Source organism: Ranitomeya variabilis, chromosome 2 (genome assembly GCF_051348905.1).
Source record: "Ranitomeya variabilis isolate aRanVar5 chromosome 2, aRanVar5.hap1, whole genome shotgun sequence".
Classification (NCBI taxonomy): Eukaryota; Metazoa; Chordata; class Amphibia; order Anura; family Dendrobatidae; genus Ranitomeya; species Ranitomeya variabilis.
The window spans coordinates 499,531,718-499,675,896 of record NC_135233.1 but is presented as its reverse complement, the minus strand read 5'-3'; positions in this window follow the sequence as shown (position 1 = coordinate 499,675,896).

Sequence of the window (144,179 nt, the reverse complement as noted above, 5' to 3'; positions counted from 1 at the left end):
TCTCTAGTGTTAGTTATCCCTCCTAGCTTTGCATTGTCTGAAAATTTGATCAGTTTAACTTCAGTTCCCTTATCTAGATTATTTATAAAAATGTTAAACAACAATGGGGCCAGGACAGAGCCTTGTGGTACCTCCTTGAAATACTCCTCCAATTGGATGTGCAACCATATATTACCACTCTTTGAGTACAATCACTGAGCAAGTTATGAATCCACCTAACTGTAGCCTTGCCAATCCCATAATTGGTAATTTTTTCAATAAGGACAATATGAAATACTTTATCAAATGCTGTACTGAAGTTGAGATATACTATAGCTACCACATGTCCCTGATGCACCCAGTCAGTGATTCCATCATAGAAGTAAATTAGATTAGTCTGGCATGACTTGTTTTCTACAAACCCATACTGACATGCTGACATGCGTCCTGACTTTTTACACATCCCAACAGGTGTTGTGTTAAATGGACTGCTGATTTTTACTGGTTAGAAAAAGTAAATCAGGCACGCTCAGGTTGATGCAAAGTGAACAATTTAATTCTTGTGCAAGAAATTACACCATAAAACTAATGCAGGATTGATGAGTGAAAAATATGTTAAGTAGCGAGTGACGTTTTGACCTTGTCCGGGTCTTTTTCAAACATCGCTAGATTTAACTGTAGGCTGGAAAATAGTGTTGCTGCTCCCAAGATGGAGGGACAAAAGGGGGGGGGGCTGAAGAAAAGTGTTGAATCTTATTAATTAGGGTATTACCACAATGCTAAGAAGGCAGGGGGAGAGGCTGGATTGTGGGACCCGGTGGCCTAATGGATATATCCATTAGTGTGGTGGAACATTGGTGGTGCAGCGGTGGTGGCGTAGGATTTTTACTGGTCAACATACATTACTATGATGATGTCATTTTAAGATTAATACGCCTATGTCTCTGTTAAAGAGCTCAAAAGAGGTTGGGTTCAATCTGAAGGGCATGTGCAAATGGACGTAGATTCTCTCATCTGAGAGAATGGGGCAAATTATGCAAATTACACTCTGATCAAACTCTGAGTTTGATCAGAGTGTCAGCACAGTGAGAACCGATTCTCTCAGATGAAAGAATCAGACCACATTGTGAGGAGAAGATGGATAGCAAGATATCTTTATCTTCTCCTTTGTATCAGTGAGCTGAAATTGGACTACACTCAAATGTTATCCGAGCACAGTCTGATGATTTCCACGCACTCATTGACTTGCATGGCAAAGTGCGATTCGAGTATCAGATCAAACTACTGTAAGCCATGCAGATATTTTTTCCTCAGACAGACTCTCTCAGAGGAAAAACATGAGACATGTGTATGGCCCCATAGTCCAGGAGCAATCCATTGCTTTGTCGGATCACACTCTGAACAATTATATGGCTGTCTGCACCTACCTTTAGAGACCTCAAAATACTACACCCATTTTTTCAGGTAAATTGGAGGAATTGCGGTATTGTGATTCAAGGTGAATCAAATTATTTGAGAAAAATTCTACCAGCCCTTTTTGCTGTACATGACATCAGGCTCCCCACAATTTCATTATGTAGCTACTATATGAATTGTTTCCTTCCATTTCAACAAGGAAAGTATGATTACAAACTAAAAGCATCTACACTTCCTGTAAGAAGAATATAGTGAATTACTATACTTACACCGAGCAATCAAGTAGTAAATGGGGAAAAAATACATCTTACAGGACTTTAAATATCTTTGTTACTTAAGCGTATTACAACAGGGAAAATCACTTGCTCATTTTATATAACTGATAGCAAGGGACAATCTAATGGTTGAGCATGATCCAATACGAATCCTGAACGCATTATATCTAAACTGTAGAAATGTAATTGTATCAATTAACATAATTATAATCAATCATGTAGGCTAGAATCTTTAAACCAAACAAACTCAATTCATCTGCCACGGTAGTATAGACAGTGATTGCTAACTTTTAATAATATGGAATGATGTATTTAACTTAAGAAATTAATGGACACATAGTAAATGAGGAGACATAGGTTTTCATCTGCAGTACAGCATAGAGGGTGGCAGCTCTATATCTTTTATGTAGCACTGAAGCACTTTATCTCCCTTGCAAGCTAGTCTCCTGATGATCCGGCTTGCAAAGAAACACGTTGGGACACTCAAATAGGGAGAGTGCAGGGCATGTTATACCTCAGGGGTAGATGTGGACTGTCCTTGTGAGGGCAGGAGTTCAAGGATTCAGATTTATTGATAGCCCCTCCAGGAATGACAGGGAATTGTCTCCCGATCCTGTGGCTTGATGGATTTCTCCACTTCAGCAAGCTTGGGCTCCACCTTACCTGTCTTCGGCAATTGGTGAGATTGTTCCAATATTATATATGTGTTTATATTTTCTCCAATTGATCTTACCCCTTTATTCTATGATAACTGCTGATTAGTGTTGAGCGATACCTTCCGATATTTGAAAGTATCAGTATCGGATTGGATCGGCCGATACCGGCAAAATATCGGATCTCGACGATACCGATACCCGATACCAATACAAGTCAATGGGACACAAATATCAGAAGGTATCCTGGATGGTTCCCAGGGTCTGAAGGAGAGGAAACTCTCCTTCAGGCCCTAGGATCCATATTCATGTAAAAAATAAAGAATTAAAATAAAAAATATGGATATACTCACCCCTCCGCCGGCCCCTGGACCTTAGCGATGTAACCGGCAGCCTCCGTTCCTAAGAATGCAGAGTGAAGGACCTTCGATGACGTCGCGGCTTGTGATTGGTCGCGTGACCGCTCATGTGACCGCTCACGCGACCAATCACAAGCCGCGACATCATCGCAGGTCCTAAACTCACTGCATTCTTAGGAACGGAGGCTGCCGATTACATCGCTAAGGTCTAGGGTCCGCCGGAGGGGTGAGTATATCCATATTTTTTATTTTAATTCTTTATTTTTTACATGAATATGGATCTCAGGGCCTGAAGGAGAGTCTCCATATCGGCCGATACCCGATACTTGCGGTATCGGAATGCTCAACACTACTGCTGATACTAATGCAACCAAGGTTACCTGTTTATTTGTATTGGCACTTGATGAATGCTATTATATACAGGCATTATCACTAGGGTTTAGCGAAACGGGTCGGCCATTTTCAGAAGTCGCCGACTTTTGGCAAAGTCGGGTTTCATGAAACCCGACCCGACACCTGTGTGGGGTCGGCCATGAGGTCGGCGATCTTCTGAATCTGGTATCGGAATTCCGATACCGAGTTCCGATATGTTTGCGATATCGGAAATCGGTATCTGAATCCACATTTAAGTGTAAAATAAAGAATTAAAATAAAAAATATTGATATACTCACCTCTCCGGAGGCCCCTGGACATCACCGCTGGTAACCGGCAGCCTTCTTTGCTTAAAATGAGCGCGTTTACGGCCTTCCATGACGTCACGGCTTCTGATTGGTCGCGTGCCGCTCATGTGACCGCCACGCGACCAATCACAAGCCGTGACGTTATTCTCAGGTCCTAAATTCCTCATTCTAGGAATTTAGGACCTGAGAATTACGTCACGGCTTGTGATTGGTCGCGTGAGCGGTCACATGGGCGGCCGCGAACAATCACAAGCCGTGACGTCATCTAAGGCCCTTCACGCGCTCATTCTTAAGAAGGAAGGCTGCCGGAAAGAAGCAGGGCGCGTCCGAGGGTGAGTATATACCTAATAGGAATATACTCACCCTCGGCTTCTTTCAGGTAGCCTTCCTTCCTAAGAATGAGCGCGTGAAGGGCCTTAGATGACGTCACGGCTTGTGATTGGTCGCGGCCGCCCATGTGACCGCCACGCGACCAATCACAAGCCGTGACGTAATTCTCAGGTCCTAAATTCCTAGAATTAGGAATTTAGGACCTGAGAATTACGTCACGGCTTGTGATTGGTCGTGTGGCGGTTAGTGTTGAGCATTCCGATGCTGCAAGTATCGGGTATCGGCCGATACTTGCTGTATCGGAATTTCCGATACCGAGATCCGATATTTTTGTAATATCGGATATCGGTATCGAAACAACATTAATGTAAAAAGGTGTAAAAGAAAGAATTAAAATAAAAAAAATCGCTATACTCACCTGTCCGACGCAGCCGGGACCTCGGCGATTGTAAGCGGCAGCGTTGTTTCTTTAAAATTCGCGCTTTTACTTGCTTACGTGAATTCCCGGCTTCTGATTGGTCAGGGCGGCCATGTTGCTGGGACTCGGACCAATCACAGCAAGCCGTGACGAAATTACGTCACGGCTTGCTGTGATTGGTCCGCGTCCCGGCAACATGGCCGCCATTAACCAATCACAAGCCGTGACGTCACGGGAGGCTGGACACGCGCTTATTTTGAAAAGCGCGCGTGTCCAGCCTCCCGTGACGTCACGGCTTGTGATTGGTCACGGCGCCATATTGCCGGGATGCGGACCAATCACAGCAAGCCGTGACGAAATTACGTCACGGCTTGCTGTGATTGGTCCGCGTCCCAGGAACATGGCCGCCATTAACCAATCACAAGCCGTGACGTCACGGGAGGCTGGACACGCGCTTATTTTGAAAAGCGCGCGTGTCCAGCCTCCCGTGACGTCACGGCTTGTGATTGGTCACGGCGCCATATTGCCGGGACGCGGACCAATCACAGCAAGCCGTGACGTAATTTCGTCACGGCTTGCTGTGATTGGTCCGAGTCCCGGCAACATGGCCGCCCTGACCAATCAGAAGCCGGGAATTCACGTAAGCAAGTAAAAGCGCGAATTTTAAAGAAACAACGCTGCCGCTTACAATCGCCGAGGTCCCGGCTGCGTCGGACAGGTGAGTATAGCGATATTTTTTATTTTAATTCTTTATTTTACACATTTATATGGTTCCCAGGGCCTGAAGGAGAGTTTCCTCTCCTTCAGACCCTGGGAACCATCAGGAATACCGTCCGATACCTGAGTCCCATTGACTTGTATTGGTATCGGGTATCGGTATCGGATTGGATCCGATATTTTGCCGGTATCGGCCGATACTTTCCGATACCGATACTTTCAAGTATCGGACGGTATCGCTCAACACTAGTGGCGGTCACATGAGCGGCACGCGACCAATCAGAAGCCGTGACATCATGGAAGGCCCTGAACGCGCTCATTTTAAGCAAAGAAGGCTGCCGGTTACCAGCGTTAAGGTCCAGGCTGCGTCGGAAAGGTGAGTATATCAATATTTTTTATTTTAATTCTTTATTTTACACATTAATATGGATCCCAGGGCCTGAAGGAGAGTTTCCTTCTCTTTCAGACCCTGGGAACCATAGTATCCCATTGCACTGCATTGGGTTTCGTGTTTCGGCCGACCCCGACCCTGACTTTTTTATAGGATCGGCCGATTTCACTCGACCCGACTTTTGAGAAAGTCGGGTTTCGTGAAACCCGACCCGATCCTATAAAAATAAAAGTCGCTCAACCCTAATTATCACTACTAATTTAGGTACCTTGGGTTGAGTGACAGGACACTGGGCCACTGCTAGTGTTTTCACAAAATCCTTAAGGAGTACTAACACATGTATGGTACATTCCCAGATAGGGTATACCTATTAGTACTTTTTTATTGACACGGTCTTTAGGTGACAGTATATTTAACCCCTTCACCCCCAAGGGTGGTTTGCACGTTAATGACCAGGCCAATTTTTACAATTCTGACCACTGTCCCTTGACAGGTATGAGGTTATAACTCTGGAATGCTACAACGGATCCTGGTGATTCTGACATTGTTTTCTCATGACATATTGCACTTCATGATAGTGGTAAAAATTTCTTTGATATTACCTGCATTTATTTGTGGAAAAAAATGGAAATTTGGTGAAAATGTAGAAAATGTCGCAATTTTGGTGAGGTGTGGTGAGCACTTTGACCCACCAAGTGCTTCACAGAAGTTTATAATGCAGAGCCGTAAAAAAAAAAAATCATATTTTTCACAAAAATTATCTTTTTGCCCCCAATTTTTTATTTTGCCAAGGGTAAGAGAAGAAATTGGACCCCAAATATTGTTGTACAATTTTTCCTGAGTACGCTGATTCCCCATATGTGGGGGTAAACCACTGTTTGGGCGCATGGGAGATCTCGGAAGGGAAGGAGCGCCGTTTGACTTTTCAATGCAAAATTGACAGGAATTGAGATGGGACGCCATGTTGCGTTTGGAGAGCCACTGATGTGCCTAAACATTGAAACACCCCACAAGTGACACCATTTTGGAAAGTAGATCCCATAAGGAACTAATCTAGAGGTGTGGTGACCACTTTGACCCACCAAGTGCTTCACAGAAGTTTATAATGCAGAGCCGTAAAAATAAAACAAACATTTTTTCCCACAAAAATTATTTTTCAGCCCCCAGTTTTGTATTTTCCCGAGGGTAACAGGAGAAATTGGACCCCAAAAGTTGTTGTCCAATTTGTCTTGAGTACACTGATACCCAATATGTGGGGGGGAACCACAGTTTGGGCGCATGGGAGGGCTCGGAAGGGAAGGAGCGCCATTTGGAATGCAGACTTAGATGGAATGGTCTGCAGGCCTCACATTGCGTTTGCAGAGCCCCTAATGCACCTAAACAGCAGAAACCCCCCACAAGTGACACCATTTTGGAAAGTAGACCCCCTAAGGAACTCATCTAGATGTGTTGTGAGAGCTTTGAACCCCCAAGTGTTTCACTACAGTTTATAACGCAGAGCCGTGCAAATAAAAAATATTTTTTTCCACAAAAATTATTTTTTAGCCCCCAGTTTTGTATTTTCCCAAGGGTAACAGGAGAAATTGGATGCCAAAAGTTGTTCTACAATGTGTCCTGAGTACGCTGATACCCCATATGTTGGGGTATACCCCTGTTTGGGCGCACGGGAGAGCTTGGAAGGGAAGGAGCACTGTTTTACTTTTTCAACTCAGAATTGGCTGGAATTGAGATGAGACGCCATGTCGCGTTTGGAGAGCCCCTGATGTGCCTAAACAGTGGAAACCCCCCAATTATAACTGAAACCCTAATCCAAACAGACCCCTAACCCTAATCCCAATGGTAACCCTAACCACACCTCTAACCCAGACACACCCCTAACCCTAATCCCAACCCTATTCCCAACCGTAAATGTAATCCAAACCCTAACCTTAACTTTAGCCCCAACCCTAACCCTAACTTTAGCCCCAACCCTAACTGTAGCCTTAACCCTAGCCCCAACCCTAACCCTAGCCCTAACCCTAGCCCAAACCCTAACCCTAGCCCTAAACCTAGCCCTAACGATAAACCTTGCCCTAACCCTAGCCCTAACCCTAGCCTAACCCTAACCCTAGCCCTAACCCTAACCCTAGCCCTAACCCTAACCCTAGCCATAACCCTAGCCCTCACCCTAGCCCTAACCCTAGCCCTAGCCCTAACCCTAACACTAACCCTAATGGGAAAATGGAAATAAATACATTTTTTATTTTTTTTAGTTTTTCCCTAACAAAGGGGGGTGATGAAGGGGGGTTTGATTTACTTTTATAGCGGGTTTTTTAGCGGATTTTTATGATTGGCAGCTGTCACACACTGAAAGACGCTTTTTATTGCAAAAAAAATTTTTTGCGTTACCACATTTTGAGAGCTATAATTTTTCCATATTTGAGTCCACAGAGTCATGTGAGGTCTTATTTTTTGCGGGACGAGTTGACATTTTTATTGGTAACATGTTCGGGCACGGGAGATTTTTTGATCGCTTTTTATTCTGATTTTTGTGAGGCAGAATGACCAAAAACCAGCTATTCATGAATTTATTTTTGGGGGAGGCGTTTATACTATTCCGCGTTTGGTAAAATTGATAAAGCAGTATTATTCTTCGGTTCAGTACGATTACAGCGACACCTCATTTATATGATTTTTTATGTTTTGGCGCTTTTATACGATGAAAACTATTTTATAGAAAAAATAATTATTTTTGCATCGCTTTATTCTGAGGACTATAACTTTTTTATTTTTTCACTGATGATGCTGTTTGGTGGCTCGTTTTTTGCGGGACAAGATGATGTTTTCAGCGGTAGCATGGTTATTTATATCCGTCTTTTTGATCGCGTGTTATTCCACTTTTTGTTTGGCAGTATGAGAATAAAGCGTTGTTTTTTGCCTCGTTTTTTTTTTTTAACGGTGTTCACTGAAGGGGTTAACTAGTGATATAGTTTTATAGGTGGGGTCGTTACGGATGCGGCGATACTAAATATGTGTACTTTTATTGTTTGATTTTTTTTATTTAGATAAAGAAATGTTTTTATGGAAATAATATATATTTTTTTTCTTTATTTAGGAATTTTTTTTTTCTATTTTTTTTCCACATGTGGAATTTTTTTTTTTTTACTTTTCTACTTTGTCCCAGGGGGGGACATCACAGATCGCTGATCTGACAGTTTGCACAGCACTCTGTCAGATCACCGATCTGAGTTCCAGTGCTGCAGGCTTACCAAGCGCCTGCTCTGAGCAGGCACTTGGTAAGCCACCCACCTCCCTGCAGGACCCGGATGCCGCGGCCATTTTGGATCTGGGCCTGCTGCAGGGAGGAGAGGTAAGAGACCCTCGCAGCAACACGATCACATCGCGTTACTCCGGGGGTCTCAGGGAAGCCCACAGGGAGCCCCCTCCCTGCGCGATGCTTCTCTGTACCGCCGGCACACCGCGATCATGTTTGATTGCGGTGTGCTTGGGGTTAATGTGCCGGGGGTGGTCCGTGACCGCTCCTGGCACATAGTGCCGGATTTCAGCTGCGATAGCAGCTGACATCCGGCAGAGATCGGCCGCGCTCCCCCCGTGAGTGCGGCCGATCGCGCTAGACGTACTATTCCGTCCTTGGGAATTAGGGCCCACCCCACAAGGACAGAATAGTACATCAAATGGCAGAAAGGGGTTATTATTATTATTTTGGTTTTTTTTGGTTATATATTAGCCCCTTAAGCCCCGAGGGTGGTTTGCACGTTAATGACCGGGCCAATTTTTACAATTCTGACCACTGTCTCTTTATGAGGTTATAACTCTGGAACGCTTCAACGGATCTTGGTGATTCTGACACAGTTTTCTCGTGACATATTTTACTTCATGTTAGTGGTAAAATTTATAAGATATAACTTGCGTTTATTTGTGAAAAAAGCAGAAATTTGCCGAAAATTTTGAAAATTTCACAATTTTCCAAATTTGAATTTTTATGCCCTTAAATCACAGAGATATGTCATGCAAAATACTTAATAAGTAACATTTCCCACATGTCTACTTTACATCAGCACAATTTTGGAACCAAAATTTTTTTTTGTTAGGGAGTTATAAGGGTTAAAAGTTGACCAGAAATTTCTCATTTTTACAACACCATTTTTTTTTAGGGACCACATCTCATTTGCAGTCATTTTGAGGGGTCTATATGATAGAAAATACCCAAGTGTGACACCATTCTAAAAACTGCACCGCTCAAGGTGCTCAAAACCACTTTCAAGAAGTTTATTAACCCTTCAGGTGTTTCACAGGAATTTTTGGAATGTTTAAATAAAAATGAACATTTAACTTTTTTTCACACAAAATTTATTTCAGCTCCAATTTGTTTTATTTTACCAAGGGTAACAGGAGAAAATGGACCACAAAAGTTGTTGTACAATTTGTCCTGAGTATGCTGATACCCCATATGTGGGAGCAAACCACTGTTTGGGCGCATGGCAGAGCTCGGAAGGAAAGGAGCGCCATTTGACTTTTCAATGCAAAATTGACTGTAATTTATATGGGACACCATGTTGCGTTTGGAGAGCCCCTAATGTGCGTAAACATTGAAACCCCCCACAAGTGACACCATTTTGGAAAGTAGACCCCCTAAGGAACTTATCTAGATGTGTGGTGAGCACTTTGACCCACCAAGTGCTTTACAGAAGTTTATAATGCAGAGCCATAAAAATAAAAAATCATATTTCTTCACAAAAATGATCATTTTGCCCCCAATTTTTTATTTTCCCAAGGGTAAGAGAAGAAATTAGACCACAAACATTGTTGTGCAATTTGTCCTGAGTACAACGATACTCCATATGTGGGGGTAAACCACTGTTTGGGCGCATAGCAGAGCTCGGAAGGGAAGGAGCGCCATTTTACTTTTCAATGCAAAATTGACTGGAATTGAGATGGGACGCCATGTTGCGTTTGGAGAGCCCCTGATGTGCCTAAACATTGAAACCCCCCACAAGTGACACCATTTTGGAAAGTAGACCCCTTAAGGAACTTATCTAGATGTGTGGTGAGCACTTTGACCCAACAAGTGCTTCACAGAAGTTTATAATGCAGAGCCGTAAAAATACAAAATCATATTTTTTCACAAAAATGATTTTTTCGCCCCCAATTTTTTATTTTCCCAAGGGTAAGAGAAGAAATTAGACCACAAATGTTGTTGTGCAATTTGTCCTGAGTACAATGATACCCCATATGTAGGGGTAAACCACTGTTTGGGCGCATAGCAGAGCTCGGAAGGGAAGGAGCGCCATTTGACTTTTCAATGCAAAATTGACTGGAATTGAGATGGGACACCATGTCGCGTTTGGAGAGCCCCTGATGTGCCTAAACAGTAAAACCCCCCACAAGTGACCCCATATTGGAAACTAGACCTCCCAAGGAACTTATCTAGATGTGTTGTGAGAACTTTGAACCCCCAAGTGTTTCACTACAGTTTATAACGCAGAGCCGTGAAAATAAAAATTCTTTTTTTTTTCACAAAAATGATTTTTTAGCCCCCAGTTTTGTATTTTCACAAGGGTAACAAGATAAATTGGACCCCAAAATTTGTTGTCCAATTTTTCCTGAGTACGCTGATACCCCATATGTGGGGGGGGAACCACTGTTTGGGCGCATGGCAGAGCTCGGAAGGGAAGGAGCGCCATTTGGAATGCAGACTTAGATGGATTGGTCTGCAGGCGTCACGTTGCATTTGCAGAGCCCCTGATGTACCCAAACAGTACAACCCCCCCACAAGTGACCCCATATTGGAAACTAGACCCCCCAAGGAACTTATCTAGATGTGTTGTGAGAACTTTGAACCCCCAAGTGTTTCACTACAGTTTATAATGCAGAGCCTTGAAAATAAAAATTACTTTTTTTTCACAAAAATGATTTTTAGCCCCCCAAATTGTTATTTTCCCAAGGATAACAAGAGAACTTGGACCCCAAAAGTTGTTGTCAATTTGTCCCGAGTACGCTGATGCCCCATATGTTGGGGTAAACCCCTGTTTGGGCGCACGGAAGAGCTCGGAAGGGAAGGAGCACTGTTTTACTTTTTCAACGCAGAATTGTCTGGAATTGAGATCAGACGCCATGTCGCGTTTGGAGAGTCCCTGATGTGCCTGAACAGTGGAAACTCCCCAATTCTACCTGAAACTCTAATCCAAACACACCCCTAACCCTAATCCCAACTGTATCCCTAACCACACCCCTAACCCTGACACACCCCTAATTCTAATCCCAACCCTAATCCCAACTGTAAATGTAATCCAAACCCTAACCCTAACTTTAGCCCCAACCCTAACTTTAGCCCCAACCCTAACCCTAACTTTAGCTCCAACCCTATCCCTAACTTTAGCCCCAACCCTAACTTTAGCTCCAACCCTAGCCCTAACCCTAGCCCTAACCCTAGCCCTAACCCTAACCCTAGCCCTAATGGGAAAATGGAAATAAATACATTTTTTTAATTTTATTATTTTTCCCTAACTAAGGTGGTGATGAAGGGGGGTTTGATTTACTTTTATAGCGTTTTTTATATCGGATTTTTATGATTGGCAGCTGTCACTCACTAAAAGACGCTTTTTATAGCAAAAAAGCTTTTGCGTCTCCACATTTTGAGACCTATAATTTTTCCGTATTTTGGTCCACAGAGTCATGTGAGGTCTTGTTTTTTGCGGGACGAGTTGACGTTTTTATTGGTAACATTTTCGGACATGTGACTGTTTTTGATCACTTTTTATTCCGATTTTTGTGAGGCAGAATGACCAAAAACCAGCTATTCATGAATTTCTTATGGGGGAGGCGTTTATACCGTTCCACGTTTGGTAAAACTGATAAAGCAGTTTTATTCATCGTGTCAGTACAATTACAGCGATATCTCATTTATATCATTTTTTTATGTTTTGGCGCTTTTATACGATAAAAGCTATTTTATAGAAAAAATAATTATTTTGGCATCGCTTTATTCTGAGGACTATAACTTTTTTATTTTTTTGCTTATGATGCTATATGGCAGCTCGTTTTTTGCGGGACAAGATGATGTTTTCAGCGGTACCATGGTTATTTATATCCGTCTTTTTGATCGCGTGTTATTCCACTTTTTGTTTGGCGGTATGATAATAAAGCGTTGTTTTTTGGCTCGTTTTTTTTTTCTTATAGTGTTCACTGAAGGGGTTAACTAGTGGGACAGTTTTATAGGTTGGGTCGTTACGGACGCGGCGATACTAAATATGTGTACTTTTATTGTATTGTTTGTTTGTTTTTTTAGATAAAGTAATGTATTTATGGGAATAATATATATATATATTTTTTTACACATGTTACTTTTTTACTTTGTCCCAGGGGGGGACATCACAGATCGCCGATCTGACAGTTTGCATAGCACTCTATCAGATCGGCGATCTCACTCACATCGCTGCAGACTTACCAGCGCCTGCATGGCACCCGGAAGTACTCCCTGCAGGACCCGGATGCAGCCCCGAGGCCATTTTGGATCCGGGGACTGCAGGGAGGAGATGCTCAGTACAAGGTGAGTACATCGCCTTGTACCGAGTGTCTCAGGGAAGCACGCAGGGAGCCCCCTCCCTGCGCGATGTTTCCCTGTACCGCCGGTACACTGCGATCATGTTTGATCGCGGTGTGCCGAGGGTTAATGTGCCGGGGGCGGTCCGTGACCGCTCCTGGCACATAGTGCCGGATGTCAGCTGCGATAGGCAGCTGACACCCGGCCGCAATCAGCCGCGCTCCCCCCGTGAGCGTGGCCGATCGCTATGATGTACTATCCCATCGGTGGGAATTAAGGCCCACCCCACCTCGACGGGATAGTACATCATATGGGATTAAGGGGTTAAAAGTTATGTTTTAATTCCTGCTTATGCTATGTTCTCAGATTTTTTGTAGGATCATGTGATACGTTGAAACTATTGAATATTGCTGTTTTTGAATGATGTATTTAACTTAAGAAATTAATAGACACATAGTAAATGAGGAGACATAGGTTTTCATTACAGTTTGAAATTAACTGTGTATTTATTCACAATTGCATTTTATATTGGGACATGTACTAACTGCACTCTACAATTTAAATTTATTTGTTGAAATCCTCATTAAAAGATTTATATGTCCAATATGTCTCTAACTCAAATTAATAATTATTATTTTAGTTTCTACTCAGCGGCATGGATCTATATATTCGTTAGAGGCTTCTATGGTGACCACTCTTGTTCATTGCTGCAGGTGCAAAATTACCAATAATGATGAGTGAATACATTCGGCACTATTCGTTACTTGCACGAATAGTACGGTATTCGGGCTATTCATTACTCGGTGAGTAATTAGGTATTTTCCTCCATATATTCGAGTGACCGGCCCAGCATTTTTGCCGCTTTATTTGCAGCCAATGAACATGCGGGGCTGGCTTGCCAATCACACTAACATGAGTGCCATCTCTGTTGTGGCATTACTCTGACTGACTGGCCTTCCAGCGTAATAGGGACTATTTAAAGGCTGTCGGCGCCATCTTGCGCACATTGCAGCAGGAAACAGCATAGGGAGAGCATAGTTTCAGGGTAGGGACAGTAAAAGGAGCGTAGGGAATGTGATAGGAGGTTACAGTGAGTATTATTTATTTCAAAAAGCTCTTTTAAAAGCTGAAGACTGTCGAGATTACTGTAGTTGTTTGTTAGGTGGGGATTTAGCAGGGAAAGATTTAATAGGAGGGGGGAAGGAGGGTGGTTGAAAGGCAGGAACCCGGACGTTCTCATCATTGCAAATACATGCTGCAGCTCTCTGCTATTTTCCACTTAAAATACCTAATATTTGTCTAGTAGTTGAGTGACTGGCGCAATACGGGTAGAGATAATTGTACGTGACAATTTAGCAGGGGCAATAATTTTCATTACTCCATATTTGGAGTGTGTCAGCAAGACAATTGAAAAAAAATCATGAGTTTCTATTGGTTTAAAAAATAGCGTATCTTTATCTAGCAGTTATGGGACTGGTGTAATCGGGGTACAGATAATCTTACATGACAATTAGTGTTGAGCGATACCTTCCGATATTTGAAAGTATCGGTATCAGATAGTATCGGCCGATATCCGAAAAATATCGGATATCGCCGATACCCATACAAGTCAATGGGACACAAATATCGGAAGTGATCCTGGATGGTTCCCAGGGTCTGAAGGAGAGGAAACATTGACAACATATGAACCACCTACCGTCTCAACACATTTATCTAATCATCCCTGTGTTGCCCATTTTAAATTTTCTACATAACCAGGATCCTTGTATCTTTTTCTCACATGCTTTATGCATTTAATAGCCCTTTGTGTCTGTACTTCTACACATACTGGTTGGTAACTGGTTCATGCAGCATGACATAAACACCCGATTTCTTAGATTATGGCTGGTCAGAACAATGAAAGCAATTATTACTATACACCTTTCATGCCTCCCCTATTTCTTCATAGATTGTAAACTTACAAATGTTAGGCACCGGGATGCTCCCACTGCACAGGGTAGATCCCAAGACTTATCTGCCTCTTCAGTCTCCCATTCTGCTTCAGCTGCAGTGGGACCTGCTTAGCAAAGACATAGGTCTCAGCATCTTGCCCAGACTCATGCTGCTCACTTGGTTACTGCGGGCTCTCCGGCCAAAGCTACAGTAACTAACAATAAGCAGCAGTGAACAGGCATTCCAGAGGCTGAGTCCAGAAATCACCCTACTGAGCATGCTCATGAGGTGGCGACCTCTCATTGGTGGTCAGTCTTCAGCTGCTCAGGTGATGTGGCAGTTCCGGATTCATCCATGAGCAAGGTTCTGTCTGACTGGACTTGAACAGGAACATATAAAAGGTTTCCTGGAGCACGCGTCAACACGCTAAGATCATTTACGGTTTATGAGTCTGTGGAACTTAACGGTAGTGTGGACTTGTCTGCATGTGCTCAGGGCAGGTGTATAGCCTTTAGAATTCCGGACCCTGAGAGAGGAGTTTGAGTGAGTTCAGGGTAGGCTCAAAGCCTTTAGAATTACTGTACCTCCAGAGAGGAGTTCTTGTGCGTACACACGCTGTGTTTGTGTCCACTACCTGTTCCCTTGGCCCAGTGAGGGTAGCTTTCTCCAGTGAATGTAACAGGGTTTGTGGTCAGCGCCATACCTGCTCTGTTACTGTGTGCAATTGACACAGCTCTACTGCAGAGCATCTTTTCTGTTGCTGTGTGCGAGTGACAAAGCCTCGTGTACTATACACAGACTGACATTTAACTCAGTGTAAGCGAAATATCACTCTCTGTGTTGTTCCGCCATTGTTCATATTAGCTGCAGTTTTCCATCTCTGCACGGTGGACCCTGGGTTGTGATCGCACTTAATCTTAATTTATACTTAGTGCGATCTGCCAACCCTAACAGACAGCAGGGTCCTTATTCCTCTTGGAATCTGCTGTATATGTGATTATTATTCTGTAATGTCTTCTATTTTCTGTAAAAGTCCCCTCTAAAATGTAAAGTGCTGTGGAAAATTTTGGCACTATAGAAAAAAATATTATTATTATTAGTCGAATTATAGCATATGAGCAGGTCTCAAATCAGACGGTGGCGAGGCAAATTAAAGTGCTGCTGCAGCAAAGATAGTCCACCGGAAGCCTGAGATAACTTTTGGAAATGTGCGCTGTCACGCCGTACCTTGGCAAGTAGGTCCGGCAAGCCAGAGCATGTTTTTAAAAAATGCTATACAATCAAATTCAACTTGTGGGCCATGCATGGAACATGTTTACCAGCTTGCTGAGCTTTAAAGGTGCCACCAAGTTACACCCATTATCACACACAACCAAACCTGGTTGGAGGGCAGCGGCAAGAGCCACTGATCGGTCTGTTCTTTTATCACCTTCAAAAGCTCAGCTGCGTTGTGAATTTTATCACCTAAACAGATGAGCTTCAGCAGAGAGTGCTGACTAGGGTTGAGCGAAACGGGTCGATCATTTTCAAAAGTCGCCGACTTTTGGCTAAGTCGGCGTCTCATGAAACCCGATCCGACCCCTGTGCTTGTCGGCCATGCGGTACGCGACTTTCGCGCCAAAGTCGCGTTTCAATGACGCGAAAAGCGCCATTTCTCAGCCAATGAAGGTGAACGCAGAGTGTGGGCAGCGTGATGACATAGATCCTGGTCCCCACCATCTTAGAGAAGGGCATTGCAGTGATTGGCTTGCTGTCTGCGGCGTCACAGGGGCTATAAAGGGGCGTTCCCGCCGACCGCCATCTTACTGCTGCTGATCTGAGCTTAGGGACAGGTTGCTGCCGCTTCGTCAGAAGCAGGGAGAGCGTTAGGCAGGGTCCACTAACCACCAAACCGCTTGTGCTGCAGCGATTTCCACTGTCCAACACCACCTTCGGTGTGCAGGGACTGTGGAAGCTATTTTTTTTTTTTTTTCCCTCAGCGCTGTAGCTCATTGGGCTGCCCTAGAAGGCTCCGTGATAGCTGTATTGCTGTGTGTACGCCACTGTGGAAACCAACTGCTTTTTTCAAAGCACATATCCTCTTGTTCCTTCCTTTCTGCACAGCTATCTTTTTTGTTTGTCCACACTTTTTATTTAATTTGTGCATCAGTCCACTCCTATTGCTGCCTGCCATACCTGGCTTACATTACTGCAGGGAGATAGTAATTGTAGGACAGTTTTTTTTTTTTTTGTTTTTTTTTGTGGGAGATTAAGATTGGCATTTCTGCTACAGTGCCATCCCTGTGTGTGCCATCTCTCACTGAGTGGGCCATAGAAAGCCTATTTATTTTTTCCGTGATTTGTGTTCTAAAATCTACCTCAACACAAAAACACTACATCAATCAGTGGGAGAAAAATATTGGCCTCAGTCAGGGCTTGTGTGCCACTGCTGTGTGTGCTATCTCTCATTCAGTGGGGTATAGCAAGCCTATTTTTTTTTTTTTTTTTTTAATATTATTTGGTTTCTAAAGTCTCCCTGAAAAAAAAAAAAAAACCTAAAAAAACAGTGGGAGAGTAATATTGCCCTTTCAGCTTGTGTGCCAGTCTTGACTCCTGGGTGTGCCACCTCTCTCCCTTTCATTCAGTGGGCCATAGAAAGCCTATTTATTTTTTCCGTGATTTGTGTTCTAAATTCTACCTCAACACAAAAACACTACATCAATCAGTGGGAGAAAAATATTGGCCTCAGTCAGGGCTTGTGTGCCACTGCTGTGTGTGCTATCTCTCATTCAGTGGGCTATAGCAAGCCTATTTTTTTTTTTTTTTTTAATATTATTTGGTTTCTAAAGTCTCCCTGAAAAAAAAAAAAAAAACCTAAAAAAACAGTGGGAAAGTAATATTGCCCTTTCAGCTTGTGTGCCAGTCTTGACTCCTGGGTGTGCCACCTCTCTCCCTCTCATTCAGTGGGCCATAGAAAGCCTATTTATTTTTTTTTTTAAATATTATTGGGTTTCTAAAGTCTCCCTTAAAAAACAAAAAATACATAAAAAAACAGTGGGAGAGTAATATTGCCCTTTCAGCTTGTGTGCCAGTCTTGACTCCTGGGTGTGCCACCTCTCTCTCTCATTCAGTGGGCCATAGAAAGGCTTTTTTTTTTTTGTTTTTTTTAATATTATTTGGTTTCTAAAGTCTCCCTGAAAAAAAAAAAAAAAACATACAAAAAACAGTGGGAGAGTAATATTGCCCTTTCAGCTTGTGTGCCAGTCTTGACTCCTGGGTGTGCCACCTCTCTCCCTTTCATTCAGTGGGCCATAGAAAGCCTATTTATTTATTTTTTTAAATATTATTGGGTTTCTAAAGTCTATCTTAAAAAACAAAAAATACATAAAAAAACAGTGGGAGAGTAATATTGCCCTTTCAGCTTGTGTGCCAGTCTTGACTCCTGGGTGTGCCACCTCTCTCCCTCTCATTCAGTGGGCCATAGAAAGCCTATTTATTTTTTTTTTTAAATATTATTGGGTTTCTAAAGTCTCCCTTAAAAAACAAAAAATACATAAAAAAACAGTGGGAGAGTAATATTGCCCTTTCAGCTTGTGTGCCAGTCTTGACTCCTGGGTGTGCCACCTCTCTCTCTCATTCAGTGGGCCATAGAAAGGCTATGTTTTTTTTGTTTTTTTTAATATTATTTGGTTTCTAAAGTCTCCCTGAAAAAAAAAAAAAAACATACAAAAAACAGTGGGAGAGTAATATTGCCCTTTCAGCTTGTGTGCCAGTCTTGACTCCTGGGTGTGCCACCTCTCTCCCTTTCATTCAGTGGGCCATAGAAAGCCTATTTATTTTTTTTTTTAAATATTATTGGGTTTCTAAAGTCTCCCTTAAAAAACAAAAAATACATAAAAAAACAGTGGGAGAGTAATATTGCCCTTTCAGCTTGTGTGCCAGTCTTGACTCCTGGGTGTGCCACCTCTCTCCCTCTCATTCAGTGGGCCATAGAAAGCCTATTTATTTTTTTTTTAAATATTATTGGGTTTCTAAAGTCTCCCTTAAAAAACAAAAAATACATAAAAAAACAGTGGGAGAGTAATATTGCCCTTTCAGCTTGTGTGCCAGTCTTGACTCCTGGGTGTGCCACCTCTCTCTCTCATTCAGTGGGCCATAGAAAGGCTATTTTTTTTTTGGTTTTTTTAATATTATTTGGTTTCTAAAGTCTCCCTGAAAAAAAAAAAAAACATACAAAAAACAGTGGGAGAGTAATATTGCCCTTTCAGCTTGTGTGCCAGTCTTGACTCCTGGGTGTGCCACCTCTCTCCCTTTCATTCAGTGGGCCATAGAAAGCCTATTTTTTTTTTTTTTAAATATTATTGGGTTTCTAAAGTCTCCCTTAAAAAACAAAAAATACATAAAAAAACAGTGGGAGAGTAATATTGCCCTTTCAGCTTGTGTGCCAGTCTTGACTCCTGGGTGTGCCACCTCTCTCCCTCTCATTCAGTGGGCCATAGAAAGCCTATTTATTTTTTTTTTTAAATATTATTGGGTTTCTAAAGTCTCCCTTAAAAAACAAAAAATACATAAAAAAACAGTGGGAGAGTAATATTGCCCTTTCAGCTTGTGTGCCAGTCTTGACTCCTGGGTGTGCCACCTCTCTCTCTCATTCAGTGGGCCATAGAAAGGCTATTTTTTTTTTGGTTTTTTTTAATATTATTTGGTTTCTAAAGTCTCCCTGAAAAAAAAAAAAAAACCATACAAAAAACAGTGGGAGAGTAATATTGCCCTTTCAGCTTGTGTGCCAGTCTTGACTCCTGGGTGTGCCACCTCTCTCCCTTTCATTCAGTGGGCCATAGAAAGCCTATTTATTTTTTTTTTTAAATATTATTGGGTTTCTAAAGTCTCCCTTAAAAAACAAAAAATACATAAAAAAACAGTGGGAGAGTAATATTGCCCTTTCAGCTTGTGTGCCAGTCTTGACTCCTGGGTGTGCCACCTCTCTCCCTCTCATTCAGTGGGCCATAGAAAGCCTATTTATTTTTTTTTTAAATATTATTGGGTTTCTAAAGTCTCCCTTAAAAAACAAAAAATACATAAAAAAACAGTGGGAGAGTAATATTGCCCTTTCAGCTTGTGTGCCAGTCTTGACTCCTGGGTGTGCCACCTCTCTCCCTCTCATTCAGTGGGCCATAGAAAGCCTATTTATTTTTTTTTTAAAATATTATTGGGTTTCTAAAGTCTCCCTTAAAAAACAAAAAATACATAAAAAAACAGTGGGAGAGTAATATTGCCCTTTCAGCTTGTGTGCCAGTCTTGACTCCTGGGTGTGCCACCTCTCTCTCTCATTCAGTGGGCCATAGAAAGGCTATTTTTTTTTTGTTTTTTTTAATATTATTTGGTTTCTAAAGTCTCCCTGAAAAAAAAAAAAAACATACAAAAAACAGTGGGAGAGTAATATTGCCCTTTCAGCTTGTGTGCCAGTCTTGACTCCTGGGTGTGCCACCTCTCTCCCTTTCATTCAGTGGGCCATAGAAAGCCTATTTATTTTTTTTTTTAAATATTATTGGGTTTCTAAAGTCTCCCTTAAAAAACAAAAAATACATAAAAAAACAGTGGGAGAGTAATATTGCCCTTTCAGCTTGTGTGCCAGTCTTGACTCCTGGGTGTGCCACCTCTCTCCCTCTCATTCAGTGGGCCATAGAAAGCCTATTTATTTTTTTTTTTAAATATTATTGGGTTTCTAAAGTCTCCCTTAAAAAACAAAAAATACATAAAAAAACAGTGGGAGAGTAATATTGCCCTTTCAGCTTGTGTGCCAGTCTTGACTCCTGGGTGTGCCACCTCTCTCCCTCTCATTCAGTGGGCCATAGAAAGCCTATTTATTTTTTTAAAAAAATATTATTGGGTTTCTAAAGTCTCCCTTAAAAAACAAAAAATACATAAAAAAACAGTGGGAGAGTAATATTGCCCTTTCAGCTTGTGTGCCAGTCTTGACTCCTGGGTGTGCCACCTCTCTCTCTCATTCAGTGGGCCATAGAAAGGCTATTTTTTTTTTGGTTTTTTTAATATTATTTGGTTTCTAAAGTCTCCCTGAAAAAAAAAAAAAAAACATACAAAAAACAGTGGGAGAGTAATATTGCCCTTTCAGCTTGTGTGCCAGTCTTGACTCCTGGGTGTGCCACCTCTCTCCCTTTCATTCAGTGGGCCATAGAAAGCCTATTTATTTTTTTTTTTAAATATTATTGGGTTTCTAAAGTCTCCCTTAAAAAACAAAAAATACATAAAAAAACAGTGGGAGAGTAATATTGCCCTTTCAGCTTGTGTGCCAGTCTTGACTCCTGGGTGTGCCACCTCTCTCCCTCTCATTCAGTGGGCCATAGAAAGCCTATTTATTTTTTTTTTAAATATTATTGGGTTTCTAAAGTCTCCCTTAAAAAACAAAAAATACATAAAAAAACAGTGGGAGAGTAATATTGCCCTTTCAGCTTGTGTGCCAGTCTTGACTCCTGGGTGTGCCACCTCTCTCCCTCTCATTCAGTGGGCCATAGAAAGCCTATTTATTTTTTTTTTAAATATTATTGGGTTTCTAAAGTCTCCCTTAAAAAACAAAAAATACATAAAAAAACAGTGGGAGAGTAATATTGCCCTTTCAGCTTGTGTGCCAGTCTTGACTCCTGGGTGTGCCACCTCTCTCTCTCATTCAGTGGGCCATAGAAAGGCTATTTTTTTTTTGGTTTTTTTAATATTATTTGGTTTCTAAAGTCTCCCTGAAAAAAAAAAAAAAACATACAAAAAACAGTGGGAGAGTAATATTGCCCTTTCAGCTTGTGTGCCAGTCTTGACTCCTGGGTGTGCCACCTCTCTCCCTTTCATTCAGTGGGCCATAGAAAGCCTATTTATTTATTTTTTTAAATATTATTGGGTTTCTAAAGTCTCCCTTAAAAAACAAAAAATACATAAAAAAACAGTGGGAGAGTAATATTGCCCTTTCAGCTTGTGTGCCAGTCTTGACTCCTGGGTGTGCCACCTCTCTCCCTCTCATTCAGTGGGCCATAGAAAGCCTATTTATTTTTTTTTTTAAATATTATTGGGTTTCTAAAGTCTCCCTTAAAAAACAAAAAATACATAAAAAAACAGTGGGAGAGTAATATTGCCCTTTCAGCTTGTGTGCCAGTCTTGACTCCTGGGTGTGCCACCTCTCTCTCTCATTCAGTGGGCCATAGAAAGGCTATTTTTTTTTTGGTTTTTTTAATATTATTTGGTTTCTAAAGTCTCCCTGAAAAAAAAAAAAAAAACATACAAAAAACAGTGGGAGAGTAATATTGCCCTTTCAGCTTGTGTGCCAGTCTTGACTCCTGGGTGTGCCACCTCTCTCCCTTTCATTCAGTGGGCCATAGAAAGCCTATTTTTTTTTTTTTTTAAATATTATTGGGTTTCTAAAGTCTCCCTTAAAAAACAAAAAATACATAAAAAAACAGTGGGAGAGTAATATTGCCCTTTCAGCTTGTGTGCCAGTCTTGACTCCTGGGTGTGCCACCTCTCTCCCTCTCATTCAGTGGGCCATAGAAAGCCTATTTATTTTTTTAAAAAAATATTATTGGGTTTCTAAAGTCTCCCTTAAAAAACAAAAAATACATAAAAAAACAGTGGGAGAGTAATATTGCCCTTTCAGCTTGTGTGCCAGTCTTGACTCCTGGGTGTGCCACCTCTCTCTCTCATTCAGTGGGCCATAGAAAGGCTATTTTTTTTTTGGTTTTTTTAATATTATTTGGTTTCTAAAGTCTCCCTGAAAAAAAAAAAAAAAAACATACAAAAAACAGTGGGAGAGTAATATTGCCCTTTCAGCTTGTGTGCCAGTCTTGACTCCTGGGTGTGCCACCTCTCTCCCTTTCATTCAGTGGGCCATAGAAAGCCTATTTATTTTTTTTTTTAAATATTATTGGGTTTCTAAAGTCTCCCTTAAAAAACAAAAAATACATAAAAAAACAGTGGGAGAGTAATATTGCCCTTTCAGCTTGTGTGCCAGTTTTGACTCCTGGGTGTGCCACCTCTCTCCCTTTCATTCAGTGGGCCATAGAAAGCCTATTTATTTTTTTTTTTAAATATTATTGGGTTTCTAAAGTCTCCCTTAAAAAACAAAAAATACATAAAAAAACAGTGGGAGAGTAATATTGCCCTTTCAGCTTGTGTGCCAGTCTTGACTCCTGGGTGTGCCACCTCTCTCTCTCATTCAGTGGGCCATAGAAAGGCTATTTTTTTTTTGGTTTTTTTAATATTATTTGGTTTCTAAAGTCTCCCTGAAAAAAAAAAAAAAAACATACAAAAAACAGTGGGAGAGTAATATTGCCCTTTCAGCTTGTGTGCCAGTCTTGACTCCTGGGTGTGCCACCTCTCTCCCTTTCATTCAGTGGGCCATAGAAAGCCTATTTATTTTTTTTTTTAAATATTATTGGGTTTCTAAAGTCTCCCTTAAAAAACAAAAAATACATAAAAAAACAGTGGGAGAGTAATATTGCCCTTTCAGCTTGTGTGCCAGTCTTGACTCCTGGGTGTGCCACCTCTCTCTCTCATTCAGTGGGCCATAGAAAGGCTATTTTTTTTTTTGTTTTTTTAATATTATTTGGTTTCTAAAGTCTCCCTGAAAAAAAAAAAAAACATACAAAAAACAGTGGGAGAGTAATATTGCCCTTTCAGCTTGTGTGCCAGTCTTGACTCCTGGGTGTGCCACCTCTCTCCCTTTCATTCAGTGGGCCATAGAAAGCCTATTTATTTTTTCCGTGATTTGTGTTCTAAATTCTACCTCAACACAAAAACACTACATCAATCAGTGGGAGAAAAATATTGGCCTCAGTCAGGGCTTGTGTGCCACTGCTGTGTGTGCTATCTCTCATTCAGTGGGCTATAGAAAGCCTATTTATTTATTTATTTTTTTTAATATTATTTGGTTTCTAAAGTCTCCCTGAAAAAAAAAAAAAAACCTAAAAAAACAGTGGGAGAGTAATATTGCCCTTTCAGCTTGTGTGCCAGTCTTGACTCCTGGGTGTGCCACCTCTCTCCCTCTCATTCAGTGGGCCATAGAAAGCCTATTTATTTTTTTTTTTAAATATTATTGGGTTTCTAAAGTCTCCCTTAAAAAACAAAAAATACATAAAAAAACAGTGGGAGAGTAATATTGCCCTTTCAGCTTGTGTGCCAGTCTTGACTCCTGGGTGTGCCACCTCTCTCTCTCATTCAGTGGGCCATAGAAAGGCTATTTTTTTTTTTTGTTTTTTTAATATTATTTGGTTTCTAAAGTCTCCCTGAAAAAAAAAAAAAAAAATACAAAAAACAGTGGGAGAGTAATATTGCCCTTTCAGCTTGTGTGCCAGTCTTGACTCCTGGGTGTGCCACCTCTCTCATTCAGTGGGCCATAGAAAGCTTTTTTTTTTTTTTTCCTTGATTTGTGTTCTAAAATCTACCTCAACACAAAAACACTACATCAATCAGTGGGAGAAAAATATTGGCCTCAGTCAGGGCTTGTGTGCCACTGCTGTGTGTGCTATCTCTCATTCAGTGGGCTATAGAAAGCCTATTTATTTATTTATTTATTTTCTTATTATTTGGTTTCTAAAGTCTCCCTGAAAAAAAAAAATACATAAATTAGGTGGGAGATTAATATTGACATTAGTGCTTGAGTGACAGTCCTGCGTGTGTGTCATCTCTGTGATTTTGTGCCACAGAAAACAGAGTGTGTAACATTGTGCCTGATTTTCCTTGTGGTCTCACCAACCTGTTAAGGGATATTGAAATCATACTGAAGTTATAGCTCACCGTGTAAGTTGTTTGACAGCAACAAATAAAGTTACTTTGTTTAAGATTTTAAAACAATGAGGAAGTCTGGTGCAAGAGGTCGTCGTGGGCGTTCATTGTCAGCTGGTAATGATGGTAGTGGTAGTGGAGCATCAGGTGGTCGTGGGGATAAAAATATTCCACCTAAGTCTGGAGCTGTGGAGCCAGTTTCGTCGTCAGGCTACACAAGGCCTCGAACGCTCTCTTTTCTGGGAGTAGGAAAACCGCTTTTAAAGGCGGAGCAGCAACAGCAAGTTTTGGCTTACATTGCAGACTCAGCCTCTAGCTCTTTTGCCTCCTCTTCCGAAACTGGTAAATGTAAAAGCAGCGCGTCGCTTGTGGATGTTCACGGTCAGGGACAAGTCGCTTCCTTGTCCTCCTCAGCAAAAACTACAACAAGAGAGAAGGATGCAGCAGGCGACACAACGGGTCACTCCATGGAGCTCTTTACACATACCGTCCCTGGCTTAGAAAGTGAAACATTTAACAGGCCATGCCCATTACAAGTAGATTCTGACATGGAGTGCACTGATGCACAGCCACAGCCAGAGTACTATGCTGCTCCTTTGACTCAGACCACCACATTGCCCTCTCAGGGTACAGATCCACAATCAGACCCTGATGAGACTATGTTGCCCCGCCACGAACGCTATACCACCGACCGACACAGTGACACAGACGAAGTTGCACACGAGCTCGAAGAGGAGGTAATAGATGACCCAGTTATTGACCCCGATTGGCAGCCATTGGGGGAACAGGGTGCAGGCGGCAGTAGTTCAGAAGCGGAGGTGGAGGAGGGGCCGCAGCAGGCATCAACATCGCAACAGGTTCCATCTGCCGGGCCCGTATCTGGCCCAAAACGCGTGTCAAAGCCAAAACCTGTTGGAGCACAGCGTTGCCATCCGGTTAAAGCTCAGTCTGCAATCCCTGAAAAGGGATCCGAGTCTAGGAAGAGTGCAGTCTGGCATTTTTTTAAACAACATCCAACTGATCAGCGCAAAGTCATCTGTCAAAAATGTTCAACTAGCTTAAGCAGAGGTCAGAATCTGAAAAGTCTAAATACTAGTTGCATGCATAGACACTTAACCACCATGCATTTTCAAGCCTGGACTAACTACCAAACGTCCCTCAAGGTTGTAGCACCCTCGGCCAATGAAGCTAGTCAGCAACGCAACATCCCTTCCGTCACTGTAAGGCCACCATTTTCCGCACCACCGGCAGTATCTGTGCAGGTTTCTTTGCCAGCCAAAAGCAGTCAGGGTCAGGGAATCACCAGTTTTGTAGGAGGAAATATTGCATCTAGGGCACCGGCGGAAACAATACCGTCTCCAACCGTCTCTCAGTCTGCCATGTACACCGGCACACCCGAAAGTTCCACGATCTCCAGCTCTCCAGTCCAGCTCACCCTACATGAGACTCTGGTTAGAAAAAGGAAGTACTTATCCTCGCATCCGCGTACACAGGGTTTTAACGCCCACATAGCTAGACTAATCTCGTTAGAGATGATGCCCTACCGGTTAGTTGAAAGCGAAGCTTTCAAAGCCCTGATGGAGTACGCTGAACCACGATACGAGCTACCCAGTCGACACTTTTTTTCCAGAAAAGCCATCCCAGCCCTGCACCAGCATGTTAAATAGCGCATCGTCCATGCACTCAGGCAATCTGTGAGTACAAAGGTGCACCTGACTACAGATGCATGGACCAGTAGGCATGGCCAGGGACGTTATGTGTCCATCACGGCACACTGGGTGAATGTGGTGGATGCAGGGTCCACAGGCGACATCAATTTAGGGACAGTTGTGCCTAGCCCACGGTCTAGGAAACAGTTGGCTGTAGGCGTTCGCACCCCCTCCTCCTCCTCCTCCTCGTCCTCCTGCAGAAGCTACAGCTCTTCCACAGAACGCAGTCTGCCAACCACTCCATCGGCAGATGACACTGTTGCACACCAGTTGTCCCATTATGGGCCAGCTACTGCCAAGCGTCAGCAGGCTGTATTGGCTATGAAGTGCTTGGGCGACAACAGACACACCGCGGAAGTTCTGTCCGAGTTCTTGCAACAAGAAACACAGTCGTGGCTGGGCACATTAGATCTTGAGGCAGGCAAGGTAGTGAGTGATAACGGAAGGAATTTCATGGCTGCCATCTCCCTTTCCCAACTGAAACACATTCCTTGCCTGGCTCACACCTTAAACCTGGTGGTGCAGTGCTTATTGAAAACTTATCCTGGGTTCTCCGACCTGCTCCTCAAAGTGCGTGCACTTTGCTCACATATCCGACGTTCGCCTGTACACGCCAGCCGTATGCAGACCTATCAGCGGTCTTTGAACCTTCCCCAGCATCGCCTAATCATAGACGTTGCAACAAGGTGGAACTCAACACTGCACATGCTTCAGAGACTGTGCGAACAGAGGCGTGCTGTTATTTATTTGTGGGAGGATACACGGGCAGGCAGTAGGATGGCAGACATGGAGTTGTCAGGTGTGCAGTGGTCTAAGATACAAGACATGTGTCAAGTCCTTCAGTGTTTTGAGGAATGCACACGGCTGGTTAGTGCAGACAACGCCGTAATAAGCATGAGCATCCCCCTAATGCGTCTGCTGATGCAAAGTTTGACGCACATAAAGGAGCAGGCGTCTGCACCAGAGGAAGAGGAAAGCCTTGATGACAGTCAGCCATTGTCTGGTCAGGGCAGTGTACAGGACGAGGTAGCGGGCGAAGAGGAGGTGGAGGACGAGGAGGATGATGGGGATGAGTATATTTTTAATGCCGAACCTTTCCCGGGGGCACAGGAAATTGGTTGCGTGTCACGGCCGGGTTCTGGTTTTTTGAGGGACACAAGTGACGTAGATTTGCCTGCAACTGCCCCTCAACCAATCACAACCGGAGATTTGACAACTGGAACTTTGGCCCACATGGCGGATTATGCCTTACGTATCCTAAAAAGGGACACACGCATTACGAAAATGATGAACGATGACGATTACTGGTTGGCCTGCCTCCTTGATCCACGCTATAAAGGCAAATTGCAAAATATTATGCCACATGAGAACTTGGAACTAATATTAGCAACCAAACAATCAACTTTTGTTGACCGTTTGCTTCAGGCATTCCCAGCACACAGCGCACGTGATCGTTCTCACACGAGCTCCAGGGGGCAGCAGACTAGGAGTGTTAGGGGTGCACACATCAGAAGTGGCGTTGGACAGAGGGGTTTTCTGACCAGGTTGTGGAGTGATTTTGCTATGACCGCAGACAGGACAGGTACTGCTGCATCAATTGAAAGTGACAGGAGACAACATTTGTCCAGTATGGTTACTAACTATTTTTCATCCCTTATCGATGTTCTCCCTCAACCGTCATTCCCATTTGATTACTGGGCCTCCAAATTAGACACCTGGCCAGAATTGGCAGAATATGCATTGCAGGAGCTTGCTTGCCCGGCAGCAAGTGTCCTATCAGAAAGAGTATTCAGTGCTGCAGGTTCAATATTAACCGAAAAAAGGACTCGTCTGGCTACCCAAAATGTTGACGATCTAACATTCATTAAAATGAACCACAACTGGATTTCGAAATCTTTTGCCCCACCTTGCCCGGCCGACACCTAGCTTTCCTATGAAAAGCTCTTGCCTGTGAATTACTTTTCTAATGTCTAATTTGCTGCAGCTGATTGTACAGCATACGACATGTTTACACCTCCCTAAATGGCAAAACTCCCCACACGGGGCCGTGGTATCGCGACTTGGCGCAAGCACCCGTGAGACTGCTGTTTGTCTGAAGAGGTGGGTGTGCTCGCTTTTGGTTGACGGCATTGCTACTGGGTCCCTCATAGTACAATGTAGTGTCTCTGGCGGTGGTGGTGCGCACCCAACGTCAGACACACCGTTGTAACATGAGGGGCCCTGGGGCGGTCCCGCCGGCCTCAAGAGAGTTCCCCCCTACCCCAGCTCAAAATGTGCTCTACCACGTCCAAAATTATGTCGCACAGCTCCACCAATCTTTAGTCTATTCGCTGACATCATTCAATGTCTGGCACTGACAATACAAATTTGTAGACATCTATGATGCAACTTAAAGTAGTCTGTGTCTGTGTCCTATATTGGCACCATTAAATAGTTACTGCCAAATTACGATGTCAGAAACTCAGTAGATGAGCCCACCCCTGTACCTAAGTATGCCACCTTTTTTTTTGTTGTGGTTGTTTTGCGAGACATTAACATCTATTTATATTTTGGGAGTACTGGGACAGACACTCCTTGCACTACTCCTCCACTCACCACCAAGCTGCCTGTGTATCCATGTAACCGCTGTAAAGCTGCCATGAGCCTATTGTTTGTTATTTTAGGCCTTTGATAGCCTGTCTGCGGTCCCTACTTTAAATACTCCTCCACTGACCACCAAGCTGCCTGCCCGTGTATCCATGTAACCGCTGTAAAACTGCCATAAGCCTATTGTTTGTTATTTTAGGCCTTTGATAGCCTGTCTGCGGTCCCTACTTTAAATACTCCTCCACTCACCACCACCAAGCTGCCTGCCCGTGTATCCATGTAACCGCTGTAAAACTGCCATGAGCCTATTGTTTGTTATGTTAGGCCTTTGATAGCCTGTCTGCGGTCCCTACTTTAAATACTCCTCCACTCACCACCAAGCTGCCTGCCCGTGTATCCATGTAACCGCTGTAAAACTGCCATAAGCCTATTGTTTGTTATTTTAGGCCTTTGATAGCCTGTCTGCGGTCCCTACTTTAAATACTCCTCCACTGACCAGACCACTGCTGCCCGTGTACCCCTGGAACCAATTATAAAGTGCCTACAGCCAGCCCATTTTCTTATGTTAGGCCTTTGAAGCCTGTCTGCGGTCCCTACTTTAAATACTCCTCCACTGACCACCAAGCTGCCTGCCCGTGTATCCATGTAACCGCTGTAAAACTGCCATGAGCCTATTGTTTGTTATTTTAGGCCTTTGATAGCCTGTCTGCGGTCCCTACTTTAAATACTCCTCCACTCACCACCACCAAGCTGCCTGCCCGTGTATCCATGTAACCGCTGTAAAACTGCCATGAGCCTATTGTTTGTTATGTTAGGCCTTTGATAGCCTGTCTGCGGTCCCTACTTTAAATACTCCTCCACTGACCACCAAGCTGCCTGCCCATGTATCCATGTAACCGCTGTAAAACTGCCATAAGCCTATTGTTTGTTATTTTAGGCCTTTGATAGCCTGTCTGCGGTCCCTACTTTAAATACTCCTCCACTCACCACCAAGCTGCCTGCCCGTGTATCCATGTAACCGCTGTAAAACTGCCATAAGCCTATTGTTTGTTATTTTAGGCCTTTGATAGCCTGTCTGCGGTCCCTACTTTAAATACTCCTCCACTGACCAGACCACTGCTGCCCGTGTACCCCTGGAACCAATTATAAAGTGCCTACAGCCAGCCCATTTTCTTATGTTAGGCCTTTGAAGCCTGTCTGCGGTCCCTACTTTAAATACTCCTCCACTGACCACCAAGCTGCCTGCCCGTGTATCCATGTAACCGCTGTAAAACTGCCATGAGCCTATTGTTTGTTATTTTAGGCCTTTGAAGCCTGTCTGCGGTCCCTCCTTCCACTAGTCCTCCACTGACCAGACCACTGCTGCCCGTGTACCCCTGGAACCAATTATAAAGTGCCTACAGCCAGCCCATTTTCTTATGTTAGGCCTTTGAAGCCTGTCTGCGGTCCCTACTTTAAATACTCCTCCACTGACCACCAAGCTGCCTGCCCGTGTATCCATGTAACCGCTGTAAAACTGCCATGAGCCTATTGTTTGTTATTTTAGGCCTTTGATAGCCTGTCTGCGGTCCCTACTTTAAATACTCCTCCACTCACCACCACCAAGCTGCCTGCCCGTGTATCCATGTAACCGCTGTAAAACTGCCATGAGCCTATTGTTTGTTATGTTAGGCCTTTGATAGCCTGTCTGCGGTCCCTACTTTAAATACTCCTCCACTGACCACCAAGCTGCCTGCCCGTGTATCCATGTAACCGCTGTAAAACTGCCATAAGCCTATTGTTTGTTATTTTAGGCCTTTGATAGCCTGTCTGCGGTCCCTACTTTAAATACTCCTCCACTCACCACCACCAAGCTGCCTGCCCGTGTATCCATGTAACCGCTGTAAAACTGCCATGAGCCTATTGTTTGTTATTTTAGGCCTTTGATAGCCTGTCTGCGGTCCCTACTTTAAATACTCCTCCACTCACCACCACCAAGCTGCCTGCCCGTGTATCCATGTAACCGCTGTAAAACTGCCATGAGCCTATTGTTTGTTATTTTAGGCCTTTGATAGCCTGTCTGCGGTCCCTACTTTAAATACTCCTCCACTCACCACCACCAAGTTGCCTGCCCGTGTATCCATGTAACCGCTGTAAAACTGCCATGAGCCTATTGTTTGTTATTTTAGGCCTTTGATAGCCTGTCTGCGGCCCCTACTTGCAATACTCCTCCACTGACCACAATGCTGCCTGGAGTGCCTGCCTGTGTATCCATGTAACCGATGTAAAACTGCCATGACTGCCTACTGTTTGTTATTTTAGGCCTTTGATAGCCTGTCTGCAGCCCCTACTTGCAATACTCCTCCACTGACCACACCAATGCTGCCCGTGTACCCCTGGAACCTATTTAAAAGTTCATAGAGCCTAGTTATATATTTTATTTACTATTAATAAGGCCATGATGGACTACGCTGTGCCACGCTACAAGCTAACCAGTCGACACTTCTTTTGCGAGAAAAGCCATCCCAACCCTCCACCAGCATGTAGAAGACCGCATTGTCCATGCACTCTGGCAATCTGTGAGTACAAAGGTGCACCTGACAACAGACGCATGGACCTGTAGGCATGGCCACGGAAGATTACGTGTCCATTACGGCGCAATGGGTTAATGTGGTGGATGCATGGTCCACAGGGGACAGCCTAGTCTGTCTGCAGTCCCTAATTCAAATTGTCCTCCACTGTCTAAATCAGAGCTTCCACCTTCTGGCTTTCGGCCTATAGTATCAGAAATTAAACTGCATTTGGCCTTCAACTTTGGTTAGGGCCTACTAACGGCTTCTGCCCCTCCCTGGTGTTGCCCTCAACTAAATAAAGCTGAGCTTCAACCTTCTGCTCCAAATTACCATTTTGAAAAATGCAATAGGCTTTTCCGGCCTACTAAAGGTGTCTGTCTGTGTGCCCCTGCCTGGTGTTGTCCTCAACTAAATAAAGCTGAGCTTCAACCTTCTGCTCCAAATTACCATTTTAAAAAATGCAATAGGCTTTTCCGGCCTACTAAAGGTGTCTGTCTGTGTGCCCCTGCCTGGTGTTGCCCTCAACTAAATAAAGCTGAGCTTCAACCTTCTGCTCCAAATTACCATTTTGAAAAATGCAATAGGCTTTTCCGGCCTACTAAAGGTGTCTGTCTGTGTGCCCCTGCCTGGTGTTGTCCTCAACTAAATAAAGCTGAGCTTCAACCTTCCGGCTCTCATTAAGTGGTTTTAAAAAAAAAAATTGTGGTTAGGGCCTACTAACGGCTTCTGCCCCTCCCTGGTGTTGCCCTCAACTAAATAAAGCTGAGCTTCAACCTTCCGGCTCTCATTAAGTGGTTTAAAAAAAAAAAAATGGTGGTTAGGGCCTACTAACGGCTTCTGCCCCTCCCTGGTGTTGCCCTCAACTAAATAAAGCTGAGCTTCAACCTTCCGGCTCTCATTAAGTGGTTTTAAAAAAAAAAAATGGTGGTTAGGGCCTACTAACGGCTTCTGCCCCTCCCTGGTGTTGCCCTCAACTAAATAAAGCTGAGCTTCAACCTTCTGCTCCAAATTACCATTTTGAAAAATGCAATAGGCTTTTCCGGCCTACTAAAGGTGTCTGTCTGTGTGCCCCTGCCTGGTGTTGCCCTCAACTAAATAAAGCTGAGCTTCAACCTTCTGCTCCAAATTACCATTTTGAAAAATGCAATAGGCTTTTCCGGCCTACTAAAGGTGTCTGTCTGTGTGCCCCTGCCTGGTGTTGTCCTCAACTAAATAAAGCTGAGCTTCAACCTTCCGGCTCTCATTAAGTGGTTTTAAAAAAAAAAATGGTGGTTAGGGCCTACTAACGGCTTCTGCCCCTCCCTGGTGTTGTCCTCAACTAAATAAAGCTGAGCTTCAACCTTCCGGCTCTCACTAAGTGGTTTTAAAAAAAAAAAATGGTGGTTAGGGCCTACTAACGGCTTCTGCCCCTCCCTGGTGTTGCCCTCAACTAAATAAAGCTGAGCTTCAACCTTCTGCTCCAAATTACCATTTTGAAAAATGCAATAGGCTTTTCCGGCCTACTAAAGGTGTCTGTCTGTGTGCCCCTGCCTGGTGTTGTCCTCAACTAAATAAAGCTGAGCTTCAACCTTCTGCTCCAAATTACCATTTTAAAAAATGCAATAGGCTTTTCCGGCCTACTAAAGGTGTCTGTCTGTGTGCCCCTGCCTGGTGTTGCCCTCAACTAAATAAAGCTGAGCTTCAACCTTCTGCTCCAAATTACCATTTTGAAAAATGCAATAGGCTTTTCCGGCCTACTAAAGGTGTCTGTCTGTGTGCCCCTGCCTGGTGTTGTCCTCAACTAAATAAAGCTGAGCTTCAACCTTCCGGCTCTCATTAAGTGGTTTTAAAAAAAAAAATGGTGGTTAGGGCCTACTAACGGCTTCTGCCCCTCCCTGGTGTTGCCCTCAACTAAATAAAGCTGAGCTTCAACCTTCTGCTCCAAATTACCATTTTAAAAAATGCAATAGGCTTTTCCGGCCTACTAAAGGTGTCTGCCCCTCCCTGGTGTTGTCCTCAACTGAACAAAGCTGAGCTTCCACATTCTGGCTTTCGCCCTATACTATCAGATATTAAACTGCATTTGGCCTACTAGTGTGGTTAGGCCCTTGAAACAGTGTCTGCTGCTCTTGGGTTTGCTACTCCACTGAACAAAGCAATGCCGCCTGTTTAGTCCTGTTACCAATTTTGAACTGCATGTAGCCTACTTTATTCTTTGGCCCTATATCTGTTTCCTCCTCATCCTGCCCATTGCCCAGCCACTGCTAAATGAGTCTGCTGGTACATTGACCTAGACCACTACATTCCCCTTGTACTCTACACAGCCAGAATCTGTCCCTGCTGAAAGTAAGGTTCCCCTTCCCGCATGTTATACCACCTTACACAGGGACAAAGAGGAAGGTGCAGATGAAAGTGCAGGTTCCTTCATCAGGTGGAGGGGCATACTCGTTGGCGACGTCACTGGCACAGGGCCCCTCAGAGTACGCAAAAGTGTCGCTGCTGGTGGGAGGCGCCCCCGCCATGCAAACACACCGCCGTACTTTGAGGGGCCCTGTGCCAGTGGCAATGCGAACGAGTGGGCCCCCCCCTGCTTGCTCAGGATCACAGCACTTGCAACTTTTAAATACTTACCTTTCCCTGCAACACCGCCGTGACGTAGTCCGCATTTCCTGGGCCCACGAAAAACTTGAGCCAGCCCTACTCCCCCCACAACTTTCCCCCAATTCCCTATGCCCAACTATTATTATACAGTTAATTAAGATTGGCAAGCTTCAGAAACAAGAATGGATGTTTTTGGCATTAAAATGGGCACTGTAGGTGTTTTCCTGGCCTCCACTCACTGCCGACTATGCTTCCCCATTGACTTGCATTGGGTTTCGTGTTTCGGTCGATCCCCGACTTTTAGCGATAATCGGCCGACTGCACTCGACTCGACTCTGGACAAAATCGGGTTTCCCAAAACCCTACTCGATCTTAAAAAAATGAAAGTCGCTCAACCCTAGTGCTGACGCTTTGCCAAGTCAGTTCTGCAGACCTCTCAGCTGGGGAGTGATGGGGTGGCTCGGTGAGGAGGAGGAGGAGAAACAGGAACTGTAAAACGAGGAGACTGAAATCCTGATGGAAGTTGGGACTGCTATTCTTGGTGTGGGTAAGACTCCACCAGGTTCAGCCAGTGTGCCATAAGGAAAAAGTAGCATCCATGTCCATAAGAACTTGTCCATGTGTCTATGGTAAAGTAGACATTCCCTGTGAGTGTGTTGGCCGGACCCTGGCTGATAATATGTAACATGTGCTTATGTAACGCGCTGATGGCACACCAGTAAAAATAGTTTCGGATTGTAATTGAGAACTGTGGGGCTGCCACCACAAAGAGGTCACGGAAAGAATCAGTTCCCAGAAGTCAAAATGGCAAAATTTCCAGGGCTACCAATCTAGCAATGTGGGTGTTTAGTATTTTGGCCTGTGGGTGGGTCAATATTTCAGCTTTCTGTTAAACGTCTGGTGCAGGAACAAGTGATCGCTATGCTGGGACAATGAACTGGAAGTGGTTGCTGACTGTTATGTCTGTGCAACTGTAGGTTGTGGGCAGGAGGCATCAGCTTCTCTTCATGGACAGCAAATTGTGAAGGCTGAAACGCAGGGGAAATGGCAATGGTTTCACCATCAGACATGGACTTTGTATCCAGGCGTTCCACCCACCTACTGGGGTACTTGGCTGGCATGTGCTTTTGCATGCTTGTGGTGCTCAGGTTGGCAGTGTTCTTGCCTCTTCTCAGCTTGGTTTGGCAGATGACGCAAATTATAGTTGTTTTGTCTGAAGGAATTTCAGAAACAAAAACTACTCTACAGGGGAACAACGCACCCTTGGTCTGCTATCTAGTCGAGCGGGGGCTGGTCTGTGGAACCATTGACTGAGTTCTCCCTCTGGTCAAACCAATACCTCTTCTTGCCTGTTTTTGTGCTACAGACCAATCCCTGTCTGCACTGCTGTGCTCGCTAGGTTTGCCACCATGCCAGGTTGGATCAGTTGCCTCATCATCGACCACCTCATCTTCCAGTTCCTCAATCTGATCCTCCTTCTGAGTTGTGATTTTAGGCTGACCTGATGGCAACTATGCATCATGATTATCCTCCACCTATTCAGGCATAAATTAACCTTCCCCAATGTGGCTATCAGCTGGCTTTGGGCGCTCAAATGTTTGGGTATTACTGCACTCCATCTCCTCATGACTCTCTTTAACGGTACACGTTGAGAGGCCAGACAAATTACAAGGGAACACAAACAGCTCCTCAGAGTGGCCAGAGTTGAGGTCATATGTCTCCTGGGACTCTTGATGGTAGGAGGAAGGAGGACCATGTTGAGGATTCAGAGGCCCAGATTTTTGGCTAATGGGACTAGACCGTATGGAAGACTTCATGGTGCTGCTTGTCAACACACGGGAGCCTTTGTCTGCTATCCAAGCCACAACATCCTGACAAATGTCTGGGTTTGTAAGTGGTGTACCGCGCTGACAACCTTTTGACAGGAAGATAGAACAAGATCCAGTCACCTTCTGATATGTGGAGAAAACAATGTGAGCACAACTGAAGGGAGGTGCTAAGGTTTAGGCTCCCAAACCATGCAGATAATGAATAAAAACCTAGCACTCAACTTAAATATATTTGTTGAAAAATGTATTGTAGTATACACAAAGACGTTTCGGTCTGGTGAGACCTTCATCAGTTACTACAAGAGTAAATAAAGTTACAATAGTCACAATACATACGTATCACGATACACAAACAAAAAGAAATATATACATCAAAGTACAAAAACAACGAAAGTGTATAGAAGATATAGTCAAAGGTCATATATATGATACATATATTAGTGCAGAGCCTCACACCTGGACATGGGGATCCTCTGCCATTCATCTTTGCAGATCCTCACCAGTTCCGTCAGGTTGGATTGTGAATGTTGATTCACAGCCATTTTCAGGTCTCTCCAGAGATGCTCACTTGTGTTTATGTTTAGTTTTTTGTGGAGTTATATTTTTAGCTCTGTTTCCATCTGTTTACTGTGCTTTCTAATAGCCTTTGCAACATATGCAATTCATTTAAATGCAAGTATTTACATCTTGCCCTCTTTTTTCGCGTTTACTACTAACTATTCTGGCAGCTAAACGTTATAGCAAGAAAGACCTCTCTGTGTCCCATGACTTTTTATTGTCCCCCATGTCTTCATTCTTGCTCCCGGGAGCAGCACATGCACGATTCACTCTTTTTTCCTGGTCAGATGCGTCGCGCTGGCTTCATTTCCCGGCGCTTGCGCATTTGACAGTTAGGGCAGAGACGTTTACCCGGTCTTTATGGTACTCCCCCCTTGCTTCCGCTTCCAGCCCTGGACGCACACACATGCAGGATCACTGATCACCTGAGACACAGGTATTTAAACGCTCAATTGACAGTCCACTGTACATTTCCCCTGACAAAGCCGTCCGTGTAACGGCGAGACGCGTTGGGTGTCTCTTCCACATTGCCCTGCTTCCTCCCTCCTGGCCATCCAGCATGAATCCTTATTAGGTGACTCTCCACTTTGTTGGGAGCATATCCTGTTGTTTGGCCCACATAGTGGTGTGTTTAGCTTTTACTGGATACTGGTGGCATCCTCAATCCTTGTGGCCAATCAGGGGATTGGTTTCACTTTTTCATTTTGCCACTTTAATCCAGCAATTTCACATTCAGGGCTATCTTGGCATACATGACAGTAAACCTTTACCTCTAAAGGCGCCGTCTCACATAGCGATTTACCAACGATCACGACCAGCGATACGACCTGGCCGTGATCGTTGGTAAGTCGTTGTGTGGTCGCTGGGGAGCTGTCACACAGACAGCTCTCTCCAGCGACCAACGATCAGGGGAACGACTTCGGCATCGTTGAAACTGTCTTCAACGATGCCGAAGTCCCCCTGCAGCACCCGGGTAACCAGGGTAAACATCGGGTTACTAAGCGCAGGGCCGCGCTTAGTAACCCGATGTTTACCCTGGTTACCAAAAAAAACAAACAGTACATACTCACCATCTGATGTCCGTCAGGTCCCTTGCCGTCTGCTTCCTGCTCTGACTGAGTGCCGCCGTACAGTGAGAGCAGAGCGCAGCGGTGACGTCACTGCTGTGCTGTGCTCTCACTTTACGGCCGGCAGTCAGTCAGAGCAGGAAGCAGACGGCAAGGGACCTGACGGACATCAGATGGTGAGTATGTACTGTTTTTTTTTTTTTACATTTACGCTGGTAACCAGGGTAAACATCGGGTTACTAAGCGCGGCCCTGCGCTTAGTAACCCGATGTTTACCCTGGTTACCAGTGAAGACATCGCTGGATCGGTGTCACACACACCGATTCAGCGATGTCAGCGGGACCTCAATGACCAAAAAAAGGTCCAGGCCATTCCGACACGACCAGCGATTTCGCAGCAGGGGCCTGGTCGCTGGTACGTGTCACACATAGCGAGATCGCTACTGAGGTCGCTGTTGCGTCACAAAACTTGTGACTCAGCAGCGATCTCGCTATGTGAGATGGGGCCTTAACTTACTGCACAATCAGCTTAGCTTCACAAGGTAAATATACACACCCTGTGATTCCTGATAAAGTTCTGTGATTTGCTCTATTTTTACATATTACCGCATCCTGAATTGTCATCTGTATATTATTTAGGGCCAGTTGTACAGTTGTACATGTTTGTACCTAGGTGTTATATACTTGTACTTAGGTGTTATTATATGCTTGTACCCAGGTGTTATTATATGCTGGATCAGTGCCATATATAATATTATATGTGAATGTTTTAGGCACTATCTTGAATTTATCATTTTAGTGCAAATGTGGTGTATTTATATATAACTGGTGTATATGTATTTATCCGGAGAGAAGCCAGACGATGGTTGTCATTGGTATCCACTGTTTTTAGTTTGTTTTAAACTTTTGTCAATAAAGTTGTTTTCTTTCCTATATTTCCATTGGTAGTGTGCATCCGTTATAAGTGGTTCTTCTTCTCTTGCCATGTTTATCACCAGTTCACCACTTGTTTGCACCCCCGCATTTTTTCATTGAATTATTGGTAGTGCGCCAGTGACTTATTACCCTTGTAGTATGTCAGGGCTCTGGCTAGGCCAGTCAAGAATGGTCACGGAGATGTTCTGAGGCCACTCCTTTGTTATTTTAGCTGTGTTCTTAAGGTCATTGTATTCTTGAAAGGTGAACCTTCGGCCAAGTCTGAGGTCCAGAGCACTCTGGAAGAGATTTTCATCCAGGATATTTCTGTACTTGGCAACATTCATGTTTCCTTCAATGGCAACCATGTTGTGAACTCTGTTTTTGGGCTCCCTCTTGTGGTTACAAGTGGTACTGTGTGAGTGCTGTCTTTGGGCTCCCTCTGGTGGCTCTTTGTGTCATTCTGCAGGTCTGAGGCTGGTTCAGCTGTCTCGTTATCTGTTAGCTGGTTTCCTATTTAGGCCACCTGGACTTTCAGTGGTTGCCTGCTGTCGATGTATTCAGTGCTATTTTGATCTCTCCTGAATCCCTTCGTTATCAGTCTCATCAAGAGAAGCTAAGTTTCTGTTTGGTTATTTTTTGCTCATCAGTGTTCAATATGTTTCTTGGTTATTTATTTGTTCTTGTCCAGCTTGCTAATATGTGATTTCCTTGCTTGCTGGTAGCTCTAGGGGGCTGAGTTTCTCTCCTCACACCGTTAGTTGGTGTGGGGGTTCTTGTATTCTCAGCGTGGATATTTTGTATAGGGTTTTTTACTGACCGCACAGTTCTCTGCCTGTCTTCTGCTATCTAGTATTAGTGGGCCTCATTTGCTGAATCTGTTTTCATTTCTACGTTTTGTATTTTCCCCTTACCTCACCGTTATTATTTGTTGGGGGCTTCCTATATCTTTGGGGTCATTTCTCTGAGGCAAGTGAGGTCTTACTTTCTCTATAGGGGTAGCTAGTTTCTCAGGCTGTGTCGAGATGTCCAGGAATTTAGGCACGTTCACCGGCTACCTTTAGTGTGTTTGTTAGGATCAGGTTTTGCGGTCAGTCCAGTTACCACCTCCCTAGAGCTCGTTCTATGTTCAGTAACTTAGCTAGTTCATTCTGTGATCCTCAGCCACTAAGGATCATAACCCAACCAATTGTCCTATCCCTGCACTGTTGGGATTGTATTGGGCAGGTGATGAGCAGTGCCTGGTTTTCTTCACACATACTGCTTAGAATTATCACCAAAAAGGTCTATCTTTGTCTCATCAGACCAGAGAATCTTATTTCTCATAGTCTGGGAGTCCTTTGTGTGCTTTTAAGAAAACACTATGTGGGTTTTCATATGTCTTATACTGAGGAGAGGCTTTCGTCAGGCCACTCTGCCATAAAGGCTCGACTGGTGGATGGCTGCAGTGAAAGTTGACTTTGTGGAACTTTCTCCCATCTCCCTACTGCATCTCTGGAGCTCAGCCTTACTGATCTTGAGGTTCTTCTTTTGCCTCTCTCAACAAGGCTCTTCTCCCAAGATTGCTCAGTTTGGCTGCACGACCAGGTCTAAGAAGACGTCTGGTGGTCCCAAACGTCTTCCATTTAAGGATTATGGAGGTTACTGTGCTCTCAGGAACCTTCAGTACTGAAGAAATTCTTTTGTAACCTTGGCCAGATCTGTGCCTTGCCACAATTCTGTCTCTGAGCTCCTTGGCCAGTTCCATTGATCTCATGATTCTCATTTGGTCTGACATGCACTGAGAGCTGTGAGGTCATATATAGACAGATGTGTGCCTTTAAATCAAGTCCTATCAGTTTAATTAAACACAGCTGGACTCCGATTAAGGATTAAAACATGATTACAAGGAAATGGACAGCTTTTGACTTAAATATGTGTGTCTGAATACTTATGATTAGGGTTGAGCGAAACGGGTCGACCATTTTCAGAAGTCGCCGACTTTTGGCAAAGTTGGGTTTCATGAAACCTGACCCCTGTGTGGGGTCGGCCATGAGGTCGGCGATCTTCTGAATCTGGTATCGGGATTCCGATACCGAGTTCCGATATGTTTGCGATATCGGAAATCGGTATCAGAATCCACATTTAAGTGTAAAATAAAGAATTAAAATAAAAAATATTGATATGCTCACCTCTCCGACGCAGCCTGGACATCGCCGCTGGTAACCGGCATCTTCCGTTCCTAAAAATGGCGCTTGAAAGACCTTTCGAATGCTTCATGGCTTGTGATTGGTCGTGGCGGCCCACGTGACCGCTGAGCGACCAATCACAAGCCGGTGACGTAATTCTCAGGTCCTGTTCTGGTTCTCAGGTACATGAGAATTAAGTCACGGCTTGTGATTGGTCGCTGAGCGGTCACGTGGGCCGCCGCAACCAATCACAAAGCCGTGACGTCATCGGAAGGTCCTTCACGCGTTCATTCTTAAGAAGGAAGGCTGCCGGAAAGAAGCCGAGGGTGAGTATATTCCAATTAGGTATATACTCACCCTCGTACGCGCCCTGCTTCTTTCCGGCAGCCTTCCTTCTTAAGAATGAACGCGTGAAGGACCATCCCATGACGTCACAGCTTTGTGATTGGTCGCGGCGGCCCATGTGACCGCTCAGCGACCAATCACAAGCTGTGACGTAATTCTCATGTACCTGAGAACCAGAACAGGACCTGAGAATTACGTCACCGGCTTGTGATTGGTCGCTCAGCGGTCACGTGGGCCGCCGCAACCAATCACAAGCCGTGAAGCATTCGAAAGGTCTTTCAAGCGCCATTTTTAGGAACGGAAGATGCCGGTTACTACCAGGGTGCGTCAGAGGGTGAGTATATCAATTTTTTTATTTTAATTCTTTATTTTACACGTAAATATGGATCCCAGGGCCTGAAGGAGAGTTTCCTCTCCTTCAGACCCTGGGAACCATAGTATCCCATTGCACTGCATTGGGTTTCGCGTTTCGGCCGTCCCCGACCCCGACTTTTTTATAGGATCGGCCGATTTCACTCGACCCGACTTTTGAGAAAGTCGGGTTTCGTGAAACCCGACCCGATCCTATAAAAATAAAAGTCGCTCAACCCTACTTATGATCATGTGATATTTCAGTTTTTCTTTTTTAATAAATTTGCAAAAAATTCTTCATTTCTGTGTTTTTTTTTCAATCAAGATTGGGTGCAGAGTGTACATTAATGAGAAAAAAAAATGAACTTTTTTCAATTTACCAAATGGCTGCAATGAAACAGAGTAAAAAATGTAAAGGGGTCCGAATACTTTCCGTACCCACTGTACAACAAGAAATAGCAGAGACAGACCCGATCTGAAAAATTAGGAAATAAGTGTGTAAATAAAAAAATAAATTCTGCAAGCCCCTTGTATACAGACTTTTGGAACATGTTTCACTATATAAAGAGTCAACCTCTCACCATACTGTCTCATAATTAACACCCTGCTGCCTGTCATCAAAGGTAGTCCTCCAATCCTCCCCACTCGGGTTCGCTCTTGGCCAACAAGAGAGCACTAGTGCTATGCTCAATGCAGACTAGAGAGATCACATTAAGATAAGCTGTAGAGAAAAAACCTGATATGATAGAAGAAAATTAACAGCAGTTTAGAAATCAGCATGCCTATTTTAGTCTAAATTAGCAGAAAAATTGAACTAAAAAATTATGTCCAAAATTGTTCGCCAATGTGTCTCTTTTGCAAGTAAATCTAATTGCTTCTTAACAAGATAGCTCTCCTTTATTGCAATGATTTGGACTGGAACAGTAGAGGCCGGGACTGTACTTCTGTAGCTTAGAGTATTTTAGATCATGCTACACAGTTGTAGCAATGGGTAGTGGGGTATCTGTAAAATATAGTGTTGTATCAATTAGGTGGACCTAAGAAGGCCAAAGAAGGTAACACCTATACTTTATTCTCAAGGGCAGTCCTTTCTACATAGAGGTCAGGAACAGTTTCCAACTTAAATATCAATGTGCCCATAAACATATAGATATTGATTAGTTGATCATAGTATTGGGTATCGGCCGATATTTGCGGTATCGGAATTCCGATACCGAGTTCCAATACTTTCAGTATATCGGATTCCGGAATAGGAAGTTCCCATAATGCAAAGAGCCAGAATTCAGCCAATGAGGAATGTCTAGAAGTGTGGGCACATCCTGTTCTGCATGTAACTACTGGCAAGGCTGTGATTGGCTGCTGAAATGATGTCATGATGCAGTATTATAGTCGCCGCCGCCATTTTGGGCTCACTCTGCTGTGAATTCAGTTAGTGACAGGACGCTGTGTTCTGACTGAGGGCCAGTTTAGAGATAGCGATTTGCTTCATTGTGCTTTACCCAGGCTAATTTAGCAACCGCTGTGTGAGAACCTTGTTTTCCTTCTGATAAGGACGTTTAGAATCTTTTTTGGGACAATGCTATGAAAATCTTTGTACAAAGCAGACAAATATGCCAATATACCGTTTTTAGTTGATTCTGTTCTTCAATACAAATAAATCCATCTAAAAACATCATATACTAGGTCAATATAAAATGGTTTTTAAAGCAAAGCTCCAGTAATTTTTTTATTGCAGTACTGGATTGCTATTAATCTAAATTACCATGAGGAAAAAACAGTTCACCCAAGGCAAGACCACTGTATTTCCCGGCACTGAGGAATTCACTTCCGCCCATGTGGTGACAGGAATATCCAATCAAGAAAATTCTTCAGCCGTAGGTTCCAAATAAAATGAAACTTTTATTCCCGCAAGTTTAAAAAGATGACATCCTGTAGTGCATCCAATGTATAATTTGATGTGCATTTATGCGTCTTGGGCTGCAAATCTTTTGTGAATAAGGACTGAGCCGCAGTGCAAAACATGTAGGTCCCTGACTCTACTCATACTTACCAGCCACCATCTTCGTTTTTTCTCCGCACTACTGCAGTCAGTCTCTAGCAGTTTGTGATTACCCGGATTGCTTCTGTGTTTGCTGGAGAGAGACGGAAGTCTCTTCCCAATGCAAGTCTATGAGATCCTTGTTCTGGTTTTCAGACACTTGCATTGAGAGCTTGTGACTAGAGATGAGCGAACCCAAACAGTAAAGTTTGGGGTTCATACCGGACACCATGTGTTCGGTGCTGAATTCCACACACGGATTTGTCCCGGAACACCGTTTTAGTGTTTGGATCCAGAGAGAGATATTCTGTGGGGGTACTCTGCTTCCTTTGGTAGCACCCTATCCCTTACTATGACCGTTTTACAGCACCAAAGTTCGGTTCCCCGTTGACTTCTGTGGGGTTCATGTTCAAGTTCGGGGAGAGTTCTGGTACCAGAACCAAATTTTGGAGTAAAGTTCAGTTGAACACAGGAAAACCAAACATCCCTACTTTTGATCATTACTTCTCACTTTCCATCAGTCAAAAGTTGAGGTCAAAAGATGGTGCCGCAGGACTGAAGCGGTGCCAGCAAGAGCTGAAGACAACAGGTGGTAAGTATAATATAAGGTGCAAGAAACTAGCATTAGGAGCTTCAATCAAACGCTTCAATAAAAACGAATGCCAGAGTGGTGCTTTAAAGATTGTAGTCAATGGCAGACATGTAACTAGACAGACAGCCCCATTTATCTAAAGCATAAATTCAGCCACATTCCTTAACAACCACTCCAATTGTAGTGCCTAACACAATATGAAAAAATGAATATTTTACTTCAGTATCTGCCCTACATTACATCAATAGCAATAGTCTATTCACAATGTTTCTAGAAATATTTAAAGGTTTCAAAACATTTTATCAGCTTCCTCTCGTCTCTGATTATATTTGGTCACGCTTCTTACACTTTCTAATATAGAGATTTTCTTTTTCAGTTGAGTATCCATTGTTATTATTACACAACAAGTGACATTGAGAAACTGTTTTCCTGCCGTCCCTTAAAAATAGGAGATTTTAAAGAGGATGATCAATTTATTCACTAGGTGAGAATCTGTTGAATATATGCATGAAGTCTTCTTGCAAAAATGGCAAAAAAAGTTCCATGAATCTCCTTCTGTCAAACATTAGGAATCCAACGGAAACAATATTAAAACTCTATCAAATAATTTTAATCTTGGTTTTCTAGGTAGCTTTTATCTTCTGAGACTGTTGTTGAGTAATAAATCATCTTAGATTATCTGTCCTATAAAAAATATCAAACCGCTGGACTACAAATGTAATGTTATTCTGCCAAAATGTGTATAAAAGCTAGGTCATATGGGTTAGGTAAAATCCAGCATATCAGTATTTACATTTGGGGATATGATTTAGCACATTTTATTTGTACTATTCTGCATACAGCCTGGTCATCAGTTATGGCTCTGTGCTGACCCCATTAAATTAATATGACAAGTAGGCTGTAGATATTTCCCAGTATTAGAAAAAGAATGGGAGAAAATATCATATATAAACCTGTAAACAGTAAGAAGCAACAATGTTTCCAGTTACAAGACTCATTACAATAAGAGGCTAGGTTCCAAGACCGAAAAAAAAAAACAAGGGAAAAAAATGAAAGACATGTATAGTAAATTACAATGAAATTCCAAATAATTATCTTAAAAGGAATCTGTCATCAGGGTTATGCTATGTATTCTGAGGACAGCAGGATGTAGGTGTTAAAGTACTGAATTCAGCGATTTGTCACTTATCAGGCTGTGTGCTGTTGTTTACTTACATTGTAGGATTTATCACTAAGAAATTATTATTGCTCAGACTTGCTGTATTTTGCCAAGTCGTCCAACCATGCCTCTCCTTGTGTTAAGCAGCTTACTGTCTATAGACAATGTACATTGACAGTCTGGTGTGGGCGGGGTTAGCTTTCTGAGCTTCATGTTATATTTAAGAACTCTTACTTGTTTCACAACTGCTGCACCCAGTAAACTAAGTGATACATTGTAGGATTCAGGGTCTCTTCTCCTACATTATGCTGTTCTCAGCATAAAAACCTGGTGACGGATTCCCTTTAACTTGCATGAGTATATGGCTGCACATGTAAGGAATTCAGACCCAATGTCACTGCGTCCTCTGTAATGTGTAACGTGCATACACTGACTCCCCAAAAAGAGACCAGGTGACAGGAACAGTTCAGAGCACTATAGCTTTATTTACAGACATTCAAAATAAGGAAACTTCTACTTTAAAGATTTCACAACAGCAAAACTTTTTGAAGAACCTAGCTTTCATCTCTAGTGGGAATTAAACACGCTATGTCACAGGCCTTGTCAGTGGTTTCAGTATCTGTGACTGTTCTCCCCATCATACCGTTACTCTCACCATGCCCACATGCACAACTAGTCCTCTCCTGAAATGCACTCCAGGCCCTCACAGAGCCTACTTCCATAACTAAACAGGTTCCTCTTGGACTGTAATTTGCCCCTCGAGCCCTTGCTTCTGCCGTGCCTTTCCCCTCACTCACAGTATTGTCCAATTCTGGGTTATTGTCTTCCCCGCTTGTTTTTGGTTACTGCAGACAATTCAGGTATCTGGTACAATATAACCTGGAACCATTGCAGCGTCGTGTGGATGCAAAACACCTGTCGTTCTTCATGTGATCCACTCCCCGCATGCATGTTGTAACGTTTTATTAAATAAAGAAGATTTATTTAGACATTGAGTGCCGCATTTCAACTCTACACTTGTGCTCTCCAAAAACAATTCAGATGGTACACACTTGCTCTGCCTCTCAGCTTTGCGCGACTTTGAGTTTGTTTCTACATCTAATTCAGGCATCATGCCTTTGCCTTCATACCTTAGATCCTATCCCCTAGTTGGACACACTCTATCAAAGAGATCTCTTCCTTATCTCTTTTATCAATAGCTGGTCTATGCCTGGGACAGTTACAGAGGCTCTAACCTCTGCACTTGGTTCTGCACTTAGCTCAGCATGTTTCCATTACTCCTCAGCTAGCCGCAACTCAATAATATGACTGTTCCTCATTATACAAGCCCTATGCAACTGACAAAAATGAAAAGAGGCCGGTCTAGACAACATACTTTAACTTGTATGTTGCTGCTGCATTAGCATGACTCAGTATTTCTGATAGGCACAAAGCTCATGCAGAGAATGCTATGCTGGAAATGAGCAGATAATGAAAACATAAACAAGTGCACTGTACATAAGGATTTATGCATAGTACACTTGTTTATGTTTTAAATGTCTCAAAACTAACAGGTCATCATTTTCCTTGGACAGTGTAGAGGCCTGAAAAAAAAAATACAATGAAGTATACAAAAATACAGTCCAAAAGGACAACATTAAATAATAAAGGCAACATGCCCAATATTATAATAATAACTAACTGTCAAACGGGCGGCTAAAGTGAATCTTCATTCTCTTATGCTCTCACTTGGTGTTGCTGTGCTCTTTATGGGCACAACACCTTGATGAAAATAAAGTCAGCATAGCTGGAACCTTTAAGCTGCTAGAGTCTTCCAAGACAAATAAAAATTGATTGGCTAATGACTTTTTTTCAAGTGTGTCCCTGTGATAGAAACAAAGGATGTAAGAAGGTTGGGATTAGGTAATTGATAAAATATTTGCAAAGTATGCTGTGGTGTTACTGTAATTAGGTATGCGGACACTTTAATATATGGAGTGAGATCAGTGAACACTAGTGATGAGCGAGTATGCTCGTTACTCAAGTTTCTCCGAGCATGCTCTGGTGGTTTCTGAGTATTTCGGCATTCTTGGAGATTTAGTTTATGTCGATGCAGCTGCATGATTTGTGGCTGCTAGACAGCCTGAATACATGTGGGGTTTGCCTGTTTGTTAGGGAATCCCCATATATTCAGCCTGTCTAGCAGCCGCAAATCAAACTAAATCTCCATATATTCCGCAGCGCTTTACAGGTTGCACACATTATCATTTCTGCCCTCAATGGGGCTCACAATCTAAATTCCCTACTAGTATGTCTTTGGAATGTGGGAGGAAACCGGAGAACCCGGAGGAAACCCACGCAAACATGGGGAGAACATACAAACTCCTTTCAGATGTTGTCCTTGGCGGGATTGGAACCCAGGATTCCAGCCAGCGCTTCAAGGCTGCAGTGCTAACTACTGAACCACCATGCTGTAATCTGAGCAAGGTTAGCAAAACTTTATACTGGAAAACTGCATGCATTTAATCCACTTGGAGGCAAAGTCCCACAGTCGTAAAAAAGCAACCTGTTTCGAAAGTAATTGGCCTGTCAGTGTTTCATTTTCTCCCTTGTTCTTCATAGCCATCATGGCACTAGCTGTGTCCAGTTACTTCCTTACCAGCAAAGCAATAGTACGCTATGATATTAATTGTGCAGAAATTAACACCATTATTTAGCCACTATATGCTATGAAGCTATCATAGCCATTGTACGGTAGTATCATTTTGGATTCTATTATTTGCAAAGTATTATTAAGCAGTGCTTTAGTAGATCTATTTCCTTTTTTAAAAAATAGCCTTCGATACTAAATCATTTTGTCTAAGTATTTCCACAGACCTTTCAATATAAGGACCAGGCCTTTCTCAACTTTGGCCTTCAAAGTTCTGAATTGAAAATGTGTTACTTCCACCAAGATCTTCTGTATTGCAGTGTAACTTGGCTATTATCATTTTATGTACTGGTAGGCATTCTATTAAACCAGTTTTTCCGGGGTCTAGTAGGAATAGTACTATGACAGGCATGTGTGCCATTATTAGCCACAAGGGCTGCCATAAAACACCATAGTTCCCCGCAGGGGGCTGTTGGGTGACATAGCGAACCACCTCCATTTGTTTAAACAACCTGGATGCCACTCTTACTATTGACTTCAGAATCCTGAGGGTTACAGTATTAGTATTTGGACTAACACTGATCCCAGCAATTGAGGCAGGAGAACAGCTAAGTAATACAGCCCTACTCCTGCGCCCTCTTTGTGTGTGCACTTATCAGCATGATAAAAAGTATGTCTTATAGTGCGAACAAGTAGTTGACTGCAACCCGCATTTTCTTTACTGGTCATGAACCAGTTAAATAATATTAGTGATTTGTTTTATTTTTTTACCGCATGCTATTTGTGCAATGTATATTGTTTAGTCATTTTTAAGCAGTAATATTCACAATTGTGTTACTTTTGATAAACGTCTTGATAGAAAGAAACTTTCAATAGAAGTAGAGTATTTCATGCTGTGTAAGTTGTATATATATTGAAGAATATTTTGCTTAACCTCTAGGCAATTCAACGCTTAAAAGTCAAGAGGCATTCATAACATCAAGACATGTATTTCAAAAGCCAAGTATTCATACTGTTGAGATTTCCAAAACTTTTTCCTGGATTAACATGTTACAATCCATTTTTGCTAGTTTTACTTAGTGTTCTGTATACAGCTTGTCAAAAATATTGATTTTACCTGAACTCTCAATATCAAAAGTAAATCCATGTTGTAGTACTTTGTACGGATTAGACTCTGCAACTCTCTAAGAGCCTGAAGGTTATCAATTTTTACTGCTTTGATAGGTTTATCTACCATTGACACACTTGGTAATTGCCAGCGGGTTGGTAATCTATAAAACTGAATCAAAATTATTTAAAGGGCATGCATCACCTACATTTTAAAGCAGATAGTGAAACATATTATTTTTTCTTCTATTTATTTTATTTTCATGATTTTCATGAAAATCTCCCAGGCATGTTTTCTGAACTAAGCAGAGATTGTTGCACATTCTTTTCTTTCTTCTTATTTCCTTGCATCTTTCAATCTTCCCCTTTCTTTCTTTCTTTCTTTCTTTCTTTCTTTCTTTCTTTCTTTTTTCCTTCCTTTCCATATTCCCAACACACATGATGGATGTATGCATGCTTATATCTACACAGTTTTACACACCTAGGCACTAGTGATGAGCGAGTGTGCTCATTCCTCAAGATTTCTGAGCATGTTCGGGTGTTCTCCGAGTATATTGGGCGTGCTCGGAGATTATGATTGTTTCCCCGCAGCTGCATCATTTGCGGCTGTTAGACAGCCTGAACACATGCAGAGATTGCCTGTTTGTTAGGGAATCCCCACATATATGCAGGCTGTCTAGCAGCCGCAAATCATGCAGCTGCGGGGACTCAAACATAATTTACGAGCACACCCAAAATACTCGGAGAACACCCGAGCATGCTCAGAAAACTCGAGTAACGAGCACACTCGCTCATCACTAATAGGCACATTTGGGGTTTACAAGTAGAAACAAGTAGAAAACTAAATAAACGATCTGCTGTATTCTAAACTTAACAATCAGGAATAAATAAGAGATTGAAATATAAACTAAACTAAACATGTATTCATTAAATGTATCGTCTGCAACATTGAGACACACACATTAAATCCTAAATAAAATATTTTTTTTTTGTAGATTAATTTAAAAAACTGTTACTGTCAAAAATATTCCAAACAGAATAATACAATGAAAGTCAGTGTTGAGACTCTTGTATGTGGCGATCTATATTTTTTGTCTGTACAGAAAGCATTTCCGTGAGCATGTAATAAAACAGCTTTTGGAAGGCTATGTAAATCTAATACATTTCGATAAAGTACAGGGAGAGTGATGCATAATTCATTTTGTATAGATTTGGACTGCAGTACTATCTTTTCAGTCCCCAAAGCAAAAAAAAACAGTCAATCCAGATTTTCCAGCTTGGGTTATTTCCTTCTTCTACAATGAATTTATATTTTACAAAAACTGGATATCTTCATAAGGTAATGTACCCATATATAATAAAGAGTTAATATCAATTATTATGTGAGTTAGTCATACATTTTATCATACTCAAAATAGGTAAGAGCAAAAGGTATTCTTAAAGCAAACCTACCAATAAAAAGAAATCATAATTAATGGTAAAGGAACTCTGTCAGCAGGTTTACATCCCCTCAAATTATTTATATGCACATGTAGCTCTGTTAAAGACATGTCCAGTAATAACTTTACATGGCCAGTTTGTTGCTCCATTATTAAGAATTCAGCAATTGAGGCTGAAGTACTTTTGATGTATGAAAACTCTTCTTAAGCCTCTGTCACTCCAGCTCTATTCCCCATTTCCCCAGTGCAGACTCCATCTTAACTGATTGCTCTAAGGGAGAGAAGGAAATCCTGGGCAGGGACCAGAACTAGAGTAAAAAAAGGCTTGTGAAGAGCTTTCACATGTCAAAGCACTTCAATCGTATTTGAATATTGATTTGAATACTGATTTTTCAGTAATGGAATGACTAGGTAAAGGTGTGGCTGGACTTGTCATTGAAATAGCTACATGTGCATAAAAGTAGTTCATAGGGTGATATCTTACTGACAAATGTCAATTAAGACGGTAGTAGGAAGGTTAGAAATGTTATGTCTATTCTGTATAATTTGGATCTGTCACACTCGTGTGTGGTGCACATGGATCGTGGACCCACTGTGTCACAGGGTTGGGCTTATCTAAAAGGGGCATGGCTAAGTAGCTACCTTGTCTTTGCTAGAGCTCCTGATGGTGGAGCTAGACTGCAGGTAGCTGCCATGTACCACTCCTAGGCAATTCCCAGTATTGCCGCTGCAGACCCCAGTGGTCATGACATGGACTGGACTTGGAGTAACTGGCAGCACAGGATACGGACTCTGTTCAGGCTACACAAGCTCTACCTCCTCCAGCAGAATGAATACTGACATAGAGTCACAGAAAGGGCTGGATTCGGATACCAGAACAGGCTTTGACAGTATGGGCTCTGAAACATTAACCAGGACAAACATTGGTACAGCTGCAAATACCGCCAGAAGAGTTTCAGGTTCAGGTGACAAAGTTCGGGTTCAGGTACCTTCGATGCAGCCTCAGTGTTCAAGTAGCCAGTGCAATTTCAGGGTTCAGGTACTGCCAGGGCAGTTTCAAGCTCAGATACCACTGTAGCGGTGCCAGAATTCAGATGCCACAGGTGTAGCTTCAGGCACATGTACAGCCAGAAGTGATGACAGGCTAGAGGGACCGCCAGCTGCAGTTTTAGATTCAGAGACCTCCCGGCCCTAGCCACACAAGGATCAGTGGTTTAGGTACACATATTAACTATACAGAATACTAGATTGGGGGATCCAGCAGCATACATTCGCACACACTCAATGTAGAGAGCTACAGGGGATGTTCAGGCACCTCCCTACTCTAGTTGATGCCTTTTATACTAGATGACTCCCATCTATTGGCTGGGAGCATTTTCAAAGTGCACATACTGCCCTTTTAAGAAAGGGCACATTGTCCAACTAAGCCCGCTGAGAAAAGCAAATCAAATTTCTAAAAGCATAAAGTTTCATTAACAGACTAGTGGAAAGGAATTGCTGCAGCATCCCCTTTCTCTATGCATTCTTTTTATTTAATTATTGAAAACATACTTATTTTTTATGAGGGGGCAGTTCTAAATCATTACAGAGAACCTTCAGTCAGGGAAAGGGAAACTAAAGAAACTATTGGTGTTGATCACATCACATCATCGGGTCACAATGCTCGTCACACTCTACTCTGGAATATAGGCAATGTTTAATAATAATAAAAATAATAATAATAATAATAATCTTTATTTATATAGCGCCAACATATTCTGCAGCACTTTACAGTTAAACAGTTTCAAACACAACAGTCATAAGTAACAACGTTCACACTAATATAATGATTAAATCAAAATAAAGCAAGGGGGAGGTGGGGGAGATACAAAGCACAGGTGTGTATTTACAATGATGTATTTACAATGATGGTCCAGCCATCTTCAGAGGGTGGGGGATAGGTGGAGATAGGGAATGGGCTACACACACACACGTACGTATAAAATTACTTTGATTAGGGAACGTGATAGGCCGCTCTGCACAAATGTGTTTTGTGGGAGCACTGAAAACTGTGCAAGTTGTGGCTGGTCCTAATTTCTAGGGGTAGAGCCTACCAGAGGATTGGTGCAGCACGGGAGAAGTCTTAGAGATGGGAATAGGAGGGGGATTAGTGCAGAGGTTAGTTGATAGTAATTTACAAAGCGCAGCGATCGGCTAGGCCGATAGAAATGAGGGAGGAGATGTATGGGGGTGCCGCACTGTGGAGAGCTTTGTGGGTGAGAACAAGTACTTTGAATTGGATCCTATAATGAATGGGCAGCCAGTGTAATGACTGGCAAAGAGCGGACGCGTCCGAGTAACCATTAGCCAGATGGATGAACCTGGCTGCTGCATTAAGGATGAACTGGAGAGGGGAAAGTTGAGTAAGGGGGAGGCCAATTAATAGAGCATTAAAGTAGTCCAGGCGGGAGTGGATCAGGGCGACAGTGACGGTTTTTATTTTTTCCATGATAAGAAAAGGGCGGATTCTAGAGATGTTCTTTAGGTGTAAGCAGCAAGAGTAGGCAAGAGATTGTATATGAGAGGTGAAGGAGAGATTGGTGTCAAACATAACACCCAGACAGCGCGCCTTCTGCCAGGGTTTTACTATGGTGCCACCCACAAAGAGGGAAATGTCAGATTTAGGGAGTTTAGTAGACGGCGGGAGTAGAAGAAGTTCGGTTTTGGAAAGGTTGAGTTTCAGATAGAGAGTGGGCATGATGTTGGAGACTGTGGACAGACAGTCACTGGCATTCTGTAGTACAGTGGGGGTAAAGTCATGGGATGATGTGCATAGTTGGGTGTCATCAGCATAAAGGTGGTACTGAAAGGCAAATCTGCTGATGGTCTGTCCAACATTTTGCTGTCAGAAGGTCGTTGGTCACTTTGATGAGTGCAGTTTCTGTCAAATGTAGGGGGCGGAAACTGGACTGTGAAAGGTCTAGGAGGGAATGAGTGGAGAAGTAACGGGTTAAGCAGGAGTAGATCAGGTGCTCCAAGAGTTTAGAGATGAAGGGGAGATTGGAGACTGGTCTGTAGTTGTTTGTGCAGGATGGGTCAAGGGCAGGTTTCTTTAATAATGGAGTAATGATAGCGTGTTTGAAGAAGGAGGGGAAAATGCCAGAGGAGATTGTAAAGTTAAAGATTGTAGATAGGTGAGCTGTGACAGCTGGAGTTTAATTGCTATTGCAGTATTTGTTTACCCTTGCTGGACCATTAAAAAAGTTTGTAGGCATATATTATATACCTAAATTTAAAATGTGCAAGGCATGCATTAAGAGACGGGAAAATGGATGTGCTGGTGATTGTGCACACAGAGGCCAAGGCTGTGTGCCCAGACTTATCAACCCCAACAGCAGCGGAAAATAAAGTCAATTGAAATGGTCCTTTCTTCTGGTGTATTCCCATGCAAAAAAAGGTATATGGTTCATGGTTTCTTCTTTTTCTTGCCATCCTTTATCATATCAACAGAGCCATCATGCTGTCCTAGGACCAAATTTTTAGGGGGTCATCAGGTGGTCCTCACTCATCATTTCTTGATGGTAATAAGGTGGCCCTCACACATAATTTTTAGAGGGCCATCATGGGAGCCTTGCTCTTAATTTTTCCAGGGTGCGTATGATGCCCTCCTTCATAATTTTTACAGGATGTGTATGAAGTCTACCTCTTTAATTCTTTTATATACACTGTGTTCCAAATTATTATGCACAAAGAGTTTAGGAGTGATAAGGTTAGAATTTTGTTGTTTGTCATTTAAACTCATTGATTGTGATGTGTGTCAGGGCTCTTTATATCACTGAAAGCAATTGCAGATACCTGTGCAAATTAGTTTGGCAGGTGTGTCCAAATAAAGGCAAGACTACTTAAGAAGGCTGTTCCACATTATTAAGCAGCCTACATTTTTTGCCAAAATGGGAAAGAAAAAGAATGTGTCGGCTGCTGAGAAGCAACAAATTGTGCAGTATTTAGGTCAAGGCATGACTACAATCAACATTGCCAAGACACTTCATCGTGATCATCGCACAATCAAGAAGTATGTAGCTGATTCCCACCACACACGTGTGCGTGCTGATAAGGAAAAATTGAGGACTCTTTCCAACAGGCAATTGCGTAAGGTTAAAAGAGCAGCTGCAAAAATACTTTGTCATAACAGCAACAAGTTTTTGAAGCTGCTGGTGCCTCCAACGTCCCCAGAACAACAAGATGCAGGGTCCTTCAGAGGTGTGTAAGCCATCCTGTCGACCACCTCTATCCACTGCACACAAGCAGAAATGGCTCCAGTGCGCCAAACGATACTTGAAGACTGACTTCCAAACTGTTTTGTTCACCGATGAGTGCCATGCAATGCTCGATGGTCCTGATGGATGGAGTGGAGGATGGCTGGTTGATGGACACCCCATGAAAACACGGCTAAGGCGCCAACAAGGAGGAGGTGGAGTAATGTTTTGGGCTGGAATCATGGGGAGAGATTGTCGGCCCCTTTATGATCCCTGAAAGGGTAAAGATGAACTCCATAATCTATGTGGAGTTTCTAAAACAACACTTCCTGCCATGGTTCAAGAGGAAGAACCGTGCTTTCCGCAGCAAGATCATTTTCATGCATGATAATGCACCGTCTCATGCTGCAAAAAACAAATCTGCATCTCTGGCTGCTATGGGCATAAAAGAGGACTAACTTATGGTGTGACCACCATCTTCCCCTGACCTCAACCCCATTGAGAACCTCTGGAGCATCATCAAAAGGAGTGTCTATGATGGCGGGAGGCAGTTCACATCTAAGCAACAGCTCTGGGAGGGTATTCTGTCCACATGCAAAACAACTGAAGCAGAAACCAACCAAAAACTGACAAATTCAATGGACGAGAGAGTTCAGAAGCTTCTTTCAAACAAGGGGTCCTATGTGCAAATGTAACATCACCTAGAATAAAGTTTTCACTTGAAAACTGTTTGATTTCATTTTGTAATAAGCTGATAATGCTTGTAACTTCACAATTGACCATTTTTTTGTTCAAAATAAAAAAAAAAGGTTATAAACTCTGCTGTGCATAATAATTTGGAACATGCATTTTGAGTGTTTATTTTTTTTTTAAATATACTGTTTTCATTGGCAGTTTGTTCCAAAACATTGCAATTATACTAGAATAGTAGATGACTGGAAAATAACAATGACTGCAATTTAGATAGGTAATTTAGAGAAATATGAGGAAATATTATTTGCACAATAATTTGGAACACAGTGTATATGTAACCCCCATGGGTAAATGATTTACAGCTCTTGCACTTAGTGTATAGGTGTTACCAAACTAGGAGTCCTACTCCTTAAAAATGTGAGAAAAAAAAATATTTTTATTTTCTGAGACCCTCCTCTACTTGTCTTCCAGGGCATGAGGCCCTCCTTTATGTCTAATACAGGATGTATCAGAGTCCCTCTTCCTGTTAATTTTTAGCAGGTCTTGTATTGTCTGCATAAGCTTTGTGAATTTCTGAGTCTCTCCTTCATAAGTTAAAAAGGATGTGTCTGACCATGTCTCACATACCACGTGCACAAATAAGGTAGTAAAATGTTAAAATTATTAAAACATTCCACAATAGCACTAGGGGTCATGAAAAGCATCCCCTAGCACCATTTTGGAATGTTTTAATACATATTTATATGTCTATTTCTGGACAACAGGTGGTAGTTGTCTGCCAAATCAGGCAGCTAGATAGGTTTTAGTTTATATAGCGCCAGTGGTATTGTTTTTTACTTTTTTACAAAAAAATGTTAAAATTACATTTACTGGTGACTATTATTCGGTGTAGTTTTATTTCCTTCTCTACTATGTCATCTACTGCAATGGGGAAATATGGTGAAAGATGGCCCGGTTATTAAGGGGTGGAGGAGGCTTTTTTTTCTTTTTAATTTTGCCTTGCAAGTCATTATACAGGAAAGAATGTTTCTTAACATTTTTTCCTGTAAAATCCATTTTATCTTCAGTTTTGTACATTCTATTGTCAGTCTGTAAAAGTGGAGTAATACTCTGAAAACATTGTTCCCTGCAGCGACATGTGAGATAGTTATGTATCCAGGCATCTTCTTCATGCTGATCCCATCCCATCTTAATGCTGTTTCCATCCATTTCACCAATTTTCCTGCCCCAGGAGCCATCCTCTTAGGGTTGTCCAGAAAAATGCTTAAGCTTCCATTTGACTTCCATTTTGTTCGTTACCTGCTTGATTAGAGTACCGAGCAGTCCAGTATTTTAGTTCTTGATCATCACTAGTTACTATGAACTGTACAATATTTGTTAGATTTTTTCTATATTTTGTTAACCCCTTAAGCCCCGAGGGTGGTTTGCACGTTAATGACGGGCCAATTTTTACAATTCTGACCACTGTCCCTTTATGAGGTTATAACTCTGGAACATTTCAACTGATCCTGGTGATTCTGACACAGTTTTCTCAAGACATATTGTAATTCATGATAGTGGTAAAATGTCTTTGATATTACCTGCGTTTATTTGTGAAAAAAGTGGAAATTTGGTGAAAATTTTGAAAATTTAGCAATTTTCCAAATTTGAATTTTTATGCCCTTAAATCACAGAGATACGTCACACTAAATACTTAATTAGTAACATTTCCTACATGTCTTCTTTATATCAGCACAATTTTGGAAACAATTTTTTTTTTGTTAGGGAGTTATAAGAGTTAAAAGCTGACCAGCAATTTCTCATTTTTACAACACCGCTTTTTTTAGGGACCACATCACATTTGAAGTCATTTTGAGAAGTCTATATGATAGAAAATAACCAAGTGTGACAACATTCTAAAAACTACACCCCTCAAGGTGCTCAAAACCACATTCAAGAAGTTTATTAACCTTCAGGTGTTTCACAGGAATTTTTGGAATGTTTAAAAAAAAATGAACATTTAATTTTTTTTCACAAAAAATGTAATTCAGCTCTAATTTGTTTTATTTTAACAAGGGTAACAGGAGAAAATGGACCACTAAAGTTGTTGCATAATTTGTCCTGAGTACCGCGATACCCCATATGTGGGGGTAAACCACTCTTTGGGTGTATGGTAGAGCTCGGAAGGGAAGGAGCGCCATTTGACCTTTCAATGCAAAATTGGCTGGAATTGAGATGGGACGCCATGTTGCGTTGGGGAGCCCGTGATGTGCCTAAACATTGAAACCCCCCACAATTGACACCATTTTGGAAAGTAGACCCCCTGAGGAACTTATCTAGATGTGTTGTGAGATCTTTGAACAACAAAGTGTTTCACTACAGTTTATAAGGTAGAGCCGTGAAAATAAAAATTCTTTTTTTTCCACAAAAATTATTTTTTAGCCCCCAGTTTTGTATTTTCCCAAGGGTAACCGGAGAAATTTGACCCCAAGGGTTGTTGAGCAAATTTGTCCTGAGTATGCTGATACCCCATATGTGGGGGGTAACCACCGTTTGGGCGCATGGCAGAGCTCGGAAGGGAAGGAGCGCCATTTGGAAAACAGACTTAGATGGAATGGTCTGCAGGTGTCACATTGCGTTTGCAGTGCCCCTAATGTATCTAAACAGTAGAAATCCCCCCAACATGTGACCCCATATTGGAAACTAGACCCCCAAGGAACTTATCTAGATGTGTTGTGAGAACTTTGAACCCCCAAGTGTTTAACTACAGTTAATAACGCAGAGCCGTGAAAATAAAAAATCATTTTTTTTCCACAAAATTTATCTTTGACACCCAGTTTTGTATTTTCCCAAGGGTAACAGGAGAAATTGGTCCCCAAAAGTTGTTGTTCAATTTGTCCTGAGTACGCTGATGTCCCATATGTGGGGGGAACCACCGTTTGGGCGCATGGCAGAGCTCGGAAGGGAAGAAACGCCATTTGGAATGCAGACTTAGATGGATTGGTCTGCAGGCGTCTTGTTGCATTTGCAGAGCCCCTGGTGTACCTAAACAGTAGAAACCCCCCACAAGTGACCCCATATTGGAAACTAGACCCCCAAGGAACTTATCTAGATGTGTTGTGAGAACTTTGAACCCCCATGTGTTTCAGTAGAGTTAGTAACGCAGAGCCGTGAAAAAAAATCTTTTTTTTCCACAAAAATTTTCATTATAACACCCAGTTTTGTATTTTCCTAAGGGTACCGTCACACATTGAAATTTTCATCGCTGCGACGGCACGATTCGTGACGTCGCAGCGTCGTATAATCATCACTCCAGCGTCGTAGACTGCGGTCACACGTTGCAATCACGGCGCTGGAGCGATGCCGAAGTCCCCGGGTAACCAGGGTAAACATCGGGTAACTAAGCGCAGGGCCGCGCTTAGTAACCCGATGTTTACCCTGGTTACCAGCGTAAACGTAAAAAAACAAACCATACATACTCACCCGTCGGTGTCCTTCAGGTCCCTTGCCGTCTGCTTCCTGCTCTGAGTGCAGCCGTACAGTGAGAGCAGAGCGCAGCACCGCTGTGATCTGCTCTCACTTTCCGGCCGGCACTCAGAGCAGGAAGCAGACGGCAAGGGACCTGAAGGACACCGACGGGTGAGTATGTACGGTTTGTTTTTTTACGTTTACGCTGGTAACCAGGGTAAACATCGGGTTACTAAGCGCGGCCCTGCGCTTAGTTACCCGATGTTTACCCTGGTTACAAGCGAAGACATCGCTGGATCGCTGTCACACACAACGATCCAGCGATGTCAGCGGGTGATCAAGCGACGAAAGAAAGTTCCAAACGATCTGCTACGACGTACGATTCTCAGCAGGGTGTCTGATCGCAGTAGCGTGTCAGACACAGCGATATCGTAACGATATCGCTAGAACGTCACGAATCGTAACGTCGTAGCGATGGAAATTTCAATGTGTGACGGTACCCTTAGGGTAACAGGAGAAATTGGTCGCCAAAATTTGTTGTCCAACTTATCCTGAGTTCGCTGATACCCTATATGTGGGGGGAACCACTCGGAAGGGAAGGAGCACCATTTGGAATGCAGACTTAGATGGATTGGTCTGCAGGCATCACGTTGCATTTGCAGAGCCCCTGATGTACCTAAACAGTAGAAACCCCTCACAAGTGACCCCATATTGGGACCTAGACCCCCTGTCAAGACTCTGAACATTTTTTACCTTTTGTGCATTACTGCACTTTTCCAAGATGGCATCTTTGGTCTCATGTGCACTGTGTCTTCCTGCTATAAAACTCCACCCCAGCCTTCAGTCTGTGCTAGAGTATTCTGCCTTGCATCCAGCTCCTGACCTCTGATTACTCTCTGGCTATATACCTGCTCCTGTGAACCTGTGTGGTGATCCTGCTACTCTGCTCTGAGTTCCTGCTGCATACACCAGTTTCCTGTAATCCTCCTTCATCTGCTGCTCATGTTTACTTCCATCTGCATTTGCTGGACATGTAAGCTGTTTCTGCTCTGCAAAAACCTGAGACTATTAACCAGGCCTCCCTGGTTGAGCTAAGATATGATTTGAACTGCCTTATAAGCATATCTATCTTTGTTTGGACTAAGACAAGGATTTATTTGTGTCAAGTATCCTCAAGAATAACAGTGCTTCATAGACTTTCTGCTTGATTGCATTTTCCTCTGAAGTTTCCTATAGACTGCTAAGCTGTGTTTAATATTTAAACCAAGTGTTGTGGACTTGAGTTTCTCTCTGCACCTGTTTGAATCACCGTGTGATAATATAGACTTTACCACTTATAAAACTGTGTCCTGTAGTTGTCTTGTTCCACGCAAAGAGTCTCCTGAGTTATCCCCTATAATTATTACATGATACTCTAGCCATAAAAAAAGGAGACTGCTGGAACAATGACTGCAGAGAGTAGATTAGAGCAGGCGTTTTCCATAATTAGATCACTGCAGAAAGATGTGGAAGGTCTACAAAAGAAGTTTGGAAGTTTTGAACACAATCAACAAGTGTTTGGACAAACCTTATAGGACTTAAGCAACCGCATGGCAGCCCAGGAAAACAAACTTGCTGGCATAGAGTCCCAGTATGGATGGGCTTTTCAGGACATAAGCACGCAAATAGCTGCACAAGTGACTTTACCCTCTGGGCAACCGCCACCAGCTAGCCCACCTAAGTTGCCCCATTCAGATTTTAAATGTATGCTATATTTTGATGTGCATGCTGACTGTTTTCCTACTGATAGATCCAAAGTATTGTGTGTAATAATGCTACTGACCTCACGAGCGCTCGCCTGGGCGAATCTGATGATTGAGTCTCGTGACCCACGGTTAAATAACTTGGATGATTTCTTGGCCGCTATGTGTTGTGAACTCTGTTTCTGGGCTCCCTCTTGTGGTCACAAGTGGTACTGTGTGAGTGCTATCTTTGGGCTCCCTCTGGTGGCTCTTTTTGTCATTCTGCAGGTCTGTGGCTGGGATCAGCTGTCTCGTTATCTGCTAGTTGGTTTCCTATTTAGCTCACCTGGACTTTCAGTTGTTGCCTGCTGACGATGTATTCAGTGCTATTTTGATCTCTCCTGACTACCTTCATTATCAGTCTCTCCAAGAGAAGCTAAGTTTCTGTTTGTTCATTTTTTGATCATCGGTGTTCAGCATGTTTCTTGGTTTATTATCTGTCCTTGTCCAGCTTGCTAATATGTGATTTCCTTGCTTGCTGGTTGCTCTAGAGGGCTGAGTTTCTCCCCTCACACCGTTAGTTGGTGTGGGTTCTTGAATTCTCAGCGTGGATATTTTGTATAGGGTTTTTTACTGACCGCACAGTTTCCTATCTGTCTTCTGCTATCTAGTACTAGCGGGCCTCATTTGCTGAATCTGTTTTCATTTCTACGTTTGTATTTTCCCCTTACCTCACCATTATTATTTGTTGGGGGCTTTCTATACCTTTGGGGTTATTTCTCTGAGGCAAGTGAGGTCTTTCTTTCTATCTCTAGGGGTAGCTAGTTTCTCAGGCTGCGTCGTGACGTCTAGGAATTCAGGCACGTTCACCGGCTACCTTTAGTGTGTTTGGTTAGAATCAGGATTGCGGTCAGTCCAGTTACCACCTCCCTAGAGCTCGTTCTATGTTCAGTTACTTAGCTCGTCAGTTCTGTGATCCTCAGCCACTAAGGATCATAACAGCTATGGCATTAATGTTTAATGATCCTAATCGCCATGCAACCGCTGAATCTGCATTGTTGTCTTTACGCCAGGCTAAACGTTCTGTTATTGAGTATGCCAATGAATTCAGGAGATTAGCGGTAGATACTAATTGGGACAGTTATGCACAATTGCCTATTTTTAAAAGTGGTCTGTCTAGTATTATAAAAGATGAACTAGCTCGCTCTGAGTCACCACAAGAGCTAGAGACATTTATACAGCATTGTGTGCGCATAGACATTCGCCTTACTGAGTGTAGGCAGGAAAAATTTGCTGCATATAACCGTATTTCTAACTTTTCCCTTCCTTCCAAAGAGCCTGCAGGTAAAACCTCTCGGGAGGTGGAGGAGGTGCCCATGCAAATTGATTCCGTTCAGCGGCGCGAGATCAATGAGCGCCGGGAGCATCGCCTTCGTGAAAGTCCATGTTTCCACTGCGGTCAGTCTGACCACTTCTTGATCAATTGTTCTAAGTGTCCTAGGCGGCCTAACAAGGTGCTAGCAGCAGTAGGGGAGTATGACAACTGTGATGATGAATCTGACATCTCTGAATGTAGCCTGCCTTTAAACACTGTATTCAATTCACTTTCTATGACTTCACCCTCCAAGGAGCTGAAGGAGAACTCTCACTGTTCTCTCCCTATTAAGATCCTGTGTTCAGGACAGTGGATTTCCAGTGCAGCTATGATTGACTCAGGTGCAGGTGGCAATTTCATGGATATCGCATTTGCCAAAGAACATGGTATTGAATTCAGCAAAGAGCCTCTCCAATTACCATGGAAACAGTGGATGGGTCACCTTTAATCTCTGGGCGTGTGGATCAGGAGACCGTACCCCTTGAAATTTTGTTGGAGCCTAATCATCAGGAGAAACTTTCTGTCTTGATAATTTTTTCTCCTCATTTTCCTGTGATTTTAGGCATTCCTTGGTTGCGTTCTCAGAACCCAATTAACACAACACTTGGTGAGCGGGCACCATCTGCATATCAAATAAGAACTGGGGGGATCACCACCTGCATACTACACATAGTAGCAACAAACAAAAAAAAAGACAAAGTGTAAACAGACAAAATTGGGATCACCACACTGAATCCAAGTTCAAACAAATAACATCTTTATTTAGGAAAACATCACACAAAGACATAAAAACATGCTTAAAAACACCCCCTAAAAAATGTGACCTGGGGTAACGGGTCCACACAAGTAGTAAATGAATGTTATAACATAACACATAGCCTTAAACAACCAATATATAGATCATAAAAACCATAGTGACCAGCATGTGGGCGTTATATGGTGCTATATAATATAATACCACAAACCAAATGTTACACCCTCAATGTTCTGTGCCCCACATCAAGAAATCCAAAGATAGGGTGGTACATAATGCACCTAAAGGCATACTGAACACAGCATGGATAACCAAACCCTAAAGTTCAGGTCCCCTGTATGCTCTATCAACTCACCCTGCCTAGCACCCGGGTGGTAAAAGGGCTCCTAGCAGCGCTGGTTATGTAGATTTATGACAGGCTATGTCATAGTTGTGACCCACGCGTATCGACGCCCGCAGCGTCTTCCTCAAGGTCAGAACCCAATTTTCAACTGGGAGACCAAGGAGATTATCTTTCCAACAAGGAGCAACTCAGCGTTAACAGAAGCTGTCCCTGAGTCCACGGCTATGGAACCACATGTACAGGTATTTTCTTTACCTCCAGCATATAAAGAGTTCTCTGACATCTGTGACAAGAAGAATGCAGATCAGGTTCCTCCACACAGGCATTATGACTGTCCCATTGAGCTGCTTCCTGGGGCAGCTATTCCTTTTGGTAACTTATACCCTTTGGCGGCACCTGAGCTTCAAGCCTTCAAGGAGTATATTGATGAAAATCTGGCCAAAGGCTTCATACGTCCTTCTTCCTCACCAGCAGGGGAACCTATATTTTTTGTAAAAAAGAAGGATGGGACCCTGAGACCCTGTGTTGACTATCGGGAACTCAACCGTACAAAACCGTTACCCTTTGCCTCTGATTCCCGAATTACTGGAAAGAGTCCGCCATGCTAAGGTGTTCTCTAAACTGGATCTTCATTGGGCTTATAATTTGGTGCGTATTCGTCCAGGGGATGAGTGGACGACAGCATTCCGATGCCGGTATGGACACTTTGAATATCTCGTGATGCCCTTCGGGCTTTGTAATGCCCCTGCAACGTTTCAACACCTTGCTAATGACATGTTCAGAGATTTGTTGGACCAGTTTGTGTTGATCTATTTGGACGATATTCTAATCTTTTCTGACTCTCTATAGGAACATGAAGAACATGTCAAAGCTGTTTTAAGATGTCTGAAAGAGAACCATCTGTATATCAAGCCAGAGAAATGCGAGTTCCATCGTTCTGAGATACAGTTCTTAGGTTATATCATCTCTCCCCAGGGGCTGAACATGGAATCTGGTAAGATTCAGGCTATCCTTGACTGGCCGGTACCCAAGAACGTTAAAGAGGTCCAAAGTTTTATTGGTTTTGCAAATTTCTACAGACGCTTCATTCGAAATTTTTCTGATATTGTCCGTCCCATTACTTCCTTGAAAAAGAAGGAAAAGCCCTTTAAGTGGTCATCACAGGCTCAAGAAGCTTTTGATCGGCTTAAGATCTGTTTCACATCAGCACTGCTGTTGATACACCCAGATCCAACACTTTCATTCATTGTGGAGATAGACGCTTCTGATAATGCTTTGGGGGCTATTCTCTCCCAAAGAACTGGAGAGAAGGGTCTGCTATATCCTTGTGCTTTCTTTTCCCGTAGACTAACCTCAGCAGAGAAGAATTATGACATGGGAGACAAGGAATTGCTGGCTATTATTGCAGCTTTCAAAGAATGGAGGCATCATCTGCAAGGAGCTGCACAACAGATCATAGTGCTAACTGACCATCGCAATTTAGAGTTCCTTAGATCCGCTAGATGTCTTTCTCCTCATCAGGCTCGTTGGAACTTATTTTTAAATCAATTTAACTTTGTTATCTCGTACTGTCCAGGTTCTCGTAATGGGAAGGCTGATGCTTTATCTCGAATCCATGCTGCGGATTCCATACCTGGAGCCCCGTCCAAGACCATTCTATCTGATGCCAATTTCACTGGAGTTATCCACGATCAGGACTTGTGGAAGGAGTGAAGGGAGGCCTATGGCGGTGATGTATTTCTGTCCAACCCATCTGTGGATATTAATCTTGTCTTTAAGGGTGGCATGTGGTTCAGAGATCGACGTATCTACGTCCCGGTGGTCGACCGTCTGCAGATCCTCAAGTTGGCACATGACTCCAAGTTGGCTGGTCACAGGGGGTACAGAAGACACAAGAGTTCCTGAGCCGATTCTTCTGGTGGCCAACTTGCCTGAAGGATACCAAGGACTATGTTCTCTCTTGCGAGGTATGTGCCCATTACAAGACTCGTCATGTGGCACCTATGGGTCTTCTACAACCATTACCTGTTCCGTCCCGCCCTTGGGGGTCTATATCAATGTACTTTATTGTGGAGCTGCCTACATAGGGGGCATGAATACAATCATGGTGGTAGTTGATCGCCTGACTAAAGCTGCTCATTTTGTTCCATGCACCGGCCTCCCCTCAGCTAAAGATACAGTGAACTTGGTTATACAGAATGTCTTTCGGTTGCATGGGGTTCCGGATGAGATCATCTCTGACCGTGGAGTACAGTTCACTTTAAGATTCTGGAAGGGGTTTTGCTCTGCACTCAATATTAATGTCTGTCTCTCTTCCGCTTACCATCCCCAGACAAATGGTCAGACTGAGCGTACCAACCAGACACTGGAACAATATCTAAGATTCTATGTCAGCCATCTCCAGGATGATTGGTTGGACTTGCTGCAGTTAGCCGAATTTTCATATAATAATTCTCAGAGCGCCTCCACTAAATTTAGACCTTTCTGTGCCAATCTGGGTTATCATCCATGTATTTTACCTAGGTCTCCAATTAATTCTCCGGTTCCGGCAGTGGAGGAAAGGCTGACTGCGATGAGACAAAATCTGGAGGTTCTGAAGGAATCACTGACCACAGCTCAAGAACGTTATAAGAGATCGGCTGATAGATTCCGTAAACCTGCACCCATGTTCAAGGTAGGAGATTCCGTGTGGTTAGCAACTAAGAATCTGAAGTTAAACGTTCCTTCACAAAGACTTGGACAGAAATTCATAGGCCCCTTCAAGATCAACGGTATTGTGAGCTCTGTGGCCTGCCGGCTGAAGCTGCCTAGGACTATGAAGGTGCACCCAGTTTTTCATGTATCTTTACTAAAGCCTGTATCTCCTAATACCTTCCAGGGACGTGTTGTGCCACCTCCGCAGCCTGTGGTGATTGATGGGCAAGAACAATGTGAGGTGGAGGAAATTATTGATTCCAGGATTCGCAGGAATCGGCTCCAATATCTGATAAGATGGCAGGGATATCCCCATGAGGAAGACTCTTGGGAACCTGTGGAAAACATTAATGCCCAACAGAAGATTTCTCATTTCAATGAGAGATTCCCTGAGAAACCAGGTCCAGGATCGTCCTGAGGCCGCTTCTAAGGAGGGAGTAATGTCAGGACTCTGAACATTTTTTACCTTTTGTGCATTACTGCCCTTTTCCAAGATGGCGTCTTTGGTCTCATGTGCACTGTGTCTTCCTGCTATAAAACTCCACCCCAGCCTTCAGTCAGTGCTAGAGTATTCTGCCTTGCATCCTGCTCCTGACCTTTGATTAGTCCCTGGCTATATACCTGCTCCTGTGAACCTGTGTGGTGATCCTGCTACTTTGCTCTGAGTTCCTGCTGCATACACCAGTTTCCAGTAATTCTCCTTCATCTGCTGCTCGTGTTTACCTCCATCTGCATCTGCTGGACATGTAAGCTGTTTCTGCTCTGCAAAAACCAGAGACTGTTAACCCCTTCACCCCCCAGGGTGGTTTGCACGTTAATGACCTGGCCAATTTTTACAATTCTGACCACTGTCCCTTTATGAGGTTATAACTCTGGAACGCTTCAATGGATCCCAGTGATTCTGACATCGTTTTATTGAGACATATTGTACTTCATGATAGTGATAAAATATATTTGATGCTACCTGCGTTTGTTTGTGAAAAAAATGGAAATTTGGCGAAAATTTTGAAAATTTCACAATTTTCCAAATTTGAATTTTTATGCAATAAAATCACAGAGATATGTCACACAAAATACTTAATAAGTAACATTTCCCACATGTCTACTTTACATCCGCACAATTTTGGAACCAAAATTTTTTTTTGTTAGGGAGTTATAAGGGTTAAAATTTGACCAGCAATTTCTCATGTTTACAACACCATTTTGTTTAGGAACCACATCTCATTTGAAGTCATTTTGAGGGGTCTATACGATAGAAAATAACCAAGTATGACACCATTCTAAAAACTGCACCCCTCAAGGTGCTCAAAACCACTTCCAGGAAGTTTATTAACCCTTCAGGTGTTTCACAGGAATTTTTGGAATGTTTAAATAAAAATGAACATTTAACTTTTTTTCACAAAAAATTTACTTCAGCTCCAATTTGTTTTATTTTACCAAAGATAACAGGAGAAAATAGACCACAAAAGTTGTTGTACAATTTGTCCTGAGTACGCCGATACCCCATATGTGGGGGTAAACCACTGTTTGGGCGCATGGTAGAGCTCGGAAGCGAAGGAGCGCCATTTGACTTGTCAATGCAAAATTGACTGGAATTAAGATGGGACGCCATGTTGCGTTTGGAGAGCCCCTGATGTGCGTAAACATTGAAACCCCCACAAGTGACACCATTTTGGAAAGTAGACCCCCTAAGGAACTTATCTAGATGTGTGGTGAGCACTTTGACACATTAAGTGATTAACAGAAGTTTATAATGCAGAGCCGTAAAAATAAAAATTCATAATTTTTCACAAAAATGAACATTTCGCCCCCAATTTTTTTATTTTCCCAAGGGTAAGAGAAGAAATTGGACCCCAAAAGTTGTTGTACAATTTGTCCTGAGTACGCTGATACCCCATATGTGGGGGTAAACCACTGTTTGGGCGCATGGTAGAGCTCGGAAGCGAAGGAGCGCCATTTGACTTTTCAATACAAAATTGACAGGAATTGAGATGGGACGCCATGTTGCGTTTCGAGAGCCCCTGATGTGCCTAAACATTGAAACCCCCCACAAGTAACATCATTTTGGAAAGTAGACCCCTTAAGGAACTTATCTAGATGTGTGGTGAGAACTTTGACCCATTAAGTGATTCACAGAAGTTTATAATGCAGAGCCGTAAAAATAAAAAATCATATTTTTTCACAAAAAATGATCTTTTTGCCCCCAAGTTTTTATTTTCCCAAGGGTAACAGAAGAAATTGGACCCCAAAAGTTGTTGTACAATTTATCCTGAGTACGCTGATACCCCATATGTGGGGGTAAACCACTGTTTGGGCACATGGGAGAGCTCGGAAGGGTAGGAGCGCCGTTTGACGTTTCAATGCAAAATTGACAGGAATTGAGATGGGACGCCAAGTTGCGTTTGGAGAGCCACTGATGTGCCTAAACATTGAAACCCCCCACAAGTGACACCATTTTGGAAAGTAGACCCCCTAAGGAACTCATCTAGATGTGTTGTGAGAGCTTTGAACCCCCAAGTGTTTCACTACAGTTTATAACGCAGAGCCGTGAAAATAAAAAATCCTTTTTTTTCCACAAAAAATATTTTTAGCCCCCAGTTTTGTATTTTTCCAAGGGAAACAGTGTAAATTGAACCTGAAAAGTTTTTGTACAATTTGTCCTGAGTACGCTGATACCCAATATGTGGGAGGGAACTACCGTTTGGGCGCATGGCAGAGCTCGGAAGGGAAGGAGTGCCATTTGGAATGCAGATTTAGATGGATTGGTCTGCAGGCATCACATTGTGTTTGCAGAGCCCCTAATGTACCTAAACAGTAGAAACCCCCCACAAGTGACACCATTTTGGAAAGTAGACCACCTAAGGAACTTATCTAGATGTGTTGTGAGAACTTTGAACCTCCAAGTGTTTCACTACAGTTTATAACACAGAGCGGTGAAAATAAAAAATCTTTTTTTCCCACAAAAAATATTTTTTAGCCCCCAGTTTTGTATTTTCCCAAGAGTAACAGGAGAAATTGGACCCGAAAGTTTTTGTCCATTGTGTCCTGAGTACGCTGATACCCCATATGTTGGGGTAAACCCCTTTTTGTGCGCACGGGAGAGCTCGGAAGGGAAGGAGCACTGTTTTATTTTTTCAAAGCAGAATTGGCTGGAATTGAGATCGGACGCCATGTCGCGTTTGGAGAGCCCCGCTGTGCCTAAACAGTGGAAGCCCCTAATTCTAACTGAAACCCTAACCCAAACACACCCCTAATCCCAACCACACCCCCAACCCCAACCCTAACCACACCCCTTACCCTGACACACCCCTAACCCTAATCCCAACCGCAAATGTAATCCAAACCCTAACCCTAGCCTCAACCCTAACCCTAATCCTAGCCCCAGCCCTAACCCTAACCCTAGCCCCAACCCTAACCCTAGCCCTAACCCTAACCCTAGCCCAACCCTAACCGTAGCCCTAACCCTAACCCTAGTCCTAACCCTAACCCTAGCCCTAACCATAGCCCTAACCCTAGCCCTAACCCAAACCCTAGCCCTAACCCTAGCCCTAAACCTAGCCCTAACCCTAGTCCTAACCCTAGCACTAACCCTAATTGGAAAATGGAAATAAATAATTTTTTTTTTTTTTTTTTATTTTTTCCTGACTAAGGGGCTGATGAAGGGGGGTTTGATTTACTTTTAAAGCGGGTTTTTTTTGTGGATTTTTATGATTGGCAGCTGTCACACACTAAAAAACACTTTTTACTGCAAAAAATATTTTTTTGCGTTACCACATTTTGAGAGCTATAATTTTTCCATATTTTGATCCACAGAGTTATGTGAGGTCTTGTTTTTTACGGGACGAGTTGACGTTTTTATTGGTAACATTTTCGGGCACGTGACATTTTTTGATCGCTTTCTATTCCGGTTTTTGTGAGGCAGTATGACCAAAAACCAGCTTATCATGAATTTCTTTTGGGGGGGCGTTTATACCGTTCCACGTTTGGTAAAATGGATAAAGCAGTTTTATTCTTCGGGTCAGTACGATTACAGCGATACCTAATTTATATCATTTTTTTATGTTTTGGTGCTTTTATACGATAAAAACTATTCTATAGAAAAAATAATTATTTTTGCATCGCTTTATTCTGAGGACTATAACTTTTTAATTTTTTCTTTGATTATGCTATATTCCAGCTCGTTTTTTGCGGGACAACATGACGTTTTTAGTGGTACCATGGTTATTTATATCCGTCTTTTTGATCGCGTGTTATTCCACTTTTTATTTGGCGGTATGATAATAAAGCGTTGTTTTTTGCCTCGTTTTTTATTTTACGGTGTTCACTGAAGGGGTTAACTGGTGGGACAGTTTTATAGGTCGGGTTGCTACGGACGCGGCCATACTAAATATGTGTACTTTTATTGTTTTTTTTATTTAGATAATGAAATGTATTTATAGGAACAATATATATATATATTTTTGCATTTTTTTTGGAATTTTTTTTTTTTTTTTACACATGTGATTTTTTTTTTTTACACTATAACATTGCCCCAGGGGGGCATGATGTTATAGTGTAAGATTGCTCATCTGACTCTTTGCTGTGCACTGTGTCAGATCGGCGATCTGACGTGCACAGCTCCTGGAGGCTTCCCGGCGCCTGCTCTGAGCAGTGAAGCCACCTCCCTGCAGGACCCGGATGCCGTGGCCATCTTGGATCCAGGCCTGCTGCAGGGAGAAGGAGGTAAGAGACCCTCGGAGCAACGCGATTACATCGCGTTGCTCCGGGGGTCTCAGGGAAGACCGCAGGGAGCCCCCTCCCTGCGCGATGCTTCCCTATACCGCTGGAACACTGCGATCATGTTTTATTGCAGTGTGCCGGGGGTTAATGTGCCAGGTGTGGGCCATGACCGCTCCTGGCACATAGTGCAGGATGTCAGCTGCGATAGTCAGCTGACACCCGGCCGCAATCGGCCACGCTCCCCCCGTGAACGCGGCCGATTGTGCTGGACATACTATCCCATCGGTGGTCATACGGGCCCACCCTACCTCGACGGGATAGTACGTTTGATGTCAGAAAGGGGTTAACCAGGCCTCCCTGGTTGAGCTAAGATATGATTTGAACTGCCTTATAAGCATATCTATCTGTGTTTGGACTAATACAAGGATTTATTTGTGTCAAGTATCCTCAAGAATAACTGTTTCATAGACTTTCTGCTTGATTGCATTTTCCTCTGAAGTTTCCTATAGACTACTAAGCTGCGTTTAATATTTACACCAAGTGTTGTGGACTTGAGTTTCTCTCTGCACCTGTTTGAATTATCGTGTGATAATATAGACTTTACCACTTATAAAACTGTGTCCTGTAGATATCTTGTCCCACGCAGAGTCTCCTCAGTTATCCCCAATAATTATTACACCCCCCAAGGAACGTATCTAGATGTGTTGTGAGAACTTTGAACCCCCAAGTATTTCACTACAGTTTATAATGCAGAACCGTGAAATGCTTTTTAAGCTCCCCAAATTTTTATTTCCCAAGGGTAATGAGGGAAATTAGACTCCAGAAGTTGTTCTCCAATTTGTCCTGAGTATGCTGATACCCCATATGTTGGGGTAAACCCATGTTTGGGCGCACGGGAGAGCTCGGAAGGGAAGGAGCACTGTTTTACTTTTTCAAAGCAGAATTGGCTGGAATTGAGATCGGACACCATGTCACGTTTGGAGAGCCCTGCTGTGCCTAAACAGTGGAAGCCCCCAATTCTAACTGAAACCCTAACCCAAACACACCCCTAACCCCAACCACACCCCTAACCCCAACCCTAACCACACCCCTTACCCTGTTACACCCCTAACCCTAATCCCAACCGCAAATGTAATCCAAACCCTAACCCTAGCCTCAACCCTAACCCTAATCCTAGCCCCAACCCTAACCTTAGCCCCAACCCTAACACTAGCGCTAACCCTAACCCTAGCCCTAACCCTAACCCTAGCCCAACCCTAACCCTAACCGTAGCCCTAACCCTAACCCTAGCCCTAACCCTAACCCTAGCCCTAACCCTAGCTCTAACCCTAGCCCTAACCCAAACCCTAGCCCTAACCCTAGCCCTAAACCTAGCCCTAACCCTAGTCCTAACCCTAGCACTAACCCTAATTGGAAAATAGAAATAAATACTTTTTTTTTTTTTCCTAACTAAGGGGGTGATTAAGGGGGGTTTGGTTTACTTTTATAGCGTTTTTTTTTGTGGATTTTTATGATTGGCAGCTGTCACACACTAAAAGACACTTTTTACTGCAAAAAATATTTTTTTGCGTTACCACATTTTGAGAGCTATAATTTTTCCATATTTTGGTCCACAGAGTCATGTGAGGTCTTGTTTTTTACAGGACGGGTTGACATTTTTATTGGTAACATTTTCGGGCACGTGACATTTTTTGATCGCTTTCTATTCCGGTTTTTGTGAGGCAGTATGACCAAAAACCAGCTTATCATGAATTTCTTTTGGGGGGGCGTTTATACCGTTCCGCGTTTGGTAAAATGGATAAAGCAGTTTTATTCTTCCTGTCAGTACGATTACAGCAATACCTCATTTATATCATTTTTTTATGTTTTGGCGCTATTATACGATAAAAACTATTTCATAGAAAAAAGAATTATTTTTGCATTGCTTTATTCTGAGGACTATAACTTTTTTATTTTTTCGCTGATGATGCTGTGTGGCTGCTTGTTTTTTGCGGGACAAGATGAAGTTTTCAGCAGTACCATGATTATTTACATCCGTCTTTTTGATCGCGTGGTATTCCACTTTTTATTCTGCGGTATGATAATAAAGCGTTGTTTTTTGCCTCATTTTTTTTTCTTTTACGGTGTTCACTGAAGGGGATAACTAGCTGGACAGTTTTATAGGTCGGGTCATTACGTACACGGTGATACTAAATATGTGTACTTCTATTGTTTTTTATAATTTAGATAAAGGAATGTATTTATTGGAACAATATATATATATGTATATATATATATATTGAAAAAATTAGAACAGCATCATATTACCACACTTGCAGTGCAAAGCTTTCCAGACCAATGTTCAAGTGGTTCCAATAATATAAGAAAAAAAGGAAAACAGCACAAAGAAAGTAACAAAAAAGTGGGTCTTTAATGCCTGGACGGCGTGGCAACGTTTCGGATTTTCCAATCCTTTTTCAAGCCTTGAAAAAGGATTGGAAAATCCGAAACGTTGCCACGCCGTCCAGGCATTAAAGACCCACTTTTTTGTTACTTTCTTTGTGCTGTTTTCCTTTTTTTCTTATATATATATATATATATATATATATTTTATTTAGGAATTTTTTTTTTTTTTTACACATCTGAATATTTTTTTTTTTTACTTTATAACATTGCCCCGGGGGGGGCATCATGTTATAAGGTCCGATCGCTGATCTGCCACCTCCCTGCAGGGATCCAGGGCCTGCAGGGCGGAGATGCTCAGTACAAGGTGAGCACATCGCCTTGTACCGACGGTCTCAGGGAAGCACGCAGGGAGCCCCCTCCCTGCGCGATGCTTCCCTGTACCGCCGGAATGCTGCGATCATGTTTGATCGCAGTGTGCCGGGGGTTAATGTGCCTGGGGGTGGTCCATGACCACTCCTGGCACATAGTGCCGGATGTCAGCTGCGATAGTCAGCTGACACCCGGCCACGATCGTGGCCAATCGCTATGATGTACTATCCCATCCCTGGGAATTAAGTCCCAGGTCACCTTGACGGGATAGTACGTCATATGGGATTAAGGGGTTGAAAAAAGTGTTTAAAAAAGTCTTTATAATTTTTCTTACCATAAGAGTAATTTACGTGTTCTTTCAATATAGCTGAGAAGAACCGAGGAAGAGAAGGATAGTGATGGGCAAACCCGAAAAATAAAGAGGTCCTTATTAGTGATGAGTGAATATACTCGTTACTCGAGATTTCCCGAGCACACTCGGGGGGTCCTCCGAGTATTTTTTAGTGCTCGGAAATTTGGTTTTTCTTGCCGCAGCTGAATGATTTACATCTGTTAGCCAGCATAAGTACATGTGGAGATTCCCTAGCAACCAGGCAACCCTCACATGTACTTATGCTGGCTAACAGATGTTAATCATTCAGCTGCGGCGCTGAAAACTAAATCTCTGAGCACTAAAAAATACTCGGAGGACACCCGAGCGTGCTCGGGAAATCACGAGTAACGAGTATATTCGCTCATCACTAGTCCTTATCGAACACCTACTATAAGGGCACGGAACCCGCCAAAATTATCGCTCAGCGAGTAGTGTCGTTAGTGAGGTGACAGGGATTCAAAAGCAATGAACTCCGGTGACCTTTCTCACGTCAGCACTACACACTGGAGCAGTGATCTCGCACTCCTGTCTCAGTGTGTTTCGGCTGGTGTGGAGAGCGGTCGCATCACTGATGTGACTGCACTCCCAACCATCCGAATCGTCGTGGGAAAAGCCTGTTAATGGATTATTGTCAGACAGGAGAGGAATATGGCGTTTTATTAATTTATGTCTTTTACAGGGGATATGGGCATTGATAGATTATCATTAACATAAAAAAATGAACATGATTATATTAGTAATACATTACACAATTAATACATATACAAAAAAAAAATTAAAAAAATAAAAGAGGTACCCCTGTTGAGAAAGCTAATGCAAAACGAGCGTCTCCGGCAGCCCCAGGGAATTTCTGGCCTACATTAATGGATGAAAGTCACTGAATGCGGTTTAGCTATGCATATGCACTTTAATTGTTAATTTTATTTAGACTCTGATATCCATGCTTACTATCAGCATTATTATTGTGTGTTATTGTTCTGTTTTTTTTTCTGAATGATGCATACAGATCCCCTATGCATACATCCATTTCTTACATGATTCAAATTACTGTCATCAGATACTTCTGTGGCTTTATCCTATGCAAAGTTCTTCATTTCCAGGATGTCGATTGAGATTCCTCTTTTAATCTACCACTTTTCATTTTTATTTATATTTTTTTGTATATGTATTAATTGTGTAACCTATTACTGATAAAATCATGTTCATTTTTTCATATCGATGAAATCAGCTCTCTAGTTTTTCAATTTCCATATCTAATTGGAGTTTCTTCTTTATTATTATCCATGCTAAGAGGATTACGTTGTTTACATTACCATTTATTTGTCTAGTGTTCAGTGTTCCTGTGAACCCTTTAATATTAACAGATTATTGTCAGACAGGTGAAGAATATCGTGTTTTTTTATTTCTGTTTTTTACAGTAGGACATGGGCATCGATCTTCAGAAAGGTCAGAATAACTTTCCTTTTTTATTTTCTTTTTCTGTGAATAAATATGTAAAAGAGGGTGAGGAGTGTTTTAAATAATGGACTTTATACTTGCTGTGTAAATTTTACAGTATAGCTTTGGGGCTAGTAATGGTAATGTCTTTTGGATGCCTCTCCATTACTAACACCTGGGCTTGATCTCAGCGCCATAAAACAGGTGACATCAACCCAAAACCTATTAACCTATGACCTGTGGTAACCTTTTTACCACCTGTCAAAGCTGTTGGCTCAGATGCTGTCATCCGAGAGCTTCGGAACTACAGCACTCTGTCAAGCAGTAACAATGTTATGGCCGATCAGAGCCCATGTTTCTTGTGCTGTCACGCAGATGACAGTGTGGGAAACGATGGGTGTTTGAGCCCCCCATTCAACTGTATGGGGTCCATGGTAAAGTTCAGGAACCATTCTAGTACTTGAACCAATTTTTTTTTAAATGTTCCGCCGAAACAAGCCGAACCCGAACTACCATGGGATCACCCAACTTGTAGAGATGATGAAATCTTTTCAAATATGACAACTAATTGATTTCCACAGATTGCAAGTCCTGTTAGGTCTTTAATGGTCTGGGTCTTCTAGGACTGTAATGAACCCTTTGGAGTTCTTTATTCAAAACACAACTTTTGAAATTTCCAAGTGACGTTAACATATATGGCTATTAGTAGATGGATGGCAACTAGTATTAACCAACAGCCTGGTCAGCTGTTTTAGGATTTTTGAATTGTAAATGTTCCAAATAGCAATTAAAATGTCAATATTCAAAATTATCCCCTTGGGGTGGGCAAATGCCTGCTTTTTCACAAGAATGAAGCAAAATGATTCCTGTTTAGAGAATAACTAGAGGTTTGTTGTTTGTTTAATAATTAAAATCATAGTTTTTTCACAAGCCATTTAAAAACTATTCATATTTTGGGACTAATAGCAAGTTCACCGTGTTCAAAATTAATAAACATTGGCCCCAAATCATCTTTGCTTGCGCACCTGTTTGTCTCATTTTGTATACTTTTTAACCAAATTAAATTAAAGTGTGTTTTTAAAGTCTATTTTATATATGATTGTCTGCTTTTTATCTGCTTTTTAATTTATTTACATTTTGTGGGCAAAATCGAAGGTGAGCTAAGCTCACCAGCATCAGGGGCTTATCTACAGCATTCTGTAATGCTGTAGATAAGCCCCAGATGTATCCTGAAAGATGAGAAAAAGAGGTTAGATTATACTCACCCAGGCGGTCCCGGTACGATGGACGTCACGGCTCGGGGCCTCCCATCTTCTTACAATGACGTCCTCTTCTCGTCTTCACGCTGCGGCTTCGGCTCTGGCTCCGGCGTACTTTGTCTGCCCTGTTGAGGGCAGAGCAAAGTACTGCAGTGCGCAGGCACCAGGAAAGGTCAGAGAGGCCCAGCCCCTGCGCACTGCAGTACTTTGCTCTGCCCTCAACAGGGCAGACAAAGTACGTCTGCGCCGGAGCCGCAGCATGAAGACAAGAAGAAGACGTCATCGTAAGAAGATGGGAGGCCCCGGACCGGACCGCGACGCCCATCGGACTGGAGCGCAGCAGGAACGCCCCTGGGTGAGTATAATCTAACCTCTTTTTCTCATCTTTCAGGATACATTGGGGGCTTATCTACAGCATTACAGAATGCTGTAGAATGCTGTAGATAAGCCCCTGATGCTGGTGGGCTTAGCTCACCTTCGATTTTGGGGGTGACAGGTTCCCTTTAAATTGATTTGTGCAGCTGATGCTGATGTATTTAGCTCACAGAGTGTTGCCTAGATTGGATACACATATCTGCTTAACTTCTGAAAACAGGGCTAAAGGTGTAAAGATTTGCCCCAAATGTAAATAGAATTGTTGTCTTTAACTTGTAGCAAAAAAAAAAAATTAAAAATCGAAAGACAGATATAAGAAAGATCTAGAACTTTTTGTCTTATTAAAATAGGCAAGTATTTCAAGGATTGCAATAAAGTAGGTTACTTTAAAAAATCATTAGAAAGAACCCAAGCATGGCTGAAAATTCCTTAATAAGCAATTATCTAAATTTAGGTGGCTTTTGGAGGACATTTCCAATGAAACTTCTGAATTACCATCTCATCCCTCAAGAACATTTTCATATAAAAATGCTCAAGATCTCATTATCTACAGCACAGACAGAGTCCTGAAGTGTAGGTCATTACCAGGCATAGTGGGGGATGTCTTAGCACAGATTAATTTAAAAGATAATATCCTCTATAGGCTCTCATATCTCCCAGTACACAAAACCCTTGTTACAAAAATGTGGTTTCATGCACTTATACATATTTGGGATTTTTAAATTCACATAGATTCCAAATAAGCTTTAACAGCATTTAAAGGACACTATCAGAAATGTTATGCTGCTGAAACAATAGATAGCATGAATTGCAACGGGTACCGTCACACAGTGCAATTTTGATTGCTACGACGGCACGATCCGTGACGTCGCAGCGATCGTATGATTATCGCTCCAGCGTCGTAGATTGCGGTCACACGTTGCAATCACGGCGCTGGAGCGATGCCGAAGTCCCCGGGTAACCAGGGTAAACATCGGGTTACTAAGCGCAGGGCCGCGCTTAGTAACCCGATGTTTACCGTGGTTACCAGCGTAAAAGTAAAAAAAAAACAAAACCGTACATGCTCACCATCTGATGTCCGTCCGGTCCCTTGCCGTCCGCTTCCCGCTCTGACAGATCCGGCCGTACAGTGAGAGCAGAGTGCAGCGGTGACGTCACCGCTGTGATCTGCTCTCACTTTCCGGCCGGCAGACAGTCAGAGCGGGAAGCGGACGGCAAGGGACCGGACGGACATCAGATGGTGAGCATGTACGGTTTTTTTTTTTTACGTTTACGCTGGTAACCACGGTAAACATTGGGTTACTAAGCGCGGCCCTGCGCTTAGTTACCCGATGTTTACCCTGGTTACCAGCGAACGCATCGCTGGATCGCTGTCACACACAACGATCCAGCGATGTCAGCGGGTGATCAAGCGACGAAAGAAAGTTCCAAACGATCTGCTACGACGTACGATTCTCAGCAGGATCCCTGATCGCTGCTGCGTGTCAGACACTGCGATATCGTAACGATATCGCTAGAACGTCACGAATCGTACCGTCGTAGCGATCAAAATTGCACTGTGTGACGGTACCCTTAGCTGTACAATCACAGCCAGGTAAATTATTCTCTGAAACACTCAGAGATAATATACTTTGAAGTTCATGTTGAGGATCATAGCTGGAGTTGAAGCCTAGTCCAGAGTTGCCCTCAAACGGCTTCTCCAAGCTGGTGATTGACAGGTGTTGATAGCGAAAGAACCGTTACTCACCAGCAGTGGTGCTGTGAGGAGCCAATTATCTCTGGAGTGCCAAAAAATAATATACCAGGCTGCATGTATGCAGCCAGACTGCAATTCACGTTGCTCACCGTTTGGGCTGCAATAAAGGCCTGACAGGTTATCTGTTATTGGAACTACAGTATTTATAACATCAGGCCTGTAAATGTGAATTGCACCCTAGACCTAGGAGATTCTAGTTGGAAACTAAATGGTATTTGGTCATGCAACAAATTAAAATTAAAATCTTTTCTTTTTCAAAACAAGTGCATTCCTATCAATTAGATATAATGTGTGCTCATGATTTAGGTCATATCTTAAATAGAGATGGGAGAACCAGAACAGTAAAGTTCGGGGTCCATACCGAACACCTACTGCTCAAGCATAGACCCTGAACACGGACCTCTGCAGGCAATTGTCATCTGGATAACAGCGCGAAAAACTCCATCGATTCTGATCAGAGTAAGATCATTACTGCCGGCCAGAGCGCTGCTGCTCCCACACTGTGCCAGCACTAAAAACGGGATGGCTGGTAATCAAAGATACAAAGGTCCCCACATGTTTTTTCAAACTATTTAAATAAATAATTTAAAAAAATGGAGTGAAGTCCCCCACATTTTTAACAACCAGCTAAGCTAAAGCAGACAGATGGGGCTGGTATTCTCAGGCTGGTAAGGGGCAATGGATATTGGCCCCCCAGCCTAAAAATAGCAGTCTGCAGTGTCCCCAGAATAAGCACATCTATTAGATGTATCAATACTGGCACTTTGCCCGACTCTTCCCCATTTGCTCTGTGGTGGTGGCAAGTGGGGTAATATTTGTGGGGTTGAGTCACTTTCCATAAGACACCTCTCCATTACTATCCAGTACAAAAAAGGAAAAGCATCCCATCCAGGTGATGAAAGATTAAAAGAGCTTTATTCTGCCATCATGCAACGTTTCGACCATAATAGGTCTTTGTCAAGCATCTGCAAAACATAAAATGTCAGCCTTATGTAGTGTGATGGAACATGCACACCATTCACTCACAAGGTACTGCCCACTTTGCTTTAATACAAATATACACATAATAAGCAATTATTTTTCCAAACTCCTTATTCCCACTATATAATTGAATACAGTCTTAGCATAAGACACATAAAAAGAAAAAAATACAACAAGAAATTTTACAAACAATCACAATGTCAGACAAACAACCAATCAAATATAAATCTGAACACATTGTTATGGAAAGCAAATCCCAATCAGGACTCACCCCATTGTTTGTTTACACCTCTAACAAATAGTTGCTCACACAACTCATGGCGCTCACACCGGCCAATCTGAGCTACTCACACTGCTCTGGCATTTCTAACCCGGGACTCCATTGGCCGTCACCTGATCTGTGTGTATGTGCTACTCGCACATGTGCAATAGAGCGCTGGAGCCAGGAAGCGCCCACATGATCAAATCACATGGCCGCTCACCGTCACTGCGGTCCATGCACCCGCACATCCTCAAGAATAAGCGTCCTGCCATCCCCATGGTGAAATAATCACCTGACAGCATACAAAGGAAGCCACCCCTTTTAAAGGGCCACACTATACATCATAATATATGTTCATATTGCACAAACACTTCAGACATATCCATGTCTGTGAAAATATATATCTGTGACTCCAGCCCTAACATAAGAATTGTCTTTCACAGCGTATGTAGCCCAATAACAGGCACGGTGAGTCCTGCTAAACACTTTCCATCTTTATTGTCACATGACCACCAGGAAAGAAAAAAGGCATGGGAAAATATGCAAACATATCAAATAACATTAAGGTCCAATTTTTAAGCTCCAATTTCCCATGTCAGCTTCTCACTCCCCGTCGTCAGTTACAACATCTGAAAACAAATACAAAAAATTAATAAAACAGAAAAATAAAAATAAAAAAATTAAAATAATGAAAAAAAAAAAGAAATTTTCAAATACACCCCAGAAAATGCCCATTCTACAAAGGATTCAAGATACTCTGCACTCATTACCTGTATTAATTGCACCTGTTTGAACTTATTTATTGTATAAAAGACAGCTGTCCACACACTCAACCAATTACATTTCCAACTTCTCCACCATGGCCAAGATCAAAAAGCTGTCTAAGTACAACAGGGAGAAAATTGTAGCCCAGCACAAGGCTGTGATAAGCTACAGGACAATAAGCCCATAATTTGTTTTCTATATAGATATGAGTTCCTTATTAGAGTTAAAATTATTGGAAAATGGAAGAAACTCAAGAAACTGTCAATCTTCCTTGGTCTGGGGCTCCATGCAAACTCTTGTTTTGTGGAGAAAGAATGATTCTGAGAAAGGGCAGAAATCAGCCTAAGGCTATATGCACACGTCTGGAATGGCCGTGGAAATTTCCGCGGCAATTCCGGAACTCCCTGCTGCGGGAATACGCATGCGGAAACACTAGCGTTTTGCAAGCGTAATTAGCTTGCAGAATGCTAGCATTTTCCAAGCAATCTGTAGCATCGCTTGGAAAACTGATTGACAGGTTGGTCACACTTGTCAAACATAGTGTTTGACAAGTGTGACCAACTTTTTACTATTGATGCCTCCTATGCAGCATCAATAGTAAAAAGATCTAATGTTAAAAATAATTAAAAAAATAAAAAAATCGTGATATTCTCACCTTCCGGTGTCCCCGGCAGCCTTTCCCGCTCCTCGCGATGCTCCGATACCAGAAATGCTTTGCGGCAATGACCCCAGATGACATACGGTCTCGCGAGACCACACGTCATCACAGGTCATTCTCGCAATGCATTATTGGGAACGGGAGCATCGCGAGTAGTGGGAACGCTGCGAGGGACACCAGAAGGTGAGAATATCACGAGTTATTATTTTAATTCTTTTTTTAACAATTATATGGTTCCCAGGGCCTGGAGGAGAGTATCCTCTCCTCCACCCTGGGTACCAACCGCACATGATCTGCTTGCTTCCCGCATGATGGACATAGCCACATGCGGAAAGTAAGCTGATCAATGTATTCCTATGTGTACGGAATCCACATGATTCCGCACAAAGAATGAACATGCTGCATTTTTTTCGGAATGCGACTCGGCCGCGGAAGAAAAGGCAGCATGTGCACAAAAAATGCAGATTGTATTCTAATAAATAGGATGCTTAATGTATGCTTTTTTTTGCGTTTTTATAGCGAAAACACGTGAAAAAACGCAAAAGTTCCTGAATGTGTGCACATAGCCTAAAACTACATAAGAGGACCTAGTTAATGACCTGAAGAGAGCTGGGACCACAGTCTCAAACATTACTGTTAGTAGCACACTACTCCGTAATGGATTAAAATCCTGCAGGGCACACAAGGTACTCCCTGCTCACACCAGCACATGTCCAGGCCTGTTTGAAGTTATCCAGTGACCATCTGGATGATCCAGAGGAGGCATGGGCTTTCCATTTACACTTAAATAAAATATCTTACATATTTTTACTCGGTGTATTTGAAACAATATTACTGTGCCATGCATGAGTCAGAGACCTTCCTATTACAAATTTTCTATGATTAAGTGCTGCTAGAGAAAATAGCGCAATAGAGTCTTATTCGGGATACAATTAATTAAAATGATCAGAATTTACTCACCAATTTCAGCCGAAAGACAGGATAATAGAGATATCCTGCTGCAGCAGATCCACCGGTCCACTCGTGACAAACCAGAGATAAAAAATGGGTAAAAATGTGGATTCAATCTGGTGGTGTTCCTGATGAAGAAGTCTTGTACTTTGAAACACGTTGAATAAATCCACGATTTAATGGCTACACATTTGGACCTTGAATCATTCAGCAGCGCAGATTAAAGCCACGTTTTTAGCCAAATTTTCTATGGTTGAGATAGGTACATTTTTCTCAATTTAGGGATAGTGTTTCATGTCATTTCAAGTAAAAAATGGCTACTCTTGAAAAAGACCATAATGTTCATATGAGCAAATTAGCGAACACAACTTCATCATCTTTACATTTCTTTCTCATAATCATCTAAAAGACAATCATAAAAAAGTTATTGTATTTCATCATTAAAATATACCAATGAACCAATTTTCACGCTGTAACAAACATTTTTAAGGTATTCTTGCATTGGATGAAGACAACATAACACCACAAGGATGAAAGGATGTGCACCTATCAGAAAGCTGTTACCAAAAACAACACATAAAGCACCTTTACACACACAGATTTCTACCCATGTAGAATTCTGATAGATGGTATAACAAGCTAATTGATCTATAGCAATGACCTTTTGTGGCTTATCTTCATTGTGGAGTATGTCACTGACCGCCTTCAGGACATCTGAGATAATGACTTTTGGGTTTTCATTGGCTGTAAGACATAATCATCAGCATTAAGAAAAACAAACAATTGAAATAGATCACTCTGTTTGTAATAACTATATAATACAGTATATGATTTTCACTTTTGGAAATGAAAAACTGAAATAAATTAACTTTTTGATGATATTCTAATTTTTTTTAGAAGCACCTGTAATTATTTTTAATATATTTAAAAGAGATAAGCATATATATCATAGTGGAATTGAATTCAACCTGAATTTTACAGACACCTGCATTCACCAAAATGTTTTTTTTTTTTGTAATTCGCTTTAGCACAGATTCAGCTATTTCAAACATGTGAGCGTTACTTAGTGAATATTTGCTATGTGAGGCTTTTCATAAAGCCTCAATCAGTTTTCACTCATCTATTCTTGCGCTGATTTCTCCTTATCTTTCTGGTTACAGCTATGGTTGCCCAACAAACTTTATAGAGGAGCCAATGAAGGTGTCCTGCCCAGCTTCTGATTTTCATTATACTATTTCATAACTCATTTCACCTTTTCTTCAACTGTACTTCGCAATTTGTGAGTTGCATGACTTGCCAACTAGCAAGTAACAGAGAAATCTTTCTGATATCTCCAATACACATTTCAAAAAAACATTTCTGCTTTGTCAGCTCACTTTGTACAAGTACACAATAATTATATATTTTATTTTCTTGTCCAGAGCATTGAATGGGTTAATTCATTTACTTGCAGTTATGATTATGTCAGGAGGTGGCAGGTCCCCTCAGTTGCACCATCTCCTCCTTTCCGTGTGACCCACCCGTGCACGCTATGTATATGTGTTATGCATTCATTATTGTAATGTTTTCATGTGTATTAATATACAGTATACTGTATGTGATGTGCTGTTGGTAACATTTACCTGCTATGTCTCTATTTATGTTAGAAACAGGGATAGCAATGGGTTAAAAATGTGGGCTGGGCCAGCAGCCTCGAGGGAAGAGGAAGCTGCTGCTTCCCATTCAGAAAGCTGGGTACGTTGGCCAGGGCAGATGTGTACTACTGAAGGGGCACTGCCAGATTCCCGGAAGGGAGAGATGTGTTACCCTGGATCAAAGATTCATACGGACTGAAGGATTACAACACAGGCCCCTTTGCTAAAGGGGTCTCAGGCATTCAGATGCCAGCGATTAGATGACTGTGAATCTCTGCCACTGTGGACGTTGTGGGTACGGCCACAGTACGTGTCAGTGAAAGAGCAGGAAGCCAGTGTTGGAATAGTCTTTTTGTCCATCCTTCATCATTTGTTCAATAAAAGTTCCTTTTCCCTGTTGGAGTACTGCTGCCTCCCGAACCCTTATTTGCCTGGACTGCTGTGACCAGAGGAAGAGAAACTAACCTGTAGGGGAAAGCTTTGTTGGTCCCGTCTATCTATGTGCAAGGGACCAGAGGTGCTAACTCACCATTTGCTCAGTGGACTCTGTCTTTGCACCGTGCCTTTAAACAACTTGCCACAACTACCCCCCGGTCGCCCTTGTTACAATTATACATGTAAACTCTTGAATTGTGAATCATTGAATGTTCCATTTAAATACAGTGTGTCCGTAAAGTCATGGTGGACTTTTGACCAGTAACAGGATCTAATTATAGTTTACATTTTGGCACCCTTTCTCTGGCTCATTCATATCAGACCTGTTCATGAGGAGAGATAAAAAGAACCAATCAAACAACACAAACTAATTTAAACTGTTTCTGAGCCCCAGTCAGATTAACCCCTGTTAAACTGAACTCTGATTACTACACTGCCAGGTATGTGACATCATGCAACCACAAGCTTATGTCAGCTGTGTGGTTTTCTATGCTAGTCGAGATGTGGACAGTTCAGAAGAAAGTTCAGTGTGTTCTGTGGCTCACTAAATTCGAATCTGTGACCAAAGTGCTATGTGAATATCGGCGCGTTTATAACGACGCGCCACCACATAATAATAACATTACTCGGTGGGATAAGCAGTTGAAGGAAACTTGCAGTTTGGTGGAGAAACCCAGTTCTGGTAGGCCATCAGTCAGTGACGAGTCTGTAGATGTTATACGGAATAGCTACCTAAGGAGCCCTAAAAAATCTGTGCGTGCGTGTGCTGGACAATTACACCTAAGCAAGACTACAGTTCATAAGGTGTTAAAGAAATGTCTCTGTTTTACGGTGTACAAATTGAGGCTGTTGCATGCTATCAAACCAGTGGATAGACCCAAAGGATGCGCGTTTGCTACAGATATGCTTCATGAGATCGACAATGATGCAAGATTTTTGCAGAAGATTGTGTTTAGCGATGAGGCGACCTTCCATATCTGTGGACATGTTCATCGCCATAACATCCGAATATGGGCTGCTGACTATCCTTATGCCTATGTTGAGTACAAACGTAACACCCCTAAAGTGAATGTGTGGTGTGGCCTGATGCCTAAGGTGATAAGCCCATTTTGTTTCTGTCTGTGATGGCAAACAGGTATCTTGACTAGTGTTGAGCGATACCGTCCGATACTTGAAAGTATCGGTATCGGAAAGTATCGGCCGATACCGTCACAGTATCGGAATCCAATCCGATACCGATACCCGATACCAATACAAGTCAATGGGACTCATGTATCGGACGGTATCCCTGATGGTTCCCAGGGTCTGAAGGAGAGGAAACTCTCCTTCAGGCCCTGGGAACCATATAAATGTGTAAAAGAAATAATTAAAATAAAAAATATCGCTATACTCACCTGTCCGACGCAGCCGGGACCTCAGCGAGGGAACCGGCAGCGTTGTTTGTTTAAAAATCGCGCTATTACTTGGTTACGTGAATTCCCGGCTTGTGATTGGTCAGGTCGGCCATGTTGCCGGGACGCGGACCAATCACAGCAAGCCGTGACGAAATTACGTCACGGCTTGCTGTGATTGGTCCGCGTCCCGGCAATATGGCCGCCCTGACCAATCACAAGCCGGGACGTCACGGGAGGCTGGACACGCGCTCATTTTAAAATGGGCGCGTGTCCAGCCTCCCGTGACGTCACGGCTTGTGATTGGTTGCGCCGCGATCAACCAATCACAAGCCGGGAGGCTGGACGCGCTCATTTTGAAATGGGCGCGTGTCCAGCCTCCCGTGACGTCACGGCTTGTGATTGGTTGCGCCGCGATCAACCAATCACAAGCCGGGAGGCTGGACGCGCTCATTTTGAAATGGGCGCGTGTCCAGCCTCCCGTGACGTCACGGCTTGTGATTGGTTGCGCCGCGATCAACCAATCACAAGCCGGGAGGCTGGACGCGCTCATTTTGAAATGGGCGCGTGTCCAGCCTCCCGGCTTGTGATTGGTTGACCGCGACGCAACCAATCACAAGCCGTGACGTCACGGGAGGCTGGACACGCGCCCTTTTTAAAATGAGCGCGTTTCCAGCCTCCCGTGACGTCACGGCTTGTGATTGGTTAATGGCGGCCATGTTGCCGGGACGCGGACCAATCACAGCAAGCCGTGACGTATTTTCGTCACGGCTTGCTGTGATTGGTCCGCGGCCCGGCAACATGGCCGCCCTGACCAATCACAAGCCGGGACTTCGCGTAACCATGTAAAAGCGGGAATTTTAAACAAACAACGCTGCCGGTTCCTGCGCTGAGGTCCCGGCTGCGTCGGACAGGTGAGTATAGCGATATTTTTTATTTTAATTCTCTATTTTACACATTTTAACATTAATGTTGTTCCGATACCCGATACCCGATACCACAAGAGTATCGGAATCCCGGTATCGGAATTCCGATACAGCAAGTATCGGCCGATACCCGATACTTGCAGCATCGGAATGCTCAACACTAATCTTGACATGTTGGAATTGTAGGCAGTGCCACAATTTCCAGAAGGTGTCATCTTTCAACAGGATGACGCTCCTCCACACTACACCACCTTTGTTCGTGAGTTTCTGAATAGAACATTCCCCTGGCGGTGGATAGGCAGGGGCTCTGTCAAACCAGGGCCACCACGATCCCCGGATCTGACACCCTTAGACTTTTACTTTTGGTGTTATTGTGAAGCAACATGTGTACATTGAACATATCAACAACATTAATCACTTAAAACAAAGAATCACAGACATTATTAACTCTGTTACACCAGACGTCCTTACCAGTGTGTGGCAAGAACTTCACTATCGTTTGGATGTATATAGGGAAATAAATGGAGCCCACATCGAAGTGCACTGAATACTGTAGGTATGAAACTGGGAGAGTTTTTCTGTTATTTGGAGCAGATTTCACATTTCAATAGTTTTTGTTGCTTTCCAGTGACTGGTCAAAAGTGCACCATGACTTTATGAACACACTGTAGATATGTCACAAATCAATTACCTGTAAGTAGGATCTAATATTATACTATTCCCTGCATCATTTGCGTTCCATCTGTGCACTAGAGGACACAGAGAAGAGGGCTCCTGTGCAAGAACAATGCATGGGCCTTTTTCAGTCCAATAGATCATCATAATGCACAGTTCCAAATGCTTTGGAGATTAAAGTGCGCCCCCTTAATTCTCGTACCCCTGTGTGGCTGCACAGGTTTCATCAATGACATGTCCGCTCCTGCATCTGTGCACCCCAACATATCGTAGTGTGTTCTGTTTCTAATACGTAAAACCAAGATTCTAATATTTTCTAAAAATATTTTACTAGTAGTTTTGTCACTATGTATCCTCTTCTATTTATTTTTATTCAGGAGTTGTTTGGTTTCCTAAAGCTGTTAAACTTCGATCAGGTGACTTGGTTCATGGCACCAATTAATTACCTTTGATTTTAAATACCGTAATGCAGATTATTGCATACATGCTATGAGTAAGAGCTGATGAAGGCATGAAACGAGTAATTTATCTGTGTCTTTTCTGATTGATTTTACACAGATGTTTAACCTCTAAAAGACCAATCCTAACTTGGCTAAATTAACAAAACATCGGTTTTTAGGTTTTTTTTATCAGGATTCCAGGAGCCATGTTTGTTTTTTTCATTAAAGGGGTTGTCCAGTACTACAACAACCCCTTATTCAACTATTCAACTAAATGTTCAGCCCCGATAAAATAAAAAAATAAAAAATCCTATACTTACCTCCTGTCCTGGTGCCGTTCCTGCAGTGTTGGCACTCGCTCTCCTGAGGGCTGTGATGTCGTGTTGTGACACGTGACTCAGGCACACTATCAACACTGGCGTCATTGTCTGTGCTTTCATATGAACTGAACATAAAGAGGAAGCCAGGGATCAGCTGCAGTTCAGTCTTCTTTATTTATGTTCTGTTTGTCCAAAGGTGGAGACAGTGAAGCCAATGCTGATTGGACATCGGGCATCACATGTAATTCCTTGGCAGACCCAGGACCACGAGTGCCAACACCATTGGAACATAACTGACGTGGGACGTGAGCATAGACTTTATTATTTTATGGGGACATTACATTTAGTTTAAGAAGGGGTTGTCCTAGTAGTCGATATCTCCTTTAACACCTTCCCGACATGCACAGTACATGGGAGCTGCGTTCCTTCCAAGCGCAGTGCATTTATGGTGCTGCAAAGGTAGGGGGTTCAAGCTGAGCACCAGTGCGATCAGGTGCGGGCATGAACCCTTTTTGATGCTAGCACCGATCGTGGATATTTAACCCCTCTGAAGCCGCTGTCAATAGAGACAGCGACATCGAGTAGCATCGCAGAGAGAGGGAGCTCCCATTGTGCTTCCATCAGCACAACATGATTGCATTGGCAACTCACGGCCCCAAGATGGCCACGGGGTCATGCAGGGTCTTGAGGGAAGGTGGCTTGTGAGCGCCTGCTAAAAGCAGGAGCTGACATGCTTCTTTCCCTGCCTGTCAGACGCTACTCTGATGCATTGCAGAAGCATTGCCGAGTATCAGATCAGTGATCTGCCAGTATAAGGATGATGTCCGATCCTGGGAAAAAAAAGAGCAAAAATATTTTTAAAAAATCCCCAAATAAAGAACAACACAAATTAAAAACATATTCATCAAATAAATGCATTTAATTATGTAAAAAAAGCCAAACAATAAGAGTACACATATAAAACTCTCCCACTAGTTAACCACTTCAGTAAACAACGTAAAAACATAAAATAAAAAACGAGGCAAAAAACTATGCTTTACATCATGCTGCCAAACAAAAACTACAATAAAATGCGATCAAACATACAAAAGTAATTAAAAATGATACCGCTGAAAACGTCATCTTGTCAATGCCATAAAGCTCCATCAATTAAATATAAAAAAGTTATAGCTTTCAGAATAAAGTGATGCAAAAATAATTATATAAGAGTTTTTACTGCGTAAAAGTGCCAAAACATTAAAAAAGCTATATGAGTATGCTATCACTTTATCACATGCGAAATTGTATATATAAAAAAATTTCTGAATAGCTGGTTTTTGCTCATTCAACCTCCCAAAAATCGGAATAGAATACGATCAAAAAATGTCACGTACCTGAAAATGGTACCAATAAAACGTCAACTCATCTTGCAAAAAGGAAGCTGTCACATGACTCTGCCTGACGAAATATGGTAAATTTATATCTCGCTAAATATGGTGATGCAAAAACTAGTTTTTGCAATGAAAAGCGTCTCTTAGTGTGTTATCAAGATATTTATCTTTCCTGTATGTGTGTATGTGTGTATATATGTGTGTGACAGCAGCCAAACATAAAAACCCAATATAAATCTGATATTGCAGTAATTGCACAGACCCAAAGAATAAAGTCGTCATATCACTTATATCGCTTGAGGAACCACGTAAAAGAAAAAATAAACTAATTCTTAAACTGCTGTTGATTTGTTCATTCTGCCTGCCAAAGATTGCAGAAAGGTTTGTCTCACATTTATCCTGTGCGCTATGCTGAGTGCTTACACTAGGATTTCCATGTAAATCTCTGAAATAAGTGATTCAGATGGAACTCCCGGCGTAAAATTCCCTATAATGAAGCAGATGAAGGCACTGTGGACACCGTAGGACCTGTGATCCTGCAATGTCCATCTTTTAAGGTGAGTATAAAGGCACTATCGGCCACAGTTTTGTGCACTACTGAAAAGAAGGACAGTGCTGAACAAAGGCCAAATGGAGCACAGAGTAACTCTGCTGCCTCATTATGGTGAATGGATCCCTCAGGGGTTTCTTCTGTTTAATTATTCAGAGATTTGGATGTAAACTCTGATGCAAGTGCTCAATGTAGAGCGCCGGATAAATTTAATCCTAAATTTTATGTAAAATGTTCCCGATAAAAGCTTCTACTCAATCCACAGAAAAAAAGCAAGTTCCTCACTTATGTCCATCATCTGTCTATGGAAATATAGCGGGCTTCCACGTTACTGGTAGCACAAAGGTTTTGAAAAAGTTGAAAGGCCCCTCATCCTCTTCTTTGTGCTCCCAGATCTAAATGCCATCCTGTGATGGAAATATATATCATATAGATCTCACTTGCATCTATACTCCTTCATAATCGTATATACTCACATAAAAGCAAATATATATCTATATACTCAGCTAGTTTATAATCAATTGCTCAACTTGACTACATGAGCTAGGCCAGATGCTTCCTTGGTACTTTCAGGACACCAAAAATAGGAACTTAGTCCAGATGTCTTGAACTAATGTCTAGAATCCTGCTGAATAGCAGGATAAGGGTGACAGCTACTTTTAAGAGTGCTAAATCAGCTTGTTGCTAGGTAGACCTTAGTCAGAAGATGCCATGTACTCAGCCAAAATATATTATGTACTCAGTCAACCAATGAAATAATAGCTAAATTGTATGTTAATTTACTAACCACCCCTTTTCTTATATGCACCTATAAAACTATGTATAAAAGAATAAACCAGGAGATCTAGTAAGAATGTTATCCTGTCACTTTCATGTCAGTGTCATTGTTTCTTGAGTGCTCAACATATCTGATCTGATAATTGGGAACAGCCACAGCACACACAGGGATAGATTCATCCCAAACCAAATTTCTATAACATCTGGCGCCCAATGTGGGGCAATAGACGAAATGCTAGGGAAACCCTGCTGACCGGAGAGATGGAGGTGTTGGCCACAACCTTGGTTCACGGGACCGAGACTGCGCAGCTCCATAAGTAAGGTAATAAAATGTTATCATCTTACCTGAAAGTCCCCTGTGCCCAGTCCGGGTCTATACCTCTTGCCAGTCAGGTGTGGTCACCACCACATTCCCAGGTAGTGTAAAAAGTCCAAGCCCTTATCCAAACCCTGGGATATAAGTCATGGTGTCTTCTGTATGCCGTGTATGCGTTACATGTTTGTGTAAGATCCAGGAGAAAGTTGGAGTGGTGAATGTTTTGTTTGTGGTTGCTGGGTAAGAGACAGCAGGAGGTCAAATCGCTCGATAATTTATTGCAGGGTTCCCGTGCATAGGAGGGACAGATAGTCCCAGGGCAGGTGGTCCCAGGCTCCAGGCTCAGGTAGTGATAACTTAGAGGGCTAGTGCAGATTCCCATAGTGCCGTGAGCCAGTAAGGACAATCAGACTGGGGTGGTAGGATCCCCGCTTGTTGTGCTTGTCATTCAGGTGGCCCGGGCACAGGTGTGCCCAGTGCGATTGGCAGTAGTCTGTTCCCAGAGCAACCTGCACGTGTCACAGAATAATAAAGAGGGCATCGGTTCTCCCGGACGTCTGTATCTGTTTTTGTTCATGTCATATACTGTTGCTTTAAGTGCATACAGTTGTAAGTTGAAAAGGGAAGTTTTTTCCTTCTCCACGCTTCTCCTTGTACTGCTAGCAAAGATCTATCCATTGTAAATCACACTGTCCCATCTGTTTTTGCAAAGTTTTCTGTTTCTACATTCTGAGATAAGTGCTAGCTACAGTGTAGCAATTTTTGAAGAAGTGAAACTAAGTGGTATCAATCATTTTTGCTGTGAGCTACTTCTTTTTAGATACGTGATATCAGTGACTTTGGATACAGCAGCATAAGAAACGGGAAGTGTGTGTGTCTCATTGCGTCTGAGCACAGACAAAGTGTTAAAAAAGCCGTTTTAACTTTTTACCCTTTGAAGTTTTTCCTTCTGTATCAAAATTTTAAGTTTTTTGCTTTTGTACCAAGTTTTTGATGGTTTTCTTTTCCTTTTTATATCAATTTCTTGTACCAACTTTTTTGAAAGTTTTTCTTTCTTTTTTTGTTTTTCATATACCATTTTTTGGGGAGTTTTTGTGGTGATTATTCCTTTCTTGTTTGTTTTTTGTTTTTGTTTTTGCTATGGGGAGTAAGATGGGCATACAGGAGTGGGGTTTTTTTGTATTTTTATATTCCTGGAGAACAAACTGCCCCCCCCCCAGATAGTGGCTGAACAAGAAGGTGTTAGGTATGTGAAGAATTTTAGAAGGTATAAAGTATGTGGGATTCATGAGAATGGCAGACTTCGGACTGCAGAATGGCATGACGTATTGAGAAAGGAAAATAAGGAAGTTAGCTGATGTTAAATTGCTGAATACTAATACATGGTATAAAGTAGCAGCAGAGCTACATGGTTTAGGAAGCACTGAGCGATATGTGAAGGAGTAAGGAAGTGATTTTTATGTGTGCATGGTGGGAAAAGGTGTTAAACCATCAGCACCTCCCCCATACGGGGATGAAAAATATTGGATATGTGCAGTCTGTTCTCAGCAGAATCCATTGTACAGGGAGACTTGCTCAGTATGTGGCATGCCCCATCCCTCCCTACAGGGAGAGGGCATCATTGTTTCAACCATGCCCCCTTAGACTGCACAGAGGGGGGAGGAATTCTCTTCTCTATCCTCCTCTTTCTCTGTCACTCTTTCTCTCCTCCTTCTTCACTCTATCTCTCTCCTTTCCTCTCCTCCTTCTCCTTCTCCACACCTTCCCTCTCTCCTCCTTCTTCACTCCCCACCACACCTACTCTCTTTGCACCACACCTCTCTTCCTCTCCTCCTTCTCCACACCTCTCTACTCCTCCTTCTCCACATCTCTTTCCTCCTTCTTCACTCACCCTTTTTCTCTTCTCCTTCTTCACTCCCCAACCACACCTATCTCCTCCTGCTCTTCCTTCTCCACACCCATCTCCACACCTCTCTTTCTGCACCACACCTTCTCTCTCTCCTCCACACCTCTCTCTTCTCTGCCACAGCTATCTCCTTCTTTTACACACCCTTCCTCTTCTTCTTCTTCTTTGTTGCCGGCTGTATTCAGTGCTTACAGGCACAGTACATCCATTGCCAGTTGTGATATCAGGGAAAGAAGGTGAAAATCCCCCTACACACGATGCAGCAGGCAGACCCCAGACACATCAGGCAGCAAACAGCTCAGCCCTGGGTGCAGAAGGGGCAGGACTGACATTACCATCTGCTGATAATGTACAACTTCAGCACCGGTCAGAGCTGCCTACATTCACACCAGCATAGAACTAATCCACCACAGCTTCAGCAAGGGGGGAGACATCCTCACACAAAAAGGCAACTTCTAAGTCCAAATATCAGCCAGTGTATGACCCCGGTACACGCTATCACAACAATTCCTCTGATGAAGATGAAGAGGGAATATCATACATGCTGCCCAGTACTAGGAAAAGAAACCCACAGGCAGCAAGAAGACAGGGGCAGATAGAAGGACCACCATTACACTATGTGCTCTTCACCCCAAGTCAGGTGACAATCTTCCAGACCAAGGGATGCATCCCATGCCATTTTACCAAAGAATGTAGCAGGACCAGTGAAAATATGCAGCCACCTGGAATGATCTCTGGGCCATAAATGGAAATAAAAGCAGGTGATGCACTCTGGCCTATCATGAAGGAACAATTCAAACTTCCAGCAGAATTAGATGTACACACTTGGGAGTCAGGGCCACAGCTAATTGAACAGGTCAGAGAGTGGGCCAAAGGCAGATTGGCAGGACAAGCCCTTAGCTTACATGACATGAGCCAAGACAAGACAGAGTCTGTAACGAAGTGTCATGGCAGATTAATGCAAGTATTCCAAGACTTGTGCTTCACCATTTATGACCAGATACGCAGGCAAATGTTTGCACAGGCCTTTGTGCATGGACTAGGAGAGCCAGTCAGGAAACCACTGATAGTGGTTAGGCCCGAGTACAGGTCAATAGCAGTGGACTGACCCAGCAAAACGGGTCATGTGCACCTAAGAGACTGTTTATTGCCAAACTGCCGCCATTATAGCGCCACAAAGAGCATGAGGGAAGAAGAGGCGTACCTTCGTGGGCGGAGCCAACTTGAAAGAGCGCAAAGAAGGAAACGGGTGCTGCACCTCTGAGAACGCCGAAAGGGGAGCCAGAAGTGAAGACGCTGCAAAGTGCCGAGCGACACACCGGAAGAACCGCTGCAGACTCCAGAGAGGAGACACCGACCTCAATAAGGTTAGCAAAGGGGAGAAGCTATGTCAGACCAGAGGGAAGAAGTGGTGGCAGATGCAGCCGCAGCCCCTGTAATGCCCCAAGACCTCGGGTTGGATGCAGCCACCGGTCTCATGGCACCCCCGGGCCTCGCCACGGATGCACCTGCAGGCCCCATCTTACCACCAGGCCTGTTGTGAATTTGGATTCTGGGCTCCCCCGGTGGCTACTGGTGGAATTGAACTGGTGTCTTCATCTTCTCTGTTCACCTGTTCCCATCAAGATGTGGGAGTCGCTATATAACCTTGCTGCTCTGTTAGTTGCTTGCCGGTCATCAATGTTATCAGAAGCCTCTCTGTGCTTGTTCCTGCTCCTAGACAACTACTAGATAAGTTGGACTCTTGTCCATGTTTGTTTTTGCATTTTGTTCCAGTTCACAGCTGTAGTTTCGTTACTGTGTCTGGAAAGCTCTTGTGAACAGGAATTGCCACTCTGGTGTTATGAGTTAATGCCAGAGTCTTAAAGTAATTTCTGGATGGTGTTTTGATAGGGTTTTCAGCTGACCATGAAAGTGTCCTTTCTGTCTTCTGCTATGTAGTAAGTGGACCTCAAATTTGCTAAACCTATTTTCATACTACGTTTGTTATTTCATCTTAATTCACCGCCAATACATGTGGGGGGCCTCTGTCTCCTTTCGGGGTATTTCTCTAGAGGTGAGCTAGGACTAATATTTTCCTCTGCTAGCTTTATTTAGTCCTCCGGCTGGTGCTGGGCATCTAGAATCAACGTAGGCATGCTACCCGGCCACTGCTAGTTGTGCGTTAGGTTTAGTTCATGGTCAGCTCAGTTCCCATCTTCCAAGAGCTAGTTCCTATATATGCTGATGCTATGTTCTCTTGCCATTGAGATCATGACAGTTTGACCGGCCCACAAAGTGTTAATTGTATTGGCTGAAGTAGGAGGAAAAGAAGTCTGAGGAACCTTTTTTTTTTTTTTTTTTTTTTCTCCTCTCTCTTACTCAGAGTGTGCTGCCTAGCCATAATTGCAGCCTGCTGCTTCTTTCCTCCTCTTAATCCTTGAATGGCTCTGTGTCCACCTGTTTGTAATGGATCTTCAGAGTGTAACTGCAGGTTTGAATAATCTCGCCACGAAGGTACAAAATTTGCAAGACTTTGTTTGTCATGCACCTGTATTTGAGCCGAGAATTCCTTTGCCGGAATTTTTCTCGGGGAATAGATCTGGGTTTCAGAATTTTCGAAATAATTGCAAATTATTTTTGTCCCTGAAATTTCGCTCTGCCGGAGACCCTGCACAGCAGGTCAGGATTGTGATTTCCTTGCTCCGGGGCGACCCTCAAGACTGGGCTTTTTCATTGACACCAGGGGATCCTGCGTTGCTCAATGTGGATGCGTTTTTTCTGGCCTTGGGGTTGCTTTATGACGAACCTCATTTGGAGCTTCAGGCAGAAAAAACTTTGATGTCCCTATCTCAGGGGCAAGATGAAGTGGAAATTTACTGCCAAAGATTCCGTAAATGGTCTGTGCTTACTCAGTGGAATGAGTGCGCCCTGGCGGCGACTTTCAGAGAGGGTCTCTCTGATGCCATTAAGGATGTTATGGTGGGGTTCCCTGTGCCTGCGGGTCTGAATGAGTCCATGACAATGGCTATTCAGATCGATAGGCGTTTGCGGGAGCGCAAACCAGTGCACCATCTGGCGGTGTCCACTGAGAAGTCGCCAGAGAGTATGCAGTGTGATAGAATTCTGTCCCGAAGCGAGCGGCAGAATTTTAGACGGAAAAATGGGTTGTGTTTCTATTGTGGTGATTCTACTCATGTTATATCAGCATGCTCTAAGCGCACTAAAAAGCTTGATAAATCTGTTTCCATTTGCACCTTACCGTCTAAGTTTATTCTATCTGTGACCCTGATTTGCTCTTTGTCATCTATTACCACGGACGCCTATGTCGACTCTGGCGCCGCTTTGAGTCTTATGGATTGGTCCTTTGCCAAACGCTGTGGGTATGATTTAGAGCCTTTGGAGACTCCTATTCCTCTGAAGGGGATTGACTCCACCCCATTGGCTAATAATAAACCACAATACTGGACACAAGTAACTATGCGTATTAATCCGGATCACCAGGAGATTATTCGCTTTCTGGTGCTGTATAATCTACATGATGATTTGGTGTTAGGATTGCCTTGGCTGCAATCTCACAACCCAGTCCTCGACTGGAGAGCTATGTCTGTGTTGAGCTGGGGATGTAAGGGGGCTCATGGGGATGTACCTGTGGTTTCCATTTCATCATCTATTCCCTCTGAAATTCCTGAGTTCCTGTCTGACTATCGTGATGTCTTTGAAGAATCCAAGCTTGGTTCGTTACCTCCGCACCGAGAGTGCGATTGTGCCATAGATTTAATCCCGGGTAGTAAATACCCAAAGGGTCGTTTATTTAATCTGTCTGTGCCTGAACATGCTGCTATGCGAGAATATATAAAGGAGTCCTTGGAAAAGGGACATATTCGTCCATCGTCATCTCCCTTAGGAGCCGGTTTTTTCTTTGTGTCAAAAAAAGACGGCTCTTTGAGACCATGTATCGATTATCGGCTTTTGAATAAAATCACTGTTAAATATCAATACCCATTGCCGTTGCTGACTGATTTGTTTGCTCGCATAAAGGGGGCCAAGTGGTTCTCTAAGATTGACCTTCGTGGGGCGTATAATTTGGTGCGAATCAGGCAGGGGGATGAGTGGAAAACCGCATTTAATACGCCCGAGGGCCACTTTGAGTATTTAGTGATGCCTTTTGGTCTTTCAAATGCTCCGTCAGTTTTCCAGTCCTTTATGCATGATATTTTTCGCGATTATTTGGATAAATTTATGATTGTGTATCTGGATGATATTCTGATTTTTTCGGATGACTGGGACTCTCATGTCCAGCAAGTCAGGAGGGTTTTTCAGGTTTTGCGGTCTAATTCTTTGTGTGTGAAGGGTTCTAAGTGTGTTTTTGGGGTACAGAGGATTTCCTTTTTGGGATATATTTTTTCTCCCTCTTCCATTGAAATGGATCCTGTCAAGGTTCAAGCTATTTGTGATTGGACGCAGCCCTCTTCTCTTAAGAGTCTTCAGAAATTTTTGGGCTTTGCTAACTTTTATCGTCGATTTATTGCTGGTTTTTCGGATATTGCTAAGCCATTGACCGATTTGACTAAGAAGGGTGCTGATGTTGCTGATTGGTCCCCTGATGCTGTGGAGGCCTTTCGGGAGCTTAAGCGCCGTTTTTCCTCTGCCCCTGTGTTGCGTCAGCCTGATGTTGCTCTACCTTTTCAGGTTGAGGTCGACGCTTCTGAGATCGGAGCTGGGGCAGTGTTGTCGCAGAAAAGTTCTGACTGCTCCGTGATGAGGCCTTGTGCCTTCTTTTCCCGTAAATTTTCGCCCGCTGAGCGGAATTATGATGTTGGGAATCGGGAGCTTTTGGCCATGAAGTGGGCTTTTGAGGAGTGGCGCCATTGGCTTGAGGGGGCCAGACATCAGGTGGTGGTATTGACTGACCACAAAAATTTGATTTATCTTGAGACCGCCAGGCGCCTGAATCCTAGGCTGGCGCGCTGGTCATTATTTTTCTCTCGGTTTAATTTTGTGGTGTCATACCTACCGGGTTCTAAGAATGTTAAGGCGGATGCCCTTTCTAGGAGTTTTGAGCCTGACTCGCCTGGTAACTCTGAGCCCACAGGTATCCTTAAGGATGGAGTGGTATTGTCAGCCGTTTCTCCAGACCTGCGGCGGGCCTTGCAGGAGTTTCAGGCGGATAGACCGGATCGTTGCCCACCTGATAAACTGTTTGTTCCTGATGATTGGACCAGTAGAGTCATCTCTGAGGTTCATTCTTCTGCGTTGGCAGGTCATCCTGGCATTTTTGGTACCAGGGATTTGGTGGCAAGGTCCTTCTGGTGGCCTTCCCTGTCACGAGATGTGCGAGGCTTTGTGCAGTCTTGTGACGTTTGTGCTCGGGCCAAGCCTTGTTGTTCTCGGGCTAGTGGATTATTGTTGCCCTTGCCTATTCCTAAGAGGCCTTGGACGCACATCTCGATGGATTTTATTTCAGATCTGCCTGTTTCTCAGAAGATGTCTGTCATCTGGGTGGTGTGTGACCGTTTCTCTAAGATGGTCCATTTGGTTCCTCTGCCCAAGTTGCCTTCTTCTTCCGAGTTGGTTCCTCTGTTTTTTCAAAATGTTGTTCGTTTGCATGGTATTCCTGAGAATATCATTTCTGACAGAGGGACCCAATTCGTGTCTAGATTTTGGCGGGCATTCTGTGCTAGGATGGGCATAGATTTATCTTTTTCGTCCGCTTTCCATCCTCAGACGAATGGCCAGACCGAGCGGACTAATCAGACCCTGGAGACATATCTGAGGTGTTTTGTGTCTGCTGACCAGGATGATTGGGTTGCTTTTTTGCCATTGGCGGAGTTCGCTCTCAATAATCGGGCCAGCTCTGCCACTTTGGTGTCCCCGTTTTTCTGTAATTCGGGGTTTCATCCTCGATTTTCCTCTGGTCAGGTGGAATCTTCGGATTGTCCTGGAGTGGATGCTGTGGTGGAGAGATTGCATCAGATCTGGGGGCAGGTGGTGGACAATTTGAGGTTGTCCCAGGAGAAGACTCAGCTTTTTGCCAACCGCCACCGTCGTGTTGGTCCTCGGCTTTGTGTTGGGGATTTGGTGTGGTTGTCTTCTCGTTTTGTCCCTATGAGGGTCTCTTCTCCTAAGTTTAAGCCTCGGTTCATCGGCCCGTATAAGATATTGGAGATTCTTAACCCTGTTTCCTTCCGTTTGGACCTCCCTGCATCCTTTTCTATTCATAACGTTTTTCATCGGTCATTATTGCGCAGGTATGAGGTACCGGTTGTGCCTTCCGTTGAGCCTCCTGCTCCGGTGTTGGTTGAGGGTGAGTTGGAGTACGTTGTGGAGAAAATCTTAGACTCTCGTGTTTCCAGACGGAGACTCCAGTATCTGGTCAAGTGGAAGGGATACGGCCAGGAGGATAATTCTTGGGTGAATGCATCTGATGTTCATGCCTCTGATCTGGTTCGTGCCTTTCATAGGGCCCATCCTGATCGCCCTGGTGGTTCTGGTGAGGGTTCGGTGCCCCCTCCTTGAGGGGGGGGGTACTGTTGTGAATTTGGATTCTGGGCTCCCCCGGTGGCTACTGGTGGAATTGAACTGGTGTCTTCATCTTCTCTGTTCACCTGTTCCCATCAAGATGTGGGAGTCGCTATATAACCTTGCTGCTCTGTTAGTTGCTTGCCGGTCATCAATGTTATCAGAAGCCTCTCTGTGCTTGTTCCTGCTCCTAGACAACTACTAGATAAGTTGGACTCTTGTCCATGTTTGTTTTTGCATTTTGTTCCAGTTCACAGCTGTAGTTTCGTTACTGTGTCTGGAAAGCTCTTGTGAACAGGAATTGCCACTCTGGTGTTATGAGTTAATGCCAGAGTCTTAAAGTAATTTCTGGATGGTGTTTTGATAGGGTTTTCAGCTGACCATGAAAGTGTCCTTTCTGTCTTCTGCTATGTAGTAAGTGGACCTCAAATTTGCTAAACCTATTTTCATACTACGTTTGTTATTTCATCTTAATTCACCGCCAATACATGTGGGGGGCCTCTGTCTCCTTTCGGGGTATTTCTCTAGAGGTGAGCTAGGACTAATATTTTCCTCTGCTAGCTTTATTTAGTCCTCCGGCTGGTGCTGGGCATCTAGAATCAACGTAGGCATGCTACCCGGCCACTGCTAGTTGTGCGTTAGGTTTAGTTCATGGTCAGCTCAGTTCCCATCTTCCAAGAGCTAGTTCCTATATATGCTGATGCTATGTTCTCTTGCCATTGAGATCATGACACAGGCCCCGCAGGGCTCACAGCTTCAATCAGCAGGCCGGACCCCACTGCCGCTACAGTGCCCATTATTAGTGTTGAGCGATACCGTCCGATACTTGAAAGTATCGGTATCAGAAAGTATCGGCCGATACCGGCAAAATATCGGATCCAATCCGATACCGATACCCGATACCAATACAAGTCAATGGGACTCATGTATCGGACGGTATTCCTGATGGTTCCCAGGGTCTGAAGGAGAGGAAACTCTCCTTCAGGCCCTGGGAACCATATAAATGTGTAAAAGAAAGAATTAAAATAAAAAATATCGCTATACTCACCTCTCCGACGCAGCCGGGACTTCAGCGAGGGAACCGGCAGCGTTGTTTGTTTAAAATTTGCGCTATTACTTGGTTACGTGAATTCCCGGCTTGTGATTGGTCAGGTCGGCCATGTTGCCGGGACGCGGACCAATCACAGCAAGCCGTGACGAAATTACGTCACGGCTTGCTGTGATTGGTCCGCGTCCCGGCAATATGGCCGCCCTGACCAATCACAAGCCGTGACGTCACGGGAGGCTGGACACGCGCTCATTTTAAAATGGGCGCGTGTCCAGCCTCCCGTGACGTCACGGCTTGTGATTGGTTGCGCCGCGGTCAACCAATCACAAGCCGGGAGGCTGGATGCGCTCATTTTAAAATGGGCGCGTGTCCAGCCTCCCGTGACGTCACGGCTTGTGATTGGTTGCGCCGCGGTCAACCAATCACAAGCCGGGAGGCTGGACGCGCTCATTTTAAAATGGGCGCGTGTCCAGCCTCCCGTGACGTCACGGCTTGTGATTGGTTGCGCCGCGGTCAACCAATCACAAGCCGGGAGGCTGGACGCGCTCATTTTAAAATGGGCGCGTGTCCAGCCTCCCGTGACGTCACGGCTTGTGATTGGTTGCGCCGCGGTCAACCAATCACAAGCCGGGAGGCTGGACGCGCTCATTTTAAAATGGGCGCGTGTCCAGCCTCCCGTGACGTCACGGCTTGTGATTGGTCAGGGCGGCCATATTGCCGGGACGCGGACCAATCACAGCAAGCCGTGACGTAATTTCGTCACGGCTTGCTGTGATTGGTCCGCGTCCCGGCAACGTGGCCGACCTGACCAATCACAAGCCGGGAATTCACGTAACCAAGTAATAGCGCGAATTTTAAACAAACAACGCTGCCGGTTCCCTCGCTGAAGTCCCGGCTGCGTCGGACAGGTGAGTATAGCGATATTTTTTATTTTAATTCTCTCTTTTACACATTTTAACATTAATGTTGTTGCGATACCCGATACCCGATACCACAAGAGTATCGGAATCCCGGTATCGGAATTCCGATACAGCAAGTATCGGCCGATACCCGATACTTGCAGCATCGGAATGCTCAACACTACCCATTATGCTTTTGTCCAAAGTAGCCAAAGGGATTGAGTCCCAAACAGGAGTGCAGAAGATGGCCCCTCTCATAGTGACCACTGACCTGGAAGCACAACCACCTTACAAAGACAAAAGAAGTGTCAAGATTTACATCTGTGGCAAGTTTGGCCATTTCCGGAACCAGTGCAGAGCACCCATTTAACCCAAGTTTTGGTCCAGAGAAACAGGTCAAGGAAGAAGTACAGAAAGCAGTGAAGTACCCCGTCCATAGAACAGGGGCAAGCAAGCCAGGTCCACAAGACACTATGCTCCTGACATGTAAAACCCCATCTGCAGCACCAATACCTCAAATTACCCTGAAAGTGGATGGCGTTGTCAGATCTTTTCTTCTGCACACCGGTGCAGCCAGAAGTGTGATGAGACCAGTGGAACTCCCCGATCCCACCTGTCTATCAGAATCCTCTGTGTCTTGCATGGGCATTGATGGTCAAGTCAGACATTCCCAGCCTACAAAGCCTCTGAGCGTGTGCACTCAGCCAGGACACTCTATCCTGTTCCAGTTCGTGGTGTCAGGGACCTGTCACTCAACCTGCTGGGAGCGGACCTACTGCAGAAGCTGAAGGCGACCACAGTGTTCCAGGAGGATTGGACCTTGACACTTTCTTCATCCCTGACCCAAGAAGAATCATGCTGGTGGCCCTACAAGAACCTCAAACAACCGATGGAGGCCTACCCAAGGAGATACTGGACGTAGTACCAGAAAGTCTATGGTCTAAGGGACCCCAGGACATGGGAAAACCTCAAGTTTCCCCAGTATGAGTGTCACTAAAGCTAGGTACCCCATACCCTCGTAAGGCCCAGTATCTCCTGTCCATCGCCTAGTGTCAAGCTGCCTCTGACCAACTGAAGGTCTACCTGGAAATAGGAATCATTGTTCCTTGCACAGCGCCTTGCAATACCCCGCTTTTCTCTGTCAAGAAAAAGACTGTAAAAGGAGAGCCAGCCAAGTTCAGAATGGTACATGACCTGAGAGCTGTGAATGACGCCACGGTGTTTGAAACTCCAATTGTGCCGAATCCGCACACTCTGCTCTCAAATGTGCTTGCCACAGCAAAAGTGTTCACAGTGACCGACCTGGCTTATGTTTTCTTTAGTGTTCCCCTTCAACCGGATGGCCAGTACCTGTTTGCCTTAACGCACCAGGGGGCACAGCACACATGGACAGTGATGCCACAGTGGGCCCAGAACAGCCCTTCACAGTTCAACAAAGCAATGTCCACAGTCCTTACCAACTGGGTCACAGAACATGCAGAAGTAACTCTGCTGCAATACGTGGATGATCTACTCCTTTGTGCAGTTGACTTTGACACGTGTAAAGCCCATTTCTTGTCTCTACTCTACCTGGTGGAGTAGCACTGCAAGGTGTCAAAGAATAAAGTTCAGTGGTGTCTGAAGCGAGTTACATTCCAGGGACACAGTATTTCTTATCAGACGAAACACCTGACAGATGACCAGAAGACCACAGTGGAGAAGATGGTTCCTCCATCAACTCCAAAGGCGCTACAGGCCTTCCTTGGTCTAGTTTCATATTGCAGAGCCTGGATCCCTGATGCCTCAGTCCTAATGCAGCCTCTGAATGATTTGTCAATGTAACCCCATTCCTCCTGACAGATGCAGCCTTCAGCTCGTTCAAGAAGTTAAATGGCTCTGTAGTCTCAGCACCAGCACTAGACCTTCCTGACTACAAGAAGCCATTCTGTCTCTACCTGATGGAAAAAGAAAGCCTTGCTACTGGGGTCCTGACGCAGCTTCAGCGGGGAAAGCAGAGACCTTTAGGCTACTTTTCAGCTCGCCTGGATCCAGTTGCAAGGGGAGCCCCGTCCTGCATGAGAGCAGCATTTGTAGCACACGCCCTCATGGACAGGACTGCTGACATCATTCTTGGATATCCATTGGAAATCCTGGCTCCGCATGACATCTCAGCAATCCTCAACCAAACCCAGCCAAAACATCTCTCCACCGCCAGGCATCTTCGCCTCCAGTGCTCTCTACTCCTGCCCGACAATGTCACCATCTCCAGATGCACAGTCCTCAACCCGTCCACTATACTCCCACTCCCAAGGGGGATACAGATATGGACCCTCAGATCAAAATTCTGATCAAAATCTGCATGGTACCTTCCGCAGGGATCTGCATTTGCTCCGGACGGATGACCATAATTGCTTCAGCATCATGCAACAGGAAACAGCAGGACTACCCAAGGTGGCCACTGACCAACCCAGAGTTGATCCTCTACGTAGATGGCTCCAGATTTGCAGATGATGAAGGAAGATTCCACACGGGATGTGCAGTGACCAGCAATCAAGAAATTCTGTGGTCCAGAAGTCTGCCGCCTAGCCTGTCAGCCCAGGAAGCAGAACTGATAGCGCTGACGAAGGCCTGCCAGATTGCAGAAGGCAAAACTGTGAACATATATACCAATTCCAGGTACCCGCATGGCATAGCACACGACTTTGGACCCATCTGGGCTGCAAGGGACATCATCACAGCAAGCGGAATGACCGTGAAGCATCATGGAGCCATCAAGGACCTGCTGGATGCACTCCAACTTCCAAAAATGTTGGCAGTACTGAAGGTCAAAGCACATGGAAAACTAAACACAGTAGAGGAATGGGTTAATAACATGGCGGATATGGCAGCCAAAGGAAGACAATATGTAGAAGTGGAAGAGGTCGTAGAGCCGGACGGCTACTACATGATGACTAAAGATGGGAAACCTGACCAGATGACATCCTAGGATCTGCTCAAAAAGCTGCAAGAGCAAGCCCCCAAAGGACAAGAAGGAATGCTGGATGCGGAAGGGAGCAACACATGAAGAAGGAAGGGTATACTCAATGGACTACAAACCCTGTTTGCCCCAAAGCATGTACCCTATGGTGGTTCAATGGGTACATGGGCCCACACACAGATCAAAGACACAGATGGATGATCTGATAGGTGCCTACTTGTTCGCTCCAGGGATCTCCACCCTGACAGCCAAATTCACTAGCATCTGTCTGACCTGCTCCAAATGCAACCCTGGGAGAATGGAGAAAATTCCCACACATCTTGCCAGACCACTGTACTCCTTCCAGAGGATCCAGATAGATCACATCCAGACGCCGCCAAGTGGGGGATTTGAATATGCCCTTGTGGTCTTAGATGTGTTCTCAGGATGACCAGACATTTTCCAAGTGAGGAAGCAGTCAGCAAAGACTACTGAAAAGAAGCTACTCTCGGAGATGAGATATGCAGATATGGGGTCCCAGAAGTGATAGAGAGTGACCAGGGACCCGCATTCACAGCAAATCTCACACGGGAGATCTGGTCAGCAGTAGGGTCAGACTTGTGCCTACACACTCCCTACAATCCCCAGAGTAGCGAGAAAGTATAAACACTTAGACACTTAAGAACAGGATGTTGAAAGTTGCACAAGAGACAAACAAAACATGGCAGGAGACACTCCCAATCACACTACTTAGTGTTAGGCACAATCCCAGAAAAGCTGTCACCATATAAAATTTTGTTTGGGTCTAGTCCCAGGTTAGGGGTATTCTTCCCTCAGCAGCTGACTGTGCAATATGATACTTTGTCTGCTTATGTAATGAAACTCACCAAGAAACTTGCTAATATCCATTCTTGGGTTTTCCTTCATTGACAGATCCAGATTCAGTGTCCGGTACGCACTCCCTGAAGGCAGGAGACTGGGTGTTGGTGAAAAAGTTTGTAAGGAAAACACCACTCGGTCCCAGATTTGATAATCCTTTCCAAGTGCCGCTGATGACACCAACCTCTGTGAAGCTGGAGGGAAGACCCACTTGGATCCACTCATTGCACTGCAGGAAAGCTCCCCTACCAGATGATGACACCCAAGCCAGAATGATGTTGTGGATGCCCTGCCTGACCGAATAGATGACCTACCTGATAAAGAATACACACCGCTGACTACACATGCTGTTGACTAAGAGATTGATTGCAACGAACCCCAGTTAGGGACAGATCTCCTGACCACCCATTTGCGAAAAGTCTGTACGGAGGGGGTGTATGCACTAGGCATGCATCAGCTCACTGGCAGCATAAAAGAGTAGCAGCGCTTTGGGACAGGAGGCTAAGATTAGGGCAAGTGATATCTAAGGGGGATTGTAATGGAAATATATATCATATAGATCTCATTTGCATCCATACTCCTTTATAATCATATATACTCACATAAAAGCAAATATATATCTATATACTCAGCTAGTTTATAATCATTTGCTCAACTTGACTACATGAGCTAGGCCAGATGGTTCCTTGTTACTTTCCAGACACCAAAAACAGGAACTTAGGCCAGATGTCTTGAACTGATGTCTAGAATCCTGCTGAATAGCAGGATAAGGGTGACAGCTACTTCTAAGAGTGCAAAATCAGCTTGTTGCTAGGTAGACCTTAGTCAAAATATGCCATGTACTCAGTCAAAATATATTATGTACTCAGTCAACCAATGAAATAATTGCTAAATTGTATGTTAATTTACTAACCACCCCTTTTCTTATACGCACCTATAAAATATGTATCAAAGAATAAACCAGGAGATCTGGTAAGAATGTTATCCTGTCACTTTCGTGTCAGTGTCATTCTTGAGCGCTCAACATATCTGATCTGATAATTGGGAACAGCTGTAGCACACACAGGGATAGATTCATCCCAAACCAAATTTCCATAACAATCCTGCCTTCTGAGCCCCAGTGTGTTAGGGCTAGCGGAAAGCACCAAATAATTAGAAAGATAGTATAAGGTGCATTCGCAGCCCGGGGTCCACCGTGCAGAGATGGAACCTGCTGCTGAGTAATGATGGACTATATGGATTCACACACGGGTTAACTTTACCCAGCATGAAGAAAGCGAACCCTGTTGTGTCACAGGGCCGCGGTACCGCACAAAGAGCGCAAGCAAAGAGTCACAGAATTCTATCCCAAGACTCGGGATTAGAGTTTATCTAGACCTCTTGCGCTCGACACCGCAACTGGGGTGTCAGAGTGACTGAAATAATAATTTAGATGCACGAGAGTGCGTGCGGTGCCGCTATGGTGGACGCCACTAACCACCCAGACTTGGGTCAGGAAAGCGCTATGATAGCGCATGGCGCCGCACTGGCGGTCACTAGGGTTGAGCGAAATGGGTCGGCCATTTTCAGAAGTCGCCGACTTTTGGCAAAGTCGGGTTTCATGAAACCCGACCCCTGTGTGGGGTCGGCCATGAGGTCGGCGATCTTCTGAATCTGGTATCGGAATTCTGATACCGAGTTCCGATATGTTTGCGATATCGGAAATCGGTATCGGAATCCACATTTAAGTGTAAAATAAAGAATTAAAATAAAAAATATTGATATCCTCACCTCTCCGGAGGCCCCTGGACATCATCGCTGGTAACCGGCAGCCTTCTTTGCTTAAAATGAGCGCGTTCAGGGCCTTCCATGACATCACGGCTTCTGATTGGTCGCGGCTGCCCATGTGACCGCCACGCGACCAATCACAAGCCGTGACGTAATTCTCAGGTCCTAAATTCCTAATTCTAGGAATTTAGGACCTGAGATTTACGTCACAGCTTGTGATTGGTCGCGTGGCGGTCACATGGGCGGCCGCGACCAATCACAAGCCATGTCGTCATCTAAGGCCCTGAACGCGCTCATTCTTAAGAAGGAAGGCTGCCGGAAAGAAGCAGGGCGCGTCCGAGGGTGAGTATATACCTAATAGGAATATACTCACCCTCGGCTTCTTTCCGGCAGCCTTCCTTCCTAAGAATGAGCACGTTCAGGGCCTTAGATGATGTCACGGCTTGTGATTGGTCGAGGCCGCCCATGTGACCGCCACGCGACCAATCACAAGCCGTGACGTAATTCTCAGGTCCTAAATTCCTAGAATTAGGAATTTAGGACCTGAGAATTACATCACGGCTTGTGATTGGTCGCGTGGCGGTCACATGGGCGGCCGCGACCAATCAGAAGCCGTGACGTCATGGAAGGCCCTGAACGCGCTCATTTTAAGCAAAGAAGGCTGCCGGTTACCAGCGGTAAGTTCCAGGCTGCGTCGGAGAGGTGAGTATATCAATATTTTTTATTTTAATTCTTTATTTTACACATTAATATGGATCCCAGGGCCTGAAGGAGAGTTTCCTCTCCTTCAGACCCTGGGAACCATAGTATCCCATTGCACTGCATTGGGTTTCGTGTTTCGGCCAACCCCGACTTTTTTATAGGATCGGCCGATTTCACTCGACCCGACTTTTGAGAATGTCGGGTTTCGTGAAACCCGACCCGATCCTATAAAAATAAAAGTCGCTCAACCCTAGTGGTCACGGCAATTAGATGCTGTTTTGTGTGTTTACGAGAGAAGTCAAACACAAGGGAGGGGATGATTAAAGAGCGACTTTCACACATCAACACACGCACGTTTACAAGTGTACACTAGCGCATGGCTTAGCGGCCATGCAAACCTTTTATAGCAGCAGTGCTACAAGACCTTCAAGATGGACCAATAGGAGCTGCAACAGGACCTGAGCATGTGACCCCCGACCTCCAATGGGAGGTCGTCCCATGGGCATGCTCAGTATGGAAAAAGCAGGAGTTAGTCCCAGAAAGATCTACTCGCTGCTGATTAGTGCTGGCAACAAAGGCAGAACCTGGAAGAGCAGTAGTTACCAGCCACCTAGTATCAGCCTGAGCTAGATGTTGGGACCTACATCTCCGCTGAGCAGGCTCCACTGCGGCTAGAGAAGAATGGGGGACCGCAGCGGAGATGGTTCGAGATTCGCCCTGTGCAGAAGCGGGAACTCGACACCTAACACAGTGTGCCTAAGCAACATTTAGTATCCACATGTTTGGCATTTCAGTGGTGATGAGAGCCTGCCTAATTTATAGCTGCAAGTCTCTAGAAGCATGAGCTGCTCATAATGTACTGGTTACTTCAATGGCAGTTTCCAATTTTCACTCAGCAAAAACCACTACTGCTTGTTTCTAGAAAACACCCACGCAGTCAAAATTGTCACTACATATGAGGATAAATTCCAAAAGGGGTCATAATTTCTAAATTGGAGTTAATTGAGGGGAAATTCTGCTTCTCTAGCATTTGTGGCCTCTTTATATGGATTCTGCAAACCTTTATAGGAAAATCTGTGCTCCAGGATCCAAATAGCACTCTGTCCCTCCAGAGTTTCTCTGTGTGGCTAAGCAGTACTATACAGCCACATATGGGTTATTTCTACATTCATCATAAATTGTGGGACACATTTTGGTGCAATTTTTACCTATTCCCAGTATGAAAATGTAAAAAAAAATTTTCTTCACTGCCCAATGGTATAACATTCTATGACCCACCAGTTACCTTTGTGAAAATGCAAAATTTAGGTCTAAACATTTTTGTGGGAAACTTATGATTTTTTTTATTTTTACAGCTCAACTTTATAAACTTCTGTGAAGCACCTGGGGGTTCAAAGTGCTCATTACACATTTAATTATGTTCCCTGAGGGGTCTAGTTTCCAAAATGGTGTTACTTATTGGGGGTTTCCACTGTTTATGCACTTCAGGGGCTCTCCAAATGTGTCATGGCTAATTATTCTAGCAAATTTTGCATTCAAAAAGTCAAATGGCTCTCCTTCCCTTCCAAGCACTGCTGTGCGCTCAAACAGCAGTTTTCCTCCACATGTCAGGTATTGGCATACTCAGGAGAAATTGCACAACAAATTGTATGGTGCAATTTCTCCTGTCACTCTTATGGAAATGCAAAATTTGGAGCTAAAAATCATTTTTGTGGGAAAAATTTTATTTTTTTTATTTTAACAACTCAATGTTATAAACTTCTGTGAAGCACCTGGTAGTTTAAGGTGCTCACCACACATCTAGATAAGTTCCCTGATTGGTCTAGTTTCCAAAATGGTGTCACTTTGTGGGGGTTTCCACTGTTTAGGAACATCACCGTCTCTCCAATGGTGACTTGGAGTCTTCTAATCGTTCCAGCAAATTTTGTATTCAAAAAGTCAAATGGAGCTCCTTCCCTTCCAAGCTTTGCTGTGCACCCAAACAGTAGTTTTTCTCCACATCTTGTTTATCAGCATTCTCAGGAGAAATTCCACAACAATTTGTATGGTACAGTTTCAGCCAATACCTTTGAGAAAGTAAAACAGAATAGGTCTAAAGAAATTTTTTTTTTTTTTTTTTTTTTTAAAGTTAAATATTTATTTTTCCTTCCACATTCCAATAATTCCTGGGATGCACCTGAAGGGTTATTTATCTTTTTGAATGTGATTTTGAATGTGGTTTTGAGCACATTGAGGGGTGCATTTTGTAGAATGTTATCACTTTGGGGAATTTTCTGTAATATAGGCCCTTCAAAGTCACTTCAAATGTAATGTGGTCCCTAAAAAATGGTTTTGTAAATTTTGTTGTAAAAATGAGAAATTGCTTGTCTACTTTTAACCCTTATAACTTCCTAATAAAATAAAATATGTTTATTAAATTTTGCTGATGCAAAGTAGACATGTGGGAAATGTTATTTATTAACTATTTTAAGTTACATTCCTCTCTAGTTTAAGGACACAAAAATTAAAAGTTTGAACATATCAAAATGTGTAAAACGGGAAATTTCTGATTTTTTTTCACAAATAAATGTAAGTCAAATCAAAGAACTTTAGCCATTATCATAAAGTACAATATATCACACAAAAATTATCTCAGAATCATTAGGATCCATTAAAGTGTTCCAGAGTTATGATGTCATAAAGTGAAAGTAGTCAGAATTGAAAAAAATTACCTGGTTGGTCAGGAATGTGAAAGGCTTCTGGGTGAAGGGGTTAAAGTATCTGTATAAATGTTTGTCTTTTTGCTAGATTAGTTGCATTTGTCAGTAGCACTATTAGTGAGAAACACATAGCTTAATATTAAACATGATCTAGTAATTATTTGAATATTAAATTTGCCAGATTCAATACATTTATCCAACAATATTATTCGTAGGTGTTGCCTTGAAAAGATGTGTATAACACTGTGAGGTCTCATAGGACTATATCCAACCCCTTCCAATCAAAAAATGCAAACACAGCCTTAGAAATATTAAAATGACCTCTCCACTGAAACAGATGGCAATGCAGTATTGACAAGCAGCCCTTTTAATATCAAAGTGAACTAACAGACCTTTCATGCTTTTCAAAGTTAAAAAAAAAAACTCTCCAGAAATTATCATCTTAGTCATTGTAATCAGACAGAATATTCTCTGGAGAACACAGACTGATTAGTGGATGGGCTTACAAAATGTAATTTCACTGACAAAGACCAAGGTTGGGCTAGTTATCAGCATGCAACTGAATTTTAGAACAATAGAAAAAAGGATTTCCAGTGAAATATAAGTCCTTTTCTTGGTTAAAACTTCACATTTATTCCTGTATTAAAAAAGTGTGTACATAAGACAGGCTATGGATGTGAACAGGACCAACATGTCCGCCAAAACATGTTGGTCCTGCTCACATCCGTGGCCTGTCTTTTGTACATATCTCTTAATCCAAGGAATAAATATGGAGTTTAAAGCAAGAAAAGAACTTATATTTCACTGGAAATCCTTTTCTTTATTGTATGCATTCCAGCCCTGGCCAGGGCTTTTCCTTGCAATTTTCCATCTGACTGATGCTGTACCAACATATCAGGTGAGCTGACTTTCCTTTCCCTCTACCCAAGTTTTTTATATTGAATTTTAAAACAGATGTCCATTTTAGAAACACGTTTGCCCATAGGCTTAGTTACGTCTTTTAAAAAACAAACTGAGCTCTACTTACCCACACTTGGTCCATGCTGTTTTTTCTTGACTGCCTTGCTCTCTGCAATATGGCTGTAGTCATGGCACAAGCTGTTCACAATGGCACCAGCGGCCAATGAGAAAAGTATTGTTTTTGTCCTAGTTAGCCCTTTGTAGCCTCCTCATCTCCTAGCCAATCCGGACCTTTTAATTGTATCTCCACTGACACTTCCTCTCCTTCCATAAATGCAATTGGTCCCAACATTTGATTTTAGTGTTTCAGTGTTTCAAGTGAATCAATTCCATGAGAATTGAATTTGTCTTGACTGTTATGAAATTCACAGGTCTCGGAGAGTTTGAACAATTGAATAAATGTGATTCAATTTGCTCAAATTGCCTAAAAAATGCCGGCTTCCAATTTACACCTTGCAGAAGATTCCATCAGCGACAGAAGGATGACTTGACAACAGGCACAGACTTCCTAATACTACCTTGCAGCATTGATATCACATTGTACAGTGCAGTCCATCAGGATAAAACACTGTATAAAAGCTGAGGCAAGGAATGCATCATCCATTGTAGGCTGATTTAGCATGGTGAGAAGTCATCAGAGCTCACAGCTCAGTAATAGAGATAAAACGTTAAACAATTGGACAAATAATCCAGACAGTTGTCTGTGAATTATATAAAGATTGAATTATTTGTGGGGGTATTGGAGATGTGCTATCATCAGCAGTAACAGACTCAATGTGATTGACCAGTAATATAATGCAGTTGGCATTTGTGCTGCTACATTGTACAATAACATGATTTGGTGTGGTTCCACAAGTCTCAACACATGCTATTAATCTTTTTGTTTTAACAGTAGAATTATAATATAAAATTCCAATTAATATTGTGTATGAACATGTTTGGCATAATGTATTATGTAGTTATGTTTCAGTTGCTAATTTGTACTGACGTTTGACCCATGATATCATTGTGTAACCCTTTTTAGGTGTTTCACTGTAACATTGCATGTACGTAAAATACAGTAATGCATCATGTTTTCACGTTTCAGGATTCACAAATTAATGCATTCATGAAATTTTCATTGGAACTTACTAATTACCTTTTTTCAATTTTTCACAGATCTGCAAAATCCCCAAAAATCCCTGCTTTGTGTTCACAGAGAATAGATAATATACTGTATTGGGTGTGGGTGATTATAAAGGCTCCATGATGACATGCTATTGGCTGGAGGGATTAGATATTGCCAATCACATGTCAGGACACAGTACCAGCTTTCCTTGTTGCTGTCATGGATGTGCAGAGGCTGCAGACCGCTGCACTGCACCTGTCTGCAGAAGGTCTTGGTTGTTTGCTTTGCAGACTAGTGGCCACCTACCCCGGTGCTAATGACCACACCTGGCCCTATGTGTTTATATCTCCCTACTTCCTGTTGGAATGTGCTAGTGTTATTTCCTATTTGCACTTCACTGTTGAAGCTTGTAGCTGTAGCAGTCTGCTGGTGTCCTCTTGGAGTTTGGAGGGCGTCACCATTTCTCTCTGAGTCTACTCAAGCTAAGTGTCCCCCTGGTTTCATTTATCCTTACTGTCTTTATTGTTAGTGGGATTGACTAGCGTTCCTCCTGGCCTTCCTGGTGCAGGGATTATAGCCAGGTTCACTGTTGTGAATTAGACTTTTTTGGCTCCCTCTTGTGGTCACTAGTGATATGACTCTGGGATTGTCTTTCCTCAGTTTGGCACCCACCTGGGTCGTTAGTCCAGGGGTGTTGCTATATAAACTTCCGGGATCCTCAGTCCAGTGCCTGGCATCGTTGTAATCAGATCCTTTCTGTTTGCTCCTGTCTGCTGGTCCGGGTTCTTGCAAAATTAAGCTAAGTCCTGCTTCCTTGTTTTTTGGTTATCTGTATTGCTCTTATTTTCTGTCCAGCTTGTACTAAATGTGATTCCTGATTTTGCTGGAAGCTCTAGGGGGCTGGTATTCTCCCCCCGGGCCGTTAGACGGTTCGGGGGTTCTTGAATATCCAGCGTGGAAATTTTGATAGGGTTTTTGCTGACCGTATAAGTCATCTTACTATATTCTGCTATTAGTCAGTGGGCCTCTCTTTGCTAAATATCTAGTTCATTCTTACGTTTGTCTTTTCTCCTTACCTCACCGTTATTATTTGTGGGGGGCTTGTATCCAACTTTTGGGGTCTTTTCTCTGGAGGCAAGAAAGGTCTATCTTTTCCCTTCTAGGGTTAGTTAGTTCTCCGGCTGGCGCGAGACATCTAGAACCAACGTAGGCACGTTCCCCGGCTGCTGCTATTTGTGGTGCTAGGATTAGATATACGGTTAGCCCAGTTACCACTGCCCTATGAGCTGGTTTTTTATGTTTGCAGACTTGGTATGTACTTTTGAGACCCTCTGCCATTGGGGTCATAACAGTATGCCAGGCCAAAGTTGAATGTTTAATGCATTGCAGAAGTGGGATAATAAGAAAGGAAATTCTGAGTTTTTTTTTTTTTTTCTTTCCTTTCTTTGTTCCTCCCCTTTACCTCTGAGTGGCTTGTGCTTGCTGCAGACATGAATGTCCAGACCTTGATTACAAGTGTGGATCAGCTTGCTGCTCGTATGCAGGGCATACAAGATTTTGTTACCAGTAGTCCAATGTCTGAACCTAAAATACCTATTCCTGAACTATTCTCTGGAGACCGATTCAAGTTTAGGAATTTCAGGAATAATTGTAAATTGTTTCTATCTCTGAGACCCCGTTCATCTGGAGACTCAGCTCAGCAAGTTAAAATTGTTATCTCTTTCTTACGGGGCGACCCTCAGGATTGGGCCTTCTCGCTAGCGCCAGGAGATCCGGCATTGGCAAATATTGATGCGTTTTTTCTGGCGCTCGGATTGCTTTACGAGGAACCCAATCTTGAAATTCAGGCAGAAAAAGCCTTGCTGGCTATTTCTCAGGGCCAGGATGAAGCTGAAGTATATTGCCAAAAATTTCGGAAATGGTCCGTGCTTACTCAATGGAATGAGTGTGCTCTGGCCGCAAATTTCAGAAATGGCCTTTCTGAAGCCATTAAGAATGTGATGGTGGGTTTCTCCATTCCTACAAGTCTGAATGATTCCATGGCGCTGGCTATTCAAATTGACCGGCGTTTGCGGGAGCGCAAAACTGCTAATCCTTTGGTGGTGTTGTCTGAACAAACACCTGATTTAATGCAATGTGATAGAATTCAGACTAGAAATGAACGGAAAAATCATAGACGACAGAATGGGTTGTGTTTTTACTGTGGTGATTCTATCAGCATGCTCTAAACGCCTAACAAGGGTTGTTAGCCCTGTCGCCATTGGTAATTTGCAACCTAAATTTATTTTGTCTGTGACTTTAATTTGCTTATTGTCTTCTTACCCTGTTATGGCGTTTGTGGATTCAGGTGCTGCCCTGAGTCTTATGGATCTGTCATTTGCCAAGCGCTGTGGTTTTGTTCTTGAGCCTTTGGTAAATCCTATCCCTCTTAGAGGTATTGATGCTACACCATTGGCGGAAAATAAACCGCAGTTTTGGACACAGGTAACCATGTGCATGACTCCTGAACATCGGGAGGTGATTCGTTTTCTTGTTCTGCATAAAATGCATGATTTGGTCGCTTTGGGTCTGCCATGGTTACAGACCCATAATCCAGTCTTGGATTGGAAGGCAATGTCTGTGTCAAGTTGGGGCTGTCAGGGAATTCATGGTGATTCCCCGCCGGTGTCTATTGCTTCCTCTACTCCTTCGGAAGTTCCTGAGTATTTGTCTGATTATCAGGATGTATTCAGCGAGTCCAGGTCCAGTGCTCTGCCTCCTCATAGGGACTGTGACTGCGTCATAGATTTGATTCCAGGTAGTAAATTTCCTAAGGGAAGACTATTTAATCTGTCTGTACCTGAGCATACCGCAATGCGTTCGTATATCAAGGAGTCTCTGGAGAAGGGGCATATCCGTCCATCCTCTTCCCCTCTTGGTGCGGGATTCTTTTTTGTGGCCAAGAAGGACGGATCTTTGAGACCTTGTATTGACTATTGGCTTCTGAATAAAATCACTGTTAAATTTCAGTATCCTTTGCCTCTGTTGTCGGACTTGTTTGCCCGGATTAAAGGTGCCAAGTGGTTCACCAAGATAGATCTTCGTGGTGCGTACAACCTTGTGCGCATTTAGCAAGGAGATGAATGGAAAACTGCATTTAATACGCCCGAAGGTCATTTTGAGTACTTGGTGATGCCTTTTGGGCTCTCTAATGCTCCTTCAGTGTTTCAGTCCTTTATGCATGATATTTTCCGGATGTATCTGGATAAATTTATGATTGTTTATCTGGATGATATTCTGTTTTTTTCTGATGATTGGGACTTGCATGTAGAGCAGGTCAGGATGGTGTTTCAGGTTTTGCGTGAGCATGCTTTGTTTGTTAAGGGCTCAAAGTGTCTCTTTGGAGTACAGAAGGTTCCCTTTTTGGGTTTTATTTTTTCCCCTTCTGCGGTGGAGATGGACCCAGTCAAGGTCCGAGCTATTCATGATTGGACTCAGCCCACGTCAGTTAAAAGTCTTCAGAAGTTCTTGGGTTTTGCTAACTTCTACCGTCGTTTTATCGCTAATTTTTCTAGCGTTGTTAAACCTTTGACGGATATGACCAAGAAAGGTTCTGATGTTGCTAACTGGGCTCCTGCAGCCGTGGAAGCTTTCCAAGAGTTGAAGCGCCGGTTTACTTCGGCGCCTGTTTTGTGCCAGCCTGATGTCTCACTGCCCTTTCAGGTTGAAGTGGATGCTTCTGAGATTGGGGCAGGGGCCGTTTTGTCGCAGAGAGGCCCTGGTTGCTCTGTAATGAGACCATGTGCCTTTTTCTCTAGGAAGTTTTCGCCTGCTGAGCGGAATTATGATGTTGGCAATCGGGAGTTGTTGGCCATGAAGTGGGCATTTGAGGAGTGGCGTCATTGGCTCGAGGGTGCTAAGCATCGTGTGGTGGTCTTGACTGATCACAAAAATCTGATGTATCTCGAGTCTGCTAAACGCCTGAATCCTAGACAGGCCCGCTGGTCATTGTTTTTCTCCCGTTTTGACTTTGTGGTCTCGTATTTACCAGGTTCAAAGAATGTGAAGGCTGATGCTCTTTCAAGGAGCTTTGTGCCTGACTCTCCTGGAGTCGTAGAACCAGTTGGTATTCTTAAAGAGGGAGTTATCTTGTCAGCCATTTCTCCGGATTTGCGATGTGTGTTGCAGAGATTTCAGGCTGGTAGACCTGACTCTTGTCCACCTGACAGAATGTTTGTTCCTGATAAGTGGACCAGCATAGTCATTTCCGAGGTTCATTCCTCGGTGTTGGCAGGGCATCCGGGAATTTTTGGCACCAGAGATCTGGTGGCTAGGTCCTTTTGGTGGCCTTCCTTGTCACGGGATGTGCGGTCATTTGTGCAGTCCTGTGGGACTTGTGCTCGAGCTAAGCCTTGCTGTTCTCGTGCCAGCGGGTTGCTCTTGCCCTTGCCTGTCCCGAAGAGGCCTTGGATACACATTTCCATGGATTTCATTTCAGATCTTCCGGTGTCTCAGGGCATGTCTGTCATCTGGGTGGTATGTGATCGCTTTTCCAAGATGGTTCATTTGGTATCTTTGCCTAAGCTGCCTTCCTTTTCCGATCTGGTTCCTTTGTTCTTTCAGAATGTGGTTCGTTTACACGGCATTCCTGAGAATATTGTGTCTGACAGAGGATCCCAGTTTGTTTCCAGGTTCTAGCGATCCTTTTGTGCTAAGATGGGCATTGATTTGTCGTTTTCGTCTGCCTTTCATCCGCAGATTAATGGACAAATGGAGCGAACTAATCAGACTCTGGAGGCTTATTTGAGGTGTTTTGTTTCTGCAGATCAGGATGATTGGGTGACCTTCTTGCCGTTGGCTGAGTTTGCCCTTAATAATCGGGCTAGTTCGGCTACTTTGGTTTCGCCTTTTTTTTGCAACTCTGGTTTCCATCCTCGTTTTTCCTCGGGACATGTGGAGCCTTCTGACTGTCCTGGTGTCGATTCCGTGGTGGATAGGTTGCAGCAGATCTGGAATCATGTGGTGGACAACTTAAAGTTGTCACAGAAGAAGGCTCAGCGTTTTGCCAACCGCCGCCGCGGTGTGGGTCCCCGACTTCGTGTTGGGGATTTGGTATGGCTGTCTTCTCGATTTGTTCCTATGAAGGTCTCCTCTCCTAAATTTAAGCCTCGCTTCATCGGTCCTTACAAGATATTGGAAATCCTTAATCCTGTGTCCTTTCGCTTGGATCTTCCGGTGTCGTTTGCCATTCACAACGTGTTCCATAGGTCTTTGTTGCGGCGGTACGTTGTGCCTGTGGTTCCTTCTGTTGAGCCTCCTGCTCCGGTGTTGGTTGAGGGCGAGTTGGAGTACGTGGTGGAGAAGATCTTGGATTCTCGTCTCTCCAGATGGAGGCTTCAGTATCTGGTCAAGTGGAAGGGCTATGGCCAGGAGGATAATTCCTGGGTGGTTGCCTCTGATGTGCATGCGGCCGATTTAGTTCGTGCCTTTCACGCTGCTCATCCTGATCGCCCTGGTGGTCCTGGTGAGGGTTCGGTGACCCCTCCTTAAAGGGGGGGTACTGTTGTGAATTAGACTTTTTTGGCTCCCTCTTGTGGTCACTAGTGATATGACTCTGGGATTGTCTTTCCTCAGTTTGGCACCCACCTGGGTCGTTAGTCCAGGGGTGTTGCTATATAAACTTCCTGGATCCTCAGTCCAGTGCCTGGCATCGTTGTAATCAGATCCTTTCTGTTTGCTCCTGTCTGCTGGTCCGGGTTCTTGCAAAATTAAGCTAAGTCCTGCTTCCTTGTTTTTTGGTTATCTGTATTGCTCTTATTTTCTGTCCAGCTTGTACTAAATGTGATTCCTGATTTTGCTGGAAGCTCTAGGGGGCTGGTATTCTCCCCCCGGGCCGTTAGACGGTTTGGGGGTTCTTGAATATCCAGCGTGGAAATTTTGATAGGGTTTTTGCTGACCGTATAAGTCATCTTACTATATTCTGCTATTAGTCAGTGGGCCTCTCTTTGCTAAATATCTAGTTCATTCTTACGTTTGTCTTTTCTCCTTACCTCACCGTTATTATTTGTGGGGGGCTTGTATCCAACTTTTGGGGTCTTTTCTCTGGAGGCAAGAAAGGTCTATCTTTTCACTTCTAGGGTTAGTTAGTTCTCCGGCTGGCGCGAGACGTCTAGAACCAACGTAGGCACGTTCCCCGCCTGCTGCTATTTGTGGTGCTAGGATTAGATATACGGTTAGCCCAGTTACCACTGCCCTATGAGCTGGTTTTTTATGTTTGCAGACTTGGTATGTACTTTTGAGACCCTCTGCCATTGGGGTCATAACAGTTCACACAGGGATTAGGTATCCTGCTCGAAGATAGGTGCAGAATCTATATAGGGATGGTAGAACAGACAGGGTGACGTTAGATCAGTTAAGGGGTCTCCATTTCCCCTTCCCTAGTGTTTGGTTCCCCTTCCCTTATCCCTTTGTGTTGCACTTAGTCTGTCCTACATTGTGCGTGACAGTTGCTTATTGATTTTAGCTTGGATGCTGTGTACAGTTATTCAAAGTATTAGTGTGTAAGTGAATCCTCAAGATGCCTAAGCATCCTGCTTTTTCTAAGGCTCCTAGCAGTGTTGCTAAACATCAATAGAACATGATGACACTACAAGAAAAAGTAAAAGTTTTAAATTTGTTGAAATCTGGCGAGATTGCAATAAGCGTAGGATGCAAATATGGCATCAATGACAGCACTATGCACTCTATAAAGAGTAAAGAGGCTGAAATTAGAAAATTGTTCTCCAAAACCTACCTGCATATAGCAAAGCAGGTTTCAACCAAAAGAGTCCCGTACATTGTTAAAATGAAATCTGCCCTTTCATTATGGATTGAAGACTGCCATAAAAAGATCATCTCCTTGCAGGGCAATGTGATACACAAGACCCACAGCCAGGAACATCAATAACACCACACCCTGGAAGTTTTCAAGCCAACTTAAAAAGTGGCTGGGCTAGAATCGTTTTTGAAAAATCTAAAGAGTGGGAGATTGCATGGAGGGGCTGCGTCTGCTTCGGCGGATCCCCATGCATTTTTCTCTGTGGGGATTCGCCAATTTCCGAGCAGGGACTGAAGGGTATGAATGAGTTATACATACTCCCAGCCAGGGTTCGTCTAGTGGGCACAACCTTGCTCCATTCACTTTTATGTAGCAAGGTCATACCCTCTCAACATCAATACATGTGTATGGAGCAAAGCCACACTCACTAGACAGACCCTGGCTGGGAGTATGTACAGGGTGGGCCATTTACATGGATACACCTGGGTGGGCCATTTATAAAGTTGAATCCAAAATGGATGACTATAAAATGGCTGCCATGGTCACCACCCATCTTTAAAAGTTTTCCCCCTCTCATATACTAATGTGCCACAAACAGGAAATTGATATCACCAACCATTCCCATTTTATTTAGGAGTAAATATATACATGGCCCATCCAGTAAAACTCACACATACCCTCCAGTAATGGTTTAGAAAATGGTGAATCCCCGCAGCACACAGTGGAGGAATTCATACGTTTTAAGGCCTACAAAGTGACCGCAGACTTATCAATTTGGACCAGACAAGCACTTCAAATGCCAGCTAAATAACATAGCTAGAATCTGTCTCTCATCAGCAGGAGTTGAGATCTGATTGTTGCTATCAACTATTTAGATGGTGATATGCATCTCTGTCTCATTATGGGACGCCGATGGGTTACCATGGCAGCTGGAGCCTGTTGAAGGCCCTTGAAACTGCTATTTTATAACTCATCTGAAGGTCAGCTATGGGGTGAGCTCCAGAATACACAACCATTTACTGTGGTATATAGCATTAGTGATCAGACGATCATAGGTTCATGTCTAAAAATGAGAACAAGCAAATGGAAAAAAGTTGTTTAAAAAAATATAAAAATTTGAATCTTTTCTCTCATTAAAAATAAAGAAATTAAAAAATACATATTTCGTAATTCCACTTTATCAAGATATTAAATTAATTAACTCATATGGTAAATGCAGTAAAGCCAAAAAAACTAAACATTAGGATTGTGTTTTTTCAAATCACCAAGCCTCCCCCCAAAAAATGCAAGAAAAAGCAATCAAGCCATTGTACATTCTCCAAACTGGTATTAGTAAAACCAACAGATCACCACACAATAAAAGCTTCTCAGACAGCTCTATTGATGGAAAAAATAAAATGCGTCGAGTCTCCAAATGGAGACACAAAACAATTTTTTTTCACAAACTGAAATTTTTTTAATCATGATGTAAAACAAAGTTGATTCGAGTTTATTATTACTGTAATTGTACTGATTTTGGAGAATTATGTTTCTAGGTCACTTTTACTATTCAATTAAGACTGTGTAAGCAAAGTCCAAAAACAATTGCAAGATTGCATTCTGTTGACCATTTCATCTCAGTTGGAATTGTTTTCCCATTTTTAAGTACACTGTATGGTAAAATAGATGGAATCATTCAAAATTACGCCTCATCCTTCAAAAAAATAAGCTTTTATACAGCTACCTTCATAGAAATAAAAACAATTACGCATTTAAGAAAAGGGGAAAATGCAAACATAAAAGAACAAAATAAATAGTGGGACAAGGAAACTTGTTTGGAAATTGATAAATCTGATACTAGCTGTATTACTACAGCCATGTATGTTTCTGCATATATCAAAATACTTTAGAGTTTCAAAGAAATCATTCTTGAAAAAGCCATCTAAAGACTGAGGTCCCTGATTCACCAAGACCGGCGTTGGTCACATATGTCTTGACAATAATATGTGCTTGAATTAGATGCTAATGAATCAGGAGCATCAGACGAGCAATGTTCACCAATGTGCACATCGATACAAATCCTACTCCAGTACTTGCTGAAATAAGATTTGTAGCGTAGTGACCCAGCTAATAATCCTGTCTCGTTCATGCTTCACCCACTTTACTGATTCTGGGCAAAAATAGCATGAGAACACCAAAAGTTGCTAAACTTTTGCACAGCCTCGAGTTACACCAAAATGATCCATTTTTCAAAGATCTTTTTCACCAGTAAAAGCTTTGATAAATCGGGACTAGTGATGTGCATGAGTGCTTGTTACTCGAGTTAGCCTAGGGTGCAAAACATGCAGGGGTTGCCCGTGTTTTTCAGTCAATCCCAGCATGTTTTGTGTCTGTCTAAGAGCAGAGAAACATGTGGCCGCGGGGACTCAAACATGTCACTTGAGCACCCGGCATACTCAGTGCATACCAAGCACCCTAGGAAATCTCAAGCATTGAGCACTTGTGCTCATCACTATTTGGAACCTATGAATCTCAGTTTTTGACTAGTCTGAAGCAAGTCTATCCCCCCATTCTACAGGAATGGGGTGGGGTGAAGTCACTACAGTGACCTGCTTCAGATTAGACTTTCGCGATGCATAGTCCATGTACACTGGATCATTTCAGAGTGAAACATGAATAGCTGTAATATTGAAGTCATATCATGAATCTCATAACAGGTTCCCTTTTATATCAATTACTAGATGGAGGCCCGAGGCTATCACATCAGTAGGGTGGTAATGTCATGATGGGGGCAGGCATTGCAGCTTTGAGAATCTTTCCCCCATGTACTCACCCACCTATTTTCTCTCTCTTTCCCCATGTGCTGACTTCTCCCATCTGTACTCTCTTCTTTGACCTGTCTACTCCATGTGCTATCCCCCTTGTCTGCTGTCTCTCTCCTTCATGTGCTGTGTTCTCTCCATGTGCTGTCCCGTTTGAGCTGTCTCCCCCCCTGTGCTATGTCTCTCTCACCCCTGTGCGCTTTCTCCCATCTGACGTCTTCTCCTCTCATGTCATCTCTTCTTTGACCTGTGTACCCCATGTGCTCTCCCCCTTGTCTCCTCTCTCTCCACCACTGTGCTGTCTTCTTCCCTCATGCGTTCTCCTGTACAAAGATGGCAGCAGTCAGTGAATAATTCGGCTGATTTTGGTGGTGGCATGTTTGCGACAGTGTTCCGTTGGTGGTACCATGCAAGAGTCTACGTACGGTGTATACAGTGTGTGTATGTGTGTGGTGCGACAGGGTTCCGCTGGTGGCACCGTGAAAGAGGCTGGTACCACCTGCAGTTTCCATATTGAGACACCCATCACTTGGGTGTCCCAATATGGCAGTCGGTGAACTTCTGCCACTTGGAATTCTGGGATCCGTACACATCAGGACGGTACAGGATGTGAAAACATTACATGGCAATTATATTATAAGATTAATTGGTTTAGCTTAGAAAAGACAATCATAGTGCACTATAACAACCAATCACATGCCTATCTGTTTCCATTAGTCTATTACTCTACATGGGTTCCATATTAGGTGTTACATGAACAAATATAACTGAAATCATTATCATAGAGCAGAATGTGCACTAAATGTGTATCCATTTACATTTCTGGTCATCAGCATTCAGTCATTGCAATTTAGTAACTTTGTATGTATAGAATTTTGTTAGGTGGAACCCATCTTGACCTGTAGAAATCATTACCATAGTAGGTCATTAGCTGAGATGCATCAAAATTTCTGTTCTTGATTTATCCAATATATAATTTACAAATGCAACAAAGTAAATGTAGAAATAAAACCGGCACTTGAGCAGGTCAGCATGTCAGTGCTGTACAGGACATAATTAAGCTAAATTCTGTACAATTATGCAGTAGAAAGAATGCCATCTGCTATGAGCGGAGGATAATATTTTGTTCCATTACTGATCTCTGACTGAAACAATTCAAATTAATCTTTAGTTACATATTAAATACATTTTTATCTCTACTTCACAAGAGAACGTCTTTCCTACTGAACACAAAGATTAGCCGGATTATGTTCACGTATAGGCTGGTTTGCCGGCAGCTTTGATTTATATATTACCAGTCTCATCAACAATAGTAGTAGATGTGTATTAATCTTTGTGTTTCTCAATACATATTATCATAAAAGTGGGGTCCAACTTCAGGTACTCCCGCTGATCATCTGATTGAAAGGTTTTCAGTGCATCCAGGGTGGAACTGGGTTGTCTGGGACCTCACAATGGGAAATGGACCTCAGGGGACCACCGTACAGCTATATGAAAATACCTGTTATCTCCGTTATACTGGAGCACTGACTGTACAACACAGGACATCTGCTGCGAGCCACCTGAACTGGGATGTACCATTACGGCAGTATGCCTTAAAGGAGTTATTTTATTAAAACAAGCTATCATCTATACATAGGTTAGGCAGGTGATAGCTTATTGATCAGTGGAAACCAACCATTGGAAATCTTACCAATCAGATGAATGGGGAACTTTTATCCCTGACAGGGCACTTTTATCGCCATTTAAAATGAAGTGGCAGGTGGGATCTGTGTCCTCAGCTCCATTCATCCTCTTTGGAGGCTTCCAGAAAAAGCCAAGTGAAGCAGCTTGGGAATGAATGGATCAGTGATCTAGTTGTCCATTCTAAGGGGGATTAAAAATTTCACATTCTGCAGATCGGCGCAGGTCCCAGCAGTCAGACCTCCACCAGTCAATAACTTATTATCACTTATACTTTGGCCACATTCACACGTTCAGTATTTGGTCAGTATTTTACACCAGTATTTGTAAGCCAAAACCAGAAATGGAACAATCAAAGGAAAAGTATAATAATAACACATCACCAGTTTTGCATTTATCACCCATTCCTGGTTTTGGCTTACAAATACTAAGGCAAAATACTGCCCAAATACTGAATGAGTGAACATGGTCTATGATAAGTGGTTATTGTTTTCACTGTAGAGCCCCTATTGGACAAACAATCAACAGATTTGGGTTCCAGTATCATCTCTATGCTGATGACACCCAATTATACACCTCTTCACCTGACATCACCATTACCCTAATTCAAAATATTAAAGGATTGTCTGTCTGCTGTCTCTAAATCATGTCCTCCCTCTATCTGAAACTAAATATCTCCAAAATGGCACTTCTTGTGTTTCTCCCTTCTACTAACCTCACTCTACCTAACATCGAAATAACCCTGGAGGGTTCAACCATAAAGCCCAATCAGCATCCCCGCTGTCTTGGGGTGAAATTCGACACCAAACTTTCCTTTACTCCCTGTGTCCGATCACTCACTCGCTCTTGTCACCTGCATCTCAAAAACATCTCCAGAATCTGACCTTTTCTCCCCTTTGAAACTGCTAAGACTCTTACTGTCGCTCTTATTCATTCTCGTCTGGACTACTGCAACTCTCTTCTGATCGGTCTCCCTCTTACCAAACTTTCTCCTCTCCAATCCATCTTGAATGCGGCAGCCAGGGTCATATTTCTGTCCAGCCGCTTCACGATGCCTCCATCTTGTGCCAGTCCTTACACTGGCTACCCATTCTCTACAGGGTCCAGTATAAACTCATCTCTCTCACCCACATAGCTCTCCACAGTTCTGCACCGCCTTATATCTCCTCTCTCATCTCTGTCTATCTCCCTACATGTGCCCTCCGTTCTACAAATGACCTAAGACTAACATCCCCCATAATCCGAACCTCGCACCTCCGTCTCCAAGACTTCTCTCGTGCTGCGCCAGCTCTCTGGAATGCACTTCCCCAGACTATCAGACTGATACCTAGCCCTGATCTATTCAAGCGTGCTTTAAAAACCCATCTCTTCAAGCAAGCCTACCACATCAACTATTCAGTAAACTAACTTTGCCCTGTTCCCTCCTTCCAAATATTATTCTGAATCTGCACCCTACTATTCTTCTGTCTCCAAACCCTCCATGCACATGATAACTGCACTTGATGCTTGACTATTGCGCTTAAACACACGGGCTGATGACCGGATCATGCAGCTTTATATGAAAATCCCTATTTACTATAATTGCCAGACCTGAAATAACAAGCACTTTTCACCTATTCTGTCCCCCCCATTTCCTTGTAGATTGTAAGCTTGCGAGCAGGGACCTCACTCCTAATGTCACTGTTTAAATTGTCTTAACTTGTATTGAATTTATTGTCTGTACATGTCCCCGCTTAATTGTAAAGTGCTGCGGAATATGTTCGCGCTATATAAATAAAAATTATTATTATTTATTATTAAGTGCATATTTGTCATTGTGCAATAGTCACAAGACAGAGAGGGGTTAACATCCAAGTATTTAATCTCTATTGTAAATCAAGAAACTTCCTCTTATTGATATCAGAGAGAACAAGCAACCTCCAGACACAATACAATCCCCTATACCAAGACCAATAATACCACATACAACGAACAAATACCATCACACCATGACCAGACCACATAGTGACTGAATAATACCATATGCAGGGGATAAATACCACCACACCATGGCACATATTACCACCACATAGTGAATAAATAATTCCACATACAGGGGATAAATACAGTTACACCATGACCATATCACATATTACCACCACATAGTGACTGAATAATACCACATTCAGGGCATAAATACCACCACACTATGACCAGATCACATATTAGCACCATATAGTGACCGAATTCTGCAATACTGATCATTAATAAAAACCATAATACTAATAACACCAGTATTACTGAGTCGCCCACCAGGGCCGTGGGGTACCCGGTACCGGGTCCAGTGTTCACAGGGGGATGTTACAGTGGCGACCCGGTCCATGGCCCTGGGCGCCCATGTAAAAGGGGAAATTGAATAAAAAAAGAAAGTAAAAAGCACTGGCGCTCCTGATAGTTCCTAGTGGGGGAACAAAATTGCTGAATGTAGAGTGCTGCTGGTGATTGTGACAGGTTCTGTGTAGACCTGTAAAGTATATCAAATGAAAAAAGTGGTATTCACCTGTGCTGTCTACAAAAATGAACAATAAAATGAAAAATAGATGAATAAATGAATAAGAGAGCACTTACTTAATGAGTAATCATTGGTTATGCAGTGGATGTTGTACACCGGCGCCCCGCTCCGACCTTCGCTCCTGGCGACTTAGTGTGGCTCTCCGCCCGTAACATCAGGCTGCGAGTTGAGTCCACTACGTTTGCACCTCGCTACATTGGTCCTTTCAAGGTTCTGGAACAGGTTAACCCTGTGGTCTACTGTTTGGCTATTCCTCCGCACCTTGGTATCACCGACACCTTTCATGTTTCCCTCTTAAAGCTCGTCTATATGTCTCGCTTTTCCGAGTCATCTGCCGGGATATCGCGTTCATCCACGGATGAGTACGAGGTGAACTCTATCTTGGGGTGCAAGGTGGTACGTCGCAAGAAGTACTATCTGGTGGACTGGAAGAGTCACGGCCCAGAGGACAGAACCTGGGAACCTGTGGAGCACATTCGGGCTCTGCTGCTCATTGTAGCCTTTGAGCGCAGCGAGGCTCAAGGAGGAGGGGGCCCTTGGAGGGGGGGTAATGTTAGGTGTCGAGTTCCCACCGCTGCACAGGGGGAATCTCGAACCATGTCTGCTGCAGCCTCCCATTCTCCTCCAGCCACAATGGAACCTGCTCAGCGGAGACGTCGGTCCCAGCGTCTGGCTCAGCCTGATACTGTGCGAATGGTTACTACTGCCTTTCGAGGCTCTGCCCTTGCAGCCAGCAGTGGTCAGGGTGAGCAGGCTTTTCTGGGACTAAGTCTTGCTTTTCACACACTGAGCATGCCCACAGGAGGACCTCTCATTGGTGGTCGGGGGTCACATGCTCAGGCCCTGGTGCAGCTCCTAATGGTCCACCAGGAAGGTCCTGTAGAATTGCAACTATAAATGGTTTGCATGGCTGCGCGGCCATGCGCTAGTATCAAATGTATTTGGCTTATGCCAGTGGATACTATACCACTCTATACATATGTGGTGTGAGGCTGTAGCTTTGGGACTGTACACTCAGGCAGGCAGCTAGCGTCAGTGGGGGCAATTAGCCTTGGCTTAGCATCTGGTTCCTTCATGTGTGCGGTTAGCATAGAAGAGTTCAAGAGCAAGCTCAACCCTTAGTTAAGGTAATAGTTTTGTGTACAGCGCGACTCTGTGAGTCAACAGAGATTGCTTCCAGTTCACACGGGGTGAAGCTTAACCCAGTTGTGAGCTCAGAAGTTATCTGCCGTTACTTTGCAGCAGATATCTCTGCACAGTGGACCCTGGGCTACCAATGCACCTTGTAGTTACCTATCTACACTCGGTGCGTTCCGCTTGCCCTAACACTCCCCTATATATATATTGTTGTTTGGAGGGAAAGAGAGATTAGACTGTGAGACATAGAGGAGAGAACAAACCGACATAGAGTGTCAGAAGGTCTGAAGGGGCCATGTAGTCTGAAGTACTACAGCTCCTGGAAAGGGACATACAGAAATCTGAACATTGTTCAGTGAGCGTGAAAAAGAGCAAAGCACAGGAGAGTAACATCAGGGGAGACCAGCTAAGAGCAGGCTGCCTCCTTCTGAGGCGCAGATAACCGGTAGCCGGACCACCGAGGTTGTAAGGGACTCTACGACTTACATCAGAAACTGGCAGGACAGCTGAACTGCAAGTTACCTGTCCGCCACACACACCTGAGACACAGTAACACATAGAGCCTGGGGCATGCTAGAGTCTCTGTAAAAAGGCTCGAGTTACCTGTCATGCAGGTATTGTCCTATCCTTTAAGGGGGACAGAGAGAAGAACTGTGAGGACCTTATCTGAAGCTGTAGTACTTCAGACTACATGGCCCCTTAGGGGCGGTGAGGCGGAAATGTCTCTGCAGCCCTTTTGGAGAATACGTCCGCATGGGGCCAATAGTGCTTGGGGAGAGAGGAAAGATCTGCGGGTACCTCAGTTGTAGCAACCTGAACGCACTCCCTCTGACATCCACCCTCACAGGATTTACTCCATCCCAGAATTTTCCCTGAAGACCACTCTATACGAAGAGAGTGGTAGCGTAACCATGGTATCCCCAACAAGACCTCATCAATTCGCTCGGGAATGACTAGTAGGGAAATAATCTCCTGATGAGATGGAGACATGGACAGAGTGAAAGAAATGGTTTGGTGTGTAATCTGTGAGGGTAGTGTCGACCCATTTACCACTCGAACGGTCATAGGTTTGGCGAGCATCACCAGGGGTATTGCGTGTCATTGGGCGAAAGCAGATGACATAAAATTGCTCTCCGCCCCGGAGTCCACATAAAAAAGCTCTACCATAAGAGTGGATGGGCCTATGTAATTGTCCCCTTGAAGGATAATTTGGAGGAAAATGTCGACATGTCTAGTGTACCTCCTACGACTCCCACTATACGCTGATGTTTTCCCAACCGCTGAGAACACCTGGAGGCAAGGTGTCCTGACTGCTGGCAAACATGACAGACCTTAAATGCACGAGCGGTCCAGGACTTAGATCCCGCTCGTGACACCTCCATGGCCTTATGTGACTCGGACGCCTGGAGCGGAGATTCCAGAGATTTGGCAAAGGTGGGAGCCAGCTGAAACCTCTGCCTACACTGGGCTCGCTCCAACCCTCGCTCGTTAAAACAAAGGTCGATGCGAGTTGATACTGCTATGAGCTCCTCCATTGTGGCGGGAATCTCCCTAGTGGCCAAAGCGTCCTTCACATGGTCAGCCAGCCCCCTCCAAAATACCGGGATGAGGGCTTTATCCAGCCACTCCAGCTCGGATGCTAAAGTCCGAAAGTGGACGGCAAAATGGCTGACCATGGACGAACCCTGAGTCAATGCCAGTAGTTGGAGCGCCGTAGTATCATGGGTGACTCAAGGTCCTAAAAAGACCTGTTTCAGAGTGCTCAAAACCGAGGAGCACTCTGCACCACATGATCGCATGATCGTTACGCTCCCACAGCGGCGTAGCCCATTCCAATGCCCTGTCCGACAGAAGAGAAATAATGAATCCCACCTTTGCCCGCTCTGTGGGAAAATGTGCAACCAAAAGCTCGAGGTGTATACCGCATTGGCTCACGAAACCCCTACATGATTTACTGTCACCAGAGTATTTCTCTGGCAGCGGGAAGTGGGATAAGGTCGGAACAGGGGTGGCAGTGGTTAAAGTCGCTGCAGCCATGCTAACAGCCTGAACAGCTATTGCAGTAACATCCACAGCTGAGGTTGCACGCTTGAGAGCCGCCAACCTGCCCTCCAGCTGCTGGATGTACCCCTGCAATCGCTGTTTGTCCGAGATTACTTAGCCAGACCCTGGCGCTAGTATACTGTTAGGGCTAGCGGAACACACCGAGTATAGACAGGTAACTACAAGGTGCGTTCGCAGCCCGGGGTCCACCGTGCAGAGATACCTGCTGCATAGTAATGGCGGATAACCTCTGAGCTCACACATGGGTTAAGCTTCACCCCTTGTGAGCTGGAAGCGATCTCTGTCGACTCACAGAGTCACGCTGTACACAAAACTATTACCCTAACTAAGGGTTTTGCTTGCTCTGGAACTCTTCTGTGCTAACTGCACACATGAAGGGACCAGATGCTAAGCCAAGGCTAATTGCCTCCACTGATGCTAGCTGCCTGCCTGAGTGTACAGTCCCAAAGCTACAGCCTCACACCACATATGTAGAGAGTTGTATAGTATCCACTGGCATAAGCCAAATACATTTATATTTTTATAGTTGCAGCTCTACAGGACCTTCCTGGTGGACCAATAGGAGCTGCACCAGGGCCTGAGTGTGTGTCCCCTGACCTCCAATGAGAGGTCCTCCCGTGGGTATGCTCAGTGCGTGAAAAGCAGGACTTAGCCCCAGAAAAGCCTGCTCGCTGCTGACCAGTGCTGGCTACAAGGGCAGAGCCTGGAAAGGTAGCAGTAACGATTCGCACAGTATCAGGCTGAGTCAGACGCTGGGACCGACATCTTCACTGAGCAGGTTCCACTGCAGCTGGAGGAGAATGGAAGACCGCAGCAGACATGGTTCGAGATTTCCCCTGTGCAGCGGCGGAAACTCGACACCTAACAGGGAGTCACCTGGAAATAGGATCAAAAGCTCCCCCTTGTGGCCTGGAGTGTGAACATGGTGTGTGTATGGTGGTTACCTGATAAAAGATATCCTTCATAGCTTCCAAACATAACATAACTCTCCCTGTGAGGAAAGCAATGCTACGGTGACGACCAGGACCCTGGGGCACCACATTACCACTGGTGACATTATACAGAGGAGCTCTGTATATAATGTCAGTATACAGGTAATGCAGTGATCACCAGTGCCATTATACACTGAAGTTCTGTATGTGGTATGCAGGTAATACAGTGACCATTGGTGAAATTATACTCAGAAGCTCCGTATATATTATACAGTGTATAGTGTCAGAGCACAGGCAACACAATGACACACCACTGATGTCTGTAGTTGAGGTCATTCATCTTTGCTTTACCTCTTCATCCAGTGCAGACCGAGGTCACTTCTTTCAGCCAGGACTCGTCTCTGCAGAAAATAGGACAGTTATTTATAGCTGATCACTTCCAGATCACATACTCCACTTTTTTCCCCAACTTCTACTCTTTGTCAGATGAAGAAAAAATGCAACACAGTGCCGCCTTGCACAGTAACAGGACTTCCATTAGCACCCCCAGGAAGGACAGTATCCTCAAAACTAAATTAAATTGCAGCAGTAAAATTCACCTCTGATGGTCTCTAGAGTAATTATGTCCCCACTTAGAGGCTATTGGCCCCATACCATACATTGGCCCCATATATTGCTCCGTACTGTATAATGGGCCATACATAAGCATGGTCTGGTCCAGTCTCCTCAACGATTTCTATCTCTCCGCAGTGCTCAGCACAGAGGGCGCTCTCTAGTGATGTCATCACGCCCTCTGCCCTGAGACGTCACAGAGTCAGAAGACGCTGGAGCTGCTTGATGAACTATTCTAAGGATAAGTCAATAATAACAGGTAACCACCGTGTACATTTTAATGACAAATTTCAATGAATTAAGACCAGACCAAACAAAAAATTGTACTAAGTTACGTATTATTCAATCGTCAGTGCATCTGGGGCTTCTAAGTCAGGCCCTGAACAACAGGATTCAGGTGTATCAGCCGATGGGGCTATTGACTTTAATGAAGCAGACATAGTTAGTCACTTTGTACACTGTGTGACCCAAGTTTGGGCATCATCCGCCTTTTTCAGGTGAGTGAAAAAACATGCTTGACTGCATTTTTGTGCCCCCCTCAAAAAAGCCAACAATGCAGAAAATGACACCTGACAGAACACAAAATGACTCTGCATGTTTCATTAAAGTCAAAACCCCATTGGAGGATAGACCTGAATCTGTTTTTCCAGGACTTGAGATAAAAGCCCAGATGGAGCCAATTTTGTGTAGCTAAAACTTGAGGTGAACTTAGCTTAAGGGGGGCCCACTTGCTCTTTGAAAGCTACATACAACTTCTGTCACAGACACATTATTGGCCTGCAAATGGCCCATGTACTGTTCTAGCACAGGGGACCTCTTCTTTCTGTGTCCATTCTTGGATTAATCCGTAGCATAAATTGCAATGATGAATCATTTCTTAGCAAAAAATAATGAGGAAAGTTCTCTTTAAGTCACACTAATACATTGAAACAAGAATTCGGCAATCAAATTAATGAATTTCATTATTCATCCATCAATTCCCTCCATTATTTCCCATTTATCAATTACTAAAAGCAGTATTGCCAATAGTTGAAGCAAAAAGTTGGTTAAAAAGATTCATCCCCAGGGAAAACTATTCTATCATGTAACTGTATCCTCATCAACATGGTTGCATCACTGTATTCACTCAAAAGAGAAATGCGATGGCATCTTGCCACACTTGTTTCAAGAGATGACCTTTAATAGATAGCAAGTATATGATAGCAGAGTATTCCATTGTGTTTGGGGAGGAAGATTTCAACCAATTTTTTGTTTTGTTTGAGACAGTGGCAGTATTGCCTTTAGTAATTGAAAAAAAGAGGAAAACTGATGGAAGGAATTGAGAGAGGAATATTGACATACGTTAATTTGATTGTGGAGCACGAGCATCAATTGTCTTTTTGTTTCCATTAATGATTTAAAAGGTGATATCTCCAGTATTGATGACTAAGAAACAATGGTCATCACAGTTTACTGTCGCTCAATGCTTTTGTTTATGTAGTATGTACTAGTTCACATGTACATTACCGTTCAAAAGTTTAGGGTCGCCCAGACAATTTTGTGTCCATGAAAACTCACACTTTTATTAATAAAGTGAGTTGCCAAATGAATTTAAAATCTAGACCAGACATTGACAAGGTTGGAAATAAAGATTTTTATATGAAATAATAATTTTCTCCTTCAGACTTTGCTTTCGTCAAAGAGTGCTCCCTTTGCAGCAATTACAGCATTGCAGACCTTTGGCATTCTAGCAGTTAATTTGCTGAGGTAATCTGGAGAGATTTCACCCCATGCTTCCAGAAGCCCCTCCCACAAGTTGGTTTGGCTTGATGGGTACTTTTTGCGTACCATACGGTCAAGCTGCTCCCACAACAGCTTAATGGGGTTGAGATCTGGTGACTGTGTAAGGGGGTTGCCATGAACATGTTATGTATAATGTTTATTTATACTCTTAAATGATGTATTGTTTCCAGATATTAGGAAGAGTGTACTTCCTTAGTTTGCCCACTAGATGGGGATAGAGAGACTTAGCCTGTAGATGGTTAATGTGGGAGGAGCTAGTGACAGTTAGGGTTCAGAACAGTGGAGAATTTGAATCAGTTGGGCGGGAGCACCTTGTCAGGGCAGTCAGCTCTGCAGAAGTCCAAAGTTCAGTTAGGCAGCATCAGGGCAAGGAAGGCCGCAAGAGAGAAGAAGGGCATTGATAAAGTCACTGACAGCGCAGGATAAGTGGCACTGTGGCTGACAGGGAGAAAAGAACTAAGCAGTATGGACAGGTCACTTGCAATGCGGCAGCTTGCTAAGTGGATTGATGTACTCGGGACCAGGATGAAATGGTTTAGAGGAATCCCTGCAAAAATTAAGACTGTGCACAGAGGATGCTGGAGGACCGATAGGCAAGGTCCGTTCCAGAAGCGAGCTTCATAAAGATGAAGGAAAGGCAGCGAAGGAGAAGAAGCTGTGTAAAGCAAAGCCAGATATAAATGCTGGCAAGGTCAGAGAAGAGACAGGGACGGCAAGGAAATTGGTTAATGTAAATGGATCGCCCCCAGGCGCAGGGCAGTGGGGTAATCGGTACAGGGTCCCTCTGTCTCGGTTCTGGGGATGTCACGGTGGCCCAACCTGGTCCGTGGCCCTGCTAAGGGGCACCCAATCAAAGGGTGTAGTTTGTCAAGAGTTCGTGACACCACCTGTGGTATTCGGTCAGGGTGACCAATGCTGCTAGGGGTCCGCTGGGGTGATGGAATGGCAGCTAGATGGTATACCTTCCCACAGGTGAAGTGTGTCCCCAGGGCTTCCCTTGATGAGTAGGTGGTAATGGTGGATGTTGTAAGGTGCGATGAATAACGATGACACAAAGGTTGCAGTCTCTTTACCTTTTACTGAAGACTTCAGCGTCCACAGTCCAGAGTACCGTTCACAGGGCTGGCTGAGTCTGGCCGGTCCGAAGGCACATCCAGAGTTCCCTTTGCAGGTGGAAATCAGTAAACTTCCTACTAGCGCCTGTGTGTTGTAGTACCTCCCTGCTGAGCACCATGGGATAGTCCTCACAACTGTCGTGTATATTTCTGATGTTCTTTCTCTCCATCCCCCAAATGGTATGGATAGGGTGACTCGTATGACGGGGTAGGCCTGGAGCTATTTTATAGGGACCCTAGTGATGCCCCTCTCCCACAATTTGCCTCCGTTGTCTTCATGAGGTTAAAGGTTGGGCAGCCAACTTTGAATTAACTGCCCTGCCGTTGTTTGAAGTAATGCATAGAGCCTATTACTCCCTCGGTGTTCTGGTCACCGGCTACGCACCTCAGAAGGATGTTGCTGATCTTAAGGCAGGACTCCTCCTGGTATTATCTCCTTGTGCTGTGATCTTGTTTCTCACTTCTCCACAGTATACTTCGCTTCTTGTCCTTCCTTAGGATGCTGCCGCAATGAGGTGCAGGAGCAGCTCCGTAACGTTCTATCTCTTGCTATGTCTCTGTCAGGATCCCACCCCTGACAGGGACCTCTGTCTGCAGCTCAGATGTTCTTCCTTCTCCCCCTGTCTGCCTGACAGGTCTTCTCTGGGTCGAACACAGGTAGCTTTCTCTCTAACTTCTTATCCAACCCCAGTTTTACCCGAGTGTGAGGAGTGGCCTAATAGATAGAACCTTTTACTCCCCCTGGTATGGCCGGAGTGTGAAGTGTAGTGTGTGACTGTGATACCTAGTCAGGTGAACTCCTTTAGTACCATCAGATGTACCATCACTCCCCCTAGTGGAAGAGCGACAATACTGCAACGACCAGGACTCTGGGGCGCTGCATAAAGCCCGCTGTAAATGCTGAAGTCTTTAGTAAAGTTTATTGTTCAAGGGTTCAATTGGACTGCGACTCTGTTTATTCTACTTCAGCTGAGGAGAACGTGCAGTGTATTACAGGAAGCCCCGGAAGTAAGGGAGCAGCAGGTATGCTGACTGAAAGTCGTGGTGTGTATGTGAGGGGAGGTCAGGGTGTGCAAGAGACTTTTACCTCAACCACGGCTACCACCATGTCTGACCCTTACAACTGCACTGGCCACTCCATTACAGATAGAATATCAACTGCCTGCTTCTTCCTTAAATAGTTCTTGCATAATTTGGAGGTGTGCTTTGGGTCTTTGTCCTGTTGTAGGATGAAATTGGCTCCAATCAAGCATTGTCCACAGGGTATGGCATGGCGTTGCAAAATGGAGTGATAGCCTTCCTTATTCAATATCCCTTTTACTTTGTACAAATTTCCCACTTTATCAGCACCAGAGCAACCCCAGAACATCACATTACCTCCACCATGCTTGACAGATGGCGTCAGACACTCTTCCAGCATCTTTTCTGTTGTTCTGCGTCTCACAAATGTGCTTATGTGTGATCCAAACACCTCAAACTTGGGTTTATCTGTCCATAACACTTTTTTCCAATTTTTCTCTGTCCAATGTCTGTGTTCTTTTGCTTATATTAATCTTTTCCTTTTATTAGCCAGTCTCAGATATGGTTTTTTCTTTGCCACTCTGCTTTGAAGGCCAGCATACCGGAGACGCCTCTTCACTGTATACATTAACCCTGGTGTTTTGCGTGTACTATTTAATGAAGCTGCCAGTAGAGGACCTGTGAGGCGTTAATTTCTCAAACTACAGACTCTAATGTACTTGTCTTGTTGCTCAGTTGTGCATTGGGGCCTCCCACTTCTCTTTCTCCTCTGGTTAGAGCCTGTTTGTGCTCTCCTCTGAAGGGAGTAGTACACACCGTTGTAGGAAATCTTCAGTTTCTTGGCAATTTCTCCCATGGAATAGCATTCATTTCTAAGAACAAGAATAGACTGTTGAATTTCACATGAAAGTTATTTTTTTCTGGCCATTTTGAGCGTTTTATGGAACCAAAACATGTAATGCTCCAGATTCTCAACTTTCTCAAAGGAAGGTCAGGTTTATAGGTTCTCTAATCAGCCAAACTGTTTTCAGTTGTGCTAACATACTTGCCCAAGGGTTTTCAAAGGTATTCTAACAATCCATTAGCTTTCTTACACAGTTAGCAAACACAAAGTACCATAAGAACACTGGAGAGATGGTGGTTGGAAAGGGGCCTTTATACACCTATGAAGATATTGCATTACAAACCAGACGTTTACAGCTAGATTAGTGATTTACCACATTAACAATGTATAGAGTATATTTCTGATATATATAAAACAGAGAAAACAGAAAAAAATAATTTATTAAGTTATTGCAAACGTATACCTTAATCCTTTGGATGGTAAATATTAACAATTATAATATGAGATTTACCATTCCCTGTGTCATTCGATCATGCTAGTGCATTCAGTGCTCTGTTGGCAGAATTAGCATTACTTAGAATGCAAAATATTTGCTCATTCAGACATACACTGCCAGTAGAGATGAAGGGTTCTCATTAACTATCCATGTATGTCCTTAATTTTGCTTTATAAGTTACAGCTTCATACGTAACCAATCAGCCAAAGTTCAATTATGTGAACATATTAATTTTGGCTACTTAAAGGGAATCTGTAAGTAGGTTTTTGCTATGTAATCTAACGACAGCGTGAGGTAAGGGTTAAAATACAGATTTCAGCTATGTGTCACTTATCAGGCTGTGTGCTGTTGTTTACTTAGAGTGAAGGTTTTATCAACAGGGCATTATCATTGCTGGGACTAGCCAGCCTCCTGCCAAGTTGTCTGACTCCACCCCCTACTGTGATAAGCATCTTACTGTCAATAGAATATCTACATACAGAACCTGGTGTGGCCTGTTGTGAATTAGACTTTTTGGCTCCCTCTGGTGGTTACTAGTGATATGACTCTGGGATTTTCTTCCCTCAGTTTGCACCCACCTGGGTCGTTAGTCCAGGGGTGTTGCTATATAAACCTCATGGATCCTTAGTCCAGTGCCTGGCATCGTTGTAATCAGATCCTTTTTGTTTGCTCCTATCTGCTGGTCCTGGTTCGTGCAAAATTAAGCTAAGTCTTGCTTCTTTGTTTTTTCAGTTATTTGCTTGCTCTCATTTTTGTCCAGCTTGTACTAAATGTGATTCCTGACCTTGCTGGAAGCTCTAGGGGGCTGGTGTTCTCCCCCCGGCCGTTAGACGGTTCGGGGGTTCTTGAATTTCCAGCGTGGATATTTTTGATAGGGTTTTTGCTGACCATATAAGTTATCTTACTATATTCTGCTATTAGCTAGTGGGCCTCTCTTTGCTAAATACCTAGCTCATTCTTACGTTTGTCTTTTCCTCTTACCTCACCGTTATTATTTGTTGGGGGCTTGTATCCAACTTTTGGGGTCTTTATCTCTGGAGGCAAGAAAGGTCTTTCTTTTCCCTTCTAGGGTTAGTTAGTTCTCCGGCTGGCGCGAGACGTCTAGAATCAACGTAGGCACGTTCCCCGGCTGCTGTTAGTTGTGGTGCTAGGATTAGATATATGGTCAGCCCAGTTACCACTGCCCTATGAGCTGGTTTTTGTGTTTGCAGACTTGGTAACTATTTCTGAGACCCTCTGCCATTGGGGTCATAACAGTATGCCAGGCCAACATTGAATGTTTAATGCATTGCAGAAGTGGGATTATAAGAAAGGAAATTCTGAGTTTTGTTTTTTTTTTTTCCTCTCTTCCTCCCCTTTACCTTTGAGTGGCTTGTGCTTGCTGCAGACATGAATGTCCAGACCTTGATTACAAGTGTAGACCAGCTTGCTGCTCGTGTGCGGGGCATACAAGATTTTGTTACCAGTAGTCCTATGTCTGAACCTAAAATACCTATTCCTGAACTGTTTTCTGGAGACCGATTTAGGTTTAGGAATTTCAGGAATAATTGTAAATTGTTTCTTTCTCTGAGACCCCGTTCGTCTGGAGATTCAGCTCAGCAAGTTAAAATTGTTATCTCTTTTTTACGGGGCGACCCTCAGGATTGGGCTTTCTCGCTAGCGCCAGGAGATCCGGCATTGGCAAATATTGATGCGTTTTTTCTGGCGCTCGGATTGCTTTACGAGGAACCCAATCTTGAAGTTCAGGCAGAAAAAGCCTTGCTGGCTATTTCTCAGGGCCAGGATGAAGCTGAAGTGTATTGCCAAAAATTTCGGAAATGGTCCGTGCTTACTCAGTGGAATGAGTGTGCTCTGGCTGCAAATTTCAGAAATGGCCTTTCTGAAGCCATTAAGAATGTGATGGTGGGTTTCCCCATTCCTACAAGTCTGAATGATTCCATGGCGCTGGCTATTCAAATTGACCGGCAATTGCGGGAGCGCAAAACCGCTAATCCTCTGGTGGTGTTGTCTGAACAAACACCTGATTTAATGCAATGTGATAGAATTCAGACTAGAAATGAGCGGAAAAATCATAGAGGTGATTCTACACATGTTATATCAGCATGCTCTAAACGCCTAACAAGGGTTGTTAGTTCTGTCGCCATTGGTAATTTGCAACCTAAATTTATTTTGTCTGTGACTTTAATTTGCTCATTGTCTTCTTACCCTGTTATGGCGTTTGTGGATTCAGGTGCTGCCCTGAGTCTTATGGATCTGTCATTTGCCAAGCGCTGTGGTTTTGTTCTTGAACCGTTGGTAAATCCTATTCCTCTTAGAGGTATTGATGCTACGCCATTAGCGGAAAATAAACCGCAGTTTTGGACGCAGGCAACCATGTGCATGACTCCTGAACATCGGGAGGTGATTCGTTTTCTTGTTCTGCATAAAATGCATGATTTGGTCGTTTTGGGTCTGCCATGGTTACAGACCCACAATCCAGTCTTGGATTGGAAGGCAATGTCTGTGTCAAGTTGGGGTTGTCAGGGAATTCATGCTGATTCCCCGCCGGTGTCTATTGCTTCCTCTACTCCTTCGGAAGTTCCTGAGTATTTGTCTGATTATCAGGATGTATTCAGCGAGTCCAGATCCAGTGCTCTGCCTCCTCATAGGGACTGTGACTGCGCCATAGATTTGATTCCAGGTAGTAAATTTCCTAAGGGTAGATTATTTAATCTGTCTGTACCTGAGCATGCCGCAATGCGTTCGTATATAAAGGAGTCTCTGGAGAAGGGGCATATCCGTCCATCCTCTTCCCCTCTTGGTGCGGGATTCTTTTTTGTGGCCAAGAAGAACGGATCTTTGAGACCTTGTATTGACTATCGTCTTCTGAATAAAATCACTGTTAAATTTCAGTATCCTTTGCCTCTGTTGTCGGACTTGTTTGCCCGGATTAAAGGTGCCAAGTGGTTCACCAAGATAGATCTACGTGGTGCGTACAATCTTGTGCGCATTAAGCAAGGAGATGAATGGAAGACTGCATTTAATACGTCCGAAGGTCATTTTGAGTACTTGGTGATGCCTTTTGGGCTCTCTAATGCCCCCTCAGTGTTTCAGTCCTTTATGCATGATATTTTCCGGAAGTATCTGGATAAATTTATGATTGTTTATCTGGATGATATTCTGGTTTTCTCTGAAGATTGGGACTCACATGTGGAGCAGGTCAGGATGGTGTTTCAGGTTTTGCGTGAGAACGCGTTGTTTGTTAAGGGCTCAAAGTGTCTCTTTGGAGTACAGAAGGTTCCCTTTTTGGGGTTTATTTTTTCCCCTTCTGCTGTGGAGATGGACCCAGTCAAGGTCCGAGCTATTCATGATTGGACTCAACCCACGTCAGTTAAGAGTCTTCAGAAGTTCTTGGGTTTTGCTAACTTCTACCGTCGTTTTATCGCTAATTTTTCTAGCGTTGTTAAACCTTTGACGGATATGACCAAGAAAGGTTCTGATGTTGCTAACTGGGCTCCTGCAGCCATGGAGGCGTTCCAAGAGTTGAAGCGCCAGTTTACTTCAGCGCCTGTTTTGTGCCAGCCTGATGTCTCACTTCCCTTTCAGGTCGAAGTGGATGCTTCGGAGATTGGGGCAGGGGCCGTGTTGTCACAGAGAGGCCCTGGTTGCTCGGTAATGAGACCATGTGCTTTCTTCTCTAGGAAGTTTTCGCCTGCTGAGCGGAATTATGATGTTGGCAATCGGGAGTTGCTGGCCATGAAGTGGGCATTTGAGGAGTGGCGTCATTGGCTCGAAGGTGCTAAGCATCGTGTGGTGGTCTTGACTGATCACAAAAATTTGATGTATCTCGAGTCTGGTAAACGCCTGAATCCTAGACAGGCCCGCTGGTCATTGTTTTTCTCCCGTTTTGACTTTGTGGTCTCGTATTTACCTGGTTCAAAGAATGTGAAGGCTTATGCTCTTTCAAGGAGCTTTGTGCCTGACTCTCCTGGAGTCGCAGAACCTGTTGGTATTCTTAAAGAAGGAGTTATCTTGTCAGCCATTTCTCCTGATTTGTGACGCGTATTGCAGAGATTTCAGGCTGGTAGACCTGACTCTTGTCCACCTGACAGACTGTTTGTTCCTGATAAGTGGACCAGCAGAGTCATTTCCGAGGTTCATTCCTCGGTGTTGGCAGGTCATCCGGGAATTTTTGGCACCAGAGATCTGGTGGCTAGGTCCTTTTGGTGGCCTTCCTTGTCACGGGATGTGCGGTCATTTGTGCAGTCCTGTGGGACTTGTGCTCGAGCTAAGCCTTGCTGTTCTCGTGCCAGCGGGTTGCTCTTGCCCTTGCCTGTCCCGAAGAGGCCTTGGACACACATTTCCATGGATTTCATTTCTGATCTCCCGGTGTCTCAGGGTATGTCTGTCATCTGGGTGGTATGTGATCGCTTTTCTAAAATGGTCCATTTGGTGCCTTTGCCTAAGCTGCCTTCCTCTTCCGATCTGGTTCCTGTGTTCTTTCAGAATGTGGTTCGTTTACACGGCATTCCTGAGAATATTGTGTCTGACAGAGGATCCCAGTTTGTTTCCAGGTTCTGGCGATACTTTTGTGCTAGGATGGGCATTGATTTGTCGTTCTCGTCTGCCTTTCATCCTCAGACTAATGGACAAACGGAGCGAACTAATCAGACTCTGGAGGCTTATTTGAGGTGTTTTGTTTCGGCAGATCAGGATGATTGGGTGACCTTCTTGCCGTTGGCTGAGTTTGCCCTTAATAATCGGGCTAGTTCCGCTACTTTGGTTTCGCCATTTTTCTGCAACTCTGGTTTCCATCCTCGTTTTTCCTCGGGACATGTGGAACCTTCTGACTGTCCTGGGGTGGATTCTGTGGTGGATAGGTTGCAGCAGATCTGGAATCATGTGGTGGACAACTTGAGGTTGTCACAGGAGAAGGCTCAGCGTTTTGCCAACCGCCGCCGCGGTGTGGGTCCCCGACTTCGTGTTGGGGATTTGGTATGGCTGTCTTCTCGATTTGTTCCTATGAAGGTCTCCTCTCCTAAATTTAAGCCTCGCTTCATCGGTGATTCCTGACCTTGCTGGAAGCTCTAGGGGGCTGGTGTTCTCCCCCCGGCCGTTAGACGGTTCGGGGGTTCTTGAATTTCCAGCGTGGATATTTTTGATACGGTTTTTGCTGACCATATAAGTTATCTTACTATATTCTGCTATTAGCTAGTGGGCCTCTCTTTGCTAAATACCTAGCTCATTCTTACGTTTGTCTTTTCCTCTTAACTCACCGTTATTATTTGTTGGGGGCTTGTATCCAACTTTTGGAGTCTTTATCTCTGGAGGCAAGAAAGGTCTTTCTTTTCCCTTCTAGGGTTAGTTAGTTCTCCGGCTGGCGCGAGACGTCTAGAATCAACGTAGGCACGTTCCCCGGCTGCTGTTAGTTGTGGTGCTAGGATTAGATATATGGTCAGCCCAGTTACCACTGCCCTATGAGCTGGTTTTTGTGTTTGCAGACTTGGTAACTATTTCTGAGACCCTCTGCCATTGCATTGAGGTCATAACAGTGGCCGGTCTTAAGATTTTTATATCTGCTTCATGCTGCATCTAAGAGCTCTGAACTCAGAAGATTATGTCACAACTACTGCTCCCAGTTATCTAAGTGACACATGGTTGCATTCAGGGTCTCTTTTTCTACATCAGGCTGCTCTCAGATGAGGTACAAAAAACACGGTGACAGATTCCTTTTAACACTCACAATATAGTATTATAAAGTGGTTGTTAACCCCTTTCAGACATTTGACGTACTATCCCGTCGAGGTGACCTGGGACTCAATTCCCAGGGACGGGATAGTATGTCATGGGTGATCAGCCGCGCTCACGAGGGGAGCGCGGCCGATCGCCGCCGGGTGTCAGCTGATTATTACAGCTGACATCTGGCACTATGTGCCAGGAGCGGTCATGGACCGCTCCTGGCACATTGACCCAGATCATGTTTGATCACAGTTTTCCAGCAGCACAGGGAAGCATCGTGCAGGGAGGGGGCTCCCTGCATACTTCCCTGAGACCCTCGGAACAACGCAATGTGATTGCATTGTTCAGAGCATCTCCTCCCTGCAGGCCCCGGATCCAAAATGGCTGTGGGGCGCTTTCCGGGTCCTGCAGGGAGGTGGCTTGCATGCGCCTGCTGAGAGCAGGCGCCGGCAAGCCTGCAGCACTGCCTGTCAGATCGCTGATCTGACACAGTGCTTTGCAAAGTATAGCACTATAGCATGATGTCCCACCCTGGGACAAAGAAAAAAAAGTAAAAAAAAAAATATTTACATGTGTAAAAAAAAAAAATAATTCCTAAATAAAGAAAAAAAAAATATTGTTCCAATAAATACATTTCTTTATTTAAATAAAAAAAAATCAAGAAAAGTACGCATATTTAGCATCGCCGCATCCATAACGACCTGACCTATAAAACTGTCCCACTAGTTAACCCCTTCAGTGAACACCGTAAAAAAAACGAGGCAAAAACAACGCTTTATTATCATACCGCCGAACAAAACGTGGAATAACATGCGATCGAAAAAGACAGATAGAAATAAACATGGTACCGCTGAAAATGTCATCTTGTCCTGCAAAAAAACAGCCACCATACAGCGTCATCAGCGAAAAAATAAAAAAGTTATAGTCCTCAGAGTAAAGCGATGCAAAAATAATTATTTTTTATATTAACCCCTTCCCGACCTTTGATGCATACGCTGAGTCATGAAAGTCGGTGCCAATCCGACCTATGATGCAGCATATGCGTCATGGTTTGATCGCGTTCCTGCCTGCGGGTCGGGTGACCGGGGTTAATGAAATGTCACCCGACCCGCAGGTACATGAGGACCTCTAGTTGACCCCAGGGGGGGTGGCTTTGCCCCCCCATGGCCACGATCGCTCCTGTGCCCTCTGTTTCACCCCCCTCCAGCTCTAATTGGAGAAAGCGTCCATGTGACGATTTCCCTCCAATCAGATGTGGAGGGGCGGAGTGAAACATGTCTGACATCACTCTCCAGCTTCATCCGTTCCATGGAAGCTGGAGAGTGAGGATCCTAACAACCATAAGTGGATAAACCACAACAACCGAGTATAATCCTTATTGTAATATTTTATTAGAGAACAATTAAAAATAGACATGTAATACACATTAAAATGAGAAAAACTGGATAACCAATAAACTGGACACAAAGAGTGCCCGGCACATAAAGCCTATATCAGCAGAGTAGAAATTCAATGCCCCATAGAGTACTAACAGTGATGTAATCACACAGCAATGTAAATACCAAAGTACAAAAGATACAGCGATCACACCATCAAAACCGTGCCAGGTGTCCAAGACATCCACAAAGTATTTAGTGTGTGCGATGGCCAAACTTAATGCAAAGGATAAACATGCTGCTGAATAGTGTAGGGCAACGCATATATCATAAATCAATAATATTCAGTGTCTAATGTGAACCTGCAAGACAACAGGCCTGAGCCCAACACATAGAAATATAGCTGAAAGAGGCATGATATACTCACTAAATATAATGAAGGCAAAGTGCCAGTACCACGTTGGTCCATGCCGCCCCAACGCACGTTTCGTGGAGACTTCCTCAGGAGGCGTCCTGAGGAAGTCTCCACGAAACGTGCGTTGGGGCGGCAGGGACCAACGTGGTACTGGCACTTTGCCTTCATTATATTTAGTGAGTATATCATGCCTCTTTCAGCTATATTTCTATGTGTTGGGCTCATGCCTGTTGTCTTGCAGGTTCACATTAGACACTGAATATTATTGATTTATGATATATGCGTTGCCCTACACTATTCAGCAGCATGTTTATCCTTTGCATTAAGTTTGGCCATCGCACACACTAAATACTTTGTGGATGTCTTGGACACCTGGCACGGTTTTGATGGTGTGATCGCTGTATCTTTTGTACTTTGGTATTTACATTGCTGTGTGATTACATCACTGTTAGTACTCTATGGGGCATTGAATTTCTACTCTGCTGATATAGGCTTTATGTGCCGGGCACTCTTTGTGTCCTGTTTATTGGTTATCCAGTTTTTCTCATGTTAATGTGTATTACATGTCTATTTTTAATTGTTCTCTAATAAAATATTACAATAAGGATTATACTCGGTTGTTGTGGTTTATCCACTTATGGTTGTTAATATTCTTTGAGTTTTTTGTCCTACAATACGTTTCTGGGCATTTGTTGGTTTTTGAGAGTGAGGATCCTGCCTGCTGCCCCCGCTGCTGCCGCCGCTGCCTGACCGACGCCGACGCCGCCTGACTGCCGATGCCGCTGCTTGATCGCCGCCGCTGCTGACTCCTGACCGCCGCTGCTGCCTGATCGCCGCCAATGCCACCTTCCGGTACTGCCCCCCTTTTGCCTACCGCTCCCCCCGCTGTCCGATCTCCCCCTCCCGACCTCCACTCCCTCCCACGCCCCAGAAATCACCCCCTGCCCAGTGATCACCCTTCCCTGCTG